General features: G+C 42.8%; 4 protein-coding genes across 4 annotated transcripts in view; 3 read left to right on the top strand and 1 right to left on the bottom strand.

Annotated features, from left to right (window-relative positions):
• Window positions 1-30479: 30479 nt before the first annotated feature.
• On the top strand, window positions 30480-33519 carry LOC143930806 (uncharacterized). Its single transcript, XM_077455413.1, has 2 exons — window positions 30480-32415; window positions 32695-33519. The coding sequence occupies exons 1-2, from the start codon at window positions 31954-31956 to the stop codon at window positions 33217-33219; spliced, it is 987 nt and encodes a 328-aa protein (XP_077311539.1). The 5' UTR covers window positions 30480-31953; the 3' UTR covers window positions 33220-33519.
• Window positions 33520-57123: 23604 nt separating this feature from the next.
• Window positions 57124-93306, top strand: LOC143930805 (C-type lectin domain family 2 member B-like). Its single transcript, XM_077455412.1, has 6 exons — window positions 57124-57333; window positions 72182-72271; window positions 73379-73516; window positions 77731-77882; window positions 90683-90792; window positions 93068-93306. The coding sequence occupies exons 1-6, from the start codon at window positions 57309-57311 to the stop codon at window positions 93183-93185; spliced, it is 633 nt and encodes a 210-aa protein (XP_077311538.1). The 5' UTR covers window positions 57124-57308; the 3' UTR covers window positions 93186-93306.
• A 6093-nt stretch (window positions 93307-99399) lies between these two features.
• On the bottom strand, window positions 99400-122512 carry LOC143930804 (uncharacterized). The gene is made up of 6 exons (XM_077455411.1): window positions 122457-122512; window positions 113772-113902; window positions 111615-111824; window positions 107389-107460; window positions 104300-104587; window positions 99400-100191 (listed from the first exon to the last, which is right to left on the bottom strand). The coding sequence occupies exons 1-6, from the start codon at window positions 122495-122497 to the stop codon at window positions 99506-99508; spliced, it is 1428 nt and encodes a 475-aa protein (XP_077311537.1). The 5' UTR covers window positions 122498-122512; the 3' UTR covers window positions 99400-99505.
• Window positions 122513-138954: 16442 nt separating this feature from the next.
• The window catches only part of LOC143930803 (uncharacterized), a 10008-nt gene continuing 4783 nt past the window's right edge, over window positions 138955-144179 (top strand). The window contains exons 1-2 of the mRNA XM_077455408.1: window positions 138955-139113; window positions 143802-143993. Coding sequence (XP_077311534.1) covers window positions 139056-139113; window positions 143802-143993 — 250 coding nt within the window. The 5' untranslated portion in view covers window positions 138955-139055. The remainder of the gene's footprint in view (window positions 139114-143801; window positions 143994-144179) is intronic.

Genomic DNA, 144179 nt, shown 5'->3' with positions numbered 1-144179 from the left:
TTCACGAAAGGGGGCATAGTCTACCAGCTGAAAAGGCAGCAGTTGCAGTGCTAGCAATTTGGCCAAGCTAGCATTTAGATGCTGAGCATGTGGATGGCTGGGACCGAATTTCTTTTCATGTTTCAGCAACTGTGCTGTTGCCTATGGACCGCGTGGCAGGTTGTCATATGTCTGGCCAAGCATACGGTGCCCAATCGGCTGCTGTTCTGGCCATGCTTGATCCGTTTCAGACATAGGTTGCCAACAGCAACGGTCCGATCTGCTGCACACGCATCAAAAATAGGCCCACACTGAGGAACTTTTAAAAGTCAGCAGGGAGTCCGCAGCGCAGGCATGTTGTGGCTCAATAACACGGCCAGCAGCAGAAAAAAAGGACAAGCGTGCCCCATAGCCACCTGCAGAAGATGCACCATGTCCATGACCACCACTGTTGACTGTAGACACAGAGGCTGCTTGCCCTTTTTTAGTGGCCTTCCGGACACAATGTTTTATTTTTTATTTTCACAGCACACTACAATTTATTATATTGGGGGTTTTAGTGGTAGGTTGACTAAAGCACATAAACCCAAGGTAAGTATAGTAACAAATCCTAGTTGCAATCTCGGAACACCCAATAAAAAGATAGTATGCGACTGGTCTAAACTATGTGGCATGTTCACCAATGCCAGGAGCCTGGAGGATAAGATGGGTGAACTATAGATACGTTGTACGAGGAGGATTAGGACTTTGTGGGAATTTCAGAGACCTGGTTAAACAGCTCTCATGATTGGCTGGCAACCATTCAAGTGTATACCCTATATCGCAGGGGTATAGAGGTTAAAAAAGGGGGAGGGGTATGCTTATATATCAAGAATAATATACAAGTGAATGTGAGAGATGACATCACTAAGGGAGCTAGGGAGGAGGTGGAGTCCTTATGGGTAGAGCTCCAAAGGGATGAAGCTAAGGGGAAAATAATACTGGGAGTATACTATAGGCCCCCTAATCTGATGGAGGAGGGGGAGACGGATCTCCTATCACAAATTAGATTTGCAGCAAGGATGGGAAGTGTTATTATAATGGAGATTTTAATTATCCAAAGACTGGGCAGAGGGAACCACGCATTCATCTAAGGCTTGCCAGTTCCTAAATGTCTTGCAGGACAATTTTGTGGTTCAGATGGTAGACACACCTACTAAAAATAAAGCGTTACTGGATCTACTGATTACCAACAATACAGACCTGATCACGGATGTGGAAACATGGGGCAATTTAGGAAACAGTGATCATAGGTCAATTAGCTTCAGTATAAATCACACAATTAGGAAACATAATACAAAGACACTGAATTTCAAAAGAGCCAACTTCCCTAAACTACGAACCTTGCTAGAAGGCATGAATTGGGATAAAATCTTAGGAACAAAGAACATGGAGGAGAGATGGGTTTGCTTTAGAGCATTTTAAATAAGGGCCTTAGCCAATGCATTCCATTGGGTAATAAATTTAAAAGAGCTAACACAAGTCCTGGATGGCTTAAAGGGTTGTAGACCCTATTTTTTTTTAAATTCACAAACATATCATACTTACCTCCACTGTGCAGTTTATTTTGCACAGTGTGGCCCTGAACATCCTCTTCTGGGGTCCCATGACGGTGCTGGTGGCTCCTCCCCACATCGAGTGTCCGTGTTGGAAAAGAACTCTCCTTGGTGGACATCCATGCGAGCGCGCTCCCGAGCCCTGCATCTGTGTCCATTCACACAGAATGCAGAACTTGGCCCGCCCCCTGGTGCCGCATCATTGGATTTGATTGGCTTTGAACCTGTGTTTGTTTACTGACGGTTTTGATACCACCATCTTGGAGTTGTCATCCATGCCTTGAGAGGATTTGGAATTTCAGTCATTGTGTGACCATCCAGGCCGTCATCTTTTACAACATCGGAAGTCCTCCATTTCAAGCCATATAGACGCACTGGCGTATGGTATGTGCGTCCACCTGGATTGGTAAGAGTACCCATTCTTCTATCTGAATATTCCTTCTGTTTGTCAGTGTATTCCTTGGCCATCCAGACCATATGCTTTTCACTTGAGTACATGCTCTCCAATTCAGTGATTGGACGCTACATGTGGATATTTATTTTGGACTACTGTGGTTCACTACCCATTATTCACTTATATTTATCACATTGATCATTTATGTTTTGGTTTATGTACAGTGGTGTGAAAAAGTGTTTGCCCCCTTCCTCATTTCCTGTTCCTTTGCATGTTTGTCACACTTAAGTGTTTCGGAACATCAAACCAATTTAAACAATAGTCAAGGACAACACAAGTAAACACAAAATGCAATTTGTAAATGAAGGTGTTTATTATTAAAGGTGAAAAAAAATCCAAACCATCATGGCCCTGTGTGAAAAAGTGATTGCCCCCTAAACCTAATAACTGGTTGGGCCACCCTTAGCAGCAACAACTGCAACCAAGCGTTTGCGATAACGTGCAATGAGGCTTTTACAGCGTCCTGGAGGAATTTTGGCCCACTCATCTTTGCAGAATTGTCCTAATTCAGTTACATTAGAGGGTTTTCGAGCATGAACGGCCTTTTTAAGGTCATACCACAACATCTCAATAGGATTCAGGTCAGGACTTTGGCTAGGCCACTCCAAAGTCTTCATTTTGTTTTTCTTCAGCCATTCGGTGGTGGACTTGCTGGTGTGTTTAGGATCATTGTCCTGCTGCAGAACCCAAGTTCATTTCAGCTTGAGTACACAAACAGATGGTCGGACATTCTCCTTCAGGATCTCTTGGTAGACAGCAGAATTCATAGTTCCTTTTATCACGGCAAGTCTTCCAGGTCCTGAAGCAGCAAAACAGCCCCAGACCATCACACTACCACCACCATATTTTACTGTTGGTATAATGTTCTTTTTATGAAATGCAGTGTTCCTTCTACGCCAGATATACTTGGACACACACCTTCCAAAGAGTTCCACTTTTGTCTCATCGGTCCACAGAATGTTGTCCCAAAAGTCTTGGGGATCATCAAGATGTGTTGTGGAGAAATTGAGACGAGCTTTGATGTTCTTTTTGCTCAGCAGTGGTTTTCTCCTTGGAACTCTGCCATGCAGGCCATTTTTGCCCAGTCTTTTCCTGATGGTGGAGGCATGAACGCTGACCTTAACTGAGGCAAGTGAGGCCTGCAGTTCCTTGGACGTTGTTGTGGGGTCTTTTGTGACCTCTTGGATGAGTCGTCGCTGCGCTCTTGGGGTAATTTTGGGCGGCCGGCCACTCCTGGGAAGGTTCACCACTGTTCCATGTCTTCGCCATTTGTGGATAATGGCTCTCACTGTGGTTCGCTGGATTCCCAAAGCTTTGGAAATGGCTTTATAACCCTTTCCAGACTGATAGATCTCAATTACTTTCTTTCTCAATTGTTCCTGAATTTCTTTGGGTCTCGGCATGATGTGTAGCTTTTAAGGATCTTCTGGTGGACCTTACTGTGTCAAGCAGCTCCTATTTAAGTGATGCCTTGATTGTGAACAGGTGTGGCAATAATCAGGCCTGGGTGTGGCTAGAGAAATTGAACTCAGGTGTGGACAACCACAGTTATAGTATGTTTTAACAAGGGGGGCAATCACTTTTTCACACAGGGCCATGATGGATTTGTTTTTTTTCACCTTTAATAATAAACACCTTCATTTACAAATTGCATTTTGTGTTTACTTGTGTTGTCCTTGACTATTGTTTAAATTGGTTTGATGTTCCGAAACACTTAAGTGTGACAAACATGCAAAGGAACAGGAAATGAGGAAGGGGGCAAACACTTTTTCACACCACTGTATATAGGCCATCACTTTGCACGTATGAGGTGTTGTTGTATTCACACTTAATATACAGTGGCTAATTTACAAAGCATTTGCGCCACACGCAATGGCTGTTTTCGTATTCACAAAGCATTTGCTCCTGTAACACAGTGTAATTACCCATTTACTATGCGCATGCTGGCACACAGCAATCTGTGCGCCGCTATAGACCTGGCGCACTGCATCTTCAACTCAGAATTAAAAGAAACTGCAAATGCCAAATTATGGGGGTGATGTGAGGAAGTATAGATATGACTGTCCAAGTAACAAATATGCTCAAAATAGAATGGAAAATTAACTTTCTCTGAGCAAGCCTGCTGCGCCTGCAAATACACTCGGAACTGCGCTAGTTCAATTTATGCACTGTGCATGCGCAAGCGGCATTTGCGCCCGTTCAAGTGCTCTGGTTCACTGTGTGGGCAAAATCTTAGTAAATGTCAAGCGTAGGTTAATTTGCATAAGTTGAACAGGTGCACCTCTCAACTTTTTTTTTGCGCTGGTTCACTTCTATGGTTTTTTTAAAGGCTATTTGCACACAAGACATGTTAGCATTAAGAATTTTTTTTTTCAAAAAGTTAGCAAAAAAAATGCCCTCAACATTGGGAGGATGGTTTGTGGTCCCCCCCAAAGCACCTTGTCCCCGTGTTGATGAGGACAAGGGCCTCATCCCCACAACCCTGGCCGGTGGTTGTGGGGGTCTGTGGGCGGGGGGCTTATCAGAATCTGGAAGCCCCCTTTAACAAGGGGACCCCCAGATCCCGGCCTTCCCCCTGTGTGAAATGGTAAGGGGGTACAAAAGTACCCCTACCATTTCACCAAAAAAGTGTTAAAATGACAAGAGACAGTCTTTGACAAGTCCTTTATTAAAGTTTTCTTTCATCTTCTTTCTTCTGGTCTTCTTCTTTCTTCCTTTCTTCATCTTTCGGTTTCTTCCTCCATCTTCTTCTTCCTCCGATCCGCTTCTTCTTGTTCCGGTTTTCTCTTCCGGCATCTTCCTCCGCCCCGTCTGTTCTTCGTTCTTGGGACGCTCCGCGCAATGGGAGGCTCCCGCTGTGTGGTGCTTCTCTTCTTCTGACAGAGCTTATATAATGGAGGGCGGGGCCACCCAGTGACCCTCTCCCCCTCTGAAGCATGGAACTGCATGGAGAGTAAGTGAAGGAAAATATTCACAATGGGACCCAGATGGTAACAAAAACTGAAAGGGGTTCTAACCCTCCCTTACTCTATCTAAAATAGAATAAAAGTTTTACCTTTAGTTCTACTTTGAGGGTTAGTTCACATTTGCCAAAAACTACTAATGCATTTGTACATAAAAACAAACTGTGCAGCAATGACCAAGGATGAATAATGCCCTTGCTATAGAAAGGCTGTTTAGGTGCTTCATGAAGCCAGACTGGAAAAGTTTTAGAAAGTTGCTAAGAGACACCTAGCTGTTACTGCTCACCTTCACCATCACAGGAGTGAGCTCTCAAATGCTGAGCTCAGAGCTACTGTGTCAGCGAAGAGAAAGTGCATGTGAGGGGGATTGAATTAGAGAAAGAACTCAATCCTGTACCAATGAAGGTGCACAGTAACAGCTTGGCTTTTCTTGGAAACGTCCTTAGTAACGTCTTAGAAAATTTCCAGCAAAATATAATTATATATAAAAAGGGCATTATTAAACTTTTTGTCAAAGCGGATCAGTTTGTTTTTATTTACAGACAACCCTGGTCCCCATAGGCAGTTTTTTGGTAAAGGTACAGGAGTCCACTTGGATGAAGTCCAAAATAATGCACCTATCAGGCTACCACAGTCAGAGAAATATCAACTGAATGGGCAAATTCTTCTATAAAAAAAAATCTGATAAAATATGCTCTTTTAAACAGCTAAACATTCCCAATAGGTGACTATAAACAAGCGTATTACTGAAACTGTAAAATGCTACAGTGCTACTACAAGGTGCTCCACTAGATGGCAACACCATACACATTTTTATATGACTGTTACATTTACCAATGATACAAATCTGAAGTCACACATATTCTGTAATGGCGTGTGATTGTGAAGCAATTAACCAGTACAATTTCTAATCTAGTCTAATTTAGTGCAAATGATTCTCTTCTTTATGGGAAATTACAGGTTTAGTCCTACAATAATTTTTAAAAAGAACCAGTCAGGTATTATATAACTTGTAGAGGTTACAGTGTTTAGTGTGCAGGCATAGACCTTTCTATCTTTGTCTGCTTTTCTTTTCTTAGAAATCTTAGCGAACCAGTCATATTTACAGAAGCCTGCTGATTACACGTTGGCCTGTGTACTCAGGCATAGCTCAATTCATCTTCATCTATGTACTTCAAAAATACATAATGACTTGTGCCCTATTGTACTCAAGCGTAGCCTGGGCTGTATTCTATTCCAATTAAAACATTTCTTGCAGGCAACTGGTCACGTTTTAATCAACTGTATAAAGTATAAAGCACCGAGTACACAGTACACACAGGGATAGTCAGGCTCACAAAGGATTACCAATCTGCCCTGGTTCCATCTGTAGGAATTTGTTGAACCTCGTATGAAATTTCGAAACTTAAATTTAGCAAAAAAAATCTCATTAAAGTTTATTGGGCAGATCCTGCTGTTAAATAAGTATGGATGGGCGAGGGGATTGGGCCGAGCATGAGTTCGGCCCCGCACATCGCCTGTTTGGGTATTCAGTGATGTTTGCCCATCGAGTGCACAGTGTCAGTAAATAGGTTGTTAGGCTGCTTTCACACTGGGGCGGTATTCAGGCGTTACAGCGCTAAAAATAGCACCTGTGTAGCGCCTGAAAAAAACCGGCCCCTTTCACTCCAGTGTGAAAGCCGGAGGGCTGTCACACTGGAGCGGTGCGCTGGCAGGACAGTGAAAAAAGTCCTGCTAGCTGCATCTTTGGAACGGTGAAGGAGCGGTGTATTCACCGCTCCTAAACCGCTCCTACCCATTGAAATCAATGGGACAGCGCGGCAATACCGCCGGCATAGCGACGCTGTAGCGGCGCTATGCGGGCGGTTTTGACCCTTTTTCGGCCGCAAGCGGGGGTTAAAACCACCCCGCTAGCGCCCGCAGACCGCCGCTAAAACGACGGTAAAGCGCCGCTAAAAATATCGGCGCTTTACCGCCGACGTCCGCACCGCCCCAGTGTGAAAGGGGCCTTAAGGAGTGGACTGGAAAGCTGGCCGCCACATCCTTAACCATGGATGAGTCATCAGCTGTCAGTGGGCTTCCCCGCTGACAGCTGAATGAATAAAAAAACATTGCTGAGTTTGCCGGCAAGAGTAAAATGTTACAAAAAAAAAAGGTGTGGGGGTCCCCACTAATCCATACCAGGCCCTTTGGGTCCAGTATGGATTTTAAGGGGAACCCCACGTCAAAATAAAAAATAAAAAGGCATGGGGTCCCCCCCAAAATCCATACCAGACCCTTACACCTAGTATGGACTTTGAGAGGAACCCCAATGACAAAATGTTTAAAAAAAAAATTGCGTGGGGTCCACCCAAAACCCATACCAAACCCTTAAGCATGCATATTGGCAGGCCGGGACGACTAGCTCTGCCCCCCCACCCAAAAGCACCTTGTCTCCATGTTGATTGGGACAAGGGCCTCTTGTCAGTGCGGCTGGTGTTGTGATTGACAATGGATATACATCAATCAGACACAGTTTTTTTGGTGAATGAGTAATACCCCTACTCATTTACATGGGGCAGGATATGGGGGCCCCCTTGTTAAAAAAAAAGGGTCTGGTATGGATTTTGGGGGGACTCCTCACCATTTTTTAAAACAATTTTAGCGGGTTCCCCTTAAAAACTATCTATCGCTACTTATAAGCAATCTTTTGTCACAAAATGGATGGGCACTGCCATGGGAAACATCATTTTTTTAAATATCATACAGTGAGGAGAGGGTCCTTTTAGGGACATATAGAAAAACACAAACCGTTTAAATCACAAGCTTGTGAGATGCCTTTAGCTCTCTGTTGAGCGTACGCATATATGCAGCCTAAAGAAAGTGGCTCTTCATTCGTGGAGCTGCATATATGTGCTTCTGTGTTTGTGCTGAGAGCCCGCTGTACAGCATGCTCCCAGCACAATGACAAACGTGTCACTGACAGCTTTATGTCTCGTTAACCAATCACAGTCACTGTACAGCCTGGTCCTTTATTTTTTCTTCTCATGAATGGAGAAAAATTTATATTTGGGTTGATTTACTAAAACTGGAGAGTGATGCAGTTGTGCATGGTAGCCAATCAACTTCTAACTTCAGCTTGTTAACCACTTTAAGACCGGACCATTTTGCTGGTAAATGACCAGAGGTCTTTTTACACTTTGGCACTGCGCTGCTTTAACTGGTAATTGCGCGGTCATGCAATGTTGTACCCAAACAAAATTTGCGTCCTTTTCTTCCCACAAATAGAGCTTTCTTTTGATGGTATTTGATTGCCTCTGCGATTTTTATTTTTTGCGATATAAACGTAAAAAGACCGCAAATTTTGAAAAAAAATGATATTTTCTACTTTTTGTTATTAGAAAAATCCAATAAACTCAATTTTAGTCATACATTTAGGCCAAAATGTATTCAGCCACATGTCTTTGGTAAAAAAAAAGTCAATAATTGTATATTTATTGGTTTGCGCAAAAGTTGTCACATCTACAAACTAAGGTACGTTTTCTGGAATTTACGCAGCTTTTAGTTTACGACTGCCTATCTCATTTCTTGAGGTGCTAAAATGGCAGGGCAGTACAAAACCCCCCCAAATGACCCCATTTTGGAAAGTAGACCCCCTAAGGAAATTGATAAGAGGCATGTTGAGCCCATTGAATATTTTATTTTTTTGCCTCAAGCGATTGAATAATGACAAAAAAAAAATTTTTTTTTTTTTTTACACAAAGTTGTCACTAAATGATATATTGCTCACACATGCTATGGGCGTATGTGAAATGACACCCCAAAATAAATTCTGCTGCTTCTCCTGAGTACGGGGATACCACATATGTGGGACTTTTTGGGAGCCTAGCCGCGTACGGGGCCCCGAAAACCAAGCACCGCCTTCAGGCTTTCTAAGGGCGTAAATTTTTGAGTTCACTTCTCACTACCTATTACAGTTTTGAAGGCCATAAAATGCCAAGATGGCACAAAACCCCCACAAATGACCCCATTTTAGAAAGTAGACACCCCAAGCTATTTGCTGAGAGGCATGTTGAGTTCATGGAATATTTTATATTTTGCCACAAGTTGCGGGAAAATTACAAACTTTTTTTTTTTTTTTTTTTTTTTCACAAAGTTGTCACTAAATGATATATTGCTCACACATGCCATGGGCATATGTGAAATGACACCCCAAAATAAATTCTGCTGCTTCTCCTGAGTACGGGGATACCACATATGTGGGACTTTTTGGGAGCCTAGCCGCGTACGGGGCCCCGAAAACCAAGCACCGCCTTCAGGCTTTCTAAGGGCGTAAATATTTGACTTCACTCCTCACTACCTATTACAGTTTTGAAGGCCATAAAATGCCAAGATGGCACAAAACCCCCACAAATGACCCCATTTTAGAAAGTAGACACCCCAAGCTATTTGCTGAGAGGCATGTTGAGTCCATGGAATATTTTATATTTTGCCACAAGTTGCGGGAAAATTACAAACTTTTTTTTTTTTTTTTTTTTTTTCACAAAGTTGTCACTAAATGATATATTGCTCACGCATGCCATGGGCATATGTGAAATGACACCCCAAAATAAATTCTGCTGCTTCTCCTGAGTACGGGGATACCACATATGTGGGACTTTTTGGGAGCCTAGCCGCGTACGGGGCCCCGAAAACCAAGCACCGCCTTCAGGCTTTCTAAGGGCGTTACAGTTTTGAAGGCCATAAAATGCCAAGATGGCACAAACCCCCCCCAAATGACCCCATTTTGGAAAGTAGACACCCCTAAATTTAGGGGTACACTAGTGAGACTAGGTAATAAATGGCGGGTGCCCTGAAACTATAAAAAAATAACTAACCAACCAGCGTCACCTGTAACAGTTATATGGTGATCACTGGTGAAAGGGTTAACTAGGGGGCAATCAGGGGGCTTTATGCGGTAGTATATGGGGGTCCCTGGCGCTATAAAAAGCTGCGGCGAACCTAAATACCTACTTGCCTAACTAGCGTCACCTGTGACACTAATACAGCGATCAGAAAAACGATCGCTTATTAGGCTGGGTTCACACTGGAGCGATGCGGGAACGCCACGAATGCGCGGCGGGTTCCCGCATCGCATGCCTCCCGGCTGCAGTTCACACTGCCCTATGCGAACTGCTGGGAGTGTCAGTGAAATGTTACTGACACCCCCAGATCAGTTCGCATATCGCAGTGCGATCTGAAAACTCGGATCGCATGGTGTGAACACCCATGCGATCCGATTCTGCTGCGGGCCAAAAAAAGGGTCCCGTGCGAATTTGCGGCGGGTGCGGCGGGTGTGGCGGGTGCGGCGAATGGCTGAACTCGAATCGCACAGAGATCGGATGTGATTTGCACTGCAGTGCGGTGCGAATCACATCCGTTCTCAAACCGCTGCAATCTGAACCCAGCCTTAGTGACACTGGCGACGGGGGGTGATCACGGGGTTAAACCTTTATTGGGGGGGTTAGGGGGGTACCTTAGAACTAAAGGGGGCTAACCCTAACTGCCCTAACAGTTATTAGTCACAAATGACACCCGCCGGGTGATCAGGGGGTTAAACCTTTATTAGGTAATAAATGGCGGGTGCCCTGAAACTATAAAAAAATAACTAACCAACCAGCGTCACCTGTAACAGTTATATGGTGATCACTGGTGAAAGGGTTAACTAGGGGGCAATCAGGGGGCTTTATGCGGTAGTATATGGGGGTCCCTGGCGCTATAAAAAGCTGCGGCGAACCTAAATACCTACCTGCCTAACTAGCGTCACCTGTGACACTAATACGGCGATCAGAAAAATGATCGCTTATTAGGCTGGGTTCACACTGGAGCGATGCGGAAACGCCGCGAATCCGCGGCGGGTTCCCGCATCGCATGCCTCCCGGCGGCAGTTCACACTGCCCTATGCGAACTGCTGGGAGTGTCAGTGAAATGTTACTGACACCCCCAGATCAGTTCGCATATCGCAGTGCGATCTGCAAACTCGGATCGCATGGTGTGAACACCCATGCGATCCGATTCTGCTGCGGGCCAAAAAAAGGGTCCCGTGCGAATTTGCGGCGGGTGCGGCGGGTGTGGCGGGTGCGGCGGGTGCGGCGAATGGCTGAACTCGAATCGCACAGAGATCGGATGTGATTTGCACTGCAGTGCGGTGCGAATCACATTCGTTCTCATAAACCGCTGCAATGTGAACCCAGCCTTAGTGACACTGGCGACGGGGGGTGATCACGGGGTTAAACCTTTATTGGGGGGGTTAGGGGGGTACATTAGAACTAAAGGGGGCTAACTCTAACTGCCCTAACAGTTATTACAGTCACAAATGACACCAATGCAAAAAAAAAAAAAAAAAAAAAAAAAAATGACATTGGTGTCACTGTGACTGGGGGGCAGGGGTAATTGGGGGGGTGATCGGGGGGTAAAGGGGGGGTGTGAGTGTGCCTGGCATGTTCTACTGTGTGTGTAGAGTGTTGGTGCAACTCACCGATCCGCTCTCCTCCGTGTCGGAACGGAAAATACCGACACGGAGGAGAGAATACATCACTTCCTCTCCTGTGTTTACATTACAGGAGAGGAAGTGATGTCACGGGGGATTTCCATTCGTCGAGAGCGATCGCGAGGGGGTGGCCATGAATGAATGGCCGTCCCCTCATCCCTGATCTCTCCCGAACGAATGCCGACCGCCGCAGGCACCGGGGGGGGGCCCGATCGGGCCCCCCACCCGCGGGCAGGCATGGACTTATATATACGCCAATATGCCTGCCCGTGCCATTCTGCCGACGTATATCGTCGTGCGGCGGTCGGCAAGTGGTTAAATTAAGCTTTGCCACAAAAAAAAATGGAAGCTGATTGGTTTCTATGCCCAGCTGCACCAGATTTTGCACTCTCCAGTTTTAGTAAATCAACCCCTAAGTTTTTTAGATCATTGAAATAATCTTGGGAAGGGAATTCTTCCATTAACTCTCAGCTGTGTTAAGCGATCTTGTGAAGCTATTTTAGCAGGCGAGCATCATTGGGAGGCAAATATTTTAAACAGTTAAACAGTCTATGATTTGCTTAGCAGCCGAACCAAACTCTGTTTCTCCCTTTTAAGTGGAATGCCTAGTCTACAGATGGCAACTGCAGGAGAAGGGCTATTGGCAAAAATGTGTACTTTCATGCTGTTTTCTATAATGTCTTTGGAGGGATCGTTAACTCTGAACCAAAGAAACCTCAAGACATTACTATCTTCCTCTCCAGCAAGGATAGCAATGGAACCTCTGTTGGTTGTCAGGTATGGAAACAACAGATTCTCTGAAAAAACGTAAGACCATTTGCATGAGTTTGTTATAGTGGTCTTGGCCTGTGTAGAGTACATTGTTTAGTGAGAGACCTTCGAATTTGGTACAAGATTTAAACACTACTGTAATATGACCTGGATTCCCAGGGTAATATACTCCAAACATTGGGAGATACCAGCACTCCTCGTAAGAGTTTAAGACTGGGAGCTATTTTTGCATGACCATTCTAAAATATTTTTTCCATGAGAGAAAAAAGTGGTCTCTCAGCTCTGGCTTTCTTTGAAAATTACATCTAAGGCAAGAGAAGCATATCAATACTTACAGTATTCTTTATTGTTGGTTAGGCATTGCCTCTATGGTCTGAAAGGAAGAGGTACGACCTAGATGTTAGTGCTATCGTTGACTATTCCCTGCTCCATTAATAAGCCACCTGATAATCCTCTTTGGCTCTCTGTGCACCCTAAATGATCCATATCACTGTCACAGGAAAGGATGTCACTAGATGGGCCTATCAAAGCTTTGTCTAGCAATTCCTTTATGAGGAGATAATTTTACTTTTACCATAGCAGGAAAAGAGAGGGATGTCAATTCTATAGTGTGCTGGTGAGCATGCTGTTAATGGAGACTGGTTTATGCATGTTTTCTAGGCAGAAATGATGACCCACTCTAGATCTAAATTATGAGCATAAAGAGCATTGTGGGGACCATTAATCTGAGCTCTCACTTTGTTGACCCGCACAAATCCCTCCCAAGAAGTAGGATCATCTGAGCCTGAGGATCAAGCTCTTCTATTAGATATGCAATGTGTTTCAAGTGTGGATGATGACTAGCTGCATATGGAGTACACATTTCAGATCCGTGATCAGGAATCTGGTTACATTTGATAAGAGTTTGTATGGACAGGCATGTTTGTCTGACTCGACTTGGTAGCCAGTCCTCCCCTCCATTTCCACAATTCCTGCACAAGTCTTTAAGGAATAGGAAGTGCTGGGGCCCTTAGTGCTGAAGAGATTAAAGGAGCTAAGACTTGTTACTTTGCTCATCGAGAATTGCATAAAGCTTAATGGCTTTGCTCTTTTGGCTTGCTGGGTAGTCTCTGACTAGACAGATTTTGGAGCAAAACCTGTCACTAACACCTCTGGCCATGTTAAGAAATAATCAGTAAGTCACTGAGTTTCCTAAGTTTCTGATAGGTATCTTGTTAGGTATGTCAGGCTTGTCAGGCTCTGTTAGGTATCTTGGGAAAGCTATCAAGTCTTTTGAATAGTGCATTTTCTATTATGTCTGTGGAGCCATAACACTCGTCAATTCTTTCCCAGGTCATTTTAAGGCCAGCCTCTGGGTAGTTAATGTTGATTGTTCTTATTTGTTTGGCATGTTTGGCAGACTCATTGCCTAGTTATTTGATTAAAGGGTCTATTTCTTCTTTGCATGATAAATCTAAGCCACTGACTACATTTTGAAAAGAAGATTACCAGGCTCTAGCTTTCAGGGTGATCAGTAACCTTTAAAGTCCTGATAAATTGGTTTTGCAACTCTTTCTTCGTCACATGTGCTCCTGAAAAAGAGCCTAAGCTTCCCAGGATTTGTGTGACTACTTTGTGTGAGGGATGATGGGTGGATGGAAACCATACAGGTTCAAACACTAATAAAAAAAAAATCCAATAATTATTAAAGCATTGCACCATTTGACCACTAGGTGGAGCCCTTTGATGCTTACCCCTAGTGCAGGTGGTCAGGCACTCTAGCTGGTTTCTGTTCTTCACCTTTAGTAGTCCCCTTTCACATAAGTCAAGCAGGCCTACCAGTACTCAGTTGTCCCCTGGTCTTACAAAGTATTATAGTGCCTGGCTACCACGCCAGGGCAGGCACGAACTGAGCACAGCAAAGAGGTACTTGCGGTTGACAGACAGGCAGTATGGTTCAATGACAGCCCAGATACAAAGCAGGCAAGGTTCAGAATAGTCAAGGTCAATCCATAGTCAAAAAGGTAGGCAGAGTTTAGAGAATATTCAGAGTTCCAATCCGAGGTCGTCAACTAAGGAATCCAAACTAGCAGGCGCAGGAACAGGGCAGACAAACAGGGAGCTTGAAGCACATGTTAAACACAATATAACAAGCATGTCACTGCAGGCTTGGCTGGCTTAAATCAGCTTTGGTCTCCACCCAGAGACTGGCTACATCATTCAACTTGCAGCTGAACAAGCAAACATGGAAAATGCATCACAGCCAAAATCAGGGTGCTGGAATGAAATGAGCAGCCGTGGAGCAGAAGCGCCACACGCTCCTGAGAAGCCCAAGACAAATTTAATGATAAAAAACATTATGCCTCTTATATTGAATTGTATTGTAACTGTATTGTCTGTATAGATGAGGCATGACAACACTTGCAGATGTGCAGCTTCAGGTTATACACAGTGGAGGATGAAGGCCTATAATATTCCAGGGCAACAAAATTAGCCAAGGCCTACTCGTGCAGTCTGTTTCCTGTGGAATCTTTTGAAGTCCCAGTAATAATTCTTATAAGTTTTTGCTCAACTTGTCGTTCCTTCTATAGAGCTACAGTTTGTATGTTTACTCGTTAAAAAAAAAAAGCAAATAAAAAGCCTGGCCTTGAATTACTAGAGCTTAGAATATACTTAACTTTACAAAGATTAGAAAATTAAATCCCAACATAAAATGTAAGGGCCGGTTCACACAGCGAGGCGATGCGAGGCGAGGCGACACGGCTCGCCTCGCCTCGCTCCCGCAAGTCGCCCCCGTTCTGTACAATGGAACCGTTCTGAGAGGAGCGACTCGAGTCGCTCCGACTCAGAAAAAAGGTTCCTGTACTACTTCTGGGCGACTTCGGGGGCGACTTGCATTGACTTCTATACAGAAGTCCTCTGCAAGTCGCCGCTGAGGTCCCCGCAGGTCGCGGCGAGGCAAGTCGGAGACGCCTCACCGCGCCTCGCTGTGTGAACCGGCCCTTAGAAAAATATCACAGAGATTGTGGTGTTGTTTAGATTTCTTGGATTTCATAACAAATTATTTATAAACCTACTAATTTGGTATTTCATATTGTATTACGAAAGCACAAACATATTAACCATGCCGATTGAGAAAGTTGAGCTAACTTTGTATTTGCTTGTGTTTTTTTCGTAGCAAATTCATAGTTGGCGATTTGTACATAAAAAATTATTTCCTTTTAGTCCCTGTCAGTGTCTGTGAGTCAGTGGAGGGCGCACGGGCGCCACCCTCTCTGTCACGCCACCCCCTTCTGTGTAGAATGAATAGATTCATGCATAGCATGATTCTATCCATGGCCGCTGTAGTCACCCCCTATTCAGGCATCCGGCCTCGGACACCAGGCGCCTGAATTCCAGCGCGGGGGGGGTGTTTTTTAAGTACCTGATTAGAGCCATAGGCTCTAATAGGCTTCAGAAATGGTGGACTGCAAGTTCAGAGCATTGCACTCGCAGTCCACCCAGGCAGGTTAGCAAAGCAAATTAGTATTTGCTTTTCTAACACTGAACCGCCAATCGGGAGGCGTGGATCTAATACCCATCACCTGTTTGGCTGAAGGCACAGTTGCCCTGATTGGACGCCTAACGGAATGAAGACAAACACAGGGAGAACAGAGACTCTTGGAGGATACAGGAGCTCACTGCCGTCACCCGCTGCCTGACCCACCACCAGGATGGGGTAAGTGTTTGCCGGTCAGAAGGTGAGCGGGGGGGGTCACAGAGACTGCAAATGTTGGGGACAGGCTGCATATAATGGGCACAGAGGCTGCAAATAATGGGCACAGAGTCTACATATAATGGGCACAGTTGGGGGCACAGAGGCTGCATATAATGGGCACAGAGGCTGTATGATGGGCACAGGCACTGCATATGATGGGCAAGGTGGCTGAATTTTATGGGCACAGTGGCTGCAAATGATGGTTTTTTTTCAGCATTTTTCCGAATTTTTCAGTTTGTTTGTGCCCCCCCCCCCCCCCAAACACTTTGAGCACCAGCCGCCACTGACTTTTTTGCTGGAATCTGCAAAGGTCAGATTGTCTCTACACTGCTCTTCTTATGATGAAAGAAGTCCTTTTCAGGACACAAAGTAAATTGACACCAATATTATTTGGTTACATAGAAATAACAAATAACATATGGAGGGCAGCGGCAAAGTGCTTACTTAATAGTCCCAAAACAATATGGCATCAGAGTCTTGATAACACTGGCGACTCAGGTACAACAGTTCTCAGCAATGTTGGAGGTACTTAAACACAATTCAGGCACCTGGTGTCACTTTAATAATGTTTAAGTTACCAGAGCAGCATCTGAGCAAAGGGGGTGGCTGAGCAGCGAAGCAGGTACACTTAGTAGACTGATAGAAAGATCTTTGTCCCAGCTCTAGTGTCCCCAGATAGCAAAGCCAGTTGTGGTATCCCTGCTCTGTCCCTTCTTGACAGGAACCTCTTCCTAGCACTAAATACACTGTTCCTACTCTATTTACTATGCAAATAAGTGCAAACTGCAGTGGGACAGCGCTATTTTTTAGCATTGTCCTCACTAAAGATGACTGCAGAGGTCACCCAGCGTTGCCACATCCAATTAAACAACTGGTCTCTGTCTGTGGGGGCTCACAAGAAGATACAAGGGCCATGGTCATGGTGGAGCCCCGCAAGGACATTGACTATCCAGGATAATAGTTGAAAGCCCACCCACACCTTATCCAAAGTCAGTTGAGGTAGGGTGCTGATTCAGCTAATCAACTTGGGAAGCACCGCTGTACAATAACTGAACCACTTTTCATGTGACAACACTGAAGAAATGACACTTTGCTACAATGTAAAGTAGTGAGTGTAGAGCTTGTATAAAAGTGTAAATTTGCTGTCCCCTAAAAATAATCAACACACAGCCATTAATGTCTAAACCGCTGGCAACAAAAGTGAGTATACCCCTAAGTGAAAATGTTGAAACTGGGCCCAATTACCATTTTCCCTCCCAGGTGTCATGTGACTTGTTAGTGTTACAAGGTCTTAGGTGTGAATGGAGAGCAGGTGTGTTAAATTTGGTGTTATCGCTCTCACTCTCTCATACTGGTCACTGGAAGTTCAACATGGCACCGCATGGCAAAAAACTCTCTGAGGATCTGAAAAAAAAATTGTTGCTCTACATAAAGATGACCTAGGCTATAAGAAGATTGCTAAGACCCTGAAACTGAGCTTCAGCACGGTGGCCAACATCATACAGCAGTTTAACAGGACCGGTTCCACTCAGAACAGGCCTTGCTATGGTGGACCAAAGGAGTTGAGAGCACATGCTCAGCGTCATATCCAAAGGTTGTGTTTGTAAAATAGACGTATGAGTGATGCCAGCATTCCTGCAGAGGTTGAAGGGGTGGGGGGTCAGCCTGTCAGTGCTCAGACCATACGCTGCACGCTGCATCAAATTGGTCTACATGTTTGTCATCCCAAAAGGAAGCTTCTTCTAAAGATGGTGCACAAGAAAGCCCACAAACACTTTGCTGAAGACAAACAGACTAAGGACATGGATTACTGTTCTGTGGTCTGATGATACCAAGATAAACTTATATGGTTCAGATGGTGTCAAGCTTGTGTGGTGGCAACCAGGTGAGGAGTACAAAGACAAGTGTGTCTTGCCTACAGTCAAGCATGGTGGTGGGAGTGTCATGGTCTGGGGCTACATGAGTGTTGCTGGCATTGGGAAGCTACCAATCATTGAGGGAACCATGAATGCCAACATGTACTGTGACATACTGTGACATCCCCTCCCTTCCGAGTCTGGGCAGCAGGGCAGTATTCCAACATGGTACCGACCCCAAGAACACCTCCAAGATGACCACTGCAGTGTTAAAGAAGCTGAGGGTAAAGGTGATGGACTGGCCAAGCTAACCCCTTTTGAGCCTCTTGTTGGGCATCCTCAAACGGAAGGTGGAGGAGCACAAGGTCTCTAACATCCACCAGCTCTGTGATGTCTATACATGTGCATTTTGTTTCGTTCTCAATCAAAATTCGGACGAATTTTCATTATTCAAACATTCGGATGCATCCGAATTACAATGCTAACAAATTCAACCGAATCCGAAATAACATTTCGAAACGAAAAACCACAGACGAAATTCTAATCGAATTTGAAAAAAAACTAGTTGAATCGAATTTGAAAACAATTCAAATCTAAATCGAAAACAAATTTGAATAAAAATCAAAGAGATATAAATGGATTTCTAAAAAAGAATACAGTAATCTATTTTATAAAATAATAACACAATAGAATGAAAATAAAAGAATAGTAAAGAACAGAATAGAATTTAATAGAATGTAATAAAATACAATAGAAGAATATGACCTTCTGAATTTATAATTTCGAATAGGATAAATTTGAATTTGAGAATAGATTTGAAAATAACTCAAAATATATAAATATATCTATAACCATTTTCCGAAATTTGAATTTCATATAGAATTAAATCGAATTTGAATAGAAAATATTCGAAACGAATAGAAAACAATATCATAAAAAAAAATAGGTCAAATCAGAAGAAAATAAATATATATATATATATATATATATATATATATATATATATATTCCAATTAGAAAAGATTAGAATAGAATATAAAGAAAAAGAATGGAATAGAAAATAAACTAGAAAAACAATAGAACAGAATAGAAAAAATATAATATATATATTATATTTTATTCAATTCTGTTCTATTGTTTTTCTATTCAATTCTTTCCAATATTTTCTATTCTATTCGAATCTTTTCTATTCGAATTCTATATGAAATTCGAATTTCGGAAGATATATATATATATATATATATATATATATATATATATAGTCATCTTCCGAAATTCGAATTTCCTATAGAATGAATTAGAATAGAAAAGATTTGAATAGAAAAGAATAGACTAGAAAAACAACTGAACAGAATAGTATAAAATATTATTTTATTCTATTCCAATCACTAAGTCCAAGCCTTATTCTTCAAGGGGAAACCCTAACCCAACCCTAACCCTAAGTCTAACCCCAACCATGACCCTAACCCCAATCACAACCCTAACCCCTAACCATAACCCTAACCCCTATCCCTAACCCTAACACCCTTACCCCTAACAATAACCCTAAGACTCCATTTACACAGGGGCAACATGACTTCCGGTGCGACCTAGTGAGGCAACTTGGACATGACTTGAGTATGGATCACAGTGTGACTTGGGACGACTTCAACATGACTTGGGGCGACTTACAACACGACTTGAAGTCGCCTCCAGGACAGGGAACTGTACAAGTGGCCAATTAGAGCTTATCTGCTCTTGTGACATCATTCTTGTTCCTGTTTTCTTCCTTGTTCCCTGTTGTTCTGTGTCCAAAATGCTCTCTTTGCGTTACTTAATGTCAGCTGTCATAACAGCTGGGTTGGCAGTATTGATGGAAGAAAAAGAGGAAGAAAGAAAGCGAAGGATGAGGATGAGAAGAAGACGTTGCTACTGGATCCATCCAATCATTGTCAATAGACCTAATAGGGGGCAGTTCTGGGCTATGTATGAGAACTTGCGTGGTTTTGAGGACACTTTTTTCAACTATACACGAATGTCGATTGCAAGGCAAGTACATATCCTGTTTGTCCACTTGCCACGTCACTTGCCACAAGTTGTGTATTGTCCACTTGCCACGTCACCTGCCACAAGTTGTGTATTGTCCACTTGCCATGACACCTGCCACAAGTGCCACGACACCTGCCACGAGTGCCATGTGACCGGCCACGAGTGCCACGTGACCTGCCATGTGACCAAGTTGTGGATTGTCCACTTGCCATGTCACCTGCCACAAGTTGTGGGGTTCCTAGCACCAAGTGACCCCGACATATGGACAATATGTCAAGTACTTTTCTGCAGCAGAGAATGACCTTTTGCTACCCGACTTTGGGGCCACATATCCCGGGGCCATTTGTAGCTAGAAACCCCAAATTTGGTATGCAAACACAGTAGAACTAGCACTACAACATTCAAAATTTTCTAGCACCAAGTGACCCCGAGATGCATGGCCCCAACGTGAGGTTGCAAAATATTTTCGAATCCGGTTGAAATAGTTTTGAATGCGGTTGAAATTATTTCGAATCATGTTGAAATCATTTCAATCCGGTAGAAATATTTTCGAATTCAGTTGAAATGTTTTCAAATGGGACCGATTTTTTGAATTTGGTTGAAAACTAAACGAAATCCGAAAACAAATTTAACGAATCTAACTAAACTAAATGAATTAAGTAACGAATTAAAACGAAACAAAACTATTTTTTTCCTTTTACACATGTCTAGTGATGTCATCATGGAAAAGTGGAAGAGGACTCCAGTGGCACCTTGTGAAGCTCTGAACTCCATGCCCAAAAGGGTTAAGACAGTGCTAGAAAATAATGGTGGCCACACAAAATATTGACACTTTGGGCCCAATTTGGACATTTCCACTTAGGGGTGTACTCACTTTTGTGAGATACTATATATATATATATATATATATATATATATATGATTAATAATAATTCATAATATTATTTCATATTAATTAAACTGCCTGCACGCCACTAACTAACATATATATATATATATATATATATATATATATATATATATATATATATATATATATATATATACACACACATACACACACACACTCTGCATTCCGTGTACACTAAATATACAGTGCAGGCAGTGTAGAATATATATCAGCGTTAGGCAACCACCCTGCACTGGTACCCCAAGCAGCACGCAAAGCCTCTTTTGCCGACACTCGACTTCCTCCCCATCAGCAGAGCAGCGCAGGGTCTGGCATAGATTTTAAGGGTAACTCCACACCAAAATTTAAAAACAAAATTGGCATGGTGTCACCCCCCAAAATCTATATCAGACCCTTATCAGAGCAAGCAGCCTGGAGGGTCAGGATAGGGGGAATGTAGCCCGTATGGTTCAGGATGGAGGTGTATGCTGAATTGCCAGATTTTGAGGCTAACATATTTTACAATAATTACACTGTTTAACTTGCAGGGCATTATTTAGGTTAACTTTTCAGCTGTTGTGGTTGCATTTAGAAATGAAGTGTGATAGCTCACATAAGATGTGGTCTAGCTAAACAGGAACATACCATTTCCTTTAAAAATGTATTCGTCAGAATATGGCCCACTGTCCCGGCCATAGTACCTTAAAGTGTTACTAAACCCAGGACCCTGCATTCACTATATTTGGTCTCCCACAGTACACAGAACATGGAAATGCAATTTTAGCAAATATAAACAGTTTAATACCTTTTCTCATCATAGAGCAGTCTAGTGACTTCTATCAGTGTCTGGTTAAAGCTTCCCCTGATTGTCCTATGATGCTACAGGACCCCTGACCCACTGTCTGTATAGTGCTGATTGGCCCTGGGCTGATCACATGCACTCTCCCAAGAAAAAAAAACCCCTCTAGCAATACACACCAAACTGAGCATGTGCACTTGCCCCCAAGGCTTTGTTCTATCAGGAAATGGTTTGTGGACTGTGGAAAAAGGGGACGATCGCAGAAGACAGGATCAAACAGCCTTTTTGCACAATGCAGAGGATTAACCCCTTAAGTTCCACAGTGAGTATAACAAGTATGATTTACTGCATATACAGACTGATTTTACTGTTGTTGGTTTACTAAGACTTTAACAGGCCAGACAGGAGCAGCGCTAATGAGGGTTTCTGTACATCCTCCTGTTTTGCCTGCTTGCATGCGGTCCCTAGAGTGTGCAGCGGCGGGATTGGAGACCCGATGTTCACATGGTACCAGGGCCAATCACAGTAACCCTGTGCCATGTTATAGCTGTGACCAATCACAGCATCACAGTGGTACACAAGGTTTCATGAATGAAACCTTTACACTGTGTTTTACTAATTGCATATTACAGTGATCCTCCCTGCACTGCTCTGGTGACAGTATATTAAAAAATATATTATGTAGCGCTCCTTAGCAGCCGCTTGATGATGCTTGTCCCCAGTTGTTGCCCTGACCTTGCAAGCTTCATGACCCCTCTGATACTCTAGGTTCAAACATAATTCAGCAATAGGAGATTATGGTGGATTACAAAGTTCTGGAGTGAAGATAGATGGATGCGGTCTCAATTTGGTGATCTGCACCACATCAATCGAGATCCACTGGCTTAGGTCTCACGACAACTGGCTAGGCTGCAGAGGTCCACTGGGTCTGTGCTGTGACAGTGGTCTCCAATTCCCTTGGCAGGAAACGGAGGGAGCGAGAATACCACTCACAGTTGTATATATATCCTCTCCCAGAATCCTCTTTGCTCCAACAGCCCTCTGGTATGTGTAGTTCAGTCAGCACTCTGCCACACAGTATGTATTGGCAGTGGGACTACAAGTCCAAAGATCTTCTGCTGTCTATCATCTCCTGTCTCCCAGGAGATTAGCTCTCACTCTGCTAATAGGAAGTTTTGTAGTTATATGAGTACTGGGCTCTAAAGCAGGGGTCTCACAGTACCTGGCCATGAGCCATTTATAGCCCGCGGACCCATTTACGACCTCCTGATAAAAATGGCCCGCAGGCATGGCTGATCCTAGGCGAGTGGCAGCGGCCGGGAGCTTTCTCTCTCTGTCTCCTCTCCTCCACACGCTGCTACAGCCCAGCGCGCACAACACAGGAGAGCAGAGCGGAGGGAAGATCCGCCCATCGCCACACCCACCTAGTTCCCGGGACAAACTGCGCATGCGCTGTACTTAGTACCACAACAGCTGATTTTACGCCTGCACACAATAGCTGACTGAAGACATTTTTCAGTCAGATTGTACTGAGGCACGTTCATGTAGGTGAGGGGCAGAATTTAAAGGGGTTGTAAAGCTTTGTTTTTTATTTTCTAAATAGGTTCCTTTAAGCTAGTGCATTGTTGGTTCACTTACCTTTTCCTTCGATTTCCCTTCTAAATGTTTTTTTTCTTTGTCTGAATTTCTCACTTCCTGTTTCTCCTCAGTAAACTTACAAGAGGATTTGGTGTGGGGCTATGGGGCAGCCGTCCACGCTAGCCTCCTATAGCTAACCCAAACCAATAAACAGAGGTTGGACTATACCGGTACTTTTTATAACAAAACAAGGAAAAAAAGAGGTAAAAGTTAAAAAAAAATTATCAATATTTAATGAAATACAAAAAAAGAGAAACAAAAGGGAAAGAAAAACAATGCATAAGACATCAATAATAAAATATAATACACCCCAGAATATTTAGCATGTACGAATACTCAAAAAAGAGGATTTGGTTCTGGTGGCGTACAGGGGTCTCCTCTACTAGTTTTGCGGGCCAACCGCTTCTTCAGGAGGATATCTAAACAGATTGTAACAAATAGTGTACAAATCGTTAACAAACAATAAATTGATATATAGGAGAAATTGAAAACATCGTTTAAATAAGGGTACATCATCACCTAAAGGGAATATGGAAATCAACTCACCCAATATTCAATGAAAGACAAAATTAGAAAAATAACAGGTGGATGGAACCCTATATTCCCCCTACGGCGGACATGGGGGATTGGTGAACCAGGCTCTGATAAAAAAGGGAGGGATAAAGAAAAAATAAGTAGGTAGAAAAAAAATATATATATCTAATCCTCCACCCCCACTGGTAAGGCTTTATAGAAGCACAATGCATATTTTCTTATTTACGAAACGGTGCACGGGGAACAGAGCGCAAATTCCCCATTTACTATAGCGTTCTCGGTGCACAGGAGAATGCAATCTGTGTGCCACTATGGACATGGAGCATAGCATCTTCAATTTAATTGTAATAGAAGATGGAGGTGCTAATATTATGGGGTGATGTGAGGAAGTTTAGTAACAACTGCCCAAGTAACAAATATGCTCAAAATAGAATGAGAAAGTAACTTTTTCAGAACAAGCCTGCTGTGCCTGCAAGTTCGTTTAGAACTTCGTGAGATCCATGAAAGTATTGCGCATGCACAAATGGCTCTTGCGCTCGTTCAAATGCGTTTCTTCACGGCACGGCCAAAATCTTAGTAAATGTCAAACAACGTAAATGCAATTGTGTGGGTTCACGGGGCGCACCTCTAAACTTGACTTTATTTTTTTTACTTTTACGCTGGTTCTCCTTTATGTCTTTTTTTAAACCACATGCCGACCAGCCGCCACAGTTGTACTGCGTCAGAATTGCACGGCTGGGCGAAACAACGTTATGTAACGTCACTTCGCCCTGTGGCTACGCCGCCCCCCGATTGCTCCCCGAGCTGATGCGAGTGCCCGGCGGTCTCGTGTTCGGGGCACACGGAGAACTGGCAGCTGCGTGTGTAAACACACAGTTTTGGTTCTCTGAGCGGAGAACTGACAGATCGTCTGTTCATGCAGAGTATGAACAGCAATCTGTTAGTTTCCCTGCACAGTCCCTATCCCCCTTCAGTTGGAACACACACTAGGACACACATTAACCCCTTTCACTTCCCCCTAGTGTTAACCCCTTCACTACCAGTGACATTTTTACAGTAATCAATGTATTTTTAATTGCACTGATCCCTGTATTAATGCCAGTTGTCCCAAAAATTTGTCAAAATTGTCCGACGTGTCCGCCATAATGTCGCAGCCATGATAAAAAAAAAAACGCTGATCGCCGCCATTACTAGTAAAAAAAAAATTATTAATAAAAAAGCCATAAAACTATCCCTATTTTGTAGATGCTATAACTTTTGCGAAAACTAATCAATATACTAATCAAGATTGTGATTTTTTTTTAACAAAAATATGTAGAAAAATATGTATCGGCCTAAACTGAGGATAAAGACATTTGTTTTATATATTTTTTGGGGGATATTTATTATAACAAAAAGTAAAAAATAATGTTTTTTTCAAAATTGTCGCTATTTTTTGTTTATACTGCAAAAATAAAAACCGCAGAGGTGATCAAATACCACCAAAAGAAAGCTCTATTTGTGAGAAAAAAAAAGACATACATTTTGTTTGGGAGCCATGTTGCACGATTGTGCAATTGTCAGTTAAAGCGACACAGTGCCAAATCGCAAAAAGAGCTCTGGTCTTTGGCCAGCCAAATGGTCTGGGGTGAAGCGGTTAAAGAGATTTGCACACAGGTCATGTTAGCATGTTACGTTGCCAACACGTTGCTAACTTTTGCTTTTAAAGGGGAACTCCACACTCCATTCTCAAAAGGCTGTGAGCTGCCTTCACCAATCCAAACCACATCCTTTTTTAGAGCATACAACAGGACCAGCTAGGAAAGGGGCAAGAAAAGCGATTGCCCAACCCCCTCCTGAACCATACAGGGCCACATGCACTCAATATAGCTGTCTGCCTTTGGGGCATGTTAGGCTCAGCCCAATATGAACCACAAGGCACCTTGTACCCACTAGTTTACATGGGCTTTCCACATTCCGTAAAGCCCCCTGTCTGCAGCCATCACAACCCCAGCCTAGGGTTGTGTGGAAGAAGCCCTTGTCCCCCTGAATATGGGAACAAGGTGGTTGACTTTTGGGATGCCTGAGCCCCTCCTACCCCAAGCATCCACCCTCCTTTCATGGGCTGGCTTGCTGTGTGTTTGGCTAGGGGTTTGTTATGCCCCGTACACACGAGAGGACTTAATTCCGAAGGAGTTCCCAACGGAGTTCCGCCGGAGTTCCGCCGGAGTTCCGACAGAGTTCCGACGCAACGGACTTGCCTACACACGATCACACTAAAGTCCGCCCGTCTGGTCCGCTGTGACGTACACCAGGTCCGACGAGACTATAAAACGGAAGTTCAATAGCAAGTGCGCCACCCTTTGGGCTCCTTCTGCTAATTTCGTGTTTATCTCGTGTTAGTAGAAGTTTGGTGAGAGACGATTCGCGGTTTTCAGACTCGTATTTTTCAGAACGTTTTTCACTGCTTTTCAGTTTGTGCTTGTGAGGTTTGTATCTGTTTTTTAGTGCGTGTAGTCAGTTCGTGTCTGTATTTTGCAGTGCGATCTAACTGCGCTCGCTGACTTTCAGGTCGCTCTTCACAGGCCTTGCTGTTCTTCAGTGACGTCTGTTAAGTTCGCTCTGACAATCCGACCGTTTTGAAGCCATGTTGCGTGTACGTACTCGTCGTCGAGTTCGTGCTTTGCTTGCGCTTGGTGTTGTAGTTCATTCTGCAACCCAAGAGCAGTCCTTGGACGGGGTGTTGAGGAGTTCATGGACGAAGAATTGGTTGCTCCAGCGTGACCAGTTCTCGCACATGCCTTTGCTTCGTGAGATCCGGGAGAATAATCCTGATGATTTCAGGAATTATCTCCGGATGACGGACCCCGTTTTTCACCGTCTGCTGGCTTTGCTGACCCCTTATATCAGCAGGCAGGATACCTGCATGCGGCAAGCCATCACTCCGGAGCAGAGGCTCGTCGCCACGTTGCGCTACTTGGCGACAGGGAGAAGCCTTCAGGACTTGAAGTTCTCGACAGGCATCTCCCCCCAGGCTCTGGGGATCATTATCCCAGAGACCTGTTCTGCCATTATACAGGTCCTGCAGGAGGACTATATTAAGGTAAGATTTCGCAGTTAACATCACATTTTATTGTCTTTAATGTTTGCTAATGCCTTGTATTTCTTTCCTCAATCTCTAATTACCATGATTGCAATATGCTGTGAATGTCCCCTTTGTCCTCATGCATGCTGCAATCTTTTAATGCTCCTTTTTTCTTTTTCATGCATATTTGCCTTCATTAAACCTCACCAACATGCTATGGTAGGCCCATATCCACCTAGTCTAGTCACTTAAAATGTCTTTTGTCAGCTCCATTCTATTGCTTTATCCTAAAACCAAACATTTTAAAGCTTATTCCAAATGGTCTGTGTCCCCTTAACTGAATCCCCCCCCCCCCCCCCCTTAATTTAATAGTATCCCAAATGGTCTGTGTGTCCTTTAACTGGATCCCCCCCACACACACTTAATATAATTCCAACGAGTCTGTGTGTCCTTAAATTAATGTTGAATTATATCTTGTATTTTTAACACACTTCAACCCTGGAATGATTTTCCCCCCCTTCCTGACCTTCATCACTTTTTTGGGTGATTTGGCAGTGCGTTGTTTGAATTGACAATTGTGCGTCCTTGTAACATGGCTCCTCCTAGTAAATTATCTTCATTTTATTAGCACAAAGCGATTTTGTATTTGGTTGTCTTTGATCACCTCTGCTTTTTTAGTTTTGGTGATTAACCACCAACAAACACAAAATGCATTTTTCTAAATATGCTTTTTTTTCTCTCTTTTCGCTCTAAAGAAAGATAGTCACAAAAATATCTCACCATGATTTTTGGGGACCTCATTTGATGCTGATACGTAGTCTTTTAGTACACAAAAATGTGTTAAAATGAAACTCAATTTAAGTTTTTCTTTTTTTTTTTTTTTTCAAGTTCTATCGTTTAGTAAATATGGTCTATTTTGCTGGCATTTTTAAAATGTTGCCATTTTTGAAAATAGTAATGGCGTTGATAACGTTTTTTTTTTTTTGTTTTTTTTTTTTTTTTCTGGTGACTGCCACATTATGGCGGACACATTGGCCAATTTCCATACATTTTTGTGACCATTGTCATTAATACAGTGATCAATGCTGTCAAAAATTGTCTTGATTACTGTCAAAATGTCACATGCAGTGAAGGTGTTTTATTAAGCACAAGGGGGCCAAGGAATGGTTTAAAGTGTGTTCTGGGTGAGTGTTTTTCTTAACTGTCTGGGGGATGGGCTAGCAGTGACATGACCCTGATCACTGCTCCCAATGACAGGGAGCAGACGATCGGTGTCATGTGACTAGGCAGAAGCGTGAACTAAAGTTTGTGTTGTAATGTACAATGTTTAATGTGCCAAAGTACTTATTTTGTTTGTTTTCTGCTTTTTGCCTCCCCAGTTTCCTTCATCGCCACAGGAATGGCAGACTGTGGCATCCCATTTTGCCACCCGGTGGGACTTTCCTAACTGCGGTGGTGCCATAGATGGGAAGCACGTCCACATTGTGCCACCACCCCATTCGGGGTCATACTTTTTTAATTACAAGGGGTTTCACAGTATTGTGTTAATGGCGGTGGTGTCGGCACAGTATGAATTTCTCTATGTGGACGTGGGGAAGAATGGCCGCATGTCGGATGGAGGAGTCTTCGCCGAGACGGAGTTCTACCGCCGTCTACAGACAGGTGGCCTGGGCTTGCCACCTGATTCGGAGAATGTGGAGGAACTACCCTTTGTATTCATTGCGGATGAGGCTTTTGCTCTGCACAACCACATAATGCGGCCATTCCCCCAAAGAGCCCTCACCCCGGAGAGGAGGGTTTACAACTACCGGCTGGCCAGAGCAAGAAGAGTGGTGGAAAATGCTTTTGGCATAATGGCCAGCCGGTTCCGTGTATTTCTGACGGATATCAACCTAGCGGAATACAAACTGAACCATGTCATCCTTACGTGCTGCATTTTGCACAACTTTTTGCACAAAAATTCAACGACATATTTCTCAGGAATAATGCCGGAGGCTGGAGTTGGGCCAGAATCTATGACAGGCCTGGATACTGGCCGTACTGGCTTGGCCCCCCAAAGTGCACGGGAAGTGCGTGAGAGATATGTCACTTATTTTAATGGTAGGGGGGCCATTGCAATGCCCCCCAATATTTAATTTTAAAAAAGAGGAAAATAATAAAATAACCTCAAATCTGAAATGTGTTTTCTTGCTTGCTTTTGGTTTGTGCTGTCTCCTATGTTATCCTAGTGTACTTGTAGTGCCAAGTGTATTTTCATTAAATTCAATAAGGCCCATTGTCACTGTATACACAAAATCCCTTTTCCCAAACTGGTATTAAGCATTGAAAGAATACGCCACACATTCTTGATTCTTCAAAATTTTAATTTGGCCACATTCACATGTGCCATTGAATATTTAGTGATGTAAAATTTTTGGGGGGTTTATTTAACTTTATTTGCCAAACATTTTTTGGTTTCCTTTTTTTTCAATTTTTTAAATATTTTTTTTATTTTTTTGGTGGTTTTTATTTTTCTAGTAAAAATATGAAAAATGTATAAAACAACAATCAGCCACAATCGTAAAAATTGGTGAAGTAAAACAATCTTTGCTTTAAAACAAGGGAAATGAAGAACATGATCGATATTCTGGAGAAACGGATTATATTCTCCCCAAAATATCGATCATGTTCTTCATTTCCAGCTGCATATTGTCAATCTGAGTCTTCATGAGATCCAGGCTAGTTCGCATGTCATCTAGTTCCCCATTCCAGCCCATTATCTGGCCAATCAGCCTTTGTGTGCTGTCACTGGAAAATGGGGCCCTTTCCACAAACAGAACATCACCTACAATAGATGTGAAAAATTGGGTCAAAAATTAGGCAGTCATACATGGATTTCAACAAGCTGGGGTGTCAGACACTCACCTGGTGGGGTGCCCAGCTCCCCTACTTCCTCCACCTCTCCTTCCTCAACCTCTCCTTCCTCGACATCCTCGGGGGGGGCACTGGTGCTTGGAAATGTGTCGCTTTCCACAACCACAACATCACCTAAAATAGATGTAAAAACATGTGTTTGGAAATATGCAGGTATACATCGATTACCTGAAGCTGTGGTGTCAGACACTCACCTGGTGGGGTGCCCATCTCCTCTCCTTCTTCCACCTCTCCTTCCTCCACATGCACATCCACGGGGGGGATGGGGCTAACCTCACATTCCTCCTGGCAAGGATGGCGGTCCCTGGGATCTTGCTTTGTGAGGCTTTTCTCCCCTATGAGAAATTAACAAACCAAAAGGTATACTTTAGCACACAGATATTTAAGGCCAGAACTAGGAAGATGAAACCTTGATTAGAAGTGTTGTACAATTGTCTGTTTATGAAGAGATGCAAAATGTGAAGACATGAGAAATCAATTCACTTTGCCAAAAAAGCTAATAAGTAGGTTTTTGTGCCAAGGTTCACACATGCCCAACCCCCCCCAAGTATACCAGGGAACCCCGTGTGGCGTGTGGTTTACCCTAATAAATGTTCTCTGGTGTCCCACACCTTTGCTCATGAGTGCAGATGTGTTTTTACCCAGCTGCCAAGTGTCCTCTCCTTCAATTACACTGAATGTTCTTTTCTAGTCATTGTATTTTGAAACACATCTAAACCACAATGTCCTAATCATTTGTTGTGTCCTAAAAATTACACACCCAAAAAATGCTGTTCAAACCCTGTATCATAAACGAGGTTTGCCACGAACAATTTACGAGGGTTTGTTCAAACGATACGATTCTTTACTGTAACCAACATGAAAGCAGCAATTTTTTACATTGTACAAAGGTAAAGCATATGGATCTGTATGCAATAATCATAAAATAGGAACACACGACAAGTACTTACTTTTTTTCAGAACTTTCTTGATCCTTCTGTATTGATCCGGCTCCCTCAATTTCAGGTCGGACCACCGTTTCCTCAATTGGTCTTTTGACCGTCGTACCCCAAAACGTTTATGCAGGGTCTTTACTACTTTGGCCATGATTCTGGCCTTGCGCAAGTTCGGATGGGTGTATGGTCCATGCTTGCCATCATAATCCCTACTTCGCAAGATTCCCACCATCTCCACCATTTCTTGAAATGCCATATTTGAGGCCTTAAATCTCCTCTTTCCGGATCGGGACGTTTGTGGCTCCGGGGATTCCTGACTACTGGAGTCGTTCATATGAAGCACCTGTTGTGTTTCCGCCATGTTTCTCCTACTGCGCACCGTTGAGAAAAGGGGGCGGGAAATATTCTTGTAAAAGAACGTCATGGGCGGGCAACGCAGGCGTAGTTCTACGCGGACGCACTGGGTCTTACGCCAAAATCACACGTCGTACGTACGTTAATAAGTGCGCAGAAAGGGCGGGAAACCATGAACTTGACTAAAAGAACGTCAGGGGCGGGCAACGCAGGCGTAGTTCTACGCGGACGCACTGGGTCTTACGCCAAAATCACACGTCGTACGTACGTTAATAAGTGCGCAGAAAGGGCGGGAAACCATGAACTTGACTAAAAGAACGTCAGGGGCGGGCAACGCAGGCGTAGTTCTACGCGGACGCACTGGGTCTTACGCCAAAATCACACGTCGTACGTACGTTAATAAGTGCGCAGAAAGGGCGGGAAACCATGAACTTGACTAAAAGAACGTCAGGGGCGGGCAACGCAGGCGTAGTTCTACGCGGACGCACTGGGTCTTACGCCAAAATCACACGTCGTACGTACGTTAATAAGTGCGCAGAAAGGGCGGGAAACCATGAACTTGACTAAAAGAACGTCAGGGGCGGGCAACGCAGGCGTAGTTCTACGCGGACGCACTGGGTCTTACGACAAAATGCACATGTCGTACGGACGTTAAGTGCGCAGAAAGGGGCGGGAAACCATGAACTTGACTAAAAGAACGTCAGGGGCGGGCAACGCAGGCGTAGTTCTACGCGGACGCACTGTATATAACGACAAAAATCACATGTCGTATGTTCGTTTGCGAAAATAGGAACAGAAGTTGGGAGCAAGAAAAACGAAGGTAAGTTTAAACCATTTCCCCAAATAAGTGGCAGATCCTGGAGTCTATCTTGGGCTAAGATTAGGAGAGTCTGAGCTAACATTATGTTTTTTGGCTTGTGTATTGTCTTGCAGAAAAATGAATAAAAAATTCAGGGATCCAGAATTTTTAAGTCTCTTTATAGACAAGTATAAAGAAATGTCTAATCTGTGGCATACCAAGAACAAGGATTATTTTAATAAACAAGTAAGGAGGGCAACACTGGAGAGATTTGTGACATTTGTGCAGCCTTGGATCCCAGAGGCAGACGTGGACTTTGTGGATAAGAAAATTCAAATATTGCAAAATATGTTCCGAAAGGAAAAGAGGAAAATACAACAATCCAAAACATCAGGAGCAGCACCAGGTGATGTGTATGTTCCCAGGCTGTGGTACTTTGAAAAGCTACGGTTCCTGGACGACCGATATAAACCCAGGGAGTCGCTTTCTACTCTTCCCTCCACCCTTCCCTCCACCCTTCCCTGCAGCATTCCCTCCACCTCAGCAGAGGCTGATGAGCCTTCCATCCTGGAGGAAGCGGATGCACCCAGCTGGAGCCAGGTATTTTTTTATCAAAAATAGTGAGATTCAGAATATTAATGATGTTAACTAGATGTTATTCGAATTTGTACGCTATTATTGATGTTAAAAAATAGTTAAAATTTGGACATATCAATTTACAGTAGTGGCCACAAATGTTTGTCACCAGCAGAAACAAGAAATAGTGGTGTCATAATGATACTCTTTTATATGTATTAACCGAATTTTGAAGTCAGGAGCTGAAAAATGTTTAGGATTGATGAACAAAAAACTAAAACAATGTCCCTTTTTTATACACAGGAGGAGCTCAGCCAGGAGGAAGGTGAGGAAAGTGGCAGGCAGGAGGAGGCTATGCCCACTCTCAGCCAGGAGGAGTCCATGCCCTCTGTCAGGCAGGAGGTGGCCGGGCCTAGTAGAAGGATGACGACTTCTCAAGTGCCTCCCCTCCGTCTTCCATCCAAAAGGGCCAAAAAAAATACACAGGCACAGGAGGAATCCCTGCGACTCATTAGAGAGGCGACTAATGTTTTAAACAGCCCCCCTGACGCAGAAGAGGCCTACGGCTGCTACATTGCCAGCCGGCTCCAGCAACTAGAGATGGGCCAACGTCTCCACTGCGAAAGGCTGATTTTCCTGTCCTTACAGAAGGGGCTCAGTGGAGATTTATCGGCCAACAGTACTATTGTGGAGCAAGTTCCTCCTGTTCCTCCTCCTCCTCCTCCTCCTGCCACGAGTCCACCACCGGAGACACAGCCTCCCAGGAAGGCTACAGGGAAGTCTGCAGGGAAGGGTGCAGTGAAGGGTGGAGCGAAGAGAAGAAGGTGATGACCTGGCTTCACTCTGGTCCGACCAACCACAGCCTGGGGACATATATACCATCTGATGCTGCTCTTGATGTCTGGGATTCTGGGACCATATTTGATTTTGTAAAATTTGAATTTTCTTGTCCACATAGTTTCACGTTTGCCCTGGGGCCAAAAGGCTACAGAAATGTCACAATTTTCTCCAGTGTTGCCTTCATTTTTTTGTTTGTAGAACCAGAATAAATGGATATTTTTGTTTGAAAATATAATTGCCTATGTGTTTTTTGGTCAAATACCTTTCTATAAAAGACAATGTGAAATTAACAAGGGACACTAACCTCCTTGAGGTTATAAACAAAATAAAAATGTTATTGTGGTAACTTGTCACCAGAATAAAAATAAAAAGGTTATTGTGGTAATGAAAAAAAAAAAAAAAAAAATAAAGTTTTTGGTTTTAACTTGACGGAACAATTAAATATGGAGATCACAATAAAAAATAAATGGTCAAGAATTGTACCAAAAATATGTAGGCCAAAAATTAGTCACCAACATTTTTTCATTTTTTTTTATTTTTTTTTTGAGTAATTTTTTGATCAATATTTTTGGGTGAAATCATGAACATTTTTATTCTTGTGATCTCCATATTTAATTATTCGGTCAAGTTAACAACTTTTTTTTTTTGGGGGGGTTTTAATTGACAGAATAATTAAATATGGAGATCACAAGAAAAACATGGTAAAGAATTGTACCAAAAATATGGAGTAAAAAAAATTAGTAAAAATAAAAAAAAAAAAAAAAAAATTCAGATGGGGCTTTAAAATAAAAACAAGATCATTCATGAGATGAGGAGAAATAAAACAGAAATGTGTTTGGTGAGAACTCTGTGAGTGAATATGAGCAGCAAAGCAACTTCGTTCTTCTAGCATTATAAATCAAAAGGCTTCGTTCTTCTAGCATTATAAAGAAGATGCGCTATACATTTAAACGAGCACAGAATTTGCAGCATGACGAATGTGCTACTTCCAATACGAACTGGAGTTTTACAAGACCGAGCACTTCCGTCTCGTACTTGCTTCAGAGCATGCGTCGTTTTAGGACTGTCGGAACAGCATACAGACGAGCGGACTTCTACATCGGACCTGGGTCCGGCGGAGTTCCGTCGGGAAAATTTGAAGCATGCTTCATTTCTAAAGTCCGTCAGACTTTTGCGAAGCTAAAGTCCGTTGCAGCCCACACACGAGCGGATAGTCCGCCGGACTCAGTCCGTCGGAGTTTGGATGTCGAAAAGTCCGCTCGTGTGTACGGGGCATTAGTGTTTGGGTGGGGCACAATATTTTTTTCGTTTGGGGTGGGATTTTTCACATGGAGGTTCTCATTTTAAGCCTTAACAGATCCAAATGACCTTGTATGTATGGGGGGGGGGGCAGGCTATGTTTTGTTTTGTTTTGTGTTAAATTCTTGCAGATGCAATGTAGATTTGTAACTTTTCTCTAAAGCTGTACATCTTTGATAGGCACCAGGAAAGGAAAATTATGGAGAGGTAAGTATTCAATTTTCCATTTTTAGTGCAGTGGTTCTCAGCTTCAGTCCTCAAGTACCCCCAACAGGACAAGTTTGGGGAATTTCTTAGCTAAAATTGCTGTCCAAAATACCAAGCCATTGACTGTGATTTAAAGCACCCGTGCAAGATGAAGGAAAACCTGCAAACATGGCCTGTTGGGGGTACTTGAGGACAGGGTTGAGAAGCACTGATTTAGAGCACTGAGCTAAAATCTAGCTCAAGACAATCTTATTCTAGTTGTGGGCATTTGAGGGAAACCAAGTGAGTGTTAGAACCCCTGCTTGTCTTTTTTAGGTTGGACTTTGTGTCCTTTTTCTGAAAATTGGCTTCACTTCCTGTCACAGCCAAACAGGAAGTGAGGGTAAAACCCTACCAATATCTTTCCTTGGGGACACATAAGTTAATCTAACTAGTGTCCCCATTAGGAAAATTGCATTCTAGCACTTTGTTGTGTACACCCCAAATTATTAGGTATTTGGGGGTTTATTAAAGGCAAATCCACTCTGCAATACAAGTGTATTTGTTGAAGATCTGAAGGAAAGCACTAGTGATTTTATCATCCAATCATGTAGAAGCAAAGATGCTTATTTTTATTTTTTTCCTTACATGTCCCCCTCGGATCTCCAGCAACTGCACTTCCAAATGCACTTGTAGTTTAAAGTGGATTTGCCTTTAGTAAATAACCCCCCCCCAGTTGGCTATGTGACAGGTAGTGAATGTAGCACTGGCCCCCGAAGTAGCTGCTAATTTGAGTTGGGCCTGCACTCTTCTGAGAAACCCCCCGTTCTGTGTAACTCTGTCCCCTTGGCACAGCTGTAATGCAATAATAATACAGTACAATACAAACACTATAAAGTACCTGTATCGATCCCTCAGGATCCTCTGGCTCCACCTGGTGGGGAAAGACAGTAGACCACACACTTGTACTCTTAACTATTAATACTTTTTACTGACTAACAAATAAGTGATTACAGGTATTGCACTGTTGTCCCAACGTAGAACGTCAGTACAGCATGAATCCACATTCAGCTACAATAAACAAATTGCAAGTATGTTATTATCTAGACCTGGGAGCTCCCCTTACTTAAAGTCTATGTGAGGCCTCACTTAAAGTATTTCCTCATTTATCTTCTTTCTTCGCTAGCTTAAATGGTTCCTCAGGTAATTGTAATCCAAAGGGGTAAGTGGAGAAAGTTAACTCAGAATACTCCAGGTATAACTCCAAGAACTTGTAATCACACTTGGGCGCTAAAGTGAACCGGGCCTCAAGCCTACTAAATGTCAGTTGCTCAGTTTCGCTTCCATGGAACAACAGGTTCCAGCAAGGCCTGTAAGTCTAACTGTGTGAAATAGTATTAAACTGTGGGCCTTGGTCCGATAACTGCAGCTTGCTCCCGCTCAGGCTGGGCCAGATGCTCTGTGTCGCTCCACCGACTGGATCCGGTCCTCTGCTACTCCGACAAGCGTCTCCGAACCTCGTCAATCAGATCACCAGCTCTCAGACTCCGTCAAGTCACCTCGCAAACGGTTCGGTTTTGTCTGCCAATGTGTCCGAGAACCCTCAACACAGTTCCGCACAGGCAGGCAGCGTGGTCCCAAGAGACCAAATATATAAAATAGGTAATAGGAAGACACACTTGATCAATTAATTCAAATTTTAGGAAATCAAACAGGCTCTTGCAATAAATCAAATTTTTTAAAGATCTAACTGATTGCAGTGTATGATCACCTTTAAAGATCTGGAAATATTAATTTATTGGGTTTAAAAACACTTCTCTGTTCTTTGTAATATATTGAAAGATTTGGGCAAAAATAGAAAGAAAACACATTTCAAAGATATATTAGAATTAATAGGAATGAGATTAGCATCAAAGGGTTAATTAACTGAGAACACCTACTAATTGCCTAACAAGACACATCCAATGAGATGAAATTAACCAATTAAGTTATGACCTGGCGCAGTGCATTATTCTCAGTAAATCGTACATGTCAGAAACCATGAAACAGACTGAGACAAAAGTACAATTAAATCACACTTGTTTATTAATAATAATAATAATAATAATAATAATGATAATAATAAAAAGGTAAAACAGAGTAAACGTAGTCAAAACATAGCCAGAGTTCAGGAACCGGAACGGATAGTCAGACAAGCCAAAACGTCAGTGACACAGAAATGAGCGTAGTGGAACAGCAAGTAGGATCTGGAGCCAGAAGGAATGTCTACCAAGCAAGTCTTTAACAGGAATACAGGAGAACGTCTCTAGAGATGTGACCAAGGTGAAGGCAGAGATCACCTGGGCTGGACGGCTTAAGTAGGCAGGACTGATGAGCAGGATATCATCTACAGGTAAATCATTGTGGAGAGATAGGAGCTGGCAATTTACCTGACAGCTGAGTGGTCAGCTTTGAGAAGGAAGGGCTGAGCCCAGCCTTGACAGTACACTGATTTGGGTCATTTTTACAATAGAAATGTAACAGAATACATTTTGATCTAAATCTCTGAAAAAATATTATTTATCTGCAAAATTGTATAAAATAAACAATATTGTTGCACTACCCCTGTTGTGGTTGCAGATGACAGGGTTCCCCACTGCTGCGCAACCAGGCACAAAACTTCTGCTTTCATCCAGATACAGTGAACAATCATTAAGCCTTGTTTTGTGTTTTAATTAAGGGCTAATAACTGGGATGGGGATGGGAATTATGGGATGCCCAACTTGACAGTAACAAAGCCAGGGACAACTTCCTCCCTATTTACAGCTCCGATTAATCCTTCTCCTTACTCTGGTACAACTCCAATTGATTCCTCCTTATTGATCTGTACAGCTCTGACTGATCCCTCTTTAGTAGCTAACCGTTTCTGTTAGATCGGCAACAGCCCCTTACAGGCTAGGAACTCTCAGTCCCTTGGACTTGAAGTAGCACAATGTAGTGTGAACTGCATCTTGGAATAACTCTAACCCCCCTGTAGACACTGGTACCAGCTCTACCACTGCAAGAAATGCTAGCCCACCTGGCTGCTTCTCCACCAGCCAACCCGGATGCTTCTCTTCACCAGTCTACCCGAAAAACTCTCTGGAGATCTCCCAAGGCAAGGTAGGGAAGATTTTACCGCTATCTTCCAGAGAGACCTGCTACATGTGGCAGTCTTTCCCCTAGTAAGTCCTGAAGTAGAATAATAATGTATCAAACCAGGCAGGACTTCAGTGATGCAGGTTTATTACAGCTGGGAACATACAGCCTTATGTTCAAAGTATTACAAGATGCAGGTCTAATTTATACAGTTTTTTACAATGCAAGCATATTAGGTACAACATGATTGGTTGCTAAGATCTACGTCAATGTAATTAACCATAAATCTGACACCTGTCATACAAACAGACAAACTTAATTATTCCCAGAATCCCTACAGATTTATCAAAATGATTTATAACTGGTTTTGTCTAATTAAAAACACCTGTGTAGAGACAAAATGGCACCCAGCTGTGTTAAATCAAACCCTCTTCATCCTGATAAGACTTAACTAACTTCAAGGATAACAGATTTACGACTTTGGGAGAATGAACTTTCAATAACCCCACCTTTTGTTTTATGTCTCATTATATAATCCTGTATGTATGTATTTTAACAGTTTTAATGAGGGCACAAGCAAACGTTTGTTTGACCCTGTCAAACTTAATTAATGTACTGTACTTAACTTTCCCATATTCCACATAATTATTTCGAAACCACCTGTATAAGATGTTCTTATTATTTATTAATTCAACTGCTGTCAAGTTTTTCTTTTCGAATTAGCGCTTACTTAAAAACTACAAATTAACTATACTAATGAACTTTCACCCAGTAAAACTATCAGCATGAAGCAGAGAGGTCATCTAAAGTTCAACATTTAAAAATGAAGACTTTCTATATTTATGGAATAACATAGTATACATTAATAAAGATTAATAACTGTCGCAAAGGCGTTCGACTCATGAGTGGGATTACCTCTGGGAATGCCTGGCACGATTTGGATTTGGGCCCAACTTTATCAGATGGATCTGACTCCTCTACCAGAACCCTAGTGCCAGAGTGTTGGTCAATGGGAGGATCTCTGACGCCTTTCTCCTCTCTAGGGGGACATGTCAGGGATGTCCCCTATCACCCCACAGCAAATCAAGCCTCCTTTCCCCTCATCCGGGTTAGCTCTATGAAATACCTAGGCATAGTCATTACCCGTTCCCCTGAAGATTTTGTTAAACTCAACATAGAACCCCTGATTGCGACACTAAAAACCAAAACACAAACATGGGCTAAATTACCCCTAGGTGTAATGGGCCATATAAACCCGATAAAAATGGTCATACTCCCCCAATTTTTATACGTATTATGGCATGCCCCGATTTACCTACCCCTTAGAATTTTTAAAACCATTGAAGCTATCCTTAACTCCTTTGTGTGGGGAACAAACCGACACAAATAAATATGTCATGGCAAGTGCTGAAAAATCCCATTGACTTGGGAGGCACGGCACGATTTTAACTTCTACTATTTAGCAGCGCAATTATCTCACCTCTATTACTTAGACAAACAGGATAAAGATCGCTACCTGGACCTAGTGTGCTCCCCCTATGCCTGCGCATACACCCACCCCTTTTAAATAATATTTAGAGACCTAGCAGGCCCTTGGGTGCTAGGAAGTCGTAGAGGATTACTTTACAACCATTGCAAAATATGGGAAGTAGTGAGACGCAGATTGAAAACACCACCCACGCATTCACACACACCACTTTGGGACAACCCAGGCCTGAAGGAATTATTATCTATACCTGATCATAACCTTTGGCTTTCCCAAGGTGTGACATATCTTTCAGACGTTTACTGGGGCGACACTCTGAAATCATTTCAACAACTCAAATATGAATTTAACTTCCCCAACTCCATGCTTTTTCAATACCTCCAGCTCCGCCATGCCCTACAGACTCAATTTCATGATAACCCTCCAAATCTAGAATGTATAGACACTCTGAGTATATTAATGGGACAGGACTCCTCAAAACTTACCTCAATGTTCTACAATGACCTTATCCGACCTACAGCAGTAACACTTGCCTACGCTCTAAAAGATAGGTGGACGAGGGATGTGGGGGAGATGGAAGACAAGGAGTGGGAGGACGCGCTAGACACCTGTAAAAAAGTCTCTACTAAACTTTCTGACTGTCTAACACAAATCTATATCATCCATAGAGTTTACATGACCCCCCATCGCCTGGCCAAATACAGACCAGACCACAATCCACTCTGCCCTAGATGTGACAGTCCTTCCAGTACCTTCTTTCATCTTATTTGGTCATGCCCAGTAATACAGGATTACTGGTCCCACATAATAAAGTTCATACACGATGAGATGGGGTCCCCCCTGATGTTATGCCCCAAACAATGCTTACTGGGAGTGTTCCCAGACCCAGGACCAGACAAATTCCACATTACTCTCCTGCAAGAATCACTATTCACAGCCAGATTATTGATAGCAAGAAAATGGTTGAGGGCATTACCTCCAACACTTCAGGAATGGATATCCGCCATTAACAATATTTTACCCTATAAAAATAAATTTATGCTCATAGGGGCTGCCCGGCCAAGTATGGGAAAATTTGGGACTCTTGGTTAGACAATGCAGCCACATATAATGATACGACCAAGAACCCCCATGAAAACTGACATATAACTCAATGTGCAATCTCCCTTTATAGCATATCCGCCAGCTGGACTACCTCTGTATATGAACCTCTTTACTGTATATATGTAGTGCACTAAGGAAAAGTTTACGTCTTCTGTATATGATATCCAATTATACAGCTATATTGCCTATCTGAATGTAATACCAACGTGCATAATTTGTAACTGTGGAGTCTTCTCAAATAAACAAACACGTTATTTGTAAAAAAAAAAAGATTAATAACTATTGCTTTACTATAGAATAATAATATTGATAAGAGCACTACTATATAATAATAATATTAATAATAATTATATTATCAATAAAAATGTGCAAATTAATATGATTAACATAAAATATATATTGGTTAATATAAAAATAATACTATAAACTACAGGAGAGGGGCCCCGGCCGGAAGAGCTCCGCCGATGATGGGGATTCCTCCCAGGGCCTGCACAGACCACAACAGGTGAGCGCTGGGATGGGGAGTCTGGAGGGTTCAAGAGTGTGCTCCCGCTTTGGCGCAAAGCCCTGGGGGACACAGGAGGACTAAAACGCTCTGGCGGCCGTGACTGTCAAGCCTGCTGGGATGTCCTGTCCCCTGCAGCCAAGGTCTCCCAACGAGCATGGAGAAGACCTACTGAGAAAGCCAGTCCGTGCCTCTGGAGGCGGCCGCAGAGCGTAGCTGGCTGATCAGACTATCCAAGTCACTCATGGCAGTGGAATACAGGCAGAGGACACAGACTTCTTCTTCAGTTCCAATACAACTCTGCTGTGTCTGCTCTGCACATTTCCCCTCACAGCAGCCCCCACCTTCCTGAAACTCCCAGCTAATCTTAATAGCCTTCCCCACTTCACTTCCTGTAATTAACCCCTTGTTGGCAGTTATGAACTGTTTCCCCTATCATGAAGCCCTGCACCTATTTTTTTTTTTGGCTGTCTCTGGCCTTAGTGTTGTTAAGTAAGGATGGGCTCAGGCGTGTTCACAACAGCACGTGTAGAAGTCGGAATTGCACAGCGCTCATTACAGGCAGTGAGATATTTCACAATCTCTGCAGCTGCGGATCGAGAAAATGTTTCACTGCCTGTGATAAGCGATGTGCAGTGCTCACTTCCTGGTGGGGCTCTGCAAGTGTGATTGCAAACATGCCTAAGTCCATCCTTAAGTCACTTCCAAGACAAAAAAAACTAAAAAACACTGCGCTATCCAAAAAGAGAAAGCAGCTAACACACTAAACTGGATAATTTTGTTCAAATAATATGTGCACAAAAAGTGTTGCGCTAAATATAGTATTCCGTAAAAAAGTGTGACAAAAGTGGCTTAAATATTTTGCCGATTCAGACTCTGAAAATTATTAAACATCTGAAACAATACCTAATTCAAAGTCACTACAAACATGTATATATAAAAAGAAAGTCCTTTTATAGAAAATCAAAATGTGATCCCCCTTAGTGCAAACATGAAGAGATGGAAAAATCCTTCCCAAAAAAATTACCCAAGCAAGCGTGCACTCCAAGGGTCAAAAGATGGACACTCAATGATGAAAGTCGCTCCACACTTGCTTCCCAAACTGAGTTGGACACAGAGCCAGTGCTCAAGGGTTCCTTGAGGGGAGTGTGACCTTTTCTGTGAGCACTGGCTCTGTGTCCAACTCAGTTTGGGAAGCAAGAGTGGAGCGACTTTCAACATTGAGTGTCCATCTTTTACGGCCAGAGGATCTTTCAGCTGTATGACAGTAATTGGAGTCCGTAAGCTTACATCCTTCTTTGTGTGGCGGTGTCAGCACCAGGGTGTTTATGATCAACATTCTATGGACTGAAGGATTTTTCCATCTCTTCATGTTTGCACTAAGGGGGATCACATTTAGATTTTCTATAAAAGGACTTTCTTTTTATATATACATGTTTGTAGTGACTTTGAATTAGGTATTGTTTCAGATGTTTAATAATTTTTAGAGTCTGAGTCACTGACTTGCAACAACTGCTCAGCCACTGAAATCAAAACAGCTTATCTTCCACATTGTTTCAGGAGAGATCAGTAACTGAAGAAGACTATGTATTTTTTTAGTACAGGCTTCCCTTAAAAGGCAAAATACAAAGCCCATAAACATGTATAAAAAAACACCCCATTTTTTTCATGTTTATGCACAACCTTAAGGAACCACATCTGTTAATTGAGGTGGGGGCCTCTGCATAGGGATACAGTTCTGATTTTGAACTGTATCCCTATGCTGAGGCCCCCACCTCAATTAACAGGTGTGGTTCCTTAAGGTCGTGCATAAACATGAAAAAAATGGGGATTAGAGATCACCAAGAAACTTTATAAAGGAACACCATGGACTTAAAAAAGCAACTTTATTGAATATGATTAAAATGAATTAGTGCAAAATACAAAGCTCATGTCTTAATGTTATTCAACGATGTCATATTTTAAAGGCTTTATTTACTGTGTGGTCTATGGTTACATTTCTGCCAGGTTTCTGACCGAAAGGAACTAGCAGGAAATAAAATTGCAGAAAACCCCCCTTTTCTTAGAATAGAGTATAAAACATTTATATAGAACAGAAAACCCCCCTATTCTTAGAAGAGAGTATAAAACATTTATATAGAACAGCTTTTCTCAGTCTTGCAGAACCCTTAAAAAAAGTCCTGATCTACAGCTCAGGTTGTAGATATAATAACATATAATAATATTTTTGCTTAACACATGGGCCTCATATGCTAATTAGAGCGGAGATTCAAACAAAAATGGAACCACTGCTTTTCAGAACCCTTCCCCCCTCCGGTGTCACATTTGGCACATTTCAGGGGGAGGGGGAGGCAGATACCTGTTTAAGACTGGTATTTGCATCCACTTCCAGGCATACACTCCTGCGGGAGTCTGCGCCTCTTCCTGTCCTGCCGTGCTGTCTGCTGGGACACACACGGGTCTCAGAGACAGCAGGGACCATTCGGATTCTGCAGTGCGACTTGCGCATGCGCAGCAGGGAACTGGGAAGTGAAGCCACAAGGGTGCATTTCCTGATTCCCTTACCGAAGATGGCGGCGGCAGCATCCGAGGACCGAGGGACGGTTCAGCCTCGGGTGCCAAAATCGCTGGACCCTGGGACAGGTGAGTGTCCTTATTTTAAAAGTCAGCAGCTGCAGTATTTGTAGCTGCTGACTTAAAAAAAAAAAAATTTGCGGGACGTACGCTTTAAGTGAATGTTAGTTTTATTAATTTGTTATTTGTGCTGTTTTCTTAACCACTTGGGTACCGCGCTATTGCAAAATGACGGCAATAGCGCGGACCCACATTTTCGGGACTACGTCTATTGACGTAGTCCCGGTTACGAGCGGCCTGCGCGCCCCCTGAGGGGCGCGCGCGGCGCGCTCTGTGATCGGCGAGTCCGTGAGACTCGCCTGATCACCGATCCGTGTAAGGGGTCGATCCCGACCCCTTATCACGTGATCAGCTGTCAGCCAATGACAGCTGATCATGTGATAAAACGGAGCCGGTAATCGGCTAGTATTCCTCCTCGCGCTGACAGCGCGAGGAGAAAAAAAAAAAGCCGATCGCCGGCGGCCGTGTTCGGGACATCAGTCCCGATCACGGCCAGCAATTTAAACGGACACCTGCCCCCTGCCAGTGCCCACCTGCCACCCGCAGTGCCATCCTGAAATAAAGTAAGTGCCCCCTGTCAGTGCCACCCAGCAGTGCCCATAGTGCCCACAGTGCCACCCAGCAGTGCCCACAGTGCCACCCAGCAGTGCCCACAGTGCCACCCAGCAGTGCCACCCACAGTGCCACCCAAAATCTGCCTCAAAGGTGCTGCACCCCAGTGCCGCCCATCAGTGCCCAGCAGTGCCGCCCATCAGTGCCCAGCAGTGCCGCCCATCAGTGCCCAGCAGTGCCACCTATCAGAGCCACCTATCAGTGCCACCTATCAGTGCCCATCAGTCCCATCTATCTGTGGTACCTATCAGTGCCCATCCGTGCCACCCATCCGTGCCACTTATCCGTGCCACCCATCCGTGCCATCTTATCTGTGCCCATCTTTGCCCATCAGTGCCGCCTTATCTGTGCCCATCGGTGCCGCCTTATCTGTGCCTATTAGTGCCGCCTTAACTATGCCTATCAGTGCCCACCAGTGCAGCCTATCAGTGCCCACCAATGCAGCCCATCAGTGCCCACCAATGCAGCCCATCAGTGCCCACCAATGCAGCCTATCAGTGCCGCCTAATCAGCGCACTTCAATGAAGGAGAAAAATGACCCGTTTGCAAAATTTTATAACAAACTATTAAAACATGATTTTTTTTTTTTTTTTTTTGCATCTTTTTTTGTTTGTTTAGCAAAAAATAAAACTCCGAGCTGTAACTAAATACCACCAAAAGAAAGCTCTATTTGTGGGAAAAAAATGATAAAAATTTCATTTGGGTACAGTGTTGTATGACCGCGCAATTGTCATTCAAAGTGCATCAGCGCTGAAAGCTGAAAATTGGTCTGGGACTGAGGGGGGTTTAAGTGCCCAGTAAGCAAGTGGTTAAAAAAGTCTGTCCAGTTGGTTGTATTAATAGGAATCTCTAACATTTAGGGATTTCTATTCATATAGCCAATTTAAAGGATAAGTTTACCATTAGGAACATGTAACCCCCTTATTTAGGGTGGAACATGTAACCTGTTTTTTAACCACTTGCCGCCCGGTGACGGTGGCAAAGTGGTTGCATAATCCTGATGGGACGTCATATGACGTGATCAGGATTATGAGCCGCTGCGCGCCCCCGGGGGCGCCCATCGCGGCGATCGTTCTTGCGGGGTGTCAGTCTGACACCCGGCAACTACGATCTCGGTAAAGAGTCTCCAACGGAGACTCTTTACCATGTGATCAGTCGTGTCCAATCACGGCTGATCACAGTGTAAATAGGAAGAGCCGGTGATCGGCTTTTCCTCACTCGTGTCTGTCAGACGCGAGAACAGGAGAGCCGATCGGCTGCTCCACTGACAGGGGGGTCTGTGCTGATCGATTATCAGCACAGCCCCCCCGAGGATGCATACACTGGACCACCAGGGACGCCACCAGACCACCAGGGATGCCCAGCAAAAGGTAATCCTCCCTAGACCACCAGGGATGCCAGTCAGTGCCACAATAGATGCCATTCAGTGCCCATAATGGATGCCAATCAGTGCCCACAATGAGCATCACTGATTGGCATGCATTATTGTTTGGCACTGATTGGCATCCATTAGTACAGTATAACATAATACAATGCCGCCTATGAGTGCCCACCTGTGCCGCCTATCAGTGCCCACCTGTGCCGTCTATCAGTGCCCATCTGTGCCGCCTATCAGTGCCCACCCATGCCCATCTGTGCTGCCTATCCATGCCCATCTGTGCCACCTATCCATGCCCATCTGTGCCGCCCATCCATGCCAATCCGTGCCAGCTATCAGTGCCAATTTGTGCCACCTATCAGTGCCCATCCGTGTCGCCCATTAGTGCCACCCATCAGTGCCGCCTATCAGTGCACATCAGTGCCACCTATCAGTGCCACATATCAGTGTCCATCAATGCCATCTCATCAGTGCCACTTCATTGGTGCCACATCATTGGTGCCCATCAGTGCCGTCTTATCAGTGCCCATCAGTGTAGCCCCATCAGTGCCCATCAGTGAAGGAGAAAACGTACTTATTTACAAAGTTTTGAAACTGAAACAAAAAAAACATATTTTCTTTCAAAATTTTCGGTATTTTTTTATTTGTAGCGCAAAAAATAAAAACCGTAGAGGTGATCAAATACCACCAAAAGAAAGCTCTATTTGTGGGAAAAAAATGATAAAAATTTCATTTGGGTACAGTGTAGCATGACCGTGCAATTGTCATTCGAAGTGCGACAGTGCTGAAAGCTCAAAATTGGTCTGGGCAGGAAGGTGTTTAAGTGCCTGGTATTGAAGTGGTTAAAGGTGAACAAAGTCTTTGAACATGAGTAAGAACTTCACTGGACAGACACTTGGAACAGCGCAGATAAATGTTAATAAAATAAAAATGTACTTGAACTCACTATACACAAAGAATGAAGGTAATCCATATATTCCCCCATCTACCTTAAAGAGTAAGGCGGTGTACACACGCGGGGACTGTCTGCCGAAACTAAGTTCGTCAAACAGTCCGCTCAAACTTTTGAATGAACGAACACGCCCACACACGGCACTTTTTCAGCGGACAAATACGGCAAACTTTGTTCGTCGTACTAAGTCCGCGCAACTTTTGAAATGAGCGGACTCGCCCACACACGAGGCAACAGTCGGCTCATTTCGAGCGCGTGTGCAGGTAGGCGGGGCCCGCGACGGAGACGTCGCGGGCTCCGCCGCCTGGAATGGACTTAAAGGGGAACCCCAACGCCAAAAAAAATCGGCGTGGGGGTCCCCCCAAAGTCCACAACAGACCCTTGTCCGAGCACGCTACCCGGCCAGCCAGGAAAGGGGGGCGAGCGAGCGCGCCCCCCCTCCTGAGCCGTACCAGGCCGCGTGCCCTCAACATGGGGGGTGCCTTGGGGAAGGGGGGGCCGCGCGGCCCCCCCACCCCAAAGCACCTTGTCCCCATGTTGATGAGGACAAGGGCCTCTTCCCGACAACCCTGGCCGTTGGTTGTCGGGGTCTGCGGGCGGGGGGCTTATCGGAATCCGGGAGCCCCCCTTTAATAAGGGGGCCCCCGGATACCGGCCCCCCACCCTATGTGAATGAGTATGGGGTACAATGTACCCCTACCCATTCACCTGTAAAATAAAAGTACCCAAAAAAAAACACAACACACGAGATAAAATATTTTATTGCACAGCTCCGGGGGTCTTCCGTCTTCGGGGGTCTTCTCGCCGGACTCCTCCGCTATCTTCTTCTAGCTCTTTTGCTAGCGGAGGAGTCCGGCTTTCTTCCTCCCCGCCGCCGGCCTCTTCTCCCGACTTCGGGGGTCTTGTCCCCCTCTTCGGTTCTTCTGCCGGGCCACCGCACCTTCTTATAGCTCTTTTGCAGGCGGTGGCCCGGTCTTCTGTCGCCGCTGTCGCCGCTGTCGCCGCCGCCTTCCGTTCTTCTTCTTCTTCTTGTTCTTCTTGTTCTTCTCCAGGAGATGTTGACACGTCGCTCTCTCCGGCCGGAATGCCAGAGCCGCGCTGTGCGGCCACTTATATAGTGACAATGGGGCGGTGTCACATGGTATATGTCACATGGGTTGGTCACATGGGTTGATGTCACATGGGGACTATGACATCGTAAGGGGGCGGGGTCACCATGTGACCAACCCATGTGACATATACCATGTGACACCGCCCCATTGTCACTATATAAGTGGCCGCACAGCCCGGCTCTGGCATTCCGGCCGGAGAGAGCGACGTGTCAACATCTCCTGGAGAAGAACAAGAAGAACAAGAAGAAGAAAGGAAGGCGGCGGCGACAGCGGCGACAGAAGACCGGGCCACCGCCTGCAAAAGAGCTATAAGAAGGCGCGGTGGCCCGGCAGAAGAACCGAAGAGGGGGACAAGACCCCCGAAGTCGGGAGAAGAGGCCGGCGGCGGGGAGGAAGAAAGCCGGACTCCTCCGCTAGCAAAAGAGCTAGAAGAAGATAGCGGAGGAGTCCGGCGAGAAGACCCCCGAAGACGGAAGACCCCCGGAGCTGTGCAATAAAATATTTTATCTCGTGTGTTGTGGTTTTTTTTTGGGTACTTTTATTTTACAGGTGAATGGGTAGGGGTACATTGTACCCCATACTCATTCACATAGGGTGGGGGGCCGGTATCCGGGGGCCCCCTTATTAAAGGGGGGCTCCCGGATTCCGATAAGCCCCCCGCCCGCAGACCCCGACAACCAACGGCCAGGGTTGTCGGGAAGAGGCCCTTGTCCTCATCAACATGGGGACAAGGTGCTTTGGGGTAGGGGGGCCGCGCGGCCCCCCCTTCCCCAAGGCACCCCCCATGTTGAGGGCACGCGGCCTGGTACGGCTCAGGAGGGGGGGCGCGCTCGCTCGCCCCCCTTTCCTGGCCGGCCGGGTAGCGTGTTCGGACAAGGGTCTGTTGTGGACTTTGGGGGGACCCCCACGCCGATTTTTTTCGGCGTTGGGATTCCCCTTTAAGTTCATTCCAGGCGGCGGGCCCCGCCTACCTGCACACGCGCTCGAAATGAGCAGACTTCCCTCCGAGCGGGAACAGTTTGCTCATTTCGAAAGTGGCCTACACACGGGCGGACTGTTCGCTCAAACCAAGTTTCAGCGGACAGTTTTTCGGAATTTCCGAAAAACTTTGTTCGTCAAACTGTCCGCTGAAACTGTCCGCTGAAGCCCCACACACGAGCGGACTGTCCGCTGAAACACTGTTCAGCGGACAAAGTTGAGCCAACAGTCCGCCCGTGTGTACGCGGCCTGACTCCACTTTTGTTGATAAAAAAAACACTCCCCTCTGGGTGATCTATGTACATTGCAAGGATTTTAACAAACTTTGTTGCAGATTCCTACCTTTTGTTATTCTGAAGAAACCACTGTGTGTTTGTCTGTGTCCATGTGGGAAAGTGTATCTAATAGGAGTGGTTTCATAATTATCAATCAGCAGCTGAACCTGCAGGGCACTAATGAAGAAAGCTGCTGGGCCTGTATCCCTTTAGACGTGATTTCCTATTGGGAGTATGTCACCAAAAATTACATTTTTGTTACAGGGGATGCCTGAAATCTGACTTGTACCTTAGTGAAGACTTCTGGAAAAGTCATTGAGCCAATCACACAAGCAGCAAATTATGTTTCTGGAGGCTGTTCTGTACACATTCTGTGTACAAAACACCTCCAGGTAGCCATATTGCATTTTACAGAAAATGTTATTCAATTACAATTTGACTTGTGTCACAATTGTATACTCTACATTATTTTTTTTATTTGCTACTTTTTACATAATAAAATTGGAGTTACCCTTTAAATTGTAGGGATGGACGAATCTCCTGCTGTTGTCTATTGTATATTCTGCTCTGCACTGCAGGCTCTATGTTCAAAGTTCCTCTCATCCTGAGCCACTGTTTGGTGACATCAGAAGCTGGAACTTAAAGCGCTTGTTACACCAACACTTTATATTCCTGATATGTACCTGTTGTACCATGTACTTGTATGAGAAAGTATCCTATTCTCTTGATATTGCTTCCTTTATGTGAAATCCCTGATGTTTATCCTAGCTCTCTTGCTTTCCTATTAAAAACTGACCACAATAAGTAGAAGAGCACACAGTGGTCAGTTCACTAGCTATTCTGGGAACTCAGTGTACTCTCCTCCAATTATTAGACTTGTCCTGACATGCCCCTGCTGCATAGCCATTCACTTGGAAGCTCAGTGTGCTGCTGCTTCTTCTGCCACCCCCCCCCCCCCATCTCTTATGCAGAGGGAATGTGATTACATATAAAAAAGGAAAAAGGTATTTAGAATTCTTTTTTTTTTTATATCTATACAAAAATGTTTTGCCTTTCATTTCTATTTTATTTGCCTTTCATTTTCTATTTTCATGTTTTGCCTTTCATATCTATTTTAAACTGAATGGGTTGTTTTACAAGGTAAGCATTTAAATTGTTTGAAAGTCAGAAAGTGCTTTACCATAAAGTGGTTGTAAACCTTAGACATGAAATATGAACAAAGCATATTCCTCCATAGTGTGTGCTTGTCTCAATCCAGAGCACTAAGTGTAATTTCTGTCTGCTGCCTCCTTTGAAAAATATGGTGACAGGGAAAGGGAGCTTCAGCAGATTGACAGCCTCTGCTCTGTTCCTGTGTGCTGTGTGAAGGGGGGGGGGGGGGGGTGTCTTTTCCCTCCAATCAGTTCTCAGAGCTCTCCTCACTGATGTAACTTCAGCACTCCACCCCCTACTTTTTAGAGCAGAGAGATCCCGTGTAAATTCTGCACTTTGGATGTAGGGGAAATAAGGCTGTAGATAAACAGGTACAATTGATATAGGAGGAATAGTTTTATCTCTGTGTATCACCTGAGTCCAGTCACTTCACTGGGTATATGTAAGAGTTTACAGCCACTTTAATGCATTCTCTGCAATGCATTAAGGTACAACGTCTCACTATTTGTTCCTCCCCATCCCTAAACACTTACCTGTCTCATTTTATGAGCCAGGGCTGTCCCAGCTGCAGCACTGCTCTCCCCTCTTCCTGGTTTCACAGGTGACACAGACAGCAGCCATAGGCTCCTGCTGCTGTAAGTCAAAGAGTGAGAGGGGTTGGAGCTTACCAGCGATTTGAGTGTCTATGGACAAACAGCTTGGATTGGGAGCATGCCTACATGGGTGACCCTCAGCACACGGCTTACTATGGGGGCACCCACAGGAAGGATGAGTGGAGAGCGCTATATGGCAACTCCAGATGAGAAGTAAAGGGACCACTCTGTTCAATACCATGGCATACAGCAGGTAAGTTTGACATATATTTTAACATAAAACAAATTGTAAAAAACAAAATCATGCGCATTCAATACAAAATGATGAATGAATACATAAATAATATCAACATTATAAATATCAACTTGTGTCCCTCTTATGTGTTCACATATTCATTATATGCACACCTTCAAAGTGCACAAATGCCCCTCTACATCAGCCTGGATCAAATATCTAAAGTGATAAGAGTAAAAAATTTACGCTAAAATAAGTGAATTAAGGTGAACTAAATTCCTTAAAAATATATGTAAAGTCAATCCTAAAAGGGTTAAGGGGACTGGAGGTGAGAAATCTCCAAAAAAGAACAAACACACATAACAAAAATGTCCATCATAAAGTGAAGTGATATCGTAGTGAAGATGTCTTGGATCGTGTATATCATCACATGAAACACTCTTTCAAACAAATGGTGTAGCCAATATATGCTTACCGGAACAGGTAATTAAACAGGCATGAAAGGCTCAAGACGACCAATGAGCAGAACTATCAATGAGATCCCAGAAGTAGGTGGGTGTACTCTGTTGTTCTCTCCTTGGCATCTGCTGGGTGAAAAGGAATAGTTCAATCACAAACCACCATGAGGATATCCGGCCACAGGAACCAGAAAAATCCACAGGGGATCCGATGGAGATTAGTCACATGCTTACTGTGTATTAATGCTTGGTTGTGGTATGGACCTTTTGCGGTACATGTGTCTAAGGTGACATCTTATGCCACGTACACACGATCGGACTATCCGGTGGACCAGAGTCTGCCAGACAATTCGCCCGTGTGTTGGCTCCGGCAGACTTTTTTGTCCCAAAAGTCTGGCGGACTTAGAAAGAAGTCTTGACTCAAAATTGTCTGGCAGACAATCCGCCCATCTATGTGCTAGTCCACCGGACTAATTAATGGACTTGCCCACACACGGAGTAAAGCATCCCCGGGGACTGTGACATCATAAGGGGCGGAGCCACCATGTGACATCACTCAGTGACCCCACCCCTTATGCATATATAAGTCACCACTCAACGTGTCTCTGGCATTATGGCCAGAGAGAGCGTCCTGTCAACAGCAGAAGAGGAGAAGAAGAAGGAAGAAGAAGGCGGCGACAGTGACAAGACCGGACCAATGCTAGCAAAAGAGCTGGAAGAAGATAGCGGAGGCCCAGCAGAAGAAGCGAAGAGCAAGACAAGACCCCCGAAGTCGGATGAAGACCCCCGAAGTCGGAAGAAGACCCCAGGACGGCGGCGACAAAGGAAAAAGCCGGGCTCCTCCACTAGTAAAATAGTGGTAAAAAGGCAGAAGATAGCGGAGGAGCCCGGTGAGAAGACCCCCGAAGTCGGAAGAAGACCCCTGGAGCTGCCTAATAAACTACTTTAAAAACCCGTATTGTGTTTTTTTATTAGCACTTTTTCCCTCATGTGAATGGGTAGGGGTACCATGTACCCCATACTCATTCACATAGGGTGGGGGGCCAGGATCTGGGGGCCCCCTTATTAAAGGGGGCTCCCGGATTCCGATAAGCCCCCCGCCCGCAGACCCCAACAACCAGGGTTGTCGTGAAGAGGCCCTTGTCTTCATCAACATGGGGACAAGGTGCTTTGGGGTGGGGGTCGCATGTTGAGGGCACGCGGCCTGGTACGTTTCAGGAGGGAGGGGCACTCGCTCGTCCCCACCCCCTTTCCTGACCGGCTGGGCTGCCAGGTGTCAATCTTGCCGATGGAAGCGGCGACATTGAATTCCTTCTCTAGACCAGTCTATCTGGAGTCACGGTCAAAATGAACGGACTTCACTCCGTGTGTGAGCAAGTCCGTTCATTTCAAAAGTCCGGCGGACTAGCACACAGACGGATAGTCCGATTGTGTGTACGCGGCATTAGTGTTTTTTTTTCTTGCTGTGTTCATGCCCTCAAGCTAATTAGGTCAAATTTCTACAATGCCTTAATGTTTCACTGTGTCCTCAGGTCGACCTGCTGAGCTGGTGGTGTCTGAGAAGGAAGGGTTAGTGCTTTCCCCCTGCAGCTCATACCATATAAATAGGGCTCACTAAGTGCCCTGAGGGTGGACTGGGGAAAGACTACCGAAATGTAACTGTCACTACGCCCGAGTGGATCACACCCTTGGGAGGTAGATGGGGGAGATTGGAGCCCAGTCGGGGTTCCCAGGGGGTCTGGAGCCTGTAGACCCATGTGGACGTATATCTGCCAGTTATGGACTTTACTGCCTTTATGGATAACTGCCAGATCATGGATTCCAAGGGACTATCTCTTGTGGATTTACTGCCTAAATGAACTCTTGCCTTGAAAGGATTGCTTTTATGGACTAAAGTATAGTCACTTTATGGAGCACCGGAGAGCTTATATAGGAAACTGCATGGGAGATGTCTATGAGAACCGGTATTTGTTATTTGCAACTACTTTAGTAAAAGATCTTTATCTGTTCATCTGCATTGTCTGGTCTGATGTCCTTTAAGGGGTGCATGCATGACATATTAAAAGAACATGGCTTAATACTAGGGAACTAAAACTAGAGAAGATACAGTACAGAGGTCTAACAAGCAGAATGCTGTCCAGAGGAAGCTAGAGTGCTGTTGCTAAGGACTACAATACTGGTTTCATTTTCTAAGCAGCCAGGAGACAGATGACATGACCAAGGTGATGGTTACTACCGTGGTGAAGTGCTTGGCCCCTTCACTAGTGTCTGGGTCCCCACATACTGGGACTGGGTCCATGGTACAGTGCCTAGGAACCCAGCCTGAAGTCATGGGAGAGAAAGAAGCAAAGTATTGAGGCCTCGGGAGGAGAACCTGGAGTTATGGAGAAAGGGCATTTCTTGTATTTAATAGCAATGGAGGCACCAGTCACTGGGGGTAAGGTGATGGGATTGCTGAGTTGGTGGAGACCAGTACATGCTCCATGGTCCTGTCTAAGAAATGCTTCACACTGGGAGGGAGAGATGTTCTCTAACAAAAGAATGTCTGAAGTATCAACAGTGTATAGAAGTTCAGTCAGGAATTGCAAGTAGTTAACTGTGCTGTCCAAGGGCCTCGGCTATGGAATGCTCTACCAATCAACATCCGCCTGGAAGAAAATCACCTGGCTTTTAGGAAAAAACTCAAGACCTTCCTCTTTTAGCAGATGATCAAAGCTCGCCACAGCGCCTAGAGGCGATTCAGTTCGCATCGTGCGCTATACAATTATTTCATTCATTCATTCATTCATTCATTCATGTGCTGCCCACTTCCAAGTTTGAAGTACACCTTAATGTTGATTTTCTCACGACCTCAGCTCCCAGCCTAAGTTAGGCATTAGTGAATGCAGTTCCACAGTCTCCCCGCTAGATCGCCTTAAAGCGGTAGTAAACCCTCTGATACTAATATTATAATTACCATATTCAAAAAGACAAGGTATTTATTAATCGATTGATCAATATATATGTATCTAAATTATTTTTCTTACTGTACATAATCTTGATCTTTTAAAACGTTTTTCAGCATATAAGCTCACACCACCTCAACCGTGGTCTTCTGTGTTTGAATCTATTTCTATTTCCACCCACAGTTCATCCTTGTCTCCATAATCCCGCACGTGCGCACAAGGATCAAAATATTCAAGCCTCTTTGTAATGCCGCGTACACACGATCGGAATTCCGGCCAGAAAAAGACCGATGAGAGCTTTTCATCGGAAAATGCGACCGTGTGTATGCTCCATCGGAATTTAGCTGTCCGAATTTCCGCCAGCCAAAAGTTGATAGTATGTTCTCAATTTTCCCGATGGAAAAACTTTCTATCGGTAATTCCGATCGTGTGTATGCAATTCCGACATGCCAAAAATCAAGCATGCTCAGATTCAACTACGAGACAGAAGCTATTTTCTACTGGCTATTGAACTTCCTTTTTCTAGTCACGTTGTATGTGTTGTACGTCACCGCGTTATAATGATCGGAATTTCATGTGACCGTGTGTAGGCAAGACAGCTTGAGCCGAATTCCGTTGGGAAAACCATCAGAGCTTTTTCCGAGGAGAATTCCGATCATGTGTACGCCTTCTTTGTATCTCGCACCATCTTTCTGTGACTTGCAAGTCACATGTTAACCATGATGCTCTTAGGATCTTGACGAGGCATCGCGGGATGTCGTGGGGCTGACGTCTACATGAGGAAATGACGCAGCCCCAACATAAACAAATAATTTTTCGGCAAAGGCTCTGCTTGCCGGAATGAAAGGAGCGGCTACTAGCAATCACTTTAAAATATTGATATGGACAAATACAGTGCCTTGCGAAAGTATTCGGCGCCCTTGAACTTTTCAACCTTTTGCCACATTTCAGGCTTCAAACATAAAGATATAACATTTTTATTTTTTGTGAAGAATCACCAACAAGTGGGACACAATTGTGAAGTGGAACGAAATCTATTGGATTTTTGAAACTTTTTTAACTAATAAAAAAATGAAAAGTGGGGCGTGCAAAATTATTCGGCCCCCTTGTGTTAATACTTTGTAGAGCCACCTTTTGCTGCAATTACAGCTGCAAGTCGCTTGGGGTATGTCTCTATCAGACTGAAATTCTTGCCCATTCTTCCTTGCAAAACAGCTCGAGCTCAGTGAGGTTGGATGGAGAGCGTTTGTGAACAGCAGTTTTCAGCTCTTTCCACAGATTCTCGATTGGATTCAGGTCTGGACTTTGACTTGGCCATTCTAACACCTGGATACGTTTATTTGTGAACCATTCCTTTGTAGATTTTGCTGTATGTTTGGGATCATTGTCTTGTTGGAAGATAAATCTCCGTCCCAGTTTCAGGTCTTTTGCAGACTCCAACAGGTTTTCATCCAGAATGGTCCTGTATTTGGCTGCATCCATCTTCCCCCCAATTTTAACCATCTTCCCTGTCCCTGCTGAAGAAAAGCAGGCCCAAACCATGATGCTGCCACCACCATGTTTGACAGTGGGGATGGTGTGTTGAGGGTGATGAGCTGTGTTGCTTTTACGCCAAACATATCGTTTTGCATTGTGGGCAAAAAGTTCGATTTTGGTTTCATCTGACCAGAGCACCTTCTTCCACATGTTTGTTGTGTCTCCCAGGTGGCTTGTGGCAAACTTTAGACGAGACTTTTTATGGATATCTTTGAGAAATGGCTTTCTTCTTGCCACTCTTCCATAAAGGCCAGATTTGTGCAGTGTACGACTGATTGTTGTCCTATGGACAGACTCTCCCACCTCAGCTGTAGTTCTCTGCAGTTCATCCAGAGTAATCATGGGCCTCTTGGCTGCATCTCTGATTAGTCTTCTCCTTATCTGAGATGAAAGTTTAGAGGTACGGCCAGGTCTTGGTAGATTTGCAATGGTCTGATATTCCTTCCATTTCAAAATGAAACACAGTGCTCCTTGGGATGTTTAAAGCTTGGGAAATCTTTTTGTATCCAAATCCAGCTTTAAACTTCTCTACAACAGTATTACGGACCTCCCTGGTGTGTTCCTTGGTCTTCATGATGCTCTCTGCGCTTTCAACAGAACCCTGAGACTATCACAGAGCAGGTGCATTTATACAGAGACTTGATTACACACAGGGGGATTCTATTTATCACCATCAGTCATTTAGGACAACATTGGATCATTCAGAGATCCTCGCTGAACTTCTGGAGTGAGTTTGCTGCACTGAAAGTAAAGGGGCTGAATAATTTTGCACGCACCACTTTTCAGTTTTTTATTTGCTAAAAAAGTTTAAATTATCCAATAGATTTCGTTCCACTTCACAATTGTGTCCCTCTTGTTGGTGATTCTTCACAAAAAATTAAAATTTTATATCTTTATGTTTGAAGCCTGAAATGTGGCAAAAGGTTGAAAAGTTCAAGGGGGCCAAATACTTTCGCAAGGCACTGTAAATGTAAAGTGACAATTTTGACTATACAACCGCTTTAAGCCCTGCCCACAACTTTGAGTCACTAAACTGTAAGTATTCTGCAGGGTTTTGTTAAGTGAAGGTGAAAAATGTGATCTCCATACTTGTTCTGAGTCAGTGTTAGATGTTTGGATGGTCATAACAGCCAAGCATCTAGTATTTTTAGAAGAAAATGTCGACGAGCTGGGCTACTTAGCTATCTTTATACAGTTTTCCTTTAACTACACCAGACTCATATGAAAAAGTACAAATGTAACTGTTGTGCTGGTTTTATTTTCCATTTAGCCATGTGATGCAGCATCTAGGTGAATGTTGTTTTTGTGTTTGTGTTAGTTTCCATCAAGCTGAAACTAAGATGCATAGAAGAGTGGAGGAAGACTTCAGTTTCATATCATAGGTTAATGAATAAGGTGGTTCTTTTTACTTTTGCTCACTGGTTACCCAAATACACATCCTGTCCATTTTACACGAGGCGACCAGAGCTTCACGTAGGTAACAGATACCTTGTATTCATCTAAGTCAACATTTTGTAAGAATGAGAAGATTGAAGAAACATAAAGGTAAAAGTTTTTTTTTTTAAGAGTATAAAGTCTTTGATTAGATCTATTGCTGCAGGGCTTTAGACTTTACACGGAAGGATATACAATATATCTTGGCTTCAATTTTGTGTGCCTTGGGACTCTTTATGTGCCTTTAACATCATTTGATACATAATTGCCCAATTATATAGTGCTTATAGGTCGGCTTGTAAGTTGAGTCATGAAAGTTTGTTTTATGTTGATTCACAGTCGATTGTTCATGTGTCTGCACCAGTCTATAATTTCTGTAAAGTTAGTTGCAACATAGTGCAGTTTTATGTCAGCTAGAGATATGCCTCCCTTGCGTATGCCCCCCCCCCCCCCCCCCCCCCACTGTAGAACAGTCAGATTACTAATAAATGCATTGTAGGAGTGAAAAACCACTGTGAAAAGACATCAAAGAAAACTTTAAAGCGGAGTTCCACCCAAAAGTGGAACCTCTGCTTATTTGTTCCCCCCCCGGTGTCACATTTGGCACCTTTCAGGGGGGAAAAGGGGAAACTGTTTTCAACAGGTCCCTGTCCCCACTTCCGGGAGACGGCACCACAGCGACGTCCCTCGGAAGTTCAGCTCCTCCTTCCTCCGCCCACCAGGCCAGTTAGAAAGGGCAGTGCACTTGGCAAATGCACAGTAGGGAACTGGCTGTGAAGCTGAAAGGCTTCACTGCCGGTTTCTCTTAGTGGATATGGCAGCGGCAGCACCCGACAGTCTATCCAAAAATCGACTGGGGTGCCAACATAGCTGCCTCCCTGGACAGGTAATTGTCCATTTATTAAAAGTCAGCTGCTACAGTATTTGTAGATGCTGACTTTTAATTTCTTTTTCCCCAGGCAAAACGCCTCTTTAACCACTTCCATACCGACCCTATTCTGGCACTCTCTCTCCTACATGTAAAAATCATCATTGTTTTGCTAGAAAATTACTCAGAACCCCAAACATTATACGTGTTTTTTTTTAGAAGACACCCTAGAGAATAAAATGGCAGTTGTTTTTATGTCTCGCTGTATTTGCGCAGCAATGTTTCAAATTGCACTTTCTTGGGAAAAAAACTGTTTTATGAATTCAAAAATAACAAAACAGTAAAGTTAGTCCAATTGTTTTGTATAATGTGAAAGATGATGTTACGCTAAGTAAATGGATACCCAACATGTCACACTTTAAAATTGTGCACACTCATGGAATGGTGCCAAACTCTGGTAATTAAAAACCTCCAAAGGCTACACTTTAAACTTTTTTACAGGTTACATGTTTAGAGTTACAGAGAAGGTCTAGTGCTAGAATTGTTGCTTTCTTTCTAACACATGAGGCAATACCTCACATGTGTGGTTTGAACGGCGTTTACATATGCGGGTGGGACATATGTGTTCACTTCTGTGCACTTTAAAAAAAAATATTGTTTATTTTACTAAATTATTATTTTTTAAATAAAAATTTAAAAAAGACAGATCTGATGCTTTCCAGCCGAGATTGTCACTTTGTTGACATCCGCGGCCCAGACGTGACGTCATAAAGTTGCTCTTAATTTGGCAGCAGCAGATTCTTTCTCTGGGTCCACAATGGCATGGGAGAGCCCGGAGAAGCACCAGAGGGCAGCAAGAGGGGGGGGGGGGAGTTCCCTATCATCACCTGTAGGCGTGCACATGGGGTGTGCCGGGTGTGCCTGGGCACACCCTAATCACCCCCCCTGCATGTTAGTGTAGCTGCATGCCAGCTGTCTCCCGAGATCTGCTGTGAAATGCTGCAAGAGAGTGTATAGCGCTCTGCCTGTGGAACAGTTTCACAGTGAGCAGTCAGCGAGGCTTGTAAGAGCAGCTCAGTGCCTGAAACTGTCATGTAATGTAACTGCTTGCAGAGAACAGCTGTCAAAACTTGGTGGTGATGTCGGGGGTGGGTGGGACAGAACAGCTTTCAAACACCAGCCAATGGCATAGGGACTGGGCAGGCCCCTCCGTGAATGTGGCTTCACCCCCTTTCTTAAGCAGCCCAATCATTGGCTGGTGTTTGATAGTGGGCAGGATTGAATGGTCTGGCCCACCCCCAAAATCAGTGCCAAGTTTAGTCAGCTGGTCTTTGCAAGCAGTTACCTTACATGACAGTTTCAGGCACTGAGTGGCTCTTACAAGAGTGGCTGACTGCTCAATGTGAAATCCCTTTCCTCTATCAGTGCCAATCTGTGCCACCTGTCAGTGCCAATCAGTGCTGCCAATCAGTGCCACCTATCAGTGCCAATCATTGCCAGCCAATCCTACATTTCAGTGTCACCTGTCAGTGCCCATCTGTGCTGCCAATCAATGCCACCTATCAGTGCCATCAGTGCTGCCTATCGGTGCCATCAATCAGTGACAATCAGTGTCCATCGGTACTGCCTATCAGGGCTGCCTATCAATGCTCATCAGTGCCACCTATCAGTGCTGCCCATCAGTGCTGCCTATTGGTGCCCATCAGTGCTGCCAATTAGTGCCCATCAGTGCTGCCAATCAGTGCCACTAAATGCTTAGTTGGGAGGTTTACACCATTATAGCACTTTGGAATTTAAATTTTTTAGAATGTTTCATGTAATTCTATGTTTTAGTTACTATTATAATGTGAATTTTTGCAATTGAAGTTAGTTTTCCACCACCCCTGCTAAGTCCATGTCTTGATGGACCTTGCTTTGTGCACTGTTGGAACAGATGATGTCTTGGTATGCTGATGCCTTAAGAGTTCCCTTCACTGAAACTAAAGGGCCAAGCCCAACCATTGAAAAACAGCCCCACACCATAATCCCCCCTTCACCAAATGATTTGGACCAGTGCACAAAGCAAGGTCCTTAACCACTTCCCACCCGGCCAATGCACATATACGGCCGGGTGGGAGCCGTCTACTCCTGATAGGACGTTCAGGAACGTCCATCAGGAGGAGCGGGATCGCGCGCGCACGTGCCCGCGCAGCGGCGCGATCCCGATGCGCCCGTGTCACCGGGACACGGCGCATCTCAGATCGGCAGGAGGGCTCTGTGATTGGCCCTCCTGATCACATGACGGCCGTGTCCAATCACGGCCGTCATGTGATGTAAACAAACAGCCGGTTGCTAGGCAATCGGCTCCTCCTCTCCTCACACAGAAGTCATCGCTGAGGAGAGGAGAGCAGATTGCTGCAGCCGGCTGATGATCAGTGAGTATGAGCTGTTTTTTACAGCTTTTTACTCACTGATCTTCAGTCTAGTGTAAACACACAACACACCACACAGTGTAAACACAGTCCCCACATATGTCCCCATAACACACATGTCCCCAAAAAATAAAAACACATGTCCCTAATAATAAAAACATGTCCCCCACATATGTCCCACTAAAATCACTTGTCCCAATGATTATGTGCACTTATATGTACGTGATCACCTGCACACATATGTACATGATCATTTGCGTACATATGTCCGTGATCACACAAACCAATTATTATACACTTAACGGAATTTTTTTTACCAAAAACATGTAGCAGAATACATTTTGGCTTAAATTTATGACAAAATTTGATTTTATTGGATTTCTTTTAAAATAGAAAAAAGAAAATATTGTTTTTTTTCCAAATTTCCGCTTTTTTGCGCTTATATCGCAAAAAATAAAAACCGGAGTCGTGAATAAATACCACCAAAATAAATCTCTATTTGTGCGAACAAAATGATAAAAATTTAATTTGGGTACAGTGTAGCATGGCCGCGCAATTGTCACTGAAAGCGCTAGAGCGATGAAAGCTGTAAATTGGGCTGGGAAGGAAGGGGGTGAAAGTGCCCTGTATTGTAGTGGTTAAAGACATGGATGAGCGAGTTTGGGGTGGAGGAACTTGGCTGGCCTTCACATTAGAGTGGAGACTGCGAGCCAGGCTTTCTCGTCCAACATCTGACCTCACAAATGCGTCAAACATTCCCATAGACACACTTTTAAACCTTGTGGACAGCCTTCCCAGAGGAGTTGAAGCTGTTATAGCTGCAAAGGGTGGGCCAACTCAATATTGAACCCTACGGACTAAGACTGGGATGCCATTAAAGTTCATGTGTGTGTAAAGGCAGGCATCCCGATACTTTTGGTAATATAGTGCATATATATATATCTATATATATATATATATATATATATATATATAGTGTATATATATATATATATATATATATATATATATATATATATATATATATATATATATATATATATATTACACACACACGTGTGTTTGAGCTTTGCTTTAAGCACATTTACTAGATCCTCCCCACACTCTCGCAAATAACATACCCATGACCATAACATTAAGAAAAAAATTAAGAAATGTACAAAAATAAAGTCCAAATAAAACATGAGCTGTAACTAGTGAAAACTCTTCAAAAAGTGTATTGTAATATATCTTCTTTGTGCCCATTTATCTTCAGAAGCTCTTTTGTGTAAAATCATTCCAGAAACATTGCTGTGCCCCTCACCTGTGCTCATGGATAATATAGAAATATAGAAAACTCATAATCATGGATAATATCCCTGTGTTCACAACAGCAGAGCATGCCGACATTTTTTATGTTATAATTTGTGCAGTTCTGAGCACCTCCAAATGTGAGTCCAGTTTGCTTCTTTACATAATAGATTGAATGGATTTAATGGTATCACATTATGTAGAGTTTTTAATTGCTTATATATTGCCCAAGTGGAGGAGATCACAGGAAATGTGAACCTGTGCCGCTGAGGATTTATCAAGCTACTGTAAATGTAATTAACAACGAGTGATCCAGCCTGCCTTAACATACTGTGGCTATAAAGTTCTCAAAGAATAGCAAGTTTATTTACAACCGTACTTCTTTTTTCTGAATGTTATGTGTAATGCACAGCCACAATGTGTAGTGAAAGTGAGAAGTGAGATTTATGCCTCAAATTCTACTCAATAAAAAATAAAATATAAAGATGGAAGCAATAACAATTAAAAAAATAAATAAAAAATAAAATAAAAACTTAAGACAAGACCTACTGCGTGAATAATTGTGTTTTTATTTATACCAGGTAGGGAAGAGCTGCTGGTTTGCTTGTTCAGATGTTCATCTTATTCTAACCTCTTGGCAGCTGCAGGAAGTGATAACATTTAGCCATGGTATTACTACCTCTGCTAAATGTGACACCTCAGACTCATAGTCGTTAGGGAAAAAAAGTGTGTTGGTTACCCCTTTATATTTAATCCAGACACTTCAGGTCTGATATGGGTTTTAAGAGGGACTCCACTCAAAAAGTAAAAAAAGGTATGGTTTCCTCCCCCAAATTCAATTGCCAAGGGGCGCATAGCAGTCTTTTTAGTGGATGGCTAATGTGCCTTTATTTGTTTCCCTTGCTTCACCACAGTTGCAGGTACCCAGCCTGCCCTTTGTGTGCAATACATTACTGCATACATATGTGAAATAGTGGTGTGCACCAAAGCACCCCTTATTTTGCCCTTTGCCATAGTTGTCATATTTAGCACATTTGTTATCTGGATCTACCACACTGTTGGGAATAGCTGCAGAGGGAAAATCAAAGGGCATAGGTTGGCTGACCTCACACAAGGTTAGTTTGATATTAGTTTAATCTGAGTTTATTGAAGATTTTTCATATAAGAAGATGGGGATACAGAATGAAGAAAGTAGAGAGGTAAGGGGATAGAAATATTACCTCAAAGACAGAACAAATGCTGCAGTCAAGAATGTATGGCATACGTTATTGGGTCCCAACAAGATCAATTTGCATATGTCATAGTATCAGAGAGTCTGTTTTTTCACTGGGTACATCATAAATACCAGAAAAAAATATTCTTCAAAATCAAATGGGAGGGTTATCAAGATTATTTTAAGAGATATCATTAGTTTAAGGATTTTTTGGCCATGTTCTAGAACTTATCTCACCTACAGTCCCTAAGTATGGGTTGGTTCATGGCGGAGAGAAGGTATGAAATGGTGTGGAAGGGGGGGGGGGGGTGTATGCTGGGCAGGGGAAGGTGATTTTAGTAGGGAGATAATGTAGGATGAGGGAGAGAGAAGCACAGAAAAAGAGGGTGGAGAGGGGTAAAAGGATCCTTACAACGCCACAGCCATGGCCACTCTGGGGGAGTGTAGACTTAAGAAGAAAATGGTTTGTCTAGGAATTCCTGAGAGTTCTGTATAATTTAAATAAATGTAGGACCATGTTACCAGTGGGTAAGGATTTTAAAATTTGTTTCCTGAGCCTTGGTTACCAGGAGTAGTCGGTGTGTTAAAATAAAGGCTTTTCCCAATCAGCAGGGGAACAGGGAATCCCAAATTGCTTTAACCATTGATCTGTATAATGAGGTAGGGAAGGGTGGGTCTGGTTAAGGAGGATGGTGTACAGTGAACAGTGAGGAAATAGTTTTGTGTTGGGTGGGAGTCCTGTATAAGGAGGTTATTAATTAGGGTTGGTGGTGAGCAAAAGGTTAATTTGTCTAAAAAAAACCTGATCGCATGTGCAGCATCATGGCAGTTGAAGATTAAACAGAGGCCAAGATGGCAGCTTGCTTGGCAAAAAAAGTTAGGAGTTTACTTCCACTTTAAATAACATGTTTGTGTGGCTCATTCACACTGGGTGTCCAAAACACAGCTTTTAAGGGCATTTGACATTTTTATTTTCTGTTTCTAATCACCCTCAATGTTTTTCTGTGTGCCCATGCACACATAGGCATTTGCAAGCATTTAGAGGCCAGAGCGTTTAGAGGCAGAAAAAAAAACATCACTTTTGTATTCAGGAGAGGAATGTTTTGGCAAAAAAAGTCTAACGTGCCTAACTGTGTCTTAACGCACCTAAACACTGGGTGCGTTTAGTGCTTGAGTGTTCATTCATTTCAGTGGCCAGAATAAATCAATATTCTGGCCCATGGAATGAATGAACACCCAAACACTTGATGTCTCTAAAGGTGTTAAAAAAAACACATCTTTAGGAGTGTTTTTTCCAGTGCTTTTCTCCTGCTGGTTGGAAAGGCATTCAAAAGAGCTGGGCAAATGCCCAGTGTGCATGAGGCCTAAGCTGTACATGGCAGGAGGTCAGTGGCTAGTGAGGCACTGGCTAATATCAGGGCCAGATACACACAGGTTACATACACCACGAATGTTAGAGTGAGAGCAATAGTTCTAGCACCAGACCTCCTCTTCAACTCTAAACATGTAAATAAATTAAAGCATCGCATATGGAGATTTTTTTTAAGTGCAGAAGCTTGGCGCCAATTCATAAGTGTGCGGAATTTTAAAGTGTGACATGTTAGGTATCTATTTACTTGGCATAAAATCATCTTTCATAATATACAAAAAAATAGGTTGGCATAACGGACAAATTACTGAAGTTATTACTTCAAACCAGTAATTTCACAGTAAATAGATAAATAATAAATGATTATGTTATAACATATAAACTAATAATATACTATTTAGCTTGATTAAAACAGTAGCTTTTCAGCAGCAGAAGATTCTCATACTCCCTCCTTACTGTGTGAGAAAAACATAGGATTATGGGTAAATCTTGTATCCATCGCTGTGTGAGTCCCACCACCATAAGAAGCGCAGGCTTACCAGATAAAAATGACCCAATTAGACGTATATCTAAGGGGTCACAAATCGCTTAAGATTCCAAATTCAGGGGCACTGGTTCAGCGTTCTATGGTTGTATGGATCCCAAAAGATGGCTCTTTCTCTCATATTAGACTGTATGTGGTAACAGCATTTGAAGAGACAGCTCCAACATCAACCCAAACATGCAATGGAAGGATAAAGCCAGGATAGCGTAATAACGTTTTTCAATTTTTTTTATAAAAATAAAATAGTAAACTCACATTTCAGTAGTCAATAGGAAACATGTCAGATAAAAGTCCTACAGACGCGTTTCGTCCTATGAGACATCATCTGGGGTGTACTACTACCACTGCTGTACCGCCTTATATAGGTTATATACCATATTACAGTGAGAATCAATTGGAATCAACCCCTCTGTGTCACAGGTGTTCACTTCTGGTTTAGGGAAAAATGGGCCACGCCTCTATTTCATGCAATATTAATGCTTTCCACCTGAATCTCTTTTGTAACCGGACCTTATATCGTAAATCAAAACTAAAAATGGTGTACCTCAAGCCGATGCAAAGGCCTGAAATGTGACAACGGGGCCTCGCATCCGGAACCTACCGAACGGCGAGGATGTAGACCCAGCTAACAAACCAAGCCTCGAAGTGAACCCGAATGACGATAGTGTAGCCGGAAGTAGACAGACGTCACTTCCGGTACGACCGAAACCGGAAGTAAACAAACGTCACCTCCGGTGCGGCGAAAACGAGGCCTGGATGTCAAACATCGTCAGATCTGTGAAGAAAAAGAGGCTAGAATGTCCCATCTATATTCATCGCCTTACCATATAATTGGAGAGGATTGGTATATATGGGGATGGACAAACGTAGCTTCCAATGATGTGAACCTAAATATACCATCTCTAAAATAGTAATTACCCTGTACTCACTAAACTGTGAAACAGAAAATAAATGGTAATTAATAATTTATCCCTTGATATGCCACAAATAGATTTAGACAGACCAAAAAGGAAAATGCCAATAAAAATTCTAAAAGAAAGGTTTTACCTCTCTTTCCCTTTCCATTCCCTTTCAAATATATATAGCCAAAAAATGATTAATTGGTGCAAGGATGAATGTGAAAAATGACGCGTACCCAATTTATCTTGATGGAATCTATAAATTGTCCACAAAAAAGGTATGACACACTGAAGTGACACAGAAGGATGAATCCCACAAAAAAAAAATATGCCCACTATTCACAAAAATATATTTCACGAATCATCAATAAAAGCATTAATATCCCACTCCACGTTCATACCGAACGGGGAGTGGGAATGGAGCTCATAGATCCAGTAAGTCTCTATCCTTGAGACACCACTTGTCAAGGCCCCCCCTCTCCATGATGGAATATATCTGTCAATCACAATGAACTGTGAACCTTCTGGATCACTATTGTGGAACTCCCTGTAATGACCTACCAGATGAGTGCTGAAAAAATTCATTTTTTGGATCTAGAAATAGGAATTATACCTGGAGGATTTAGTTTTAAGACACACTTTGAATCCACAAATCAAAATAGCTATATCTCTATGGATAGCTGTCATCATAAAACTTGGCTCACCTCGGTTCCACGTAGTCAATTCATCAGACTTCATTGTAATTGTACTGATATAAATATCTTTAACACTCAGGCCAATATTCTAAAACAACAGTTCATAGATAAAGGCTATCAAGCATCAGTTTTAGAAGAACAATTACAAGAAGTTGCCCAAATTAATAGGGAAACCCTATTACAGGTAAAGACTCCCCGTGCTACAGGCGATGAGTTTAAATGGTCTTTGTTTACTACATTTAATATTCAACATAGACAAATAAAAACTATTTTTAATAAACATTGGGACATTCTTAAAAATGATCCCATTTTGGGCCCTAAACTCCCCGAAAGGGCTAGAGTTCTTTTTAGGGGTGCTCCATCGTTGCAAAGTAAAATAGCACCAAACATTATTAACCCACCTGTTCATCCTACTTTTTTTCATAACCTTGTCGGGTATTTTCCCTGTAAGAGATGCATTGTATGTCAACATAATACACTAGGGAAACAAAAGACTTTAGAGTTTACATCAACAGTGACTAACAAGAGATATTCCATAAAGTCTTTTTGTACATGTAAGACCAGATATATAGTTTACTTAATCATCTGTCCATGTGGGAAACAATATGTTGGCCACACTACAAGAACCTTCTCTATTAGAGTAAGTGAGCATATCTCTCTGATTAAGAGCAAAGAGTCTAAACACACGGTCCCAAGGCATTACAGGGAGTTCCACAATAGTGATCCAGAAGGTTCACAGTTCATTGTGATTGATAGATATATTCCATCATGGAGAGGGGGGGGCCTTGACAAGAGGTGTCTCGAGGTTAGAGACTTACTGGATCTATGAGCTCCAATCCCACTCCCCGTTTGGTATGAACGTGGAGTGGGATATTAATGCTTTTATTGATGATTCTTGAAATATATTTTTGTGAATAGTGGGCATATTTTTTTTTGTGGGATTCATCCTTCTGTGTCACTTCAGTGTGTCATACCTTTTTTGTGGACAATTTATAGATTCCATCAAGATAAATTGGATACGCGTCATTCTCCACATTCATCCTTGCACCAATTAATCATTTTTATGGCTATATATATTTGAAACCTTTCTTTTAGAATTTTTATTGGCATTTTCCTTTTTGGTCTGTCTAAATCTATTTGTGGCATATCAAGGGATAAATGATTAATTACCATTTATTTTCTGTTTCACAGTTTAGTGAGTACAGGGCAATTACTATTTTGGAGATGGTATATTTAGGTTCACATCATTGGAAGCGACGTTTGTCCATCCCCATATATACCAATCCTCTCCAATTATATGGTAAGGCGATGAATATAGATGGGACATTCTAGCCTCGTTTTTGTCACAGATCTGACGATGTTTGACATCCAGGCCTCGTTTTCGCCGCACCGGAGGTGTCGTTTGTTTACTTCCAGTTTCGGCCATGCCGGAAGTGACGTCTGTCTACTTCCGGCTACACTATCGTCATTCGGGTTCACTTCGAGGCTTGGTTTGTTAGCTGGGTCTACATTCTCGCCGTTCGGTGGGTTCCGGATGCGAGGCCCCGTTGTCACGCCTTTTCAGGCCTTTGCATCGGCTTGAGGTACACCATTTTTAATTTTGATTTACGATATAAGGTCCGGTTACAGAAGAGTTTCAGGTGGAACGCATTAATATTGCATGAAATAGAGGCGTGGAACGCACGCCCGGCCACCATTTTCCCCTAAACCGGAAGTGAACACATGTGACACAGAGGGGTTGATTCCAATTGATTCTCACTGTAATATGGTATGTAACCTATATAAGGCGGTACAGCAGTGGTAGTAGTACACCCCAGATGATGTCCTATAGAACGGAACGCGTCGGAAGACTCTACCACTGCCTATTTTATCTGACATGTTTCCTATTGACTACTGAAATGTGAATTTACTATTTTATTTTTATAAAAAAAAATTAAAAACGTTATTACGCTATCCTGGCTTTATCCTTCCATTGCATGTTTGGGTTGATGTTGGAGCTGTCTCTTCAAATGCTGTTACCACATACAGTCTAATATGAGAGAAAGAGCCATCTTTTGGGATCCATACAACCATAGAACGCTGAACCAGTGCCCCTGAATTTGGAATCTTAAGCGATTTGTGACCCCTTAGATATACGTCTAATTGGGTCAATTTTATCTGGTAAGCCTGCGCTTCTTATGGTGGTGGGACTCACACAGCGGTGAATTTTGTGGATACATCCAATTTGGATTCCTTTTTTCACCATACCTTTTTGGGTACTTTTAATTTTGCACTATTGTTTTAGGATATGGACCTTACTTAATAATTATTATCTATGTATATATTCTACAAATTATTCATGGATACATGAAACACCGTATAGGGTTTCTTATACCCCCTACAACATTTATATATGTACACTTCTTTTTTCATTTATGTATTCTTTTCTCTTTGTACCACTTTGGATTTAATTATCTTGTTATAATATATTTAGCTCTTACAATTTATATTTAACACTTTTCTGGCTAAAAAATCCTTGTTTTAGCGTTTTGGCAGCTTTTTCTATATATTTGGAATTGCGCAGTGTTATTTTGTGTACATAGAAATCTTGTATCCATAGACCCATGTTTTTTTCCTTCTCATTAAGAGGGCTGCGATGGAAGGGAGCATGTGTCTTTTAGACAAATGCCCCCTTCTATGACCCGGCAGTGAGAGGACAGCCTCCACTGCAGCATTTTTATTGGACAGCTGGGGCCAATGGTACTTTACCATTGGTCCAAGGCTTCAAGCTGTCCATTGAGCTCAGTGCTTCTGACAAGAAGTGAGAGGCACTGTGAGCTCATCCTCTCAGTCTGCTGCAAACAGAGTGCGCCAGCTTGTATTTACACTGGCCGCTCTGTATGTAGCTTTTGACAGACTGCACAAGGAGCCCCATATCTCCAAAACCATAGGTCCTAGAAGCCCCAAATCTTGACCAAGGGTGGGGTAGGACTTTGGCTCCCCAGGCATTGCATACTAGCACATTATGTGAAACGTACCTGCAAACAAAGCCCCCCACCGATGCGTTGTCACCACTGGAGGCCGAATCCATCTTCCCAATTTTCCTCTTGGGTCCATGGACTCTGGCTGTGTGACTGGCCGGAGCCGTGTGATGTCACTCCCATGTGCACGGGAGCCACCGGCCATGGCACAGGGCTCTAAATAAATGAGACGGGTGGCTGTTTCTTCAGAGCACATGCGCCAATGATGGCATCAGCTGCATACACAGTAAATATCTCCTAAACGGTGGATGCTTAGGAGATATTTACAATACCTATAGGCAGTGGTGGCTGGTGGTATGTTTTTGAGGTGGGGCGGCAATCCATCTGTACCCCCCTCAGCGGTCGGTCAGGTATCCTGTACCCCCCTGGTCAGTCGATCGCCCCCCTGCATTTGCCCCACCTAGGTCGCGAACTTCCTCCCGCGATGGACTGTGGCTTCATACTGTGTACCGTGGATTGTGAGTAACACGGTTTACAAGCATTTCGCAATACGAGCTATTATTTTTTTTAAAACCTGACTCGGTTTATGAGCGTTGTTTTGAAAGATGAGCAGGATTCAAGCCTCTGGGGTGTACTGCATTTGGCCAGAGGTGCGGGGGCGCTGGTGACACTCAGAGTCTCTGAGCCTCTCCGAGTGCATCCGAGCGGCTCAGATCGGTCTTCAAGTGTTTCTGAGTTTCTCCAGCGCCCCTCTACCTCTGGCCACATGCAGTACTGCATACAATAGCAGTCACTGTGGAACAAATTATTTGCGTTTCCAGTGACTCCTATGGGAAAACTCACATATACGAGTACTTTGGATTACAAGCATTCTTCTGGAATGAATTATGCTTGTAATCCAAGGTACCACTGTATCTTGAAAACTCTAACAGTAAGATATAGCTGCTAAAACATCTGACTTTATTTAGGTCCATCTGCGAGTTTGGGTATTTCTGCCCACCGTTGAGTGTTCTAGCGTCTCTTGTTACATTCTACATAAAATAAAACACATTATAAAGCCAACAGGGAAAGGAACCACTCATAATGGCCACAGTGTGTGTAAAGATCCAGAAACTCAAGTACATATTTCGCTCAAGAGATATAAAGATAATTTAACTATCTATAGTCAAGTTTTTAAATCATATATTAATTTTTACATTGTATTTCAATTTTTTTTCTAGCGTACTCATATTAATCTGAGAGATATTGAAGTTAAACTGAGAGATATTGAACGGATGCTCCATAGAGGTCTATGGAGCGTCAGATGTCAGCGGTGACAAGTCCGCTGACATCCAACCCGCTCCAACCCGCTATTTTTCCATCCGTCATCGGATCGGGTGACGACGGACACTGCGGTCCGTCGTCACCCGATCTCCCATAGGGGAGAGCGGCGGTGTGACAGGTCCGTCCCTGCGCAGTGTGCAGAGATGGACCTGTCATCTTCCTGCTCAGCGGAGAGCTCTCCGGCGATCCCCGCTGAGCAAGCGGATATCCACGGGGCGGATCAGCACTGATCTGCCCTGTGTGAAAGGACCCTTACTTTAATTCTGTGACATGTAGTCACTGTGCCCTGTGATTGGGCAATGCTGTGTCATTCATTTCATGGAGCCCATCTTCTGAACTACAGAGGTGCTGAGAGAAGGAGTTTTTAGGAGGTGGAGCCAGTACAGGAATCACAACTTTGGCCGAATGGTACATGGGATGTGGTACAATGGTACATGGGGTATGTAGTCTTTAGAAATAAAAAATAAACAGCAGAGAAGAAGTAGCAAAGCATGCAGGGAATGCATCAATGTGTTGAAAGAGATAGGCAGCAGACAGGCAGCACTCACAACTCTGAAAGATTTTTCAAATGATCTTATACTGCATTATCAAAACTAACTATTGCTTGTATTGTTTTTACAATGCTGATGTTATAAAATGAAAGTGTATGCTGTAACCATAGATCTCCTTTTAACTCTCTCAATATCAGTTTTTGGTGGGCTTTAACCACGTGCTGTTATCAAATGGCAAGTTAGTGATTTTTTGAATGATTCTCTATTGATTGCTAAAAATGATCCTTTGTGCTAGTTTCTCATGGGCTGATTGTTGCAATGGAAAATGGATTTTAGCTTAAAAGGCTTATTTGTGTACAAGCAACCTCTTAATGGAAACATTTATAATTGAGGTCAAAAATGGTGGTCAGTGATACTGATTTTACTGATATGTTTGCATTTGACCCAGATTGTTGTAAATGTGCTCCCAAGCTCATGCCTTAATATTTTAGCATTTATAAACCAGAGATCTGTAGAATTAAAGAACATCAATGTGTGTCAATGTATTCCAACACAGAAAATCGTATATCACCTTGTGCTGGGCACTTGATAAGGGAAGGGACTTTTCCGTGGTCACTGTTTACACAGGGTTCCCAGTAATATTCCAGTAACTGATCACATGAACAAAATGTAAAACAGGACAAATGGAATAATTTTCAATCTTCAAAAGTCCTATGAATGCTAGATTCAAGTGGGAACCAGTTACAAGATTCAAACCCATGCCCCCATGCTTTATTTCCAATTCACCCCTCTAGAAAACAGGCTTTAAATTGCTATGTCTGCTAAGATTTCTTGGTGAGGCCTCTTCTACAATCAGCTTTATTAAACATCTATTATTTTATTTCCTTACTGTTTAGATCCACACCACTTATGTTGCCAACCTATAGCCTTGTTGTCACTGCTTGTTATTTTGAAGTCGATTGAAATTGCTGTGATATATATATTAGGTAATGTATTATATTCTTTAACCTATGTAGCATTTGGGAGGCAGTATCTATTCTCTGTACATATTCTAACCTTATGATTTGTCTTCTATATTATCTTTTTATTGTATTTTAAGTAAAGAAGAGGAATTGTGACTTTAAATGAGATGCATGACGAATTAGACATGCACCTCCATCCCTATATTTAAATTAAAAAGAGAGAATTGGGACTTTATATGAGGCGCATGAAACATGACTTGATAAATGGTCAAAACATGATGACATATTTATTTTAGTACAAAAACAAATAGCATAGCATATTGCAATTGAGACTCACATAGATATTTAGGAATTTATAAATTTATAAATATCTTATATATATATATATATATATATATATATATATATATATGTATATATATATATATATATATATATATATACACACACACACACACACACACACATACACACTGATAGCATCTTGCATTTCATGTACTGTATACATATACACAGATATCATCATAACATATTACAATATGTGGTATTGTGAGCCAATTTGTACACTGCTTCATATAATTGTTAATATGGAAGAAACAACATAGTGGACTCTAAAATGGAAAATATAAAACGTAGATATGAAATATGACTGCATCCAAAAAGCTTGACGCGTTAGTGGATTCACTCCACTTCCTCAGGGGCGGATGCAGAAAAAATATATAGATACCAATATGGTATAACGAATAACGATTGCCCCAAACAATGGGGGGGGGGGAAGGTTTTAAAGGAGGGAGAAGAAACTTAAAATATCTGTCCTAAATAATTATAAAATGGCTCCAAGTTCCAACATGCGGTACTAGAGAATAGGGTCTGCTGGGAGTGTAAAGAAGAAGAAGTAAGAATTGGAAGGGAAAGATGTTGGACGTGCGTATTGATGAATACAGTTAGTGTATATATGCTAAATAATACATTTACAGGAGTATAAGTTGTTCTTATATAATAATAATATATAATAAAAAAAGGGAAGGGTAATAATGTTGAATAATAGCAGCAGGTTTGCAGTAGAAGTTATGTTATACAACAATTTTTAATGAGTTAAACTATATGTGTGTTTATATATATTACTGTTAGTTTGGAAGGTGCCCTGCGATATTCTTCAGAACTCTTCAGGACCATCCTTTGCAAACAGCACCAACAGAACTTCTTCATCTATCCCGAAACACTACTATGATGCTTTTGACATGATCTCAGACCTGTGTGCTGCCACAGGTAAAGTAATGACCTGGCTTTACCTAAAATGTAATGAGCTTAGCAGCAGATTATGACTTTACTTAACCAATTACATTTATGTATACACTTATTGGGCTATCTTTAGATCACTCTAGTAGTTTAGCCATAGATCCCATCGGCCCCTTTTTCGAGGGGGTGCCCCTCTTTTGAGACCAATTCCCTGAGTCTCTTGTGCAGCCTCCGTTGCCCCTCATTTTCATCTAATATGTACCTCTCTATACTGAATGTCCTATTTTACTACCAAAGTGTTGTGCATCACTGAAATTTTTATCCAACCTCTATATAGTACATTTGTTATTTTGGAAAGCCAATAGCTGTAGCAGTGTCAGTTGCCTATGTATTGTGTGCAAAAAAGGCATCCCTCTTTACCATTTCAGAAATTTGGGAGGTATGGCTTAGCTCTTAAAGCAGAGTTCCACCCAAAATGGAACTTCTGCTTTAAGTATTTGTGACCCCCTGACATGCCACATTTGGCATGTCATTTTTTTTGTGGAGGGGGGGGATCGGGTACCTAGTTTTCACAGGTACCCAGCTCCCACTTCCTCTCTGGCTCTGCGGCGCCGGAAGGAATTTCAGCTCTCCCCCTCCCTCCCTGCAATCTTCTGGGACACATCACAGGTCCCAGAAGATTGCCCATAATGCTCGCCCATGCGCAGTGCATGCCTGGCTGTGAAGCCACAGCCCGGACACTCACACTTGCAATGCCAGCACTGCAGAGAGGAGGGGTAGTGAAGCGAGGCATGGGGTTGCCAGAATCGCTGGACCATGGGACAGGTGAGTGTTTGTTTATTAAAAGTCAGCAGCTATACTTTTTGTAGCTGCTGACTTTTAAATGGGGGGAACTCTGCTTTAAAGGGTTTGTGAGCTGCAGCACGGTGGCCAAGACCATACACCAGTTGAACAGGACAGGTTCCAACAGGCCTAGCCATGGTCAACCAAAGAAGTTGAGTGCACATGCTCAGCGTCATATCCAGAGGTTGTCTTTGGGAATTAGACGTATGAATGCTGCCAGCATTGCTGCAGAGGTTGAAGAGGTGGGGGGGCTAGCCTGTCAGTGCTCAGACCATATGCCACACACTGCATCAAATTGGTCTGCAAAGCTGTCCTCCCAGAACACTGCTGAAGGCAAGCAAACCAAGCACATGGATTACTAGAACCATGTCCTGTGGTCTGATGAGACCGAGATAAACTTATTTGGTTCAGATGGTGTCAAGCGTGTGTGGCAGCAACCAGGTGAGGAATACAAAGACAAGTGTGTCTTGCCTACAATCAAGCATGGTGGTGGGAGTGTAATGGTCTGGGGCTGCATGAATTCTGCCAGCACTGGGGAGCGACAGTTCATTGAGTGAACCATGAATGCCAAAATATACTGTGACATATTAAAGCAGAGCATGATCCCCTCCCTTCAGAGTGTGGGCCTCAGGGTAGTATTCCAAAATGATAACGACCCCAAACACACCTCCAAGACGACCACTACCTTGCTAAAGATGCTGAGGGTAAAGGTGATGGACTGGCCAACCATGTCTCCAGACCTAAACCCTATTAAGCATCTGTGGGGCATTCTCAAATGGAAGGTGGAGGAGCCCAAGGTCTCTAACATCCACCAGCTCTGTGATGTCGTCATGGAGGAGTGGAAGAGGACTCCAGTGGCAACCTGTGAAGCTTTGGGGAACTCCATGCCCAAGAAGGTTAAGGCAGTGCTGGAAAATAATGGTGGCCACACAAAATATGGACACTTTGGGCCCAATCTGGACATTTTCACTTAGGGGTGTACTCACTTTTCTTGCCAGCGGTTTAGATATTAATGGCCGTGTGAGTTATTTTGAAGGCACTGAAAATTTACACTGTTATACAAGCTGTACACTCACTACTTTACATTGTAGCAAAGTATCATGTCTTCAGTGCTGTCACATGAAAAGATATAATAAAATATTTACAAAAATTTGAGGGATGTACTCACTTTTGTGAGATACTGTACAAAAACAAAAACAAATTCCTAATACGAGAAAGGGTTAAAAACCTCTGACAGTTTTTATTACTGTTTGTGTCTTCCTGCTGCAGTGACAACTAACTAATTTCCTCAAAGGGACAGGAAAGGAGTGGTCACAAGCAGAACTAAAAGCCTGACAAAATGTGACTCTTCCTCACTCAATCCAGAAGTAAAATTGTTTGACGTTGAGATTGAAAATCCCTAAGGCCCCTTTCACACTGGGGCACTTTGCAGGCGCTACAGCGCTAAGAGTAGCTCCTGCAAAGCGCCCTGAAACAGCCGCTGCTGTCTCTCCAGTGTGAAAGCCCCGAGGAGTGGAGTATTTACCACTCCTAAAGCGCCCCTTCCCATAGAAAACAATACCCTGCTAGTGGTCGAATAGCGCAGATAAAACAACGGTAAAGCGGCGCTAAATATAGCGCCACTTTACCGCCAGCCATAAGAAATTTTCAAGCTCAAATTAAGCCACAGGCCCTGGCAAGGCACCCCATTTTCTGTGTACCTAAACTCCTAATTCTTGTGAGTCTCTAACAAAGGATGCACATGCATTTAAATGGACAGGTGTAGGGCAGATAACCTGGAGGGAGCCCACCCCTCCTTAAAGGCGCTGGGGCACACTGAACACCCAGCCCATAGCACTATGGCAGCAAAGGTATCAGCACATCGCCTGGCCAATATAATTTATGGTACAAACAAGTGGTTACTGCCCCCACCTATAACTGGTCACTGCAGCAAGGATCATTGGAAAGGCAATGCGTCTAGGTGTGAATGAACCTTTCCCTGTAAAGTGACCCTATCACCACACCATCAATTGTACTCAAAGAACCCCTTGTGAAAGAAAAGTGACAGGATCACTTTAAAAACGTATTAACCACTTCAGCCCCAAAAGGTTTCACCCCCTTCATGACCAGGCCATTTTTTGCAATACAGCACAGCGTTGCTATTTACTGACAATTGCGAGTTCATGCAACGCTGAACCTATTCAAAATGTGTGTCATTTTTCCCCCCACAAATAGAGCTTTCTTTTGGTGGTATTTGATCACCTCTGAAGTTTTTATTTTTTGCACTATAATGAAGAAAATAGCGACAATTTAAAAGAAAACAATATTTTTTACTTTCTGCTATAAAATATGTTTTTGGTAAAAACAATCCCAAGAAGCGTTTATGGAATCATTTGCACAAAAGTTATCGTGTCTACAAACTATGGGATATTTTAATGGTATTTTTATTTTTATTCTTACTAGTATGGCATCGATCAGCGATTTTTATCAGGACTGTGGCATTATGGCAGACAAATTGGACACTAAGACCCCTTTCACACTGAGGCGCTTTACAGGCATTATAGCGTTAAAAAAAGCGCCTGTAAAGTGCCTCTCCGTTCACTCCAATGTGAAAGCCCGAGGGCTTTCACACTGGAGCGGTGCGCTGGCAAGACGCTCAAAAAAGTCCTGCAAGCAGTATCTTTGGGCATCTTTGCCGGCAAAGCGTCACTGCAGCTTTTGACCCTTTTTTGTCAGTTTAGAGGGGGGTTAAAAGTGCCCCACTAGCGGCCGCAAAGCGCCACACAAACAATGGTAAAATGCCACTTGGGGACAAGTGACACTAATACAGTGATCAGTGATAAAAAATGCACTGTGTTAATGGCACTGGCAGGGAAGGGGTTAAAATCAGGGGCGATCAAAGGGTTAAGTCTGCTGCTAGGGAGTGATTTATAACTGTGTGGGAGATGGTTTAACTGGAGGAAGAGAGATCTGTGTTCCTGTTTAGGAGGAATACAAGATCTTTCTCTTCTTCTGTGACAGAATGCCGGTCTGCCTTGTTTACATAGGCAGACCATTGTTCTGCCTCACCAGTGAACATTCGGCAGGTCTCAGCGGCCGCCATACCCACTGATTGGCTCCCGCTGTGTCCAATCACAGTGGGAGCGGGTCGCCGGGGGTCTGCACCTGTGCCCCAGACCCCGAAGAGGATCCAACGTACAGGTCTCCCGCCGTAAGCGTGTGGTGGGTGGTCCGGAAACGGTTAAACTGCAGTGCATAAATATGACCCGGCCATATAAGAAAGATAGGGAATTCTACCTAAAATCATGCAGTAAAATCCATATGCTTTTTTCCATGAAAACAGACAAGTGTGAATAGATCCTAAACATATACTTTTATACTAAATAAATTAAATGACTTGTTTCTCCTTTCCTCAATGACAGGCAAAGTGTGCGAGCTATGCCCTTTAAACTGGGTGCCATTTAGTGGTAAATGTTATTTCTTTTCGGAAGACAGAAAAGACTGGTCTTCAAGCAGAGAGAACTGTCAAATCAGAAACGCGGACATCCTATGCATGGAAGACTCTGCAGAAGAGGTTTGATATGACAGATAATTCACAGTCAGGAGCACATTTGTGTTTTAATAGCATCCCTTTAGATCCTTAATGGCTTGGGGGCCTCAAGTGGCCCTTTGGCAGTTATTGTGCAGTCATTGGGGACTCTGCAGGCAGTAGCCTATTTTTGGTGCTCACTAAGAACCAGGGGCGTTGCTAGGTCTACAAAAGATCTGAGCTAGAGCCCATAGTAGCGAAGTAAAGAAAGTCATACGCTTGGTTGGGGGCACACACACACACACACACACACACACACACATATATATCAGATAATGGGTGGGTTACTTTCCTTTCTTACTGTCTGTAGTCAAAGCACTGTCAAGGTGGACTCCCAATCCTCCACAGATATTAAATTGAAGAAACAAGACGGGACTCATACTCCATTGCAATTCTTTTTGACTGGTTCTTTATAAAAATGTACAAATATGCAAGCCACTGTACAGTTGCAAGCATCATTTCTCTTCATCAGGCTTATCTGGCTGTGTCTAACATACTATTACAAAAATCGTACCTTTATCCCAAATGCAAGGTGTGCCCCACAGGTGTACAACCCAATTAACTAATCAATTGAGTCCAGAATTAAATTAACCCCATAATACAACACAGTAAACAAACCAAGCATGAACTCAAAATAGACACGATGACACAAATGTAAATATAAAGCAAGAAAAGTAAATATAAAGCAATATAAAGCATGTAAAACAGCAAGACTCAGATAAAGAACCAACCACATGTAAACCTAACTGTTCCTCTTATAATGTTAAAACATAGCACCTCACTCCCCTCTCTAAGAATATATCACTGCAGCAATTGAATGTTAATAATTATCAATATTGCTACATCAAAACATTGTTTCCAGGTTATCATCTTCAATAAATTTCCCGTTTCAAGTCATGTTTCGTTTCTATTGAATCTGGGGAAGAAAAATATAATTTATGATCCCAATCCGTGATTATAGAAATAAATACAGATCATAGCCTCTATTCATTCCATTGGGATGAAGAGACTGTAGCTTGTTGATCCACCATAATGAGGAAGAGCAGTGATGCTTGCAACTGTACAGTGGCTTGCATATTTGTAAATTTTTCTAAAGAACCAGTGAAAAAAGATTTGTATCGGAGTACAAGTCCCGTCTTGTTTCTTCAATTATATATATATACATAGATATCTATATATAGATATCTATATATCTATATATGTATATATATGTATCTCTCTCTCTCTCTCTCTCTCTATATATATATATATATATATATATATATATATATATATATCATCAGGGTCCCCAGGGAGCCTCCCTGTCACATCCAGGTCCCCAGAGAGCCTCTCCCTTACATCAGGGTCCCCAGAGAGCCTCTCCCTTACATCAGGGTCCCCAGAGAGCCTCCTCCTCACATCAGGGTCCCCAGAGAGCCCCCCTTACATTAGGGTCACTGGAGAGCTTGTCATGTTACCTGCCACAAGATGTAGCTTGTCACTTGTCACGTCACCTGCCACCAGATGCGGATTGTCACATACAGAGAGGCTACTGTATATAGGCTAGGGTATAAAGAGAACAGGCTAGGATATACAGAAGACAGGCTAGGGCATATAGAGATGCAAGGGTATATAGAAGACAGGCTAGGATATATAGAAGACAGGCTAGGGTATACAGAGAGGCTAGGGTATACAGAAGGCAGTCTAGGGTATACAGAAGTTAGGGTATACAGAAGACAGACTAGTGTATCCAGAAAGGCTAGTGTATCCAGAGAGGCTAGGGTATATAGAAGACAGGCTAGGGTATAAAAAGAGGTTATGGTATATAGAGATGCTAGGGTATACAGAAGACAGTCCAGGGTATACACAGAGGCTAGGGTATACAGAAGCTGGGCTAGTGTATACAGAGAGGCTAGGGTATACAGAAAACAGGGTAGGGTATACAGAAGACAGGCTAGGGAATAAGCCCCCCTTATTACATCAGGGTCCCCAGAGAGCCTCCCCGTACATCAGGGTCTCCAGAGAGCCTCCCCCTACATCAGGGTCTCCAGAGAGCCTCCCCCTACATCAGGGTCCCCAGAGAGCCCCCCCTTACATCAGGGTAACTGGAGAGCTTGTCACATTATCTGCCACAAGATTCAGCTTGTCGCTTGTCACGTCCCCTGCTACCAGATGCGGATAGTCACATACAGAGAGTCTGGGGTATACAGAGAGGCTAGGGTATACAGAGGACAGGCTAGGGTATACAGAAGAGAGGCTAAGGTATACAGAGAAGCAAGGGTATGTAGAGAGGCTAGGGTATACAGAAGACAGGCTAGTGTATACAGAGAGGCTAGGGTATATAGAAGACTGGCTAGGGTATGTAGAAGACAGGCTGGGGTATATAGAAGACAGGCTAGGGTATATAGAGAGGCTATGGTATATAAAGGCTAGGGTATATAGAAGACAGGCTAGGGTATATAGAAGACAGGCTAGGGTATACAGAAGACATGCTAGGGTATACAGAGAGGCTAGGGTATACAGAAGTCAGGCTAGGGTATACAGAGAGGCTAGGGTATACAGAAGACAGGCTAGGGTATACAGAAGTCAGGTTAGGATATACAGAAGACAGGCTAGGGCTAAGGTATACAGAGAAGCAAGGGTATGTAGAGAGGCTAGGGTATACAGAAGACAGGCTAGTGTATACAGAGAGGCTAGGGTATGTAGAAGACAGGCTGGGGTATATAGAAGACAGGCTAGGGTATATAGAGAGGCTATGGTATATAAAGGCTAGGGTATATAGAAGACAGGCTAGGGTATATAGAAGACAGGCTAGGGTATACAGAAGACAGGCTAGGGTATACAGAGAGGCTAGGGTATACAGAAGTCAGGCTAGGGTATACAGAGAGGCTAGGGTATACAGAAGACAGGCTAGGGTATACAGAAGACAGGCTAGGGTATACAGAAGTCAGGTTAGGATATACAGAAGACAGGCTAGGGCATAAGCCCCCCTTACATCAGAGTCCCCAGACAGCCCCCCTTACATCAGGGTCACTGGAGAGCTTGTCACGTTACCTGCTACAAGATGTAACTTGTCACTTGTCATGTCACCTGCCACCAGATGCGGATTGTAACATACAGAGAGGCTAGGGTATACAGAAGACAGGCTAGGGTATACAGAGAGGCTAGGGAATAAAGAAGACAGGCTAGGTTATACAGAGGCTAGGATATATGGAAGACAGGTTAGGGTATAGAGAAGACAGGCTGGGGTATATAGAAGACAGGCTAGTGTATACAGAGAGGCTAGGGTATATAGAAGACAGGCTAGGGTATACGAAAGACAGGCTAGGATATACAGAGAGGCTAGGGTATATATGGAAGACAGCCTAGAGTATAAAGAAAGGCTAGGGTATATAAAAGCTAGGGTATACAGAAGACAGGATAGTGTTCTAGAGAGGCTAGTGTATACAGAAGACAGGCTAGGGTATATAGAGAGGCTATGGTATATAGAGAGGCTAGGGTATACAGAAGCCAGGCTAGGGTATACAGAAGCCAGGCTAGGGTATACAGAAGACAGGCTATGGTATATAGAGAGGCTATGGTATATAGAGGCTAGGGTATATAGAGGACGGACTAGGGTATACAGAAGAGAGGCTAGGATACACAGAGAGGCTATGGTACACAGAAGCTAGGGTATACAGAAGACAGGCTAGGGTATAAGCCCCCTTACATCAGGGTCCTCAGAGAGCACCCCCTTACATCAGGGTCCCCAGAGAGCCTCCCCCTTACATTAGGGTCCCCAGAGAGCCTTTCCCTTACATCAGGGTCCCCAGAGAGCCTCCCCCTTACATCAGGGTCCCAGGGAGCCCCCCTTACATAAGGGTCCCAGGAGGAGGCTCTGGTATATAGAGAGGCTAGGGTATACAGAGAAGCTAGGGTATACAGAAGCCAGGCTAGTGTATACAGAGAGGCTAGGATATACAGAAGACAGGCTAGGGTATACAGAAGACAGGCTAGGGTATATAGAGAGGCTAGGGTATACAGAAGCCAGGCTAGTGTATACAGAGAGGCTAGGGTATACAGAAGACAGGCTTGGGTATACAGAAGACAGGCTAGGGTAAATAGAGAGGCTAGGGTATATAGAGAGGCTAGGGTATACAGAAGACAGGCTGGGCTATACAGAAGACAGGCTAGGCTATATAGAAGACAGGCTGGGGTATATAGAAGACAGGCTAGGGTATACAAAAGACAGGCTAGGGTATACAGAAGACAGGCTAGGGTATACAAAAGACAGGCTAGGGTATACAGAAGACAGGCTAGGGTATACAGAGAGGCTAGGGTATATAGAAGAAAGGATAGGGTATACAGAGTGGCTAGGGTATATAGAAGACAGGTTAGTGTATCCAGAGAGGCCAGTGTATCCATAGAGGCTAGTGTATCCAGAAGACAGGTTAGGGCAGTGATAGCGAACCTTGGCACCCCAGATGTTTTGGAACTACATTTCCCATGATGCTCATGCACTGTGCAATGTAGTTGAGCATCATAGAAAATATAGTTCCAAAACATCTGGGGTGCCAAGGTTCACCGTCACTGGGCTAGGGTATATAGAAGACAGGCTAGGGTATACAGAATACAGGCTAGGGTATACAGAGAGGCTATGGTATATAGAGGCTAGGGAATATAGAAGACAGGCTAGGGTATACAGAAGACAGGCTAGGGTATATAGAGAAGCTAAGATATGCAGAAAACAGGCTAGGGTATATAGAGAAGTTAGGGTATACAGAAGACAGGCTATGGTATATAGAAGACAGACTAGGGTAGTACAGAGTTTCCCACCCACCTCCTCCACGGTCTGCACTCACATGCCGCCTCCCCAGCTCAGGAGCTCATGTGAGAAAGTTCCTTCCGACTCTATGATATGAGTGGGGCAAGGGAGGAGTACTCGTTCTCACACTGATCTCTGGCTCAGACTCAATGAGAGTTCCGTGGCTATGCAGGACAGCGCCGTGTCAGGCAGCCCACTACACTCTCACGGTAGAGCCAACCCTGGACTCGGGGCTATGGGCCCCAGATTAGGAGGTATAGCCCCATTACTCACCCCCTAGCCAACCACTACTCAGGACAGTGAAAGAAAACTGGCTTCTAGTAGTTAAATGGTTTGGTTTATTTCCTTTACACTGTGTTACATTTTTCAGTGCTGTCCATCAATTTTCTCTTTTTATTTCCATATGTATTATAAAATATCAATTAAATCGTGATATTTTATGCATGATATTTCCTTTTATTTGGGTATGTATAATACAAGATTTTTTTATTTTCTTGGTAGAACATTTAAAGTCCTTATTTCTCATAGATATGGTTTTGTGCTTCTAGGTGGATGGTGCTCCCACGAAAGGAGATATTTGATATTTCTGATTCTATCCTTTTATGATCTAATGTCTAATTCTCTTTTAGTTTCCTCTTCTCTTGTTTAAGCCATCATCTTTTATAATGGATCTGAGAGAAATATGAAATATGGCACAAGTAATATTTAGGGGAATTGTAGGGAGTGCAAATGCATGATTTGTAAACTGGTGGTGATAGATATAATCTTTTGCAGTCTCATATTACTGTTTTCTAGCTTATATCTGTTCCCTAAAGCATGCCATCAATCTTTAACAATCCCCTGTAGCATGTCTGCTGTCTCTGACCATCTTGTGTTGCATGCATATTGTATCTGAACATCTCTTGTGGCATGACCATAGTCTTTGACAATCTCCTGTTGCATATGTGCAGTCTATAACAGCTTTTTGGGCATTACATTCAGGGTAGAGAAGTTAATGGCAGGAGAGTCATTGAGCACTCAATTGTCACCCAGAATTTGGTATGGGCATAAAAAAAAAAAACAATCAGTAATATGACTCAATACTGATGCCTCATAATACATCTCCAAATGTGTAAGACCCATTCCAACTTCTAGCTTTCACACCACTAGGATATCATGTCTCAGAGGATCTGAGTATCTTGGCTAAAAATAGGTAGGTAAGGAAGACATAAGCGAATGAAACAAAGCACAATGGACACAAAAGAACAGAGTCTGAAAAAGATAGGGAAATCTAGATAAGATGTCTTGTAGCGGGACATTCGCCCCATCCATAAGTGTTTCTTTATGTTCTAAGATGACAGCCTGCATTGAATGGAATGTAATAAAGCTTTTTGTGGCTATATAATTCACCGAATTTGGTGATTTAGTGATGTCAGAGGCTGCACCTAAAGCTCCTTATTTTTAGTACACCACTGCTATAGGGTATGCAGACGCTATTGTTTAAAATAAACCTCCCACTGTGACCACAATTGAAAACCCAATTATGTGAATTTTCTCAGTCTGTCTCCTCTTTCTGCACACCCTGAGTGGACATGAAACTCTAAAAGGCAACAGAAGCATGTGCATTGATCTAAGAGCAATTCATATTAATAGTTTTATCATTAATGTTTTACATCCAGTCTAGCTCATTCGTTCTCTACCCAAAACCCAAACACAACTTTAAATACATCTCCTTTAGGCATAAGACTTGAACTTAGTTAGTGTGCTATACTGTGCTATGTTGCTTCAATTGTCAGTGTAGAATATTAGCTTAGTTTAGTGTCAGTCTAGGGATAGTGTGATTGTAGTGAGGAGGACCATCCTTCAGCTTTGCATAGTATGTGCAGCTAGAGTAGGGACAGCTCAGATAGGTTTAGTGTAGTGTAGTGAGACCGTGCCAGTAATCTTTACATTAGTGTAAAGCTAGAGTAGAGACAATTCAGATAGCGTCAGTGTAGTGACAATTGAACATCGTCTATTTGATTGTGTTACTGACAGTTTAACGCCAATCACTTCTGTGTGCGTTACTGACAATTTAACGCCATATAGTTTTGTGCATTACTGTACGTTTGGCACATTATATTGCAGTATATTATAGTGTATCCATGGAGTGTGTCTGTGTAGTGTGAGTACTCAAATGAAAGTGCACCAAACATCACTTTACATTTATGTACAGATTTCCACTTCTTCTTTACATTTGCTTATAAGCACCCCCCCCCCCCCCCCCCCCCAATAATGTCTGGGAGGACAATAAGTAGAGCAGACATTCCCTTGGCACTGTAAGGGGGCCAGCAACAAATGTGTCCACAGGCAAAATTGGACGTGGTGGTCAGATAGAGCGGAGGAGGAAACTGAAGGTGAGGTGGCACAACCCCAAGGAGGCTGACATCAAGAAAAAGTAGAGAGCAGCCACCCTATTGCATCACATTCTGCAGCTGTTATCTCCTGGCCCACTCCCCAAATCTCAGCTATCTGGGCTTTTTTCAGCATATCTGCAGCAGGTCGCACTGTTGCTATCTGCAAACTGTGTCTCAGGCACATCAAACGTGGCAAAAACCCCAACTATTTGGGTATCATATGCTTAACAAGGCAACTAACCACTCAGCCCGCTGGCAAAGGCACTTAAAAGCCACACAAAAGGGGCACATATCTGTCCCTCATCCTCCTCCTTACCCACTTCAGTATGCCCTGGCAATACTGAGTCATTACCTTTCAGCAGCCTTCACTGACAGGGATGATGGTATAGCACAGGGTTTCCCAGGTCCTAGCAGCACATCTGCCAGCAGCACACCACCAGCTGTAGACTGTAGCCGGAAAATTTCTCTGCCCCATCTGCTGCAGCGGAAAAAAAATACAGTCCCTGTCACCCATATGCCCAGCGTCTAAATGCAAGCTTGTCAAAGCTGTTGGATCTCCACTTCTGCCTTTCAGCCTGGTGGATTCTGCCCCCTTCAGTGAATTTGCACAATGTGCTCTACCACAATGGCAGCTTCCCAGTCACTACTACATTTCATGTGAGGCTGTTCCATCTCTCTACCATTGCGTGGAAGGGAATGTTCTGGCATCATTGGGCAAGGCAGTCAGCCATAAAATCCACCTTACTGCTAACACATGGACCAGCAAGCATGGGCAGGGACAATATATTTTGTTTGCAGCACACTGGGTAATGCTGCTTGCAACTCGAAAGGATGCAGGACAGGGCTTGGAGTTGCAGCTTTTTGTGCCCCTACGTCTCCATGCAGCTGGTGGTGATGATGCCAGACCTGTGAGCTTTACCCCTTCCTCCTCCTCTGCCACCTCCATGCTCAGGTACCCACTAAGCGTTCACAGGGTTATTCCATGAGTCAGGCTAAAAGGTGCCATGCAGTGCTTCAGCTGGTGTGTTTAGGGGACAGGAACTACACTGGAAAAGAGATACTTGCAGCTCTGCAGGGACAGGCCAAGAGGTAGTTCACACCACGCCAGCTGGAGCCAGGAATGGTGGGGTGCGATAATGGCTCAAACCTCCTGTCCGCCCTTAGACAGGGAAAGTTGACACGTGTGTCATGCCTGGCACATGTACTCAATTTAGTGGCCAGCATTTCCTAAGTATGTACCCAGGGTTGCAAGATGTGCTAAAGTTGGTCAGAAGAGTCTGTAGCCATTTCAGGTGGTCATACACAGCCAGTGTTTGGCTGGCTGAAATTCAGCGGGAATTCCACCTGCCTGTAAACCGCTTGATTTGTGACATGCCCATCAGGTGGAACTCGACTTTGGCAATGCTGCAGTGGCTATACATGCAGCAGAGGGCTGACAACGAGTACCAGTGCAAGTACGGCACGATGACAGGCTCAGGCAGCCTCTGCTTTTTTTCCCCACGCCAGTGGCTGATCATTAAGGATGCATGCACTGTAGAAGGAAGAGGAGGACTTCCTTTCCTCTCAAGGCCCACTTTATCCAGACATCATCATTCCTATGTCACAGAACACACAGGAGGAGAGAGGGGAGGAGGATGAGGAGGATTCTGGCACTTTCATAGGCTTCGAAGAAAAGGAAGACATGTGTCAATCTGTAAGCGATGGCATTCCAACTCCAGGACCTTTGGGAGTAGTACGTGGCTGGGAGGAGGAAGTTCAAGATGCTGTCATCCTGAATGACCCTGAGGAGTCTGCTTCTCAAGCTTCAGCAAATTTGAGACGAATGGGCAACATCATGCTTCAAAGCCTGCGAAAGGACCCAAGAATACGTGGCATAAAGGAGAAGAATTATTACCCTCCTTGACCACCGTTATAAGGAGAAGATCTCAGAACTCATCCTGTCTCCACAGAGAGTACAGAAGATAAAATCTCTTGAGGACATGTTAAAGAGGATTTTATTGAATGTTGTTCCTGACTCCAGTAGGTTACAGTGTCATGGAAAACATTGTTTTGAGTCTTCTGTTGGTCAAGAGAGGAGCGTTGGAGAAGGCGTCCACCTAAATGAGGCATTTCAGATTTTTTTTTAGTCCTCCCCGCCCAGGGCTCTCAGCTTCCACATCCCATCAGCAGCATCTGCATCACATGGTGGACGATTACCTTGGGGCCAAAACAGAGATGAAGAGCTTTCCAGCTGACTATCCACTGACTTACTGGGTCATGAGAATAGACCACTGGCCAGAACTTGCCAAGTATGCTATTAAGTTGATGGGCTGCTCTGCATCCAGCGTGCTTTTAGAACGGGCATTCAGTGCTGCAGAAGGATTCGTTACTGATCATAGAACACATCTGTCCACAGACTCTATGGACTGTTTTACTTTTTATAACAACGAATTAGTGCTGGATTACCAGCTATGAAACCCCTGATGCCGATGTCACTGATTAAGTCTTTTTGATATGTGGAATCTCTGCCGGACTTCGAGGCTGCTGTCAGGAAAGGTTCCCACCGCTGGTGATATAGATCATTTGGCGTGCAGTACTGAGATCCACCAGCAGGTGTCTCCTGGCAGTTTTGAGCTGTCAAAAGTGCTTTTCCCTGCTGGAATTATGTCATCTTTGGGCCGCAGTACTGGCGTCCACCAGCGGAGGGATCCTGGCCATGTGGAGAAGGTATTACCTTCTGCAATCAGGAGTCATATGACTGATAGCAGCCATAGTATAAATACCCGGCAAGTGCACACATACCTTGCCCTGGTATTTTCCTTGTGCCCTGACCTGCAGCCTGTTTATCTGTTACCTGTTAGCCTGATCCTGAACCTTGATTCCTGCATCCTGCCTCCTGAACCTGTTGTACCTGATCTTGTCTATTCCTGCATCCCTGAAACCTTGTCCTGCAACCTGATCCCTTTCTCCTTGTCCCCCCATCTGCCGACCTCCTGTTTATGACCCTGGCCTGGCTTGACTATGATTCTGGTACTCCCTCTTTCTACATATGCTGGTTTGTTTGTTTATCATCACTGTTTGTTTTTTTGGTTTGTTCACTCTATTCACCTATTTATTTCTGGTTCACTCTGTTGCAGTCACAAAGTTCTGGCCACATCTAGTTTATGATAGCTGCCTAGCTTTGAGGGTGTTCAATCATTTAATCTGGAAGAATGTTTTTAGTATAGATTTCATGGGCACAATTAACACCCAAAGACCAATTTTTCAGTACCTGTTTGACAGGTGCATATCATTGCAATTTATTTTTTTATTTTTTTGCCTTCATCAAGAGCACCTCTATAGGGTTATGGTGGGAAGGCGCCCCCGACACTCAAAAGGTAATTTTTCTGCACCTGTTTGACAGGTGCTTATCATTGCAATTTTTTACAGCAAGGCCAATTGCTTTCATCAAGAGTACCTATAGGGTTACAGTGGGAAGGTGCCACCGACACCCAAAGACCCATTTTTACTCACCCATTACTTCTATCCAAAGTCAAAGTGACACCAGAATGTATCCAAAAAATCTGTAATCTTGTTCCCAGTGCACTATATTGTGGCCACGTCATACACACTGGCTCCCCAGCTGTTGCTGAGCAAAATACAGGCAATTTACAGAGAAAATATTTTTTTTTGGGCTTTATAAATGCAATTATTGCTGCAGCAGATTCTAGACATGCACAGAGCTGCCACTTTACAGGTAGACTAAGGGGACCTCCAGGCACTATATTGGAAGGATTTTTTTATCTTTATGCTTTCACTTAAAAAACAAAACAAATCACTGCTCATTGAAAAATTACGTTTTTCACAAACTTTTTTTTTATTGATACATGTCCCCCAGGGCAGGACCTGGACCGCTATATCCATTGTATGCTCAATTATCTGCATATAAGCTTTCAAAATGGGCACTTTTGATTTTTGACATTTGGGCCCCATTGACTTTAAAGGGGTTTGTTATTCAGGTCCGAACCTTAGCAGTGTTCGAAAGTTCTGGTGCAAACTAAACAGGGGTCTGTTAAGCCGATCCCTAGTGTTTTCAAGTATATAATATACATGGAGTATATGACATGTTTTTTACTGTTTTTGACATCAGTGTACTTGGGCAGAAAATGATATGACCAAATGGGATTGGCTTCTTTAAACTTTCCAACTAAATGGCAATAACACAAACCTGAGAGGAGGACTCTATTAGGACTTTGTAATAAGGTAACATCAAGGAAGGTCTCTGACAGAACCTGGATGCTTTTTTCTCCTGCAATTCTCAAAGAGTCCTCATTGCCAAGGAGATTGTGAAATTTCTATAAGCAGAGCTATGCAACCTTTGTGTGTATTCTTATTGTATACAGACCATCGTTTTGCTAGGAAGTAGGTAGCATTTGTCTTGTTATAGGTATATCTGTCAGCTTTTTATTACATTCCTAATATTGTAATAGTTTTGTATGTAAAGCATTTTTGCTTAGTAAAAGTACATTGATATACCACAGAGGTCTAAGTTTCCTTGGTTTTACAGCAAGAACCTTTAATATATAGACGCAAGCGTAACAAAATTAATTTCACTTTTTAGATTTAAAAATCTCCATTATGGAAGGGCAATAATAACCTCTACATATTTTAGGAAAACAGACAAGAATAGCTACATTCTACTTGATTCATGTCACCATACTGCCTGATTGGCAGCAGTCCTACAACTGAGGAGGATCTCTATACGCGGGCTTTCTTGGAAACTCTTATTTCCATCATGGATCACTGAAATGTATGCTTTTTGGCTTTTCTGGACTTTTTTTTTGATCACTTTTGCACTATTGTTTTAAATTTTAATATAGCTTTTTAATTCAATGAAATAGTGGATTTTTTTTGTATTTGGCTTCTCCTGGTATGAATAAAAATAATTTTAGGTTTTAGTAGTTTACATGAGTTAAAAATCCTGATGTGTGCATTTTGTGTCCTATTGTTGACAAACCTCAGTAAGATTGAAATACCCAATACCACTGTACTGCAGAGGCATGAAGTGGTATTTATTTTAGTTTTACAAATGCTTAATAATCATTGTTTAGACATGTACCTATTACTCCCCTTTCACACTGACACGTTTTTCCTGCGTATTTACTGTGCAAGAAAAACGCAAGAAAATTTGACTTTTCATACCACTGCGCTGTGGGTGCGGTACGTTTTGAAAAGTCCTGCATGCTGCATCTTTGGTGCGGTGTTGAAAACCACACCAAAAATGGAAGTTCCCATTGAAATGAATGGAAATGGGAGGGAAATCACGGTAAAATTGCTGTAAAAAAGCACAGTGATTTGCATTTTTGGTGCATTTTTGAGTCACATGTCCATTTTTCACAGGTGCAGACAACCCAAAAATGCACTAGAAATGCACAGGAAAGGCATTTGAAACACAGAAAAAATGTGGTAAAAACGCATGTGCGTTTTTACCACAATTTTGCTACATAGCAGTGTGAAAGGGCCCCCTAGTGTTCAGACTGTGTTTCTGAATCAACTCTACTTCTATATTGCAAGTTCTTTATGTGTGATAAATCCCTCGAGTATGTCATGTATTTTCACCTATTGACAAGTTATAGAGTTATATATGTCATTAATGTGTTTCTTTATAGATATTTGTTTCTAAACAAGTTACCTTGAAGAATGGACACTTTTGGGTTGGTCTTAGAAAACACACATCAGAGTGGATTTGGGAGACTGGAGGAAAATACCACAAGGAACCGTAAGTTCATAGGATGATCGGGAAAATTCATAAATAGGGCAGGTAATACAGGATTTCATGGAAGATGAGAGATCAGACTGTCCTCAAAGTGAATAGCAGCGACTTAGACAGCTGGTACACCTGTAGGTTTTAATACCCTTTTTTAAATTATGGAATGATCTATTGGTTGTTGATGTTTTCTATCATGATTAATAGTATTCACACAGACATGGCAGACTTGTGTTATATCTCCTGCATTTGCCAATTTTAGTAAGATATTCTTATTCTTAGTAAGGAATTTAATAGCCAGAAAATATTGGAGATTTTTTAACCAATTTGGGCCGATTTCCATGCCCTTTCTGTTGTGTTTCCAGGACAGGAAGTAAAGGGAATCGGACTTTATACTTACTATACCCTGCTCTTTCCAAGAAAAAAAGATTTTACCTTTAAAATACATATACATTAAAATACTAGAGATACAGAGCACTCGGTGAAAATATCCAGATACATTGCACTTACTTGCATGGAAATGTAACTATGGATAAATGCAAGAGTTGACAGTAATGGCAACAAATATTTAGACATTTAAAGCAACCCTGTCCTGATAAAGGCACCACAAAATCCATATTGAAAAGGATAGTCAATACTTACCCTTCCCACTGCTTGTGCCATCAAAAGAGGCTCTATTCTGGAGGAATCGTCACTCAAAGTCTTCTTTTTAAACCAACACTTCTGTACGAGTGTCAATCTGCAGTGCTCACTGGTTCCTCCCTTTGACCTTCATATCATTACAGAGCACAATAGTGGCATGGAGATCAGCTGGAGGAACCAATAAGTGCTGCTGGGGATTAGGACAGTAAGCCCTTGTACACACGGTCGGAGATTCCGACAACCAAATCCGTCGGATTTTGTCTGACAGATTTTGTCCGAAACTGTTGCATACACATGGTCGGATGAAGTTGTCGGAAAATCCGATCGTTTAGAACGTGATGCTGTTATTTCGTTACAACGGGACTATGTTCAGGCTACTAGCCAATAGCTTTGATGTAGGAATTTGATCTGAGCATGCGTGGCACTTTGTCTGATCGGAATTCTCTACACATGATCGGAGTATGTCCGATCGGAGCATTTTGTCGAAAAATATTTCCGGCAAGTTGGAAAATTTGGTCCGACGGATATTCCAACGGAAACAGTCCGATGCAGACCACACACAGTCGGAATATCAGACAAAACGCTCCGATCGGACACATTCCGTCGGAATCTCCGACCGTGTGTACAAGGGCTAAAACTCCAGAGTGTGTCCCTTTCAGAAGAAGACTTTGGTGGACAGACCCTCTTGAATGGAATGACCTTCAGGGTGTGGGGGCTGGAAAATAGTATTTATTAACCACTTGCTACCCGGCCAATGTACATATACGGCCAGGTGGGAGCCACCTACTTCTGAATGGACGTTCAGGAACGTCCTTCAGAAGGAGGGCGATCGCGCGCGGGCCCATGCAGCGGCGCGATCCCGATGCGCTTCTTGTCACCCAGACACGGCACATCTCGGATCGGCAGGAGGGCTCTGTGATTGGCCCTCCTGATCACATGACGGCCGTGTTCAATCACGGCCGTCATGTGATGTAAACAAACAGCCAGTTGCTAGGCAATCGGCTCTCCTCTCCTCACACGGGAGTCGTCGCTGAGGAGAGGAGAGCAGATTGCTGTAGCCGGCTGGTGATCAGTGAGTATGATCTGTTTTTACAGCTCTTTACTCACTGATCACTAGTCTAGTATAAACATACAGTGTAAACACACATGTCACCACAATACACGTCACCACACATGTCCCCAAAACACACATGTCCCCAAAAAATAAAAAGACATGTCCCCAAATAAAAAAACACATGTCCCCCACATATGTCCCACTAAAATCACATGTTCCAATGATTATCTGCACACATATGTACGTGATCACCTGCACACATATGTACATGATCATTTGCGTACATATGTCCGTGATCACACAAACCAATTATTATACACTTAATGGAATTTTTTTTACCAAAAACGGATACAAATTTCATTTGGGTACAGTGTAACATGATCGCGCAATTGTCATTGAAAGTGCAAGAGCGATGAAAGCTGAAAATTGGGCTGGGAAGGAAGGGGGCGAAAGTGCCCTGTATTGAAGTGGTTAAATTCTTTCACTGGTAACATATTTTTTTAGGAGTTTTTGTGAAAGGGTTGCTTTTTTTCATTGTTAACTGTTGAATGTGGTTCATGCCTATCCTGTATTTTACTCACTTTTATCTAGATCCATTACATCCAATGAACACAAGTGTGCCACCTTTGGAAGAGACATGTCAGCTGAAAGCTGCTATAACCCCAACAAATGGATATGTGAAAAGAACATGACTCGCTATTTAACATAAAGTAATTTTTTTCATTTTCTGTTTCCCTTACTTTCATGGGAAAAGTGCTCTGACAAGGAGAACAGTTTTAAAAAAGATGTAACCTTGATAATTGACAGTATTAAAAACAGCAATAATTAAATCAGTGCTTTGTTGTATTTTTCTTCTTAGACCACTTTCACACTGGATATAGCGCGCCTGTAAAGCGCTTGAAAAACTGCTTCCCTGCATTCTCAGTGGGAAAGCCTGAGTGATTCCACACTGAGGTGATGCACTGGCAGGACATTAAAAAAAACTCCTGCAAGCAGCATCTTTGGAGCGGTGAAGGATCGGTGTATACACTGTTCCTAAAGCACCCTTGCCCATTGAAATGAATGGGCATCGCCGCTAAAGCGCCGGCAAAGCACCCACGGCTGCAGTGGCGTTTTGCGTGTCATTTTAACCCTTTGTTCGGGCGCCAGCGGGGGTTAAAAGTTTCCCGCTAGTGGCTGAAGACCTCCACAAAGCCCGAGTGTGAAAGCAGCCTTAAGGTTACATCCGGTACCCAGTAATTATTATTATTATTATTATTCACGATTTTTATAGCGCCAACAGTTTACGCAGCGCTTTACAATGTATAGGGGGGACAACACAATTACAGTACAATACAAAAGATACAGGAGGGCCCTGCACGTAGAGCTTACATTCTAAAGGGAGGGGGTGGTGGTACAAAAGGTAATAGCTGCAGAGAATGATTTGATGGGGGGGGGGGGGGGGGGACAGTAATAGGTTGTTAGAGTTACTACATAAGGTTCATGACAACTGTGCTTCTGCTGCATCATTGCTTAAAGCTTAACTGAAGTGTCTTACAACTTTTTAATTCTTTGTAGTCCTGTACCTTTGCTTGTTATGATTTGTGACTGATATTTGTTTGGAAATGTCTTAAAATATATTTTTTCTTTCAGTAACAATAAGGACTTCAGCCGCATAATGCAGTGCTCTGTGCTTTCAGAGCTGAATAATAGCCACACCCCTCAGCAAAAATGTCCTCACACAGGGGTTGATTTACTAAAACTGGAGAGTGCAAAATCTGGTGCAGCTGTGTATTGTAGCAAATCAGCTTCCAACTTCAGCTTGTTCAATTCAATTAAGCTTTGACAAAAAAAAAAAAACTGGAAGCTGATTGGTTTCAATGCAGAGCTGCAACAGTTTATTCAGTAAAACAACAATACAGACTTTTTATATTAGAGAAGGAGAGGGGGTGTTTCTGGCAAGGTCTGTTACTGGCTGCTGATTACTGCCCAGATAGCAAGCAATTGTGCTGCAAGTTTGACAATGACTTGCTAAGCTTAAGCCCAGGGCCGGTGCTACCAATAGGCAAACTAGGCAGCTGCCTAGGGCGCCTGGTCACTGGTGTTCCTACTCTCTTCTCTCTGCAGCAAGCAACTATGTCTCAGCAGGCAGCCGCTCCATTCACACATAGTGTCAGAGGCAAAACACTGGCGGAGGACTGTGTCTGTGTCCGTGTCCCGACTCCTGAATGAATGGAAGCAAGCAAACATTCATTGATGGGCACTGGTAGGCTGCATTTGATGGGTGCTGGTGAGGCTTCATTTGATGGACACTGGTGAGGCTGCATTGATGGGCGCTGGTGAGGCTGCATTTGATGGATGCTGGTGAGGCTGCATTTGATGGACGCTGGTGAGGCTGCATTTGATGGACGCTGGTGAGGCTGCATTTGATGGACGCTGGTGAGGCTGCATTTGATGGGCGCTGGTGAGACTGCATTGATGGGCGCTGGTGAGACTGCATTGATGGGCGCTGGTGAGGCTGAATTTGATGGGCGCTGGTGAGACTGCATTTGATGGGCGCTAGTGAGGCTGCATTGATGGCCACTGGTGAGGCTGCATTTGATGGGCGCTTCATTAAAAAGGTGGGGAATACATGGGCAGGGCAAACGGGTGGAACCAAGGGGGGCATCAAAAGGAGGTTTCTCCTAGTGTGTCAAAAATCTTTGCACCAGCCCTGCTAATGCCACAAGTTTGTTGCACAATTGCAGCAAGTCTGCATTGCCTGATTCCAGATCAACTTTCTTTGCAAACATTCTGAAAGTCTGCTGCAAGTTCTGGTTTAGTTGTGTTGTGCTATAGCCCTCCCACCACAGGGGTCACTGTGGATGAATTTATATGCTGTAGACTTGCAGAGCCCTTGCTGTAGACTCACCATTGCAACTTTGCTCTTGCTAGAGACTTGCCATGCAAATTTGATACAAACTGGAAAAGTGTCAACTAGAACTTCGTCCTTCAAGTGCTCTGCAAGCGTACAACTCGCCAGTGAAAATTTACAACCGATTTACAATTCAACACAGCCACTAATTTGTAGCAAGTTATCCTTGCTATCTGGGTGAGAGTGTTTAGTGTTCTGAAAATGCTGTTTATTTCATCATGTCCTTTCTAAAAGTAAGGACCGGCCTTCATTATTACCACCTGAAGAAAGTCAGTGTTGAGAAAAGCTGCAGAGTTTGCACATCTTTTGAAGAAGCCAAAACCAAAAGAGTATCTCTACTAAAATCAAACTTATTGCAGAGATGCTTTAAATGTGACTTGTATCTCAATTCAGACTTCTGGGAAAACCAGTGAGCCCATCTCACTGCCATTGCTTGAGATTTCTAGGACCATAGGGAATGCCACCTGGTTGTCCTACTGCTACATTTAAAGAAGTATTAAACCAAAAATTAAAAATATATTCATTGTAGCTTACTGACCCTCACAGTGCCTTGAAAATGTATTCATACCCCTTGAAATTTTCTACATTTTGTCATGTTACAACCAAAAACATAAATGTATTTTATTTAAATTTTGTGTGATAGACCAAACAAAGTGGCACATAATTGTGAAGTGGAAGGAAAATGATAAATGGTTTTCCGAATTTTTTATAAATAAATATCTGAAGTGTGGGGTGCATTTGTATTCAGTCCTCTACACTCTGATACCCCTAACTAAAATCTAGTGGAACCAATTGCCTTCAGAAGTCACCTAATTAGTAAATAGAGTCCACCTGTGTGTAATTTAATACAAGTATAAATACAGCTGTTCTGTGAAGCCATCAGAGGTTTGTTAGAGAATCTCAGTGAACAAACAGCATCATGAAGGCCAAGGAACACACCAAAGTTGTGAAAGTTTAAAGCAGGGTTAAAAAAATATTCCAAGCTTTAAACATCCCACTGAGCACTGTTCAATCCATCTGAAAAATGGAAAGAGTATGGCACAACTGAAAACCTACCAAGACGTGGCCGTCCACCTAAACTCACAGGCCAGGCAAGGAGAAAATCAGAGAAGCAGCCTAAAGGCCCATGATAACTATGGAAGAGCTGCATCCACAGCTCAGATGGGAGGATCTGTCCACCGGACAACTATGAGCCGTGCACTACACAAATCTGGCCTTAATGGAAGAATGACAAGAAGAAAGCCATTGGTGAAAGAAAGCCATAAGAAATCCCATTTGCATTTTGCGTGAAGCCATGTGGAGGACACAGCAAACATATGGAAAAAGGTGTGGCCTAAAAGCAAAGTGCTATGTGTGGCAGAAAACTATCACTGCACATCACCCTGAACACACCATCCCCACCGTGAAACATGGTGGTGCCAGCCTCATGTTGTGGGGATGCCTTTCTTCAGCAGGGACAGGGAAGCTGGTCAGAGTTGATGGGAAGATGGCTGGTCCAAATACAGGGCAATCTTAGAAGAAAACCTGTTAGAGTCTGCAAAAGACTTGAGAATGGGGCAAAGATTCACCTTCCACCTTCCAGGGCTACAATGCAATAGTTTAGATAAAAGCATATTCATGTGTTAGAATGGCCCAGTCAAAGTCCAGACCTTAATCCAATTGAGAGTCTGTAGCAAGACTTTAAAATTGATGTTCATAGACTCATCTAATCTGACAGAGCTTGAGCTATTTTGTAAAGAAGAATGGGCAAAATTTTCACTTTCTACATTTGCAAAGTTGGTAGAGACATACCCAAAAAGACTTGCAGTTATAATTACAGCAAAAGGTGGTTCTACAAGGTATTGACTTAGGGGGGCTGAATACAAATGTCAGCCACACTTTTCACATATTTATTTGTAAAAAAAAAAAAAAAATGAAAATCATTTATCATTTTCCTTCCACTTCACAATTATGTGCCACTTTGTGTTGGTCTATCATATAAAATCCCAATAAGATTAACATAACATGGCAAAATGTTGAGAAATTGAAGGTGTATGAATACTGTAAATATAGTGATTGTATTAGTTTTCTTTTTTTCTTTTCACCTGGTATGGAATATATTATGAGACGAAAGCTATTGGCTACTGCCCTCTTTTAGTCCTGTCGTACGTGGTTTACGTCACCTCGTTCTGAACAATAAGATTTTCCGTCAACTTTGTGCGACTGTGTGTATGCAAGACAAGTTTGGGCCAAAATCCGTCTGAAAAAAATCTGCATTATGCCCCATACGCACATTCCGACCACAAAATCCGTCCGAATTTTTCAGACGGATTTTGGCTGAAACTTGTGTTTTGCATACACATGGTCGGACAAAGTTGTTGGAAAATCCGATCATTCGGAACGAGGTGACGTACAAAATGTACAACGGGACTACGCAGAGGCCGGTAGCCAATAGCTTTCATCTCCAAATTTTTTCTGAGCATGCATGGCACTTTGTGTGTCAGAATTCTCTACACATGAGTGGAAAAAGAAAAAGTCCGATCAGATTTTGTTGTCGGAAAATTTTAGATCCGACCCTAAAAACTTTTTACATCAGAAATTCCAACGGATAAAGTCCGATAGAGCCTTCACACGATCAGATTTTCCGACAACATAATCCGATCGGAAATTCTGACCGTGTGTATGGAGCATTACAAAGGAAATGAATGCAGCCACCAAATAATCAGAATATATTACGAGACAAAAGCTATTGGCTACTGCCCTCTTTTAGTCCTGTTGTACGTGGTTTACGTCACCTCGTTCTGAACGATCAGATTTTCCGTCAACTTTGTGCGACTGTGTGTATGCAAGACAAGTTTGGGCCAAAATCCGTCTGAAAAAATCAGACGGATTTTGTCGTCGAAAATGTCCGACCATGTGTACAGGGCATTATGCCCCATACACACGGTCGGACATTCCGACCACAAAATCCGTCAGATTTTTTCCGACGGAATTTAGCTGAAACTTGTGTTGCATACACATGGTCGGACAAAGTTGTTGGAAAATCCGATCATTCGGGAACGAGGTGACGTACAAAACGTACAACGGGACTACGTAGAGGCCGGTAGCCAATAGCTTTCGTCTCCAAATTTTTTCTGAGCATGCATGGCACTTTGTGCGTCGGAATTCTCTACACACGAGCGGAAAAAGTCTGATCGGATTTTGTTGTGGGAAAATTTTAGATCCAGCCCTCAAACTTTTTGCATCAGAAATTAAGACAGAAAAGCCCGATAGAGCCCTCACATGATCAGATTTTCCGACAACATAATCCGATCGGACTTTTTTCTTTGCAAAGAAAATGAATGCAGCCACCAAATATAAGGATTGGTAAAAGCTCCATTATATTAGATTTGTGCTTTGGGTTTAGTACCTCTTTTTTCTCAAAATAATTGTTTATTATAGTGGCTGTTGAGTGTAATGGAAAGGTAATTTTAGTAACTCTAAACTACAAAATGTTTTGAATAGCAGGTATTTTACAGTATGTCTATGTGGAACTTTCTTTTTAATATGGGTAAATTGTTCAAAAGAGAACTTCAAGCAATAAACATGCAAAGGCAATGTCTATTAGTTTCTGCTTGATATTGGATGCAGCGTCTTGAAGAAAAAGTATTCCCTAATTGGACCTATGCAAGCCTGTTAAACACCCTGCGCCTTTGTATTTTGAACAACACACTTGCTATTATGCATATACAGTTCCACCAGTGAGCCTCTTCTCATTAAAAATTAGCAGTCAGGAGTTATAACATGGACTGTGATCTTCATTGTGCAAGTTGCAGCTAAAAGTAAACCAACAAGAACTCTTTTTACCTGCCTAAATTACCATAACTCTGTTTAGCCATCCTTCTAATTCACACTGCTGCTGCTCTTTGGTTGTGTTGCGTAGAAAGTCTGGAGTTTAGTTTCACTTATAATGCAAACTAATCTATAAGAAACAGATATGGCATATATACAATTTATCAATGCTGAACATGTTATTGTTGGTGGTTATATAATAAGCAATAAAAGGACAAACTTTGATGCTTAAAAAATTTTAATGCTTGCATTTTTTTTTCTACATATAACTAAATTGTAGCCTGTGCTATATGTCTTTAGGACAAATATTATTCATCAGATTAATATTACTCTTCATCTTCTTTATTTCCTCTGCCTTTTCCTTTGCCTTTTCCTTTGCCTTTCCCATGTTTATTCTTTTTCCCTTTGCCCTTTTTTTTGCCTTTACCTTTTCCTTTTCCCTCTGCATTTGGTGGTCCATGGTCATCTCCATTGTCTCCATTGTCTTGTTCATCTGGTCTAAATTTAGCAAGCCGTTTTTCTCTTATGTTTTCAGCGCCCTCGTCAACCTGGCCTTTATTTTCATGGCTTTCTGAGTCGTCGTCATCATTCTCTAGTCCTTTACCATGACCCTTGCCATGCTTACATCCTTTTTCATTGCACTTGCCATGCTTAGATCCTCTACCCTCTTGTAACCCTTTCCCTTTGCCCTTGCCATGCTCTTTTCCTTTGTTGCAGCCCTTGCCATGCTTGGGTCCTTTGCCATGTTCGCTTCCTTTCCCACGGCCCCTGCCATGTTCGCTTCCTTTCCCATGGCCCCTACCATGTTCATCTCCTTCCTCAGATTCTTCTTGGTTGTCCCTATTATGGCCCTGACTTTTCCTACGGCATTTGCCATGTTTACATTGGCTGCGATCATGATCCAGTTCCTCTCCAGGAGAACTGTCAGGTCCTTCTTCTTGTGTTAATAGTTCTCGTTTCTGCTTGTTCTCGTAATTATCTCCAAACATTGACTTCTTATAATCTTCTTCAGCTGAAAAATTCAAAGAAACAAGTCCATTTCTTACTATATCTGCTCAGAATACAAATAAAATGCACTTTTACAACAGGAACACTGTAACAAGCTATTATGAAAGAAGATATTTTGTGTTTATTTTTACAACTTTTGATGGAACTCTGGATTATGGGTTTAGAAAAAAGTGGTAGCAGATGCATGCAGCAGTCTTCATTCACCCAGTAGCTGATTGGCAGCAGTTGGTTAAGATTTATAGGGAACTGCCCTTTTACCATTCTAGGAGGATTTGTAATATTTAGGACTTTGTCAAACAGGGACTATGATATAGAGATAATATTATTAGTAATAGTATAGTAATACCAGCAGTATTTGCCCACAGCTATGTGGTGCAACCATTGATCTGCCAAATGTCAAACAAAATCTAGCTTTTAGGTAAATGGCAACTCCACTTTATGGGAAAAAAAATTGTAAGAAAAAAATATATATATTATCGCATATACAATTGCTACAGAGGCCATATTGAATGTTATTAAAAATAACCTTTCCTGTAATTTACTGTAAAATTCAATGCAATATGGCAACCTGGAGGCACTCCATACACAGCCGGGGTATGGAATGCCCCCATAAATGTGTGATTGGCTCACTTTTTTTCAAACAAGTCTGCACTAGGATACAAATCAGATTTTGCATTAAAAAATACGTTTTGGTGAGATACTCCCAAAGGATTAATCACTTCTAAAGGAATGCAGGCCCTGCCACTTTCTTAATTAGATCCATGCAAATGCATCCACTGGTCAAAAATAAAAAAAAGTCGCTCACATTTACACTGTACATATACCTAAAACAACTTCTTCAGAGCCAAAACAGGTAGGAATCTGCAACACAATTTGTTAAAAGCCTTGCACATTGTTCACTCAGAGGTGAATGCTTGTTTCACGGCAAAAGTGGAGTTACTATTTAATATTTGCATTGTGTGTTTAGTCTCCTTTAACATAGCATTAAAGCCAAGTTGAAGGAAAATTTCCACACATACAGGTCTATTTATAAAACATTTGTTGGATGAACGTCACACTTATTCATGTAGGTTGCTTGAATTTTGGTGGACATTTCTGAAATAGATTCATTTTTATGATAGTCAGCTCTATCTGGTGGCCAAAATTAGGTATTTAGGAAAACCATATTGATTTTGACCACTAGATGAAGCTGACAATTATAGAAATACATCCATTATATAAATTACGGCCAAAATTCATGCAGCCTGTACAAATGTGTATGATATGCATTACATGTTTTATAAATTGACCCTATATTGAAGAAAACAGCAGATATTTTACATAGAACCAGGGCTGATACAGTAAAATACAAAGAAATCCCATATACATATATACAGTATATACACAGAATGAATGCACATGCACTTTCACTGGGTAAATGTTTTTATAAATACATCCCTAAATGCAAGGTGTCCATAAAGGTCTAGGAAATTCCTTATTTATTATTACATGAGGTTAATTAAAGTGATTGTAAAGCTTGAACTGTCATACTTACCTGCTCTGTGCACTAAGCAGCCCAGATGACCCCCTTCTTGGGTTCCCACCGGTGCTTCTGGCTCCTCCCCCACTGTGAGTGCCCCATAGGAAGCTGCTTTCCATGGTGGGCACTCGTGCATGGTTTGATCCCAAGCTGGGCTGTTTGAGTCTATTCAGACACACAGCCTGGCTCAGCTTCACGCACAGCTTTCTGCTCATAGGTTTTGATTGACAGCAGTAGGAGCCAATGGCTCCCACTGCTCTCAGCCAAGTCTGTGAGGAGGAGGAGAGGGGAGAAGAGCTGCTGCAGACGTGCACTGTGCTGGACCAAGATCTGGTTTAGGTGAGTATTTGGAGGGGCTGAGAAGCCACCTTTAAAAGGTTTTTTACCTTAAAGCGGAGTTCCACCCAAAAGTAAAAGTTCTGCTTATTTGACTCCTCTCCCCCTCTGGTGCTACATTTGCCCCCTTTCAGGGAGGGAGGGAGTGGGTATCTGCTTTTGACAGGTACCTGTCCCCACTTCCCGAGAGTAAGTATCTGTAGCTGATGACTTTTGTTTTATTTCTGGTGGTGTTGGGGTGGGGGGTGCAGAACTCTGCTTTAATGCAATTGTTTCCTTTTTCCTTTAGAACCACTTTAAATTGTGTGTTGATAGATATCTGTGGTTATGAGGGCAGTGCTGTAAAATAACCTATGAAGAGTATCGTAAGATGACATTTTTTCTATGTACAAAGACAGCAAATGTTGTACTAATGTAGGGCATAGCAGAGAAGATGGGACAGATTGAAGTAGTTTTAGTAGGTACTGTGCCAGTGGAACACATATGGGGTGATGCTGCATTACATGTGATATTAAAGTATAATTAAAGGCAGAAACTACGTTTTGAATAGAGTGGAGAGGAATTAGAACACCTGTCAAGGAGATTCACCCTATTTGTCTCGTTTACCATTGTCACTGAAAGTGAAAGTAAAAGAAAATCTAAAATTTTGGGTTGGCCCCAGAAAAGTATAAGAGGGGAAATCTTCCAATTGAGACACTAGTTCTGGTGGCCTGGGGGTCCCAAAGGAATTCCCCTAATTTGCAGGGATTTCCTCTCACATCCTGTTTGGCTATGGGACAGGAAGTAAAGGGAAATCTCTGCAACGGGAAAAAAAAAAATCTGACTATCCAAAATTAAAAAAAAAAAAAAAGTTTTGCCTATAGTTCTACTTTAATGCTTTGCACCCTGGTATTTTTTATTTCAGCAGTTACCACAAATCTTCTGTGACAACATGATGACAAACAGGGGCGGACTGACCATTTGCCAACTTTTTTTTTTTTTACATCTGTCTATGAAATGCCCCTTACCAACATCAGGGCCATCTTTAATATTGATTGGACCCTGGGCAAATGTTTTCTTGGGCCCCCCCAAAATACAATTTTGCTCTCCACCTGCTCTAAGACATACAATAAATAGCAGCTAGACTTAGAAATAGGTTTCCTGTGTCAGATCAGGCAGCGGTTGCAATTGGTTGCCAGAGGTTACAGTGTATCATTACCGCTTACTGACTGGTTCCTAGAGGTTACAGCACACATTACGGCTCACTGATTAGTTGCTAGAGGTTACAGCACACTTTCTGCTTGTTGATTGTTTGCTAGAGATTACTGTACAGTAATACTGCTCACTAATTGGTTGCTAGAGATTATAGCACATCATCTCCTTACTGTAGGGGGCATGATATTCATATGAATGCCGCCTTTATTTACATATCTATGCCGCCGGATGCCGCTATTTACATATGATTGTCGGTTATTCACATGTAAACACAGAGTCTGCAGGTGAGTCATTTGTACAAAACAATAGAGCAGAGCTGGGCAGCATTAGTAGCAGCACTTCACACTGAGATATCATGACACAGTATGGGACTAAAACGTCAAGGGGCAAGGGAATTTAAACTGGGATAGTTGGCAAGTATGAGGCAGCTGCTTTGGGCCCCACAACAAAGACAGGGCCCAGGGCAGCTGCCCCTTTTGCCCTGCCTTAAAAATGGCCCTGACCAACATCCTTTTGGTCTAAAAATTCAAAGATTATAGCTGCCCCACCTCTCCAGTACCTTCTTAGCCAATAGAAACATGTCTGTGTATACTGTGTGATTGTATACTGTGTGGCACCATAATCTCTGATTGCCTGAGGGCCCCATAATCTCCTATTGCCCAGGGTCCCCATGACTTGTCAGTCCGCCCCTAATGACAAACCACATGGGCTTATTTTCTCAAGCCAGTCCTGTATGTTGAGGGGATAGGGTTGGGGACAGGCAATAATGATTGGTAAAGCCACCTGCTCTACAGTACATCAAATACATCAATTACAGAAGCACCATCAAATAAGCTGACCTCTACTGCAGCATACCAAGCTTAATGGTATGCATTTTTGGCCTGTACTGGTAACAGTCATTTACACTTCACGTGGGAGTGGAATCCCCAGTCACATAAGCTGGTTTTGTGTTACTGTGTGACCTACTCCCAAATCCAGAACTGCGATTTTTGAATACGCCCCTTTTAGAAAAGCCATTTTTAGCCACATTTGTTTTAGCCATCAATTTCTACTAAATACTTACTGAACACTGGTTTCATGCACTTCTTCCCACATATGGTCCTGCAGCACCTCATTTGATCAGAACAGTCTCCATCCACGCTACAGTCAGCCTTGGCAGTAAATCTGTTAAAATGCTTTTGATATTTATCTTTGTGCTTTTCAGAACAATCTTTGCCATCACACTGGCCATCATGTTGGTGGTGCTTGTGTTTTTTGAAGAGTTCATTGTTCATTTTTTCTTTAAACTCTGGGTGTGTTCTGAGATAATTTTCGGGACACATCCCAAATTTCTTGTCATCTTCAGTCTCCACTGGTGAAACAAAACCATTAAAAAGTAATATGACCATATTCTTGTATTTTTTACACCTCTTAAACGATTTGCTTTTACAAATGTTCAATAACCTAGTTGGCATAATGTAACGTTAATGAATACATTACAGATTAAATGAAAACTTACCTAATCAAATATTATAAATGCTAGATGAAGAAAAGCATACATGACTGACTGGGTTGGAATTTTTTGTAACATCTGTTAGTAGATACAAGTCTGGAAGTTATACAGTAAGGAAAGGAATATGCACTTCCTGCATTTAGAACACACTGAACTGAAAACACAAACAATGTTATCTTCCTTCCAAGCTACCCATGGGCTTTCATTTCCTATCAATTGTCAGCACTCCCTCATCTCTGCTGCAGCCTATGCTGGCTGACACAGAGGAGCCAAATCTCATGCCTGGACTGCTGCAGGCTGAAAATAAATGAATACACTATATCTTTCTTTCACAAATTAGTCAGCATAGGTATTGTTGGGTGAGTTAGACTAGGCTAGACTAGTTAGGTTTAGCCTGGTATTCTACGTTAAGAAGATTGTAGACACATTCCTTACCGAAGGGCAATATTTTCAGCATATGGACAGCAGAGAGGGAGATTACTAAATACATTTCACCCATCAATCAACACAGTTTCCATCAGGGATGACAAACTGCAGCCCAAAATATACAGAAAACCCATCGACTAATGCAATGTTTCTCAATTCCAGTCCTCAAGGCGCACTAAGGATCCTTTCACACGGGTGCTGATCCCCCCGTGGATCAGTGCTGATCCCCCCGTGGATATCCGCTTGCTCTCCTATGGGAGATCGGGTGACGACGGACCGCAGTGTCCATCATCACCCGATCCGATGACGGATGGAAAAATAGCTTTTTCCTCCGTCACACTTTTTTGGATCGGAGCGGGTCGGATGTCAACGGACTTGTCACCGCTGACATCCGACGCTCCATAGACCTCTATGGAGCATCCGTTCAGGTCCGCCTGAAAAACTGACAGGCGGACCTGAACGGATCGTCCGTGTGAAAGGGGCCTAACGGGTCATGTTTTCAGTATTTCCTTCAGATGAATCGGCTGTGTTAATTACTAAGGCAGTGAAACTTATCAAATAAATCACCTCTGCAAAATAATGAGAAGCCTGAAAACAGGACCTGTTGGTGTGCATTGAGGACTGGAGTTAAGAAACACTGGACTAAGGCTGGATTCACATCTATGCATTTTTTGTGCAGATTTGCACTACAGAACGCATTCCATAGGAAACCATGGTAGATGGACTGTAGTGTAAATCTGCAAAATGCAAAAAGCACTAAAACTGCATAGGTGTGAATCCAGCCTAATGCAATCTGCATGGTTCCGGCTTCCACCCCAACGCACCAAATGAGCCATCATACACAGCCGGGCTATTAGACACCACTACATGTGATCTGACCCAGAATACAAAAGTAAACAGTTCAGAGTATTATAAGAATGCTACCATAAGAAATCTTACAGCAAACAATCAGTAAAAGCATAAATGCTGCCTTTAAAACCCAAAGAGAATATTTCCTACAATACAAAGAGAAAAAAAATGTGTACCAGAACTAGAAGACAAGAAAGTGTACCAGAACTAAAAGGCATAAGAAAGATAATCAAATTGCTGCAGTCCATCATAACAGAAGATGAGACCATGAAAGTCCAACAAACCCCAATACAAGCCTTCGTGCAACCACCCAATCCCAGCCATAAACTGATCAGCAAGAAACTTTATTCTGATTACAGGCATGAAATCAAGGGAATAAAACCTTGCAACAATTGTCACATCAATTCTTTATGAAGTGTCACACACAGAAAACAAACCTTCAATATTACATGATCATACAACTGTGCCTCCAGAAATGTGGAGAACAATTCAATGTGACAAGTGCAACCAGGAATGTTACATTGGTGAATTGCAAAAGAGAATCAATCAACATAGACTCACCCGTGGGACATTATTTCTCACAATTAAACCATTCTATGGAAGACATGAATATTTTTGTTTTTAAAAGGAGATTTTAAAAATATTTAGGAAAGGAAAATCTTTAGTCTACAAAAGATGATTTTGTTTGGCCCAAGAGATAATGGACCGAATAGTGGTTTTTAGACCAGTATTATACTGTTTTTATGACCATTCTTATCTCTGTAATTCTCACTTCCCCCTTCCAATCCTATAGTCCGATCTTTTCCTTATATGACAAAAGCTGGCCATAAATGGCTTTGTTTTTTTGGTTTCCCATTGATTCCCACATCCTCACATTCAAGGTGGATTTGGGGGAATTTACCCTGCTGTGCTATTGAATTCTGACAATGGGTCAGAATACACTGATCAACGCTGCAGCTGATTGGCTGCCTCTGCTGATTGTAGTACATTTTTCCAACAAGCCCATTCATGGGAAGTTGATTGTAGATCATTAGCGGTTCACTCTTCTATCGACTACTTTCATCATATAACTGTGCTTATTATGTACATCGTGCAGCAAAGAAACTCTATGGCCCTGTGAAAAAAGTGAACTTCCCAAAAAATTGATGGTGTTATTGCCCATAGAAATTATTTTTCTATGGTCGGCCAAAATGCAGATCCACACATATGGATCCCTTTACAACTTTTCCTCTGCATTAATTGAATTTGTTCATATATATATATATATATATATACACACACACACACACACACACACACACACACACACACACACACACACACACACACACACACACACACACACACACACACACACAGTATTCATACATGCAGTGTATTCTTACCATATGGTTCCAAGGATTCTTGTACTTCCACATCTTTTTGTATTAGATCCAGTACCTCCTCTGCATTTTCCTCTGAAGACAAAACACAAGACACATACTTTATGGTTACAAAATTACCCTTCATAGTTCCACCACATCTATTTTGTAAAATATGTTGCTAAAGTTTAATTCCAACCAAAATGCATATTTCACCTTCCCATTGATTATATCTATTTTATGCATGTTATTTACCTGTACAGGCCTACCATTTGTAGACATTCCTCTGGCTGATGCTGGACACTGCCCAAGTTATTGCCCAAGTAACACTCTAAGGTGGGCCATAGATGATGCTCGTGATCCCCCTCAAAACAAACAGTGCTGACAGGGGAATACCTCCCGCCGAGACATTGTATTCTCCCGGCAGGGGGGTGCTAGTGATCACCGCAAGTAATTCCGGAAGGCTGGTTGTACCCAAGTTGATGGATCAACTTGGTACATTTAGCCTGCCCATACACAGTTCGAACCTTGGTCAGTTACTGCCGAATGAGCCAAGATTCAAACTGTCTGTGGACAGCCTAAAGCAGCCTTTTTCAAACTTTTTTAACTTTTTAAACTTTTTTTAACCCTTGAAAAAGCTTTCTGGGCTCAATAAACCTCTACTAATAATGACTATGTCTAAAACTCACAGTACATTAGCTTGATAGTCACTGGAAATAGTGCTCCATACATTTGTGTTCATTGGGAAAAATCTCCCCTTAATGCATGGTACACACGATAAGATTTTCGGACAAATTATTATTTTTTTTTTTTTGCATGCTAATCTTAGATCATACCTGGAGAGTGTACTTAAGTCACAAAAAATTCTCATATGACAGAATAAAAATTCAGATGTGATGTCATGTGTTGTGGTGTATTTATATTGCATTTTTGAACGACAACTATACTGATTAAATGAAAATCGTATGATCTGGCATTGTACGAAAAAAAAAAATTGTGCATGTCCAATCAAATAATATCGGATGAACTGTCCTGATCGGCTCTCGAAAGCTCTGTACTAAGGGTCAGATTATTGTACGATCGCTTTGAAATCTGTATTTTTAGTACGATTTTCTGATCGTGTGTACGGGGCTTAACAGTTCGCTAAAAAAGATTATCTAAGATTATCTCATTACAGCTATACTTTCCATACCCAGCTTGTTCTGTCCCTGGGACTTGTCCTCTCCACCATTGGTCTGGTCCCCACAGTCGCTATGGGGGTTTACGCTGTGTTCTTTGGCGTCCTTCCATCCTACCTTGATGTGCGCATGCATATCTACACGTTTACTATATTGCAATGTACTGTTTTGTCTGTATGTATGTATGTGTATATATATATATATATATATATATATATATATATATATATATATATATATATATATAGGTATAATTATGTGTTTTTTCATTTTGTTTAGAATATTTGTATCTTAAAGTGATTCTAAATGATTATAAATACCATTTTTCCCTTTTTTAGAAGTGATCACAGAGCTCTGTTCTCAGTTGCATAAGAAATGGAGGAGGAGACACAGCAGCACACTGAGCTTCACATTAAATGGCTGTGCAGTGGGGGCATGTTAGGACAAGTCTGATCATTGGAGAGTACACTAGCTTGAGAAACAGACCACGCTGTGCTCTCCTGCATAGTTTGGTCAGTTTTTCATCAGGGATTTCACATGAATGAAGTAATACAATGAGAACAGGATCCTTTCCCATACAAGTACATGGTACAGCTGGCACATATCAGGAATATGAAGTGTTGAAGTAACTAACACTTTAAGCTCCTGAAGAAGCGATAATTTGCGAAACATGTAGAGCGAGTCCATTCATCCATAGTCTTAACACATCAAGTTACCCTGCCGTGGTCCTCATCCATGCTTTCCGTGCACAGGGTCTTGTTTGTGATGGTATAGGGTGAATTTCATTATACACTTTTTATATATATGCCCCTTTTTTTTACAGATATTGAATAAATAAATTTAGTTTTACCAATATTGGTGCAGCTAAACTCCATGTTTGTAGTCACTTGTAGTTTTTAATTTGAGATGTGGCATTTTTAGTACCTTCTAGTCATCCACCCACCCTATGATGGTGCATTTATTCTAGTCATCATGGCCAACAGCCTGCCATTGTCTGTGACTTGGCAGTGAAGTGGCAGTACACTAATGAGATCATCACTCTGCTCTCTCCTCCTCACATTGTTAGACTATAGAATACTAATTATCTGATATTGTTTCCTTTTTTCAATGTTCCTGTGCATATCAAGACAGCTTTGTGTATTGAGTGCAAGTAAAAATAAAAATGACTAAATGTTGTATGAACGGATAATGGATTTTTAAGGTGGCTTTTTTTTATATCTGCCTAGAGCTCAGCTTTCTTTACCTTCACCAACTTTACATGCTGCTTAACCACTTGGCGCCCAAGGTACGTCATATGACTTCGTTGGCTTTGTGGTGTTATATCTGAATGATGCCTGAGGCTACAGACATCCTTCCGATATCGGCATTTTCAGCCGGCGATTCCCTGCACCATAAGAACGATCACTGCTTGATCGTTCTTATGGGCGGTGGGAGGGGACGTCCCCCCCGCCACCCTCCAATGCTTTTACCGACTCACCGCTTCCATGGGTGAGTCGGACACAGGATCCGCCGGCCCCTGGATAATGATCATAGCGATTCTAGTCCCCCGGAGTCTCTATGATTGTTCGGAGGCCGGGCGCGATGTTATGACGTCACGCCCGGCCTCTGCATTCAAAATAACGGTGTCGCCTCGGCTGGGAAGCCGTGGTCATTTTTTTTTGAGCCTAGAGGTGACATGTGGGGTCTTATTGACCCCATATCTACTGTAAATAGGTCCGATCATGCCATATTCCTATTACAAGGGATGTTTACATTCCTTGTAATAGGAATAAAAGTAATAAAACATTTTTTTCCTTTAAAATTCCTTTAAATATATAGTGCCTAGGGGGTCTGCCTGTAAAGTGCCAAATTTGTACAGTGTATGGAAGCTGCTGCAGCAAAACTGACATTTCTAAAGAAAAAAACATGCATTTAAATGTACTTCATAGCTGCAAGCTATTGCCGAAACCTTGCAATACAAATAAAAACCCCCAGCATGCAACGGTCAGTGACATCACAAGGGGGTGGTGCCACCAGGTGATGTTGCCAGGTGGCTAAGAACTGTCAAAAGGCAAAGCCTGCAGTAGGTGGTAAGCCTTCATTGCTTGCAAAGCATTTTTGTTTTTTCGGGTCCAGCAGTAGTGTCGGCATCATGATTGACGATGGGTCTATATCGAGGGACATTGATTTTTTATTTTTTTCATAAAGGACAAAAATCTGTGTACTGTTTTTATTTATCTTTGACACTTTTTTGGCGAATGAGTAGGGGTAAAATGTACCCCTACTCATTCACATACGGATGGGGTGGGATTTGGGGGCCCCATTGTTCAAGGCAGCTTCCAGATTCCGATAAGCCCTCTGCCCACAGACCTACACAACCACAGCCCAGGGTTGTGGGAAAAGGCCCTCATCCCCATCAACATGAGCCACCCCTCCTCACAGCACCCCCCTCATGTTGGGGGCATGTAGCCTGGTATGGTTAAGGATAGGGATGGGGCACTCACTTATCCCCCCCCCTTTTCTGGCCTGCCAGGCTGCATGCTTGGATAGGGGCCCGGTACAGATTTGGGGGGGGGGGCCCACACCATTTTTTTAAACTTTTTTTATTACCGGCAATGTTTTTTTTTCATTCAGCTGTCAGCGGGGAAGCTCATTGACAGCTGATTACTCATCCGTTGTTAAGGATGCAACGGCCAGCTTCCCAGCCCTGTTCCTTAACAGCTATTCACTGTGCCCTGATTGGACAAAGCTTTTCCCAATGAGCGCTTAGAATTCACTGAACATTGTGCATTTTAGGGTTCTCGGTGGGCAAACATCCTGCCGAGCACCCTGCAAATTCGAATGTTTGCCGAAGAAATTGAGTTATTATATATATTTATTTATTTATTATATAAGAGTTGTTTACAGAAATGTAAATGTAGTAGGTACTCTCACTTTCTAGAAAATGCTTGTAAAAAGGCAAAAAAAGTGTATAAAAAAGCATGCAAATTAGAGTCATAAGAAGAAACGGTATACATTGTAAAATAAATAGTGTAATTTAGCTTTTATAATGGGAAATCCACTTTGGATATACCCCAGGACTCTGGCACTCACCAGTAACTGCCCTCATACATTTCATTCCACAAGGAGACTTGCAGCATAACCTATTTTCTGGACAGTTTTGATTTTCTGAGCAGCTTTGAAGTTTACTGAAATCAAAGGAAGTTCCCTTTTCTTTTATCAACTTCATTGTCTTTTGAAAGGTTTCAGGATGCTTTTTGAAGTATTCATGGGGGCACATCTGGTCACCATCATCAGCACTTACTAGAATATGAAACAAACAAAAAAAATATATGTATTGTTATGTCACCCAAAAAAAAATCTTTTATTTTATTTTTTATGTTTTTTTTAAACCTTAACCTTTCCCAACTTTATGTAAAAGTGATTTTATTATTTGTTTTATTTGTCTGTGCCCTTATTGAAAAGATTGCCCTTCACTTTCCCACTAGCCACCAACACTAGGGTGATTTACTACAGGCAAACAGTGAAAACAGGCACTGTTCACTTTGCAAGGGAAGTTGCACTGTGCAAAGGGATCTGTCCTAGAGCTTAGTGAAAGTGGTGAAATTTCACTTTGCAAAACCCAATCATGTACATAAGGAAAATCCCCCAAAAAATGCATTTTTGTGTACACATACACGTGCAACCCAATTCCCTCATCTCTGGGGAAAATTTCCTTTCTTTTAACCCCCCTGGCGGTATTCCCAAGTCTGGCTCAGGTTGGAGATTTTATACTAAAAGCGGTAACCCCGAGTCAGACTCGGGACCGCATAGCTGAATGCAGGAAGAGGTTACTGACTTTGTCCCCTGGATGTCCCCCCCGCTGTACGAGCGAGCCGTGCTCCGCTTGATCTATCACAGAGCCGGTCTCTGTTCCCTGCGAGCATTGCGACGCACGGGGACGGAGAACGGTGCCAAATTCAAAAAGTGAAACACACAGTATACATACAGTATAATGTAATCTTACAGATTACATTGCTGTATGTAATCATTTCACATCCCCTTTGTCCCTAGTGGTCTGCCCAGTGTCCTGCATGCAGTTTTATATTATAAAAACTGTTCTTTATGCCTGGAAACTGGAGATTGTCCATAGCAACCAAAACTGTCCCTTTACATAAAAAAAGATTTTAGACCAGCTAGAAAACAGCGATAATAAATTAGAATCACTCGCAGAATTGAGGGATAGCGATTTGTGGGGAGATCCGTCATCAAATACTGAAAAGTAATGACAGTGACAATTCTGCAACTGAGCAAATTTCAGTGTTTTTGATTTGATTACATTATTGAATCATTTTTATTATTGTTATATTATTATTTGGTATAATTATTTATAGTTATTTATTATATTATAATTTATGATTTCATTTTTCAAACTTTATTATACCCGGGATGTCTGCTAGACTCTGGTTTGGACAGATTTATTCCTAAGTTATTCCTAAGAATTACAGGACTACAATATAAAACGCCAAATTTTCATGCAAAATAATTGTACCACGTTCAGCACCTAAAATCTGAAATAATCATACCGCCAGGGAGGTTAAAGTGAACTATATGTTTACCTTAAAGGAGGAGTTTACTCACCTCCATGCTGCAGCATCGCTGTGATGCTGAAGCTGTCCCACATAGTTTCTAAGCCCGAGAACTGAGCAATTAAATGCTCAGATTGCTCAGTTCTCGGTCTGCTTAGAGTGGAGAGCAGTGACTCAGAATATCAGGGGTGAGCTGACCCTAGATACTCGCATTGGGATTGCTCATTACTTACATATGCAGGCTGTGCCTCTTGCTTAGTAGCACTGCGCAATAATAAACAGCTTGCTGATCCTCTCTCCAATGCATATTCATCACTCTGCTCAATTCAATTAAAACCCAAGAATGGCTGTATGATCAGCATATAGCAACGTTGCTAAGTGAATCACTTTAAAGTTGGTCAATAGAATGAGACTCTATAAACTGACAGATCAAACCATGGAACATCAGGCATGTACAAAAATGACAGCCCTATCAAAATATTCAATAATGACACAAAATATGTACTTTTTGATAATACCATAATATTTCCCTTAGTTTGCAAGTGCAGAGGCATTCAGAATGATGTCTAAAATGAATTGGCAAAATCCCTATTTTTCAGTTATGTATTCTATACTATAATCAGCTATATAAGCGTCTATATAATGCTCTGGTTTTAATTAAAAAAAATAGCAATCTTCATACCTTCCACAAGTAAACTGGCAGCAGCTATGAACATCAGTGTAGCAAGATTTCCAGTCTTCATGGTGGACTGTACATAAGCCGCCAGTCCAGAGAAAAGTTGTGGACTGCAGTCTTTAGATTTTGCCTGGGCTCTATTTATACAGAATAAAGATTGCTGAATCAAGGATCTGATCATTAGTCCTATTCCATACAATTATTCCACTTCACAGGTTTTCAAATGAAGACATTGTTTGTAACCTTTTAAGTTAATTGTTATCCTTATGTGCAATGTGATAAGCTTTGTGGACCTGTAAAAAAACACCTCTCTAAAGAGGATTATGAAAATTTTAGTGTTCAATACAGCTTTTCTAGCTGTCGGTCAATGTCTTTATTCTTCTTCTTTGTCTCCCTGCAAAGGTAATGCATAAGGGACTACTATGTATTGCATAGTAGCCCATTATGTGTCACTTACCTGACACAGGAGCCAGCGATGTCACTGCTGTCCCCTGTAGTACGGAGCGTCCATCTTCTTCCTGGTATCGCTGCTCTGGCCAATCACAGCGCCAGAGTAGCGATGACGTCACTCCCGCGCATGCTCACGGGAGCCGCCACTAACAGCATATCGGCGTTAGCAGCGGCATGCTGCTAATGGCGATAGTGCGTCTGCGTGACGCTGTCTACGGCGCATGCGCCGTAGACAGGTTTAGGAGATATTTCTTGGACCTACAGGTAAGCCTTAATTTAGGCTTACCTGTAGGTCAAAGTGGTTTGTAAGCGTTTACAACCACTTTAATTTTCACATCCATGTATTATAATTATACCTGGTGCATGTGCACACCTTCTCCTTATTCTGTTATTAAACTACAAAGCATGTCATATGTAGAAAAGTCCCGGGCCCCTTTAGGCCTAATGGTGACCTCCAGAGTCAGGGACAGCTGACATCCTTCTGTGTAAAGTGGGTTACAAGGCATGGTGGGTGTAATTCAAGATGAAATGGTGGGCGCCAGACACTTTTTGAATGCAAAGAGATTTATTGTCCCTTAAACAGAACTGGGGGAGAGAGGTTGGGGCCAGGACATCCTTAGGTAAATGCAATGTTAATTGGTAGACTCCGAGACTTCTATAGGCAACAACAGGTAAAGGCCTCCATTTGGACACAATCTCTGTATAGGTAGGACGCTGTCCTCTATGGCAACAGTCTTGTAGAAGTTACTAACTTTAATTGTATCCAACTATTTGCAAAACGAACAGTTCTCAGCTTATCCCACAATCACTCACTGTGGGTCTTCACTCAATGAGCTCCCAGTCTCTCGCATTAGACTTCACATCCAATTGTCACTGGATCCCCTGAGCTCTTCCACTGTTAGCAGTCAGTTACTTCCTCAAGCGTCACCTCCGCTTCCCGGCTGGGTCCCTGGCTTGGCACTCACAGATACTCTTCAAGTGTCACCCCCACTGACACGCTAGGTCCCTGGCTTGGCACTCACTCATGCTCCCCAATCATCACCTCTGCTGTCCCGCTGGGTCCCTGACTGGGCACTTGCTGAAGTTTTCCCACTTCTTCACTGTCCCCAGCTGGTGAGAAGTCTACTCTGATACTGGCCTCAGCTTACTCACAGTGGTCTCCAGTAACAAGGTGGATGGTCCCTTGGTGGCGACAGCTTCCCCTTTACCTCTGACCACAACTGGTTCCCCGGCCAGTGGAACCGTTACTTCTGGTTTGACTACAAGCCCATGGTCCCAACCCTATGCTGCTCTCCTGCTTCTGAATAGACACTCAGAGAGCCTAGCAGTCCGAGATAAGCCTAAGGCTTACGGCCTAGTAGCCGGGGCAACATATCACACGTCCATCCAGACAGCCGTCCAGGTGGCACAGAAACCTGATCACCTGACTCCACCCAAATAATATATGCTCTCCTAGCAGGTCAAGGGATCCAATAAAATCCCTGACCATTGGCTGAGACACCCCATTCATTCCTAATCTGCCTTTGCTCTGTCCTTGTCTTATCTAATGTCACCAGCTACAATGCCACCTAGTGACAAAAGAGAAAGGTGCAGCAAATCTAGAATTAGGGGTAAATCAATTGATCTCTTAACAATTGACCAAGGCAACTAAAATTAATAGCAGCCCTGCTTAAACATCAAGGTGCTACACATAATTGAATTGAGCATGTATTTTGGTTTATTACAATATTTTCCCCAAAGTAATTTCTGATGTGTGCATTTTATTAAATAGCATCTCTAGATTGGCCACAAGGGGGGGCAATCACTCAAGTTTCCAATGAGTTTGCCTCATGTCTTAAATGATAAGTTCACCTTTCCTTATATGTTACACCTGTAACAACATGTTACTGTTGCAGCAGCCCTGCCCCCTCCATCCTCCATCCCCTGCACTTACTGTCACTATTTAAAAGAAAATGCGGCTCCACTTATCCAACCGTGTCACTCATTCACAGAGTTCCGTGAATGGAAGAACTACAACTACCGTCAGCCATTGCGGCTTGTAGTTCTCAATGAACTACCAAGGCGCTGATGAGCGCTCTAGGTACTTTATTGATGCTTCCTGTCATGCAGTAGCTGCCTGCCCGTATGAGGTATGGGCAGACAGCTACACTGACAGTCTGCAGGAGCCTGAGATTGCGGGTGCAATGCTGTACAGGATCCTAATAACAGAAATAATAAATGCATTTTTTTTACCTGCAAAAGGATTTGCGTTTATTTATCTATTTTTGCAAAGATAAATGTATCCTTTAAAGCCTATCTCCAGGTTTATTATAACTTTAAAGGGTTTGTTTGGGCCAAGCTATTTCCTTCAGTAACAGATTCTAGGAGCATTGTATCAATTATATAGCGATACCCTCACTTAAGAGGGCCGCAAGTTTGGTTTGGGCCCTGAGCACAGCTCCGCCAACCCCCCCGGCAATCTGCTCTACCCACTCTGGCACAGTTAGTATCTAGCAATACACATTAAATCGCTTATACTCTAAATATGTGTGTGTGCGTGGGTGGATAACTCAAGCTCATAGACAATCTTTGAAAGTATATATACTGACTTTACTTGTTGTTTTTATAAAAGGAATAACATGAATCGAACATTGGGTTTGCAACACATAAGCAGGTCCCTCAGTAACCAGTAATAAAGATAAACAGAGTAATCAGCACAATAAAGTATTGCTATGCAACTCTAGCGCTGCCCTTTTTCAGCTACTTCACCGCATGGGTAAACTAACACCCAGCACTATCTACCTATGCAGTCAGGCCTGACTGATCTAGATGGAAGTCCAGTGAAACAATATTCGCTAGCAATCTTTCGGTGGTGCACTTGAAGAACAACTTTGTAATCCAAACGAATAATAAAGATAAAGTATCTGTCTTTAAACAGCTCTCACCACCCGGACAAGTCCAAGTCCGTTTCCTCCACCGATTCGTCTAGGAACAGGAATCCACCGACCTCCGAGTCTTCAATCCTTCTGGTGTACTGCAGCAAGGATGAGAAAATGTCTCTCAGGTGCAGCTAGGCTGGCAGAGGGCTCTTTGGAAAAGAGCACAAGGCCCAGGCTTCAGGCCTTGTGCCTCCAGCAGTTCAGCACAGACCTTCTCTTGCTAGGAGAGGGGGGGGGGTGTCCAAAAAAAACGAACTAGGCCTCTCCCTCTCCTTATATGCCCTCCTCCATGAGTCCATGGGGCATAACTCCAAACATCCTGGGAACCAGCGGGGTTCTGGGAACAGTAGTTTTATAGTCCTTAAAGAGACCCCGCTACAATTATATTTAGAATCAGCTTCAAACAGTGCAAAATCTGGTGCAGCTCTTTATAGAAACCAATCAACTTCCATTTTTTTTTTTGTCAGAGCTTAATTGAACAAGCTGAAGTTAGAAGCTGATTGGCTACCATACACAGCTGCACTAGATTTTGCACGCTCCTGTTTTAGTAAATGAACCCTATGACGCAGTGCTGTGCTCTGGCAGTGGGATAAGGACATTGTATGCTGTTCCTGGAACAAAACTGTATCGGGCTGATCGCTACTCAGTCATTCACAGGAAGCATTGTATTTTATGAATGAAAGCAAGGCTTACTCTGATTGACTGAGGCAGAGATCGTGACGTCATCTGCCCACCTCTCCACCTCAGTCAATCATAGGAAGCCTTGTACTCATTCATTAAACATAAAGCCCCGTACACACGAGCGGACTTTTCAACATCCAAAGTCCGACGGACTGATTCCGTCAGACTATTCGATCGTGTGTGGCCTGCAACGGACTTTTGATTCACCAAAGTCTGACGGACTTTAGAATATGGAACATGCTTCAAACTCCGCCGGACCCGGTCCCTTCGAAAAATTCGCTCGTGTGTATGCTATTCCGACGGACTAAAACCGACGCTAGGGCAGCTATTGGCTACTGGCTATGAACTTCCTTATTCGAGTCCAGTCGTACATCATCACGTTCGAATCCGTCGGAGTTTAGTGTGATTGTGTGTGGCCAAGTCCGCTCAGCCGAAAAGTCCGTCAGAACTCTGTCGGAACTCCGGCAGAACTCCGGCAGAACTCCTTCGGAAGTCTGTCGGACATAAGTCCTCTCGTGTGTACGGGGCTTTAGGCTTCCTGTTAATGGCTGAGCGGTGTTCAGCCTGACCAGATTTTTTTTCGTAATGAGACAGGAAGTCCGGGTACCGCTGTCTGAATACTGCGCTGTATACTATATGTAGCTGATGCTACATACATTTTATACAACATTCCCTGTGGACACATGTATTAGTGATGGAAATAGATTGATTGGTCCAGCTTGGACCAAACACATTATGTAAAGTCACATTAAACCAGGAGTTAGGCTTTAAAGTATAACTAAAGGTAAAACTTTGGATAGGGTAGAGAGGGAATATAACCTATCCGTTTTTTTTATTGCTGTTTCTGTCCCCATTAACCACTTAATCCCCAGACCATTTTACAGCTAAAGGACCAAGCCCCTTTTTGCGTTTTGGCACTGTGTCAATTTAACTGACAATTGCGCGGTCGTGCGACGTGGCTCGGAAACAAAATTGACGTCCTTTTTTTCCCACAAATAGAGCTTTCTTTTGGTGGTATTTGATCACCCCTGAAGTTTTTTTTTTTTGGTTTGCGCTATAAACAAAAAAAAGCAACAATTTTGAAAAAAACGCATCATTTTTTACATTTTGCTATAATAAATATCTCCCAAAAATATATACAAAAACATTTTTTTTTCCTCAGTTTAGGTTGATACCTATTCTTCTACATATTTTTGGTAAAAAAATTCGCAATAAGCTTATATTGATTGGTTTGCGCAAAAGTTATAGGGTCTACAAAATAGGGGATAGTTTTATGGCATTTTTATTAATAATTTTTTTTTTAGTAATGGCAGCGATCAGCGATTTTTATTGTGACTGCGACATTATGGCGGACATGTCGGACAATTTTGACACATTTTTGGGACCATTGGCATTAATACAGCAATCAGTGCAATTAAAAATGCACTGATCACTGTAAAAATGGTTAACCACTAGGGGCAGTGTAGGGGAATAAGTGTGTGTGTGTTTTTTTAAATGTAGGGGGACGTGGCTTGGCGTCTGACATCTGCGATCGTCTTTCCCTATAACCGGGAACAGATGATCAGTGACAGCCTCAGTAGGAAGCACAAGGAGAGGTTTGTTTACACTTACCTCTCCTTGTTCTTCAGCTCTGTGACCCGCTTGCTGGACACCGGCGGCAATCGGGTCCACGGGTATTTTTACCTACAAGGCTAAGCACCTGCCAGCAATCCCCCCCACCATGCCCCTCATGACAGCAGTTGGGGGATATTCTCACTATAACCCACTATCTATCACATATTAAAAACAGCATGGCTCTGCCCACATAGCCGCATCATTCATTCACAGAAATCTGTGAGTAAATTAACTACAAGCCCTGTCTGCCACTGCGAGGGCTCTTTCTCCAAACAGAAAGCTGTACAGAGGCACAGGCAGAAGCTGTAGGTAGTGTTTGTAGGAGCCTGGCATTGCACTCGCGATCTGCTGAGTGCGGGTGCAATGCTCTGCAGATTCCTTCTAAAAAAATAAATAGATGCTTCATGTTGATCCTAATATAAAATTGACTTCAGAAAAGAAGACACCATCAGTTGGGTGGAGCAAAACCTCATTGCATCTAAAAGATACAATACTCCAAGAGGCCACGTAAAAAATATTTACAATGTTTAATTGGTTTGATTATAATCAAATCAAACAGGATTAACAGCTACATGGATTTAACTATATCCAAAAGATGTATACCTTTTACTGTTACTAATATATATGTAGCAGTTATCCTGGACTCAGTCAAGTAATTCCAATTCAGATTAAATTACGAGACCAAGGCTATTGGCTACTAGCCTCTACGTAGTCCCTCGTTCCGAACTATCGGATTTTCCGACAACTTTGTCTGACCGTGTGTATGCAACACAAGTTTTGGACAAAATCCGTCGGAAAAGATTTTGTGTTCGGAATGTCCGACCGTGTGTACAGGGCATATGAGACCCTTGGCCCATCCTGAACTTTAAGGATTTACCCTTGTTCCCCTGATAAGCCAAATAATACTTCCATAACCCAAAATACATCATATGTTTCGTACCAATGATTGGTCCTCTCCAGCTAAGAGTTAGGAGGTCACAATAATCAATCACTATACAAATTCCAAAAATTGGAAATCTTCCAAACTTTGGAGCTTTATGGCCTCAGTTCTGACATAGCTTTAAGAGTTAATGCCTGCTGCTATTCATATCAAAGCTTGGCAAACAAAAAACAATATGTTTTCTAATGTACGTCTGTTTAAGTTTAATGTTTACCTGCCCTTTACAAATCAGCACAATCTATTTTCATGAACTTTTTCTAAGATTAATAATATCCTGTCCTGTCAACTTTGGATTATTGATGGATAGGTATAATTAACTTTTATAATGTCAGAGTTCATATTACCACAAAGCTAACTAATATATTTATTTATTTAATTATATATTTAAAAAAAAATTTTTTTTTACAGGATGATAGAAAAAAAAATCACAACTAGAGAAAAATTTGTGATCACTGTTCCATTTACATATCCACTATCTCCTACTCTCTCCACTTTTATGCAATATCTGAAAACTCATCTCTTTAAGGAAGCCTGTCCTGCCTTCAGCTAATGACCAAGTCTTCTATTTCTCCCATCAATTCATCCCTCATAGTTATTACCTTTTGTTCCACCAGCCTTTCCCTATTAGATTGTAAGCTCACAGGAGCAGGGGGCCTCCTAAACCCTAGTGTATTGAATTGTATTGTTGCTGTATTGTCTCCCTTTATATTGTAAAGCTTTGTGCAAACTGTTGGCGCTATATAAATCCTGTATAATCATAATAATAATGGGATGCCCACTGATCCATGGTGACTCCATCCACTTCCAAATCCACCCGTGCCATAACAAACGTGTTTAACCTCTTCCTGTCCACCCATTGCCTATAGAAAGGGGGACAGGAAGCAGTGCCGATGCGGGTTAACGTACCTGTACCTCACATTGCATCAGCTGCTCCTGCGTGGCTCACAGAGTGAACACCTGGGAGCCTGGTGATCCAAGTGTTTCCAGGACATAGTGGATCACATTATCACTGTGTCTGGGTGATCATGTGATCTTGTACCATGTGATTGATGTGTCCAATCACAGCAATCACATAGTACACAATGGGAACTGAATGTACAGTAAACATCAGTTCTCTCTGCTCTCACACAGATCAGCTGTGAGAGCAGAGAGAACCAATGCAGCAGCCTGTGAGTGTACAGCACCCCGTCAGGCTGCAGTGCCAGCTTGCCCCAGTGTCCCTGATCATTGGCCCCAGTGTCCCCAGTATAACAACAATAAATTGTGTAGCCAGTCCCTGTCACCTGTCCCATTGTCCCCAGTGTTCACGCCATACACCATACCATCGTCCTATTCACCACACCATGCCAGTGATCACCACACTACCAGTGCCCAGATCACCGTCATATGCCAGCATCATGATCACTGTCATAACCCATACGAGCACCATGATCACTGCCATTCGCCATACCAGCACCCTGATCACCACCATACCTCATAACAGCACCCTGTTTACCACAATAATACCAGCACCACACCATACCAGCACCACTGACATATGCCATATCAGCGTGCTGATCACCGCCATACACCATACTAGTGCCCTGATCACCACCACAACATACCAGCCCTCTGATCACCATCACAACATACCAGCATCCTGATCACCGCAATACGCCATACCAGCGTTCTGATCACCACAATTTGCCATACCAGTGTCCTGATCACTGCCATATCCCACACCAGTACACTGACCACTGTCATACCCCATACCAGCATCCTGATCACCATCATACCACATGCCAGCACCCTGATCACTGCCATACCCCGTACCAGCAGTCTGATCACAGTCATACCCCATACAAGCATCCTGATCATCGCCATATACCATACCAGCGTTCCGACCACCATCATATCTCATACCAGCATCCTGATCACCGCCATACCCCATACCACCCTGCTGATCACCACCATAACCCATATCAGCATCCTGATTACCACCATATCTCATACCAATGTCCTGATTACCACATTACACCATAGCAGCTTCCTGATCACCACCATTCGCCATAGCAGTGTCCTGATTACTGTCATATCCCAAATCAGCACCTTAAACAGCCACCCAGTTGTCTTTTCCCTGGAGACCTCATGGATGTGCTTGCTGGCTTCTCCTGCTCCCGTGCCACTGAACAGGACCACTCCCCGTTTCATGAGAGGATCTCTCCTGAACCCAAGCCCAGGCCTGAAGTCACCCCCGGACTCCTGCTAGCCCATTTGGCTGAGGATTGGTTGGGGCCCTCATCAATACTCCAGACAGCTCCTCCTAACCTCCTTCCCATTCTTCTGGAAGTTTCTACAAAGTCCCAGTAAGTAGGGGAGGTATCAGAGATGCTGCCTGATGAGCCAGCCTCCCTGGGTCACTCACCCTGACTCAGATTCAAACACACAGGCTTGGCTGCCATCCAAGCCAAACAATTTACCTAAACTACAGAAAAAAACACTAAGCTAAAGGGTGCTTCAAGTACAACTGTCAGAAGTGCAATTTTATAATGAAAGGAACACGTCTGAATACTATTATGGTTATGGCTATACTGTAAGATGATTAAGGTGGAACCCAGACTTACTATATGCTCACCAAACATGTGACCCTACTACTTGTTAACATGTAGTCTGCAAATATAACATAATGGGGCTGTTTTTCTATGCAACGGAAAGAAAAACAGTGTTGTTGAATGAAGAGCGTCAACAGAGCTTCACCTGATTCACAAGCTAGTGGGAAATTCCCTTGTAGAGGTGAATTTTTTTTGCTAGTGCTGTCACACTTTGAATGAAAATTTTGTGGTCATGCAACACTGTACCCATACAAAATTGTTAGCATTTTTTTTCACACAAATAAAGCTTTCTTTTGGTGGTATTTAATTACCACTGGGTTTTTTTATTTTTTGCTAAATAAATGAAAAAAGCCATCATTTTTTTTAAAAGTTATTTTTAAATTTTCTTTGTTTATGTTACAAGATTTTGCAAAATAAATAATCTTTCTTGATAAATTTAGGTCACAAATGTATTCTGCTACATTTCTTTGGTGAAAATAACCTAAATCAGTGTATATTATTTAGACTGTAGGAAAGTTATAGAGTCCACGAACTATGGTATATACAGTATATCTGAAAACTCATCAGTCCCGATTTATATTTATTGAGGCCTAAAAATGCCAAGACAGTATAAATACCTCCAAATTACCCCTTTTTGGAAAGTAGACAGTCCAAAGTATTTAGTAAGAGACAGAGTTTTTTGAAGTTGTAGATTTTTGGGGGAAAATGAAAAAATAAAAATAAAATAAAAAAATTCTAATTTTTTTTTTTTACATGCTGTCATCAGTGCAGTACATATAATATAACTTGGATGGATGTGATCAGGGACACTGACTGGTGACAGTATGTAAAAAAAAAAATGTAATATATTTTTTTTCTTTTTAATTACATTTTTTTCTTGTTTTACGATTTTTTTTCTAACACACTGTAACCAGAGCAATACAGTGTTACCATAGTAAGACTGTACTACTCTGGAGAAGTGATCAGGATTTTTTTCCCCACATTTTGATTGCTTATACCAATGAATTTCATTAGCATAAGAAAGTATTTTTACTGAATGAAACTGGTTCATTCAGTGTCTTTTGTTGTGATAAACTATGATTGGCCAAAGCTAATCACATAGTACAGATGGGCTGTGATTGGCTCTGTCTGTACCATGTAATCACTAAGACCAATCACAGCTAGCAACACAATTGTATACAATGGATGGCATGAAAGGAAGTCATCCATTGATTACAGTTGTCATGTGATCTGCTGCTATTGGATACAGCGATCACATGGTAGGGCAGCAGGGTCTTACACAGCCAGTGTCAGATTGCGCAGCTGAGGTGCGCCACTGCAGTGCCCTGCGGCAGTGCGTGAGGTGAGTTCTGGGAGGATGTCATATAACACATTCCCAGAAGAACAGTGCTCCCGCCCAGCTATCATTGTACTATAGGCTGGGTGGGAAGGTGTTAAAGGAACTGCTACTCATGGTGCGGTGCCAGATACCGCAGCATATCTTCAGAGGTCTAGTAAAGGCTATGTAGGTGCCGATGGGTCAGGGATGTTTTGGTGACAAAAGGGGGACCTACTGAATATTAAATGGGTGGTCATAAAGTTATCACAAGTTAAATTAAACAAGTAGTAAGCAACAAATATGCTCATTCCCCTATGGGGGGGGGGGGGATTGGGGGTAGTACGCCTCTAATGGCTATGGTAAACGATAAATATTTGTGGGAGAGACCGCACAAAGGCTAATTAATAATGACTGATCAATGATGGTTAAAAAAAAACATATTTCTTTATTAGTCTAGAGCCACCCCCGAAGGAGTCGCTGGTTACATTTTGGGTTCTCTGTTCTGCACCTCAACTCCAAGAACAACCTCAGCCCCTCTGACCCACCTGGTTAAATAAAATTACTGCAAACATGTTTAAGGACACATGTGGTAAATACCCTTTTCCTGGCTGCGGATTAGCAACAAAAATAGACACACACCTAGTAGTGATAATACGTTTAATATATTAACACAGTTTAAAGCCTATGGAAACTTACAACACTGTTAAACCTTGCTACAAATAACTAATACGTTAGAAAAGACAAACTTCAATATTTAGCAACTGCGGGTATAGAAAGGGCAGTAATCTATATGCCATTAACACAGGCGCTGAGAGGGAGGAGAGAAGACTTGTCAACTTCTCAGCTCCTTCAGGGCCGCAAACACCTTTGAGAGGCAAACACACAACAAAAAGAAAAGGGTTACACAAGTACAGTAAGCATAGTTCTGTAATGTTGCAGGTCCTGAGGTGAAGAATACTAATGTCTTCTGCTAGCAAACGGTGGGGCCCCTGTTTTAAGAGTAGGTTTAAACAAGCTTGCATGGAGCAGTAATCTTCTAGAATGTTTCACCAGGTAGCAATATAAAAGGGCAAACTACTAGAGATGGCAGCTCCAAACAAGCATCCTGTGACACTAAAAAGGGAAATTGGTGTCTGCATGCAGTGTCAGTAGGATGTTGGGTTTACACCCGCTCACCAGTCCTCTATGCGATGACACAACAATAATCCCAGGTGCTTGTTTGGGCTCCTGACGGTCCTAGCAATGTTGTAAGGCACTGGATCTCTTACTGATGGCCGATCGAGATGACCAGTAGTAAAACTAGCAAGGTGAACAGGCAGCAGCTGACCCGATACCTGGATGGGTATCTCGATCCCCAAAAGGCGATGGTCATCTTTGCTAAGCTGAGTGTTGCTGGGCTGTTGAGTAGGGTCCCTGGACTAAATAGTAGTGGACTGCGTAGCTGTCACTGCTCCTGGCTCCCCTCGGGTGTCCTCACTCTTCCATCTCTAGGCAACACTCTCCTGGCAGTCTCTGGAAAAGCTTGGCTTCTTCCCCCTCTGATGCTGCCAGAGTCTCTCTCTCTCTAGGTCTCCTCAGTCTCAGCAGTTTTCCTCACACCTGTCACCTCAAAACACTCTCTCTCTCTCCCCCACTCTCTCTTCAGATCGCTCTCCTTATTCTCCTCACAGACTCTTTTTTCTGGGCTTCAGGATATCCCTCCTCCTCTGTTGGGGCACACAGTCCCTGGTGTCAGCGTGTGTCTCTCTCCTCGCTCTGGCACCTCAGTTCCTTCCCTTCACACACTCCTCCTCCCTCCTCCTCTGTTGGGGCACACAGTCCCTGGTGTCAGCGTTTGTCTCTCTCCTCACACTGGCACCTCAGTTCCTTCCCCTCACACTCCTCCTCTCCTCACTGTTAAGTGTTACTGTTTCCCAGCAAAAGACTTTTTGAGGCTTGATATCTCCCTCTCTTTTAAGCAATCTCCTCTCCTCTGTCTCATGTCAGCACTTTCTCTTTGACCTCAGTACTTCCCTCTCTTCTGTCCCCTCGGCACTTCCTCAAACTCCCCTTTTTTCCAGTGTTCTCTCTCTCTCTCTCAGTTTTCTGCAAGGACCAGTCAGCAGCTCTCTGACTCCATCTTGTGGCCAAAAGGAGAAATTGTATTACAACATGCCTGCTACATTAGCAAATCTCAAATTACAATACAATACCAATAAATTTAACCAACTTCAACTTTTCTTAAAAACAAAGTGACAACGTTGCCATCTAGTATCAGGATGTCCCCTTCACACCACAACAGTCACTTCTTAGAATCTCAAGGTTAATTTCAGTTAGTAATGTGTGCCCATTTATCAAATGTCATTACTTTGCATTTAATTCAGCTGACGTATTCCACATCCTAAAACTCAAAACTTTATGGCAATGTTCACATAGGCACCTTGATAGTATACTGATATCCAGCCGCTCATAAAGTGGTCTTAAAGTTATGGCTGATGTGTGTGGCTGGTGTATTTGGCACATGTGAAGTGCCCATCACATGTGAGCCAAAAAAATGCTGTGAAAAACAAAAAAAATCGTTTATTGGCCCAACTATCTCAGACTTCAGTATTTTAAGAGTTTCTAATCCAGAATGAACATGCAGGTTGTTATGTTTTAAAAAACTTATGTTTTATACTTACCTGCTCTGTGCAATCATTTTTCACAGAGCAGGCCTTGACCCTCCTGGCTCCCCTCTGCCCCCATAACAAGCTGATTAAAGTTGCTCCCCATCATCATAGTCCCCCCTTCCCTTTGGAGTTCCCCATCATATCAGAGTCTCCCCATCACAACAGAATCCCCCAACCCCATCACAAGAAAGTCCTTCATCACAACAGAATATCTCCCCATCATAATTGCATCCCCCCCCCCCCCAATCACAACATAATTCCCCTCCTCCCTTCACACCATAGTTTCCCTTTTACAAATATAAATAAATGATACTGTGCATCCTAATCTTCCCACCTACACCATGGAAAGAAATGTGGGGAACAGGGACAGGTCAATGTGCAGTCATGCCAACTGAGCACGACTGAGGTTGCAGCTACCCCACAGCCCCTCTACTTCCCCACATCAATGTCTCTGTTTCAAAGGGGGTACTACTTAAGTCTGTGGGGGGGGGGGCAAAGAGTACCTCTGTTACCTCACTCCTGCCTTCTGCATAGTGCAGACCTCATGCATGCACTCATTAACTCCTCCATCCCGTACCTTTTGACCAGGCTATTAATCTCCGTAATGTGGTTTCGGCTACAGTTTCTACTAGAAAGCAACCACTAGGGAGGGAGCCAGTCATTGACCCCCCACTACTGGATGACCTGCCCCCTTAACCAAGTACCACGCCTAATGATTGGTTGCTTTGTGTCTTAAACTAGTGATTTGCTACTCATAGAAACTACATTCCTTCTCCAAGGTCAAATGATGGTACTTACAATGGATTTAGAAATAATTGCATTTAAAATACCTTTATTGATGCATTAATGATTACTAAAACTACATGAATTTATGTCTTTTATATCTGTCTATAGTTCAACGTTAAGCATTTACTGAACCATCAAAACTTTTCACGTGCAGAACTGGCTGTTTTACAGCATTTACAGCTAGCCCGAGGCACAGTAACTGGAAGGAGGATTTCAAGGTGGTCCAGTGCCATCTCGGGTTTGGAGAGTCCCAGCAACTCAAAACACAACCAGGAGAGGACTCTTCAGAAGAGGGCCACGCACGAGGCTGGCTGCTCGGTAAGAGCCTGGAAGCTAAGCTGAAAGGACACCAAGTAAATCCGCATTCTTACGGTATCGCCGGACCGGCTGCATGATACTGGTGCTGTAAGAAAGTTCCTAATTTCTTCCTTCAGTTACACCTAAGTTTCTGTGCTAATTTAAAGTTCTACAATCAAGTCTGTGGCAGAGACTTTTCTCATTTAAAGTTCTACAACCAAGTCTGTGGCAGAGACTTTGCTAAACTTAAATCATCTGTCGGCTGCTAAATCCACAAACAGGGATTTATGCAGTAGTTGAAATATCCAGTTGCGAATGGCTATTCCCTGGATCATCTAAAGAGAGACATTTCAAGTGTCAGCAGTTCTAAGAGTACCTGAGCTTTTTTACCCTTACCCTCTATTCCCAACTGAGAGACTGTCTTCTGCTCAAAGTTTTATGCAAATAAAAATTCCCAAAGAGATTCAAATGTCGGTCTCTGTAGTTTATTGAGCCATCAACCTTGGGATTTACCGTTAGTTACTGTTACTCGCAGCGGAAAGAACTGTACCTGTGAGTTTATAGAATAGAGGGTGGAAGTTTTTTTGGACTGCGCCATTTTGAGAAAGGCAAAAAGACATTCACTGTTGGTGCGTAAGCGTGGGAGGAGCCCTGGAAAAAGCCAGCGAAGTTGTGCAACCTGAGGAACCGGTGGGAGGAGTCTGCGCCTCTTTCATTTTTCTGCACGAGGAAAAGAGGAGGAGAGTGAAGCCAGTTGTGTTTTACTGTGTGGAGAGAAAAAGTTTTGGAAGAAAAGATGTTCCGTGTTCCGGGCACATCATCTGTTCCAAGACCCAGGATGCCATCTGTGAGGGGTCCCACGAGTGTGCAGATGCCCAGTACCGACACGGGGATCCACCTGCTGACACAGGGGCGGTTTATCCTTTACACCACCGGGAACATCAAGGCCCTCGGCATGCTTTGCGGGGGATGTGAGGGATGTGAGGGACTGATCCCAAGACTCGCAAGGTCTCAGAGACTATTGAACAAACGGGTGACAACAGAGTATGGACTAGGTCACATGGGTCGGCGCAAAAACAAAACATAGTTGGTTTTATTGTTTTAAACAAAAAAACAATAAGTCATTTTAAGAAAAAAAAAAGAAGTTTTAGATTTAGAGGATAGAGCTCTATTGAGAGTGGGATAGAGTTCTGCCTTCTAAGATGTGTAATATATTTTGTATCGCTGTTGTTTGTTTTCTTTTCAGGATTCGCCAAGATCGTCTGTCAAGCCGTTGGAGAGTGGGTGGTGTAGATAGACAGGAATTGGATAGTATATGTATAGTGTGTTAACGTAACCTGTTTTATGTGACAAATTTTAAATGTGTTTGATATTTTCCTCTTTTTCCTTTTCCAAAACCCCAAAAAAGCTCAGGTACCCAAATTTTTTGTAGTGTTAAGAGTTTTTTTTAGCTAGACGATGAGGACATCGTCTAAGTAACCTGCGGGAGTGTGTAGCACCGGGCTCCTGAAGAGCACGCGATATGTTTTGTAAATTTACTTTTTTCCTAAGACCATAGTTGGGTCTTAGGGTTAAATTCAGTAAATTGTGGTCTTGGCATCAGTTTGGCTGGGCTGTACTATGTTCTGCTTGGTCATAGGTGTAGATATCATGCTTGACATTCATTGGAATGTAGTCTGGTTGGACGCATTGGGTACCAATCTCTCTCGGAGCCAATCAGCGGGTGCGTTGTCTCGCTGTGTATTTTGGGAGAGGGTACTTAAGATGCTGAGATCACGTAGTTCTGGGTTCTGATCCAGAAGTGTGTTCAGACTCCGTGGTCCTGGTCCTCCTGACCAGCCCCCAGAGGTCCTCATGGCCTGGGGTGCGGATCCATCCATTTCAGAGTCTTGGGACTGGCTAGTCCGAGGCAAAGTAACTGGAAGGAGGATTTCAAGGTGGTCCGGTGCCGTCTCAGGTTTGGAGAGGCCAGAACGAGGTGGATAAGGTAAAACGGTAAGCCCAGCAAAACCAGCCGCTTCTTCGGGGGTCAGTGCTACACACACACACACACACACACACACACACACACACACACACACACACACACACACACACACACACACACACACACACACACACACACACATATATATGTGTATATGCACATTTTGCAGATTTGATCATTCTTAAGGAATGGTGTTGTTCCATTTTCATAACACAGTGTATTTTGAGGCAATGAAAGTAGGACAGCGCTTTTTGTTTTTCTTGAGTTACCGTTCTTGCATTTCCTATTCACCATAGCCATAATACCCGGCAAGGGACCCACGAAGAGGAGGATCTGGGCTGCTCTGTGCAAAACCACTGAACAGAGTAGGCGAGTATGACATGTCTGCTATTTATTAAAAAAAAAAAAGCCTGCGAATCCAGTGATTCCACTGGACCACAATGGCTGGTGTGAATTAGCCCTACAGATGAACCAATGTGAAGCTTTAAAGTAACAGTTGTGACAGAGCGAGGCTCTGTCCCTGTGAAATTGGAGGAAAGGGGGATCTCCAACCCTGTGTCCAGGTCTTGGTGATAACGAGCAGGGTGTGTGCCCAGCTGCACACAGCCATATAACGAAGGGGCTGTTGGGAGTAGAGTGTGAGGGATGGTGGAGTGGAGTAGCTTGAAGCTGTGTGCATGTCCAAAGAGCCCAAAGCTGTGTGCGTTGAAGGGTTGAAGCTGTGTGCGTCCAAAGAGCCCAAAGCTGTGTGCATTGAAGGGTTGAAGCTGTGTGCGTCCAAGGAGTCCAAAGCTGTGTGTTGAAGGGCTTGAAGCTGTGTGCGTCCAAGGAGCCTAAGACTGTGTGCGTCCAAGCAGTTTGGTGGACGGAGCAAGTACCTATAGCAGCACTACTGCTGAAGAGTAGCCAGGTGGGCTAGCATTTTCATTTGGATTTTTTGTGTATTTAATGTAAGCTTGGACCCCTGCGTGGGATTTCTGGATGGACTAATATTTTGTTTTCTTATAATAAACGTGGGCTACCAGGCCCTTAACCATAAACGCCTGCCTGATGTGAACTAAAAAATGCATCTACCAATTGAGCTAAACACCCCAATGTTACACAGTATTGTACATTTATCAGTTATTATGTTAACTGAAGCCCATCTTTGAGTCTCATAAAGGTGAAGAAATATTGAAAAACCAATGCTTAGTGCATACGTGGAAAATTAGTCTGATGCATATAAGGGAAATTATTACATGGTGTTTGCTTTGTGACCTCATATGTTCTCTTTCCATACATCTGTCATGAAGTCTTTCAATGTAAATGTCATTCAAAGTAAACTGGCTATGTGGAACTTAAAAAAAAAAAGAAAGAAAAAGTGGTTCTGTCAATAAACACTACAGTAAACACTTGCAATTTGTCTACCCTATAAGAAAGTTGTTATATAGCTAAAAAAAAAGTCATTTTTTATTACAATTGCAGTACAGTTTCTTATCCCAATGTTAATTTAATAAAATACACTTGTCGGGTTTTACTTCTGCTCAGGACTCTCTTAGCCCTTGTACACATGGTCGGAGATTCCGACGGAATGTGTCCTATCGGACCGTTTTGTCGGATATCCCGACTGTGTTTGGTGTCCATTGGACTGTTTCTGTCGGAATATCCGACGGACCAACTTTTCCAACTTGCCGGTAAAATTTTCAGACAAAATGCTCCGATCGGACATACTCCGATCATGTGTAGCCTACTCCGACGGACAAAGTGCCACGCATGCTCAGATCAAATTCCTAGACCAAAGCTATTGGCTACTAGCCTGAACGTAGTCCCATCAGAACGAAATAACGTCATCCCGTTATGTACAATCGGATTTTCCGACAACTTAGTCTGACCGTGTGTATGCAACATCACTTCCGGACCTCTTCCGGAATTAATCCATCAGAATTACTCCAACGGATTTGGTTGTCGGAATCTCCGACCGTGTGTACAAGGGCTTAGAGAGATTTTCCCTCACTGCATGCTTTGTGGACAAGGTTTACCAGACAGAAAGTGAGGAAAAATTTGCAACAGAAAAACAGACACCAATAAAAAATTTGCAGGGGTTTTACATTAACTTAAAGCATAGTTCCACTCAAAAGTGGAACTTGCGCTCATTTGTTCCCCCTCCCCTCCGGTGCCACAATTGGCACCTTTTGGGGGGGGGGGGACAGGATACAAGACAAGTATCCTGTTCCCACTTCCGGGAGTCACAGCTACAGATGTTGATGTCAGCGCTTGGCTGACCGCTCGGCTTCCTCCTCCTCCCCCTGTCGCCGGGCCAGTAGGCGAGAGGAGCGGAGCCTCGTGCATGTGCAGTAGGGTTCCTGACGTGAAGCCGCAAGGCTACACTGCTGGGTTCTCTTACCCATAATGGTGGTGGCAGCACCCGACAGCTGATTGAAACATCAGCTGTGGTGCCAGCATCGCTAGACTCCAGGACAGGTAAGTGTCCAATTATTAAAAGCCAGAAGCTGCAGTATGTGTAGCTGCTGGCTTTTATTTTTTATGTAGTGGTGGGTGGACCTCTGCTTTAAAGTGATTGTAAACCCTTACATATACCCTGTGAATTTACTGACCTCAGGTGATGCACATAGATTAAACAAATCCTCCTGCATAAGTTGTACCTGTTTATCTGCGGTTTTCTACATCCATTCAAATGCAGAATTTATACAGTTTGTCTGAGTCATCAAAAAAAAGGGGAAAAGGGGATGGAGAGCAGAAGCTACACTCTGCAGAGCTCAGTTGGAGGGAAGGGACACACCATATGTTTTGTTTCATGTCTTGTTTCATATTTCATGTCTGAGGTTTACAAACTGAACTCTCACCAAGAGCTTTGGTTCTTGTACCAACAATCCAATTCCTGATCAGCTGATCTCTGTGATAGCTTCTCACTGGCTATCACAGTGATCAGTCACTGTACAGCACACCCCTGTGTTTTTTTCTCCTCTTGAATGGAGAAAATGATGCATTGTATACATACAGTACATACAAATACATTATATAGTACGTTGTATCATTTTTTCCTTGCTAGAAGAGAAAATGTACACAAAGAAAAAAGTGTGTGTGTAAAAAAAATAAATAAATAAAATAGTCAGGGTCAAAGTTTGGGATTAAAGGTCAGGTTGAATGTATTTTAGGTAGGATTCAAATATTTAAATCAAATTGTTTAATTTAGTATCGGTGCCAGTGTATTTTAGGTAAGATAAAAAAGCAAAATGTGCACTTTTTTTTCCAGGCCCTACTACAGGTACAAACAACAAATAACATACACATATATGGTACCACTTGCATCATTAGGAGTGGGAGAATGGATTTTGGATTGTACTTTGGTGGTAGATTATGGCAATAGCAAAATATATACATCTAAAAAAATTTAAAATGATCATTTTTTTACTATTTTGTGCCAAGTTTCCTTTGAGGATAATAATAATAATAATAATAATAGAATAGAAACATCAGGGGCTATCCCCTACCATTTACCACCAAATGAAAGCCCAATTTGACATAAAAAAAAGAAGATATAAATCTCTTGGATAACCTAAGTAGTTGTGATGATATGTACAGTTTTACTAACATATGCCAAAATTGCAAAGGCATTATGAGTTGTTCAGGCATTAAGATTTGTTTTACTCTTAACCACTTCAATACAGGGCACTTAAACACCTTCCTGCCCAGACCAATTTTGAGCTTTCAGCGCTGTCGCACTTTGAATGACAATTGTGCGGTCATGCTACACTGTACCCAAATGAAATTTTTATCATTTTTTTCCCACAAATAGAGCTTTCTTTTGGTGGTATTTGATCACCTCTGCGGTTTTTATTTTTTGTGCTACAAATAAAAAAATACCGAAAATTTTGAAAAAAAAAATGTTTTTTTTTTGTTTCAGTTTCAAAACTTTGTAAATAAGTACGTTTTCTCCTTCACGGATGGGCACTGATGGGTCTACACTGATGGGCACTGATAAGGCGGCACTGATGGGCACCAATGAAGTGGCACTGATGAGGTGGCATTGATGGACACTGATAGGCGACACTGATAGGCGACACTGATAGGCGACACGGATGGGCGACACGGATGGGCGACACGGATGGACACTGATAGGTGGCACAAATTGGCACTGATAGCTGGCACGTATTGGCATGGATGGGCGGCACAGATGGGCATGGGTAGGTGGCACAGATGGGCATGGGTAGGCGGCACAGATGGGCATTGGTAGGCAGCACAGATGGGCATGGGTGGGCACTGATAGGCGGCACAGGTGGGCACTGATAGGCGGCACAGGTGGGCACTCATTAGCGGCACAGGTGGGCACTCATTAGCGGCACAGGTGGGCACTCATTAGCAACACAGGTGTTATACTGTACTAATGGATGCCAATCAGTGCCAAACAATAATGCATGCCAATCAGTGATGCCCATTGTGGGCACTGATTGCCATCCATTATGGGCACTGATTGGCATCCATTGTGCCTGACTGGCATCCCTGGTGGTCTAGGGAGGATTACCTCTGCTGGGCATCCCTGGTGGTCTGGTGGCGTCCCTGGTGGTCCAGTGTGGGCATCCTCGGGGGGGCTGTGCTGATAATCGATCAGCACAGACCCCCCCTGTCAGAGGAGCAGCCGATCGGCTCTCCTCTACTCGCGTCTGACAGACGCGAGTGAGGAAAAGCCGATCACCGGCTCTTCCCATTTACACTGTGATCAGCCGTGATTGGACACGGCTGATCACGTGGTAAAGAGTCTCCGTCGGAGACTCTTTACCGAGATCGTAGTTGCCGGGTGTTAGACTGACACCCCGCAACAACGATCGCGGCTCATAATCCTGATCACGTCATATGACGTCCGGTTAGGATTATGAAACCACTTTGCCGCCGTCTATTTGTAATAGGGCGGGCGGCAAGTGGTTAATCATGAAGGGATTAAAAAAAAAAAAGGAAAATGTATTATCAAATATTTACCGTAATTTTCCTTTCCTGATGGACTCCATGGCAGCCTATGTGTGGGTTACCCCACCTCCTCTCCAATGCTATAACACCCCATACCCATAAATTTGAACTCACCACTAGGGACTGCGTTCTGTAACTGGCCAACTCTTTGACTGATGGGTGGGAACTCAGACTCCATGGGAGACAATCAGGAAAGGAAAATTACGGTAAGTATTTGATAATACATTTTCTGTTTTCCTGACAGACTCCATGCGTGGGAAATAACTAGCCAGAGCACACGGGGTGGGTATGCTGAACAAAAAAGATTTAATTTGCCTCAACAAACTGACAGGATTCTTAAACCAAAGTTCACAGAAGATAGAGAAGCAGGCTCTATACAGTAATGTGACATAAATGTATTAATGGAGGCCCAAGAGGCCGCTTTGCAGATGACATCTGGAGCCACGTGCCGGGCTGCTGCCCACGATGCCGCCATACCCCTGGTGGAATGTGCCGTCACCGCTTCTGTAGGAGCCAAGCACTTAGCTCTATAAGCCTGCTGAATGGACTGGACAGTCCAGGCCACAATCGTTCTGGTTGAAGCTCGCTTCCCTCTTTTACTGCTGGAGTACAGAATGCACAGGTATTCGTGGTGTCTAAAGGAGGAAGTAGCTTGCAGGCATTCCTTCAGTATTTAGCTAATATCCAGAGGATGAACCTTGGTAGACCCTGGAGATCTGAATGTAGGCAGGACGAGTTCTTGATTCTCATGGAAGAGACTTGGAAGAGACTTTCGGAATTTGAGCCGAGCATAGGGATGAGGACCACCCGGTCTGGGAAAAAAGTCAGGAATGGTTCTTCATAACCCAAGGAACCGACTTCAGAAACCCTCTTGGCTGAGGTGATAGCGACCAAGAAGGCGACTTTTGCAGACAGGTCTTTGATAGAAAGCGGGGTAGATCCCATGATAATGAGTCTAGACAATGAGTCATGAACAAGGGGAAGATCCCATTTGGGGAATCTTGGTCTTCTTTGGGGCCTGAATCTTGATGCCCCATGAAAGAACTGCCGGATTAGTGGGTGAACAGCCCATGATTTTCTGGTGAAGGCGATAAGGCTGAGACTTGGACTCTAAGAGAGTTGATGGATAGAGACAGATCTAGGCCGAATTGAAGAAAGCTGAGGAGATCCTGGATCTCTGGATCCCTAAATCATCTGCCCATAGAGGATGAAAATTCACAAACTTAGCCCATAGTCTCTTGTATATTTTGTTCGTGCTTGCCTTTCTTGAGCCCATGAGGGTAGAAATCACTCTTGAAGGGCACCCAAGAGATTCCAGCCTCTCCCTCTCAAGAACCAGACCCTCAGTCTCAGTAATGCCAGACAAGAGTGCAGGACTGCCCCCTGAGAAATAAGGTCCAGCCTGAGAGGAAGAGGCACCGGGTCCCAGAAGCTGAGCTGGGTCAGGAGGGGAAACCAAGGCCTGTACGGTCAGTAAGGCACAATCACTGCCACCTTGACCACTTCCGCTTGACGTCTCCGTAAGAACTTGAGGATGATCAAGAGCGAGGGAAAGGCGCATGCCCTGTTGAAACTCCACTGATCTGTCAAGGCATCTATTCCAAAGGCCTGGCTGCAACAGACTCAAGTACAGTATTTCTTGACCTTGAAGTTGCAGGGGGATGAAAATAGATCCACGTCAGGATCAACTTCCAGGGACAAGATCCACTCGAACGTCTGCATATGAAGAGACCACTAGTTGTTGTCCAGCTGTGTGTGGGACAGGAAGTCGGCCTGGACTTTCTGGGCTCCAGGGATAAAGACTGTTGAAATATTGGCCAGGTTTTTCTGTGCCCAAGACATGATGGGTTTGACTTCTTGGAGTAGGGTGGAGCTTTTAGTGCCCCCTTGCCCCCTCATATAGGAGACCGCTGTGATTTTTTCCATCCTTAGTACCACTGACTTCCCTTTCAGGAGATGAGAAGGTTTGAAGGGCACACCAGACAGCCCGAAGTTCCAGGACGTTTAAGCCCAGATTGTGAAGATGAACATCACACTTGCCTTGTGCAAGTTCTGACCTGCAGAGGGCTCCCCATCCGGCACCGCTGGCATCAGTCATGACCGTGACCTATGAAACGGGGCAATTGAGTGGCAAGTAAGCAGATTTCTGCGCTGAAGCCACCAGAAGAGGCTGTTCCTCATCACTGATGTTATGCGAATGGACTGATTGATGTCCCCCGAATTCCATTGCCGAAGGAACCCTGTCTGAAAGGGGCCTAACCTCTACAGAGACCACTTGACCATGGGGGTCATAGAGACCATTGTGCCGATAGTTCTAAGGCACTGTGAGGCCCTCAGGAATGAGGGGTTCAGAGCCCAGAAAATTCTCTCTCAGATAACTGATTTTCTCCACAGGAAGAGAGATGGTGCTTTCCACTGTATCGAACTGGGCCCCCAAGTATATCAGGTGCTGGACTGTTACTAGATGGCTTTTCTCCAGGTTTAGGAGCCCCCCAAAGTTGATCAGTGTGGAGATAACCTGCTCCTTGTGGATCAACAATTGCCCCTAGTCCTGGGACAGCAACAGGAGGTCATTGAGGTAATGGTAGATGTGTATCCCTCTTGCACTGATGAGGGCCACCACGGCAAGTAGGACCTTTGAAAAGACTTGGGATGAGGTTGTCAGCCTGATAGGGAGGCAGGTTAACTGCAGATATTCTTTCCTGACTTGGAACCAGAGGTATTTGTGGAATTCCTCTGCCACAGGCACATGGAAGTAAGCATCTTTTGGGTCGACTGAGATCAGCCAATCGCCTGACTACACGGCTTGTTGGATGGTAGGCAGGATCTCCATTTTTAAATTTTCCTACTTTATGAATTTGTTGAGGTAAGTTAGATCTATAACTGGACGCCATGAACTGTTTTTTTTCTGAACTAAGAAGAGAGGGGAGTACACCCACTGGAACTCTTCTTCCTTTGGGACATGCACCACCGCTTCCTGTGTTCTCAGTGAATCCACGTAGGATAGTAACACCTGCTTCTTTTTTTCTGACCGTGGTAGCAGGGTAAAAATCAATCTGGGGGGAGGAATACTAGTGAAGGACCATGTGTGACCTGAGGATATCATCATGATGGCCTAGTAATCCAAGATTGAGGCCACCCAGATGTGCCGGAAAAGAAGCAAATATAATATGTATATATATATAGGTACCTGAACCCCCTTTCTGTCCAGTGATGTGCACGAGTCCCTTGGCTGTCTGGGACTCTCCCTTCTGATTGGCTGAGACACGGCAGAGGCACCATTGGCTGTCAATCAAAGTCACTTAGCCAACCAGGAGGGGGGGGGGGGGAACCACAGCTCCATGTCTTAATTGACACACAAATCTGCAGCTCGGCTCGAGTGCCTCCATAGCAACAAAGAGGGACCCAAGAAATCCACTGCAACAGGGCAGATAAGTATAACATATTTGTTATTTAAATAAAACAAAACACGACTTTACAATCATTTTAAATTTGGTCAAGGCAGAGGGTCGGGCCTGTTTTTATTGGTTCTGACTTGGTAGACATAGTTGCAATATTCTGTTAAAAGAACAAGATATCAAAATAATCAATACCTTATCCTATACAGTAAAATGTATATATTATGTTAACAACTGAATTTCATTAATACAAAAATAATGTTGTCCATGTAGCCTATGAAGTTAATTAGGTTCAAAACCTTTTATATCAAGTCTGGTTATAAAGATAACAGAAATAATCTAAAAAAGTTTTCAGCATGTGCACTTCCTTTTTTACTTGCCTGTTACAACCATATACCTGTAGTTGACCAGTCTACATTTTGAGTTACAGCATCCCGGGTGGAGTTTCCATCGTTTGACAATCATATCTTGCCTACAATGAAAAATTGTGTAAACCTTAGAGTGTTTGAACAATTAAACTGACTCATTGTTAGAGACCAAATCCTGGAAACCTTTATAGAAATACAGACCAGATCCTCCTCTAGTTTCAAGAGTATAGTATGTGTGGGAGGGGCTATATATTACCCCATTTAAATGCTGATTGATTTTTTCCAACTTTCATTTGCTAGACAGCAGTGGGCTATATGCTGAATTGGTGGGAATGAAAAATCTAATAATTCTTTCCTTGGTGGCCATTGGCCTGGCCAAATACGTCAATGGTGAGTGGGTTTTGGTAGTTACATTTATATCATATGATCAATGTACAGCAGGCAAAATGTAAAATTGTTGGAAATGCATTATGTGAGGATCATGTGCAGGATAGAGTTTTTTTCTATATGATGCATAGATACAAAGGTAACTGATTTCATTTAGATGCAATAAATAAACTGGCACTGAAACATTACGTGTATAGATCACTACCAACTAACATCTTATCAAGAACAAATTTCTTAATAATATTGTGTTCTTAATGTTTGTTTCTGATTTGCTATTAGCTGGACAGATGACTATATTTTTATGCTTTGTAAATCGACAGTCCTGTATTATTTAAATTAATTTGAAATGTGTATGCATGTTTAAAAGCTTTAAAGAGTTAACTGAAATATAGTAAAAAGATAAATATTTCTATTTTACTGTAAATTTAGGCAAATACTCGGGTAAATACATTAGATGGCCTTTTGTGTGCAGAGAAGTAGGAAGTAACAGACACATTCACACTCAGCCCCCTTTCACACCGCTGTGGCTTTGAAATCGTGCTACTTCAGCACGATTTCAAAACCGCACATCAGTGCGATTTGCACTGCCGGTTTCATTGCAGCTTGCGACTTTATACAACAGAAGTCTATGAAAAAAAAAAGTAGTGCAGGAACCTTTGTCATAATCGCTGTGACACGAGTCAAAGGCAAAGAAATTTGGTTATACAGCATACATTTTAATGAAATGAGTCTCAAACTTGCAATGCGTTTTACCGTATTTAAATCTAGTTCTTCACTTTCTGATTGATTTTGCAGAAGTATGATTTGTTTATATTTTATTATAAAAGCTGAAGGTTAGGTATGGATATTTATGCATAGATACATTGGTCCAGCTTGGACCAATGTAAATATGCATGTGTTATACCTGGAATCTTTCAGGCTTCACGGTTTCCCTGGAAGCTGAAAATCACTTTTGTAGGTAATCCATATAAATCAATCTACCACCTTTATATAAACGTTGAACAAAGGAAAAATAATGTAGTTATAGAAACTGGTGAAGGGTCTCTGAGCAATGTTAGAAACCAAATCTAGAGCTAGATAACAGAGCAATTTGGTTACAGTCTACCCCCTGTAATAAGGTGTGCATTCAGCTTGGGGAAGCTTTTTATTAAATGTATCTAAAATATTGCTTAACCACTTGAGTCCCTAAGCATTTTGCTCCCTAAATTTCCTTGAGTTTCAGATTTTTTTGTTTCCGTAATGTTTGGGTTATGTGCATTATAGCTTTTAAATTTTATAGTCTAACCCAACCTTTCTCAACCTTTTCAACACAGAGGAACCCTTGAAATACAGGTCCTTCTCAAAAAATTTGCATATTGTGATAAAGTTCATTATTTTCTGTAATGTACTGATAAACATTAGACTTTCATATATTTTAGATTCATTACACACAACTGAAGTAGTTCAAGCCTTTTCTTGTTTTAATATTGATGATTTTGGCATACAGCTCATGAAAACCCAAAATTCCTATCTCAAAAAATTAGCATATCATGAAAAGGTTCTCTAAACAAGCTATTAACCTAATCATCTGAATCAACTAATTAACTCTAAACACCTGCAAAAGATTCCTGAGGCTTTTAAAAACTCCCAGCCTGGTTCATTACTCAAAACCGCAATCATGGGTAAGACTGCCGACCTGACTGCTGTCCAGAAGGCCATCATTGACACCCTCAAGCAAGAGGGTAAGACACAGAAAGAAATTTCTGAACGAATAGGCTGTTCCCAGAGTGCTGTATCAAGGCACCTCAGTGGGAAGTCTGTGGGAAGGAAAAAGTGTGGCAGAAAACGCTGCACAATGAGAAGAGGTGACCGGACCCTGAAGAAGATTGTGGAGAAGGACCGATTCCAGACCTTGGAGGACCTGCGGAAGCAGTGGACTGAGCCTAGAGTAGAAACATCCAGAGCCACCGTGAACAGGCGTGTGCAGGAAATGGGCTACAGGTGCCGCATTCCCCAGGTCAAGCCACTTTTGAACCAGAAACAGCGGCAGAAGCGCCTGACCTGGGCTACAGAGAAGCAGCACTGGACTGTTGCTCAGTGGCCCAAAGTACTTTTTTCGGATGAAAGCAAATTTTGCATGTCATTCGGAAATCAAGGTGCCAGAGTCTGGAGGAAGACTGGGGAGAGGGAAATGCCAAAATGCCTGAGGTCCAGTGTCAAGTACCCACAGTCAGTGATGGTCTGGGGTGCCATGTCAGCTGCTGGTGTTGGTCCTCTGTGTTTTATCAAGGGCAGGGTCAATGCAGCTAGCTATCAGGAGATTTTGGAGCACTTCATGCTTCCATCTGCTGAAAAGCTTTATGGAGATGAAGATTTCATTTTTCAGCACGACATGGCACCTGCTCACAGTGCCAAAACCACTGGTAAATGGTTTACTGACCATGGTATTACTGTGCTCAATTGGCCTGCCAACTCTCCTGACCTGAACCCCATAGAGAATCTGTGGGATATTGGGAAGAGAAAGTTGAGAGACGCAAGACCCACACTCTGGGTGAGCTTAAGGCCGCTATCGAAGCATCCTGGGCCTCCATAACACCTCAGCAGTGCCACAGGCTGGTTGCCTCCATGCCACGCCGCATTGAAGCAGTCATTTCTGCAAAAGGATTCCCGACCAAGTATTGAGTGCATAACTGAACATAATTATTTGAAGGTTGACTTTTTTTGTATTAAAAACACTTTTCTTTTATTGGTCGGATGAAATATGCTAATTTTTTGAGATAGGATTTTTGGGTTTTCAGGAGCTGTATGCCAAAATCATCAATATTAAAACAAGAAAAGGCTTGAACTACTTCAGTTGTGTGTAATGAATCTAAAATATATGAAAGTGTAATGTTTATCAGTACATTACAGAAAATAATGAACTTTATCACAATATGCTAATTTTTTGAGAAGGACCTGTAGTTCTCTGGTCTTGGGGAACCCCTTCTAAAAATTAGAAATCTACAACTCATGATACATTAATGTGATGGTCAGTGGAAAGAATGGTCCTTACACTTGTGGTTATTGGGAAGAATAACCGCCTTCCATATAGCTAGAAAGATCAATGGCGTGAGTGGGAACTTATCTGAGAGGCAGAAATTGCCCAATGCTGAAGGAACCCTTAACCCCCATACACACTATCAGTTTTTCTGCTGAGTTTTTCCTTCAGATTTACCAAAACCATGTAGTAGAAGGGCCTGCCTGATTGCATACAAATTGAAGCTCCTAAGGTTTGACCTCATATTATATGGTTTTGGTAAATCTGAAGGAAAAACTGATAGTGTGTATGGGGCTTAAGAAACCCCTGGAGGAACCCTAGGGTTCCACAGAACCATGGTTGAGAATCACTGGTCTAACCTAACGTATTATACATAATTGTTTGGGACAGTTGAGGCTTAAATTTGGTAGCAAATATGGATAGATATATTTTTATTACCTTGGTTTTTATTAGGAATAGATAGTAAAAAAAATACAGCGGGAAAAATAAGTATTGAACATGTCACCATTATTTTAGTTAAGTACATTTCTAAATGTGCTATTGTCATCAAATTTTCACCATGTTGGTAACAACCCATGCAATCCATACATACAAAGAAACCAAAATAAATAAGTTCAGAAATTAAATTATTTGTAATAAAATGGAAGGACACAAAGAAAAAGTATTGAACGCATGAAGAAGAGAGGCGCAAAAAGGCATGGAAAGCCAAGACACCAGCTGAAATCTATCAGTAATTAGAAAGCAATCCTGCCCCTTAACAATATCAGCTGATTCAGTCTCAACTGATGGCCTATATAAAGGTGTCTCATTACCAAGGTGTCGCACAAGAAACATCACATGATGGGTAAAAGCAAAGAGCTCTCTCAAGACCTTCGCAACCTTATTGTTGCAAAACATACTGAAGGCATTGGTTACAGAAGGATTTCTAAGCTTCTGAATGTTCCAGTGAGCACTGTTGGGGCCATAATCCGTAAGTGGAAAGAACATAATTTCACCATAAATCGGCCACGACCAGGTGCTCCTCGCAAGATTTTGGACACAAGAGTAAAAAGAATTAGCAAAAGAGCTGTCCAAGAGCCAAGAGCCACACGTGGAGAGCATCAGAAAGATCTGGAATTAGCAGGTACAATTGTTTCAAAGAAAACAATAAGTAATGCACTCAACCGCCATGGCCTGTATGTACACTCACCACGCAAGACTCCATTGCTGAAGAAAAAGCACGTTGAAGCTTGTTTAAAGTTTGCTGTACAACATTTAGACAAGCCTGTGTAATACTGGGAGAATATAGTCTGGTCAGATGATACTAAAATTTAACTCTTTGGATGCCATAATACACACCATGTTTGGAGGACAAATTCTCCACTGACTGCCACCAATGTAGCGGCATACCATATAACTTCTACAGTATGTATACTAAACTATACCTTATATTCCCCAGACTTACAAACTGTGTATGCTGTATTATATAATAACAGTAGGACTTATTTATTTACAAATTTGATGTTTCATTCTGTTTAACAAGCGGGCATACTTTTGCTATTATATTAATTCATTACTATATTTAATATATTTAGGAATTGGTCATGTTCTTCTTTTTGCATTTACTAAACATTTTGATGGCAGTATTTTATACCCTTTCTGCTAAACACATGATTTGTTCTTGTATTTTGGTCAGCATTCGTTTACCCCGGTTCCAGTAAGGGCAGCAAATCTCCTTCTTTTTCCTGGAATGAATTTGGTAGAATTGGTAGAACAAGTCTATTAGTTGACTCACCGAACCCTGAAAGACCCCGAAGAGAGGCTGATGTAGAGTCAGCTAAGAAACAAAAACAGTTTGTGTTGGGTAATGTCAGACTTGTAAAAAATGGTAAGAAACAAACATTGATATTAACCACTTGCATCCCAAGCCTATTCTGACACTTCTCTCCTGAATTAAAAAATCATAAATTTTTTGCTAGAAAATTATTCAGAACCCTCAAACATTATACACATCTTTTAAGCAGAGGCCCATGAGAATAAAATGGTGGGTGTTGCACACAGTGTCACATGTTAT

Source organism: Lithobates pipiens, unplaced genomic scaffold (assembly GCF_037356315.1).
Source record: "Lithobates pipiens isolate NorthernLeopardFrog02 unplaced genomic scaffold, aLitPip1_a1.2 Scaffold_25, whole genome shotgun sequence".
Classification (NCBI taxonomy): Eukaryota; Metazoa; Chordata; class Amphibia; order Anura; family Ranidae; genus Lithobates; species Lithobates pipiens.
Note: the sequence above shows the minus strand (reverse complement) of the source record. Positions and strands in the feature narration are given on the sequence as shown.

What these genes read in the sequence shown, in the direction of transcription:
- LOC143930806 (XM_077455413.1), top strand. Translation starts at nt 31,954, where the DNA reads ATGAATAAAAAATTCAGGGATCCAGAATTTTTAAGTCTCTTTATAGAC. An exon ending in ATGCACCCAGCTGGAGCCAG is followed by an intron (nt 32,416 to 32,694) that starts GTATTTTTTTAT and finishes TTTTATACACAG; the next exon opens with GAGGAGCTCAGCCAGGAGGA.
- LOC143930805 (XM_077455412.1), top strand. Translation starts at nt 57,309, where the DNA reads ATGAGAAGATTGAAGAAACATAAAG. An exon ending in AGACCTGTGTGCTGCCACAG is followed by an intron (nt 73,517 to 77,730) that starts GTAAAGTAATGA and finishes CCTCAATGACAG; the next exon opens with GCAAAGTGTGCGAGCTATGC. An exon ending in GGAAAATACCACAAGGAACC is followed by an intron (nt 90,793 to 93,067) that starts GTAAGTTCATAG and finishes ACTTTTATCTAG; the next exon opens with ATCCATTACATCCAATGAAC.
- LOC143930804 (XM_077455411.1), bottom strand. Translation starts at nt 122,497, where the DNA reads ATGAGGTCTCCAGGGAAAAGACAACTGGGTGGCTGTTTAAG. An exon ending in ATGTATGAGGGCAGTTACTG is followed by an intron (nt 107,461 to 111,614) that starts GTGAGTGCCAGA and finishes TTTTGTCTTCAG; the next exon opens with AGGAAAATGCAGAGGAGGTA. An exon ending in GTGCATGAAACCAGTGTTCA is followed by an intron (nt 100,192 to 104,299) that starts GTAAGTATTTAG and finishes TGAATTTTTCAG; the next exon opens with CTGAAGAAGATTATAAGAAG.